The sequence below is a fragment of the Cydia pomonella genome, chromosome 27 (assembly GCF_033807575.1).
Source record: "Cydia pomonella isolate Wapato2018A chromosome 27, ilCydPomo1, whole genome shotgun sequence".
Classification (NCBI taxonomy): Eukaryota; Metazoa; Arthropoda; class Insecta; order Lepidoptera; family Tortricidae; genus Cydia; species Cydia pomonella.
Genome location: NC_084729.1, coordinates 1,147,627 through 1,282,491, shown reverse-complemented (window position 1 = coordinate 1,282,491; position 134,865 = coordinate 1,147,627). Strand labels below are relative to the sequence as shown.

Below are 134,865 nucleotides of genomic sequence, written 5' to 3'. Positions count from 1 at the left end.
ACAAATATCTGAACACGCCTTTATTGTCAATGCGTTAGAGTGCGTGTTGAGATATTTTTGATCATCTTGCCGCTTCGATATTTCTGATGGTGTCTGTACCTTGTATAGTAAGTTTCGATAATTTTTTTTTGTTTGAGAAAGTAATGAAACAAAAGAAATGCTACATTGTTTGGTTTATGAAAGGTTTTAATTGATTGAAACGGAGTGTACATAATAATGCACATTGGACCTTACGAGTATAAATACAAATAGTCAAATTGCTGATAAAATGTTGTTTGCAGGCAACGCAACGATAGTAGAAGACTTGGAGACCCTCTGCCCGTGTCCCGAGAAGTTCTCCCTCGCCGCCCGGCCGACGCTCACCTCGCACGTGACGCTTCAGGTGAAGCAGGAAGCGTTCTCTGACGCCGCCACCGCCTACTTGGACAAGCTGAAGGACGATGCCACGGAGTTGACATTGGTGAGTGTTGTACAGTAGGGCACTGTATGTCATATGTCACGCGTGACGCTTGACGCTGAAGGAAGCGTTCTCTGACGCCGCCACCGCCTACTTGGACAAACTGAAGGACGATGCCACCGAGTTGACAGTGGCGAGTGTTGTACAGTAGGGCACTGTATATCGTATGTCACGCGTGACGCTTGACGCTGAAGAAAGCGTTCTATGACGCCGCTACCGCCTACTTGGACAAGCTGAAGGACGATGCCACAGAATTGACATTGGTGAGTGTTGTATAGTAGGGCACTGTATGTCGTATGTCACGCGTGACGCTTGACGCTGAAGAAAGCGTTCCCTGACGCCGCTACCGCCTACTTGGACAAGCTGCCACTGAGTTGACTTTGGTGAGTTCTGTATAGTAGGGCATTGTATGACTATGACGCACGTCACACTTGACGCTTCAGAAGCGTTGTCTGACGCCGTTACCTCGTTACCTACTCATTTAAGTCCTGTTTTTGTACTATGAACTTTTCTTTAGTAGTGTACAATAAAGAATTTTGTTATTATTACTAACCCCTCTGGTTTTGCAGGGGTCCATGGGCGATGGCAATCGCTTACAATCAGGCGATTCGTATGCTCGTTTGCCTCCTATATAATAAAAAGAACAATACATATAAGTACTATACTTAGTAGTATACTTAATAGATTTAAAACACTATCTATGCAGTGTAATAATTAATAACCCAAATGTTTAGATTGGCGCTATAAAGAAATAATCTCAGAATTAGATGTTACTGCTTTTTATAATTTCTTTATTAATAGATAATAAATCATGAGAATTCAGTTTGTAAACAATACCATAAGGTTGTTATAATGCTCTTATGTTTTTATTCTCATAATTTAAGGAAACTGTAAGACTATTACCTGTAGGTCTATAAGACTATTACCCTATATTGTAACAATTTATCAATATAAGAGACTGTTTGTTTCTAAATAAAGAAAATAAAAAATAAAAATAATTTTTCTTTTCTTTTTTTTATGCGTTTTGTTTTTGCGCGCACAAATAGCTCTGTTTTACTATGTAGAAACTACTTAATAAGCATGATGTTAAAATATTTTCATTAAGGAAACTGTAAGTCTAGTTTTAAGAAAAGTTCCTGTGTTATATATAACTATAAAAGACTGTTTGTTTCTTAAATAAATAAATAAGTATATCCTTTCACAGAGCATTCCATCGGGCGAGAAGACCGGGCCCAGTAAGACCCCGGTGCGCCTGACCGTGTCGCAGTCCAACGAGGACGTCAACCGCACCGTGGACGCGCTGTCCACGCCGGAGTGGCAGAAGATCCTGGAACGAGGCGGGGATGTGCTAGGTAAATATGGAATTATCATATGTATTAGCTTTTTGCATTCGTGCAACTTTCAAACAGAATACCCTGCACTACATTTCCATTTTACATAGATATATATTTCTGCAGTTCGCGTTAAAAAGTATTTTTTACAGTCTACTAATTGTTCTACATCTAAATATACTCCTTTTTGTTAAGTTATTAGAGAATACTCTGAGTACTTTAGTATTAGAGATAAGTCAGTAGATACTTTATTAAACAAACGAAATTCATCTCAACTATACGACAAGGTACAAATTAATAATAAAATGATTATCTATTTTTTTCTAGAAACGGAAACGTTTCACTTCCATCAAATCACATACGTGGACCCCCCCGCGTCAGGCGGTGAGATGGTGATCCTGGACTGCAGCCTGCTGGAGCACGCCATGCTGTCGGGGCACGCCAAGAACGCCGAGCACGCGCGCAAGGCTGCAGCTCTCACTCCCCGGGTAGGTCCCTCTCCGTCGCACTCGTGGCGAGGTGCTACAGCACGCCATGCTGTCGGGGCACGCCAAGAACGCCGAGCACGCGCGCAAGGCTGCAGCTCTCACTCCCCGGGTAGGTCCCTCTCTGTCGCACTCGTGGCGAGGTGCTACAGCACGCCATGCTGTCGGGGCACGCCAAGAACGCCGAGCACGCGCGCAAGGCTGCAGCTCTCACTCCCCGGGTAGGTCCCTCTCTGTCGCACTCGTGGCGAGGTGCTACAGCACGCCATGCTGTCGGGGCACGCCAAGAACGCCGAGCACGCGCGCAAGGCTGCAGCTCTCACTCCCCGGGTAGGTCCCTCTCTGTCGCACTCGTGGCGGGGTGCTACAGCACGCCATGCTGTCGGGGCACGCCAAGAACGCCGAGCACGCGCGCAAGGCTGCAGCTCTCACTCCCCGGGTAGGTCCCTCTCTGTCGCACTCGTGGCGAGGTGCTACAGCACGCCATGCTGTCGGGGCACGCCAAGAACTCCGAGCACGCGCGCAAGGCTGCAGCTCTCACTCCCCGGGTAGGTCCCTCTCTGTCGCACTCGTGGCGGGGTGCTACAGCACGCCATGCTGTCGGGGCACGCCAAGAACGCCGAGCACGCGCGCAAGGCTGCAGCTCTCACTCCCCGGGTAGGTCCCTCTCTGTCGCACTCGTGGCGAGGTGCTACAGCACGCCATGCTGTCGGGGCACGCCAAGAACGCCGAGCACGCGCGCAAGGCTGCAGCTCTCACTCCCCGGGTAGGTCCCTCTCTGTCGCACTCGTGGCGGGGTGCTACAGCACGCCATGCTGTCGGGGCACGCCAAGAACGCCGAGCACGCGCGCAAGGCTGCAGCTCTCACTCCCCGGGTAGGTCCCTCTCTGTCGCACTCGTGGCGGGGTGCTACAGTACGCCATGCTGTCGAGGCACGCCAAGAACGCCGAGCACGCGCGCAAGGCTGCAGCTCTCACTCCCCGGGTAGGTCCCTCTCTGTCGCACTCGTGGCGGGGTGCTACAGCACGCCATGCTGTCGGGGCACGCCAAGAACGCCGAGCACGCGCGCAAGGCTGCAGCTCTCACTCCCCGGGTAGGTCCCTCTCTGTCGCACTCGTGGCGGGGTGCTACAGCACGCCATGCTGTCGAGGCACGCCAAGAACGCCGAGCACGCGCGCAAGGCTGCAGCTCTCACTCCCCGGGTAGGTCCCTCTCTGTCGCACTCGTGGCGAGGTGCTACAGCACGCCATGCTGTCGGGGCACGCCAAGAACGCCGAGCACGCGCGCAAGGCTGCAGCTCTCACTCCCCGGGTAGGTCCCTCTCTGTCGCACTCGTGGCGAGGTGCTACAGCACGCCATGCTGTCGGGGCATGCCAAGAACGCCGAGCACGCGCGCAAGGCTGCAGCTCTCACTCCCCGGGTAGGTCCCTCTCTGTCGCACTCGTGGCGAGGTGCTACAGCACGCCATGCTGTCGGGGCATGCCAAGAACGCCGAGCACGCGCGCAAGGCTGCAGCTCTCACTCCCCGGGTAGGTCCCTCTCTGTCGCACTCGTGGCGAGGTGCTACAGCACGCCATGCTGTCGGGGCATGCCAAGAACGCCGAGCACGCGCGCAAGGCTGCAGCTCTCACTCCCCGGGTAGGTCCCTCTCTGTCGCACTCGTGGCGAGGTGCTACAGCACGCCATGCTGTCGGGGCATGCCAAGAACGCCGAGCACGCGCGCAAGGCTGCAGCTCTCACTCCCCGGGTAGGTCCCTCTCTGTCGCACTCGTGGCGGGGTGCTGCAGCACGCCATGCTGTCGGGGCACCTGATGAACGCCCTTATGTATACGGAAGTTTGGACTCGTAAGTTGGCGATAAGAGCGTGCATCCAATTATCGTTCTACAGGCCAATTCGATTACTAAATAACAAATCAAATATAATTCTGATGTCAGTGTACGTTCGAATCTAAACTTGTGTTTGTTTCAGTTGGAAGAGTACTGCAACAGCGCCCTCGCCAAGGACCCTTACTTGCCCAAACCTGAGGAGCTGTGCATTGCGATGTGCCCTATCAGTAAGTCACGTGGTTTTCATAGATGGATTAGATGGTAGGACCGTATGTGTGCTGTACGCGTACGCCCCTGAGGGTCATCATACGCTATGCGACAAAATTAAAAACACGTTTTAACATCACAAATTTAAGATGGGGAATTAAAAAAAGTGAGACTGCAAGGACAAATAATAATAGCGGTTTCGTGCTACTCCTAATGCAAGTTTCATAAATGCATTTCGTTCGGTCATATGGCCTCTCCCAATCTTGATCGTAGGGATGTGCAAGTCGGCCGTTGGCACTTTGTAACCAGTAATCACGTATTACAGAGAAGCAGTGGCTCCGCGCCGTGATGCTGCAGCAAGAAGGCGGGCCGGGCGGCGCGGCGGCGCAGATCCTGTTCTACGACCACGGCCACATGGCCACCCTGCCCGTCGCCGCGCTGCGCAAGATGATGCCCGAGTTCGCGCGCGATATCCCCGCCGCCGTCTGCACGCTCGTCATCAAAGGTTAATGCGCCAATTGTTCGTTAGATGGCGCTGTAGCGACCGGTGGAAATTCTACATCGCGCTGTTAAAAAAATTCCTAGAATAATTAGGTTGGGTGATGGATTTTGTTTATTGTCCTTGTGGATCGCTCGGACTTACTGAATAACTTTAGTAGGCAACTGGTTTCGTAAGTGGTTTGTTTGTAATATTTTCAACATGAAAATATGGCAATTTCGGAAACTTTCTAACGAGACGTCGGTATCTTTAGAGTGGTATTCCAACTGTCCAATCACTAACAACGTGCATTGCGTCTCACTCTCTCATTAAGCAAATTGTGAGACTCAAACCAACCATGATATTGGACAGATGGAATACCAACCTTAAACATCTCGGCTATGTAGGTACGAACATGAATTGAACAGCCTTCTTATCTAGATTATTTTCTCTACAGACTTTCCGGAGGCCCCAACACCGGAGCAGCTCTCGCGCGCCAAGCAGCACCTGCAGCTGGACGAGCACGGCGCCGGCGCCCTGCGCGTGGCGCGCGTCGCGCGGCAGGACGTCGGCGAGTACCTCGTCACCGCGCCCGACCTCCTCCGGGCCATACAGTAACATGCACACCTGCTTTCTTGGGTACAGTGTCAGCTGTCATCTCTACACACGGTGGCCAAAATATATATGCATTCCCGTTGCCAGGGGGAGGTTTTGGGCTTATACTGAGCAAGTTTTAGTATGGGACCAATTCCGAAATCGCGAAAAAAAATTCTGGCTGTTTCATACATTTCAGCTGGTCCATTTTCTACCCTTTTTCGGGGTTGGTCCTATGGTAAAAGTTGCTCAGTATAATCCCAAAACACCTCCCAGGCGGCGGGAATGCACGTATTTTTTGGCCACCTTGTATATAATATAGCGTTTTAAGGTTATAAATTGTATGTTAACAGCTGTCATCGTATCTAAACTATGAAAAAAATATAGAGTCATTCGATATCCGATCGGACAGTGATCTTTTGATCATTGGCAGGCAATCTTATGCATTGTAGATCTGTAGGCAGAGATTGGACATTGTAATCAATAGGGTTCAGTGACATAATAAGTAGGGTTCCTTAACCAGCGGCTGTAGCACACTCGCATTTTTATCACTTGTCAATATGCCTGTCACGTTCTAACAGGTATGTAAGTGCGAAAGTGACAGGCATTCTGAGGTTTTTAATAGATTCACCGTTGTGTTTCAGTATTGTAATTTGTCAAATCAACTTTTCAATATTTCTGACAATACCAGTGAACGTACGCAAGCATAGGCATATTAACATGGACGAATAAATCAAGAAGACTGACAACGTCTAAACAAAATCGCATTTCAATATTCAACTTATTACAGCGAATTTGTGGAATGAACTGTCGACTGCGGCGTTTCTGAACAACCGGTTAAATTTCATGTACGTTTTAATTTCGCTTTTGTTCGTAAAACCGTTATTTTTTACCGGTTCTTAAAAGAACATTTCCAGAAAGTCTTTGTCAAATTAACCGGTTTCGAACAATAAAAACCGGTTTAAACTTCACGATTTTTACACATTATTAACTCAAAGAAAACGGGACTTAATGGTGTATTAAGTTTTAAATTTAGTTCCGTTTCTATGAGTTAATTAATAAAAACCGGTTTCTTCCTATGTCGGTTTCTTTGTTTACGCCGTCTCGTCGCTCGTCGAATAAACCGGTTAATTTAGGTTACAATAAAGTTCTTAACACGTTCGTGTTCTAATGAAAGTTTGGAGTAAAACTAAAATAAACCAGTATTTACCGCTATTTTGAAAACCGGTTCCCCGAGTCTTGCTTCCAATAACTGGTCACCTTATACTAAAAAAGATTGTTTAATATTCACATGATCCGAGTAAATTTTCAGAACTATGTAACGATTTTTGGTTTACTTGAATTGTGTAAATAAATTCAAGCATTTTATTTACAATAACAATATACATAATGGATATATACAGAGGATTACTACAACTAGATTAAATCTAGAATAGGCCCTTGAGGCATTGTACCAAGGATGCTGGCGGCATTTCCTCGTTGTATCGCAATGCTGATACGTTGTGCAAGGAATAAATAAATTGAATTCCTATTTTTTTAGCCATTTTAGTATAAGGTGTCCAGTTATTGGAAGGTAGCCAGTAATAGACGATTTAACTACCTTGAATTCTTTATCTGAAATTTCCATTTTTTCACTGGGTTGTTTTTTAAATACCGCTGGAGGGCAGCACTGTCCAACTTGCTTTATTCGATTATATGATCAGGAATCGTTATAGTGTTATTTGCTTAGATAATAAGTTGACGGTTTTTTTGATAATTGTGAATATAGCTCATTATTATATTACGTCACAGCAATAGGGGGTCATGCCAAATGTGACAGTATGTGTTAAAGAGGTAGGAAAAACGTGACAAGGAATGGGGGGGGGGGGGGTCCGAAAGTCGAAATTTTGTGATGTAATAAATGGATGACCCAATAGATCAAACAATCGTTGCGTGTACACTTAGAAACAAATGACAAGTGGAAAAACTCACTGTCTTGGGTGGGACTTGAACCCACGACCACCGGATCGCCAGTCAATTTCTCTGCCATCTGAGCTACCAAGACCTTACCCAATATAGCATGAAATGGAAGAGCACCGGGCTAGCGATCCGGTGGTCGTGGGTTCAAGTCCCAACCAAGACAGTGAGTTTTTCTACTTTTAATTTACTTTATAAGCTTAATAACATCGTTTGCAGACATTTCTGCTTGTATTTGTGACATTCCACATTAAAAGGGACCTTGTGGCGTCCCTTTTTATATGGACTGTCACATTTTTTTCAGTTCATTTAGTTAATGACTACTTTCAGTAATAAGTTTATAATATGTTAGTAACATATAGATTTAATTTATCTGATATTTTGACATTTGTATTAGTAAGTTGACATAAGCATGTTATTTGTTACAAGTTTCCTAATCATTTTTGCTCGCAATAAGCATAATAATGTGTAGATTTTAGTAAAATATTGTCATTCTCAAGCAAAAGGTACCACATTGTCGCTTGTATAAGGACGCTCTGACATGTTGAATATTATAAGCAAATTTTGTCCTAATGGTAAGCGACAATGTGGTAAGTTTTTCTTGAAAACGTCACATTTAATGGGCGAATCAATATTTTAGTGTCCCTCGTTGGCATGGTTACGGTCCCCCGGACAACTTTACCCTGATTTTGTGGTATTTATATTTACAAAACGTGCATTACTGTGGCCATTTCCATAATATGCCATCTAATCTGTATGAGAAGCGTCTGCTTTACCGGAGCGTAATGGAAATTTGAATTTTTTCGAGCGGCAATGTATGTAAGAGAGGTATGGGCATTGTGAATGTCATCTCGCCTTGTGTGGTAGGGCACAGCACAGCGGATATCATTCCAGATCTAGAGCAGAGCCCAACTGGGGAAGTACCTCCACCTTACAGAAAACCGCAGCCAAATAACACTACACCCTACTCATAGTGTTGTGTTCCTGCCTGTGAGTAAGGTTGCCAGAGCTCAACGAGGGGTGGGAGGGGGTTAGGGTCGGCAACGCGCATGTGACTCCTCTGGAGTTGCAGGCGTACATAGGCTACGGAGACTGCTTACCATCAGGCGGGCCGTATGCTTGTTTGCCACCGACGTAGTATAAAAAAAAATGTATCTTAAATGTGTATGTATGTAAACGCTTTATTGTACATAAGGGACAGACAAAGATACAATAGAATGCATTTCGCACATCGTGATTACTTGTGACAGTTGTGACGTCGCGACAGTAAATGCGACGTTTCGAGTTGAAACATAGTAGTGATACGTTGTTTGTTATATTATTTTATTAGGAAAAATAAAAGTTGTACATTTTTCACAAGACTTAAGGAAACCCTTTGATTATGCGGTCGTAACAAAAATATAGCCTACACATTAGCTTAAGTTTTTTGAAGAAAGTAAAAAGCAATTGTACTATATAGTGAAAAATGAAGTAGATCGCGTTAGGTTTGTGTATATGCTAACTATGTCCATTTGTATCGTTTCCAAGCAAAAAGTCCCACTTTATCGCTTGCCATAAGGACGTTTTGATAGTTTATTCGTATGAAGATACAAGTAAATCTCGTCCTAATGGCAAGCGACTAAGTGGGACTTTTGACTAGACTTCGACACATTTAATGTAACTTGTCAAAATGATAGTGCATCTTCTTGTATATTCTTTTGACGACCAGTTTGGCCTAGTGGGTAGTGACCCTGCCTACGAAGCTGATGGTCCCGGGTTCAAATCCTGGTAAGGGCATTTATTCGTGTGATGAGCATGGATATTTGTTCCTGAGTCATGGGTGTTTTCTATGTATTTAAGTATTTATAAATATTTATATATTATATATATCTTTGTCTAAGTACCCTAACACAAGCCTTATTGAGCTTACTGTGGGACTTAGTCAATTTGTGTAATAATGTCCTATAATATTTATTTATATTTATATTTATCTTGTATATTGTATCTTCGGTCCTACCTTCTCTCCATCAGATAACAGCACAACTGAAATATGAAATACTTTAAGCTTAGAACAAATTTAAAAGTGGGAAGATTACTGCCTTGGGTGAGAATTGAACTCAGTGACTCTGGATCGATACTCCAGCGCTCTGCCAACTGAGCCACCAAGACCTCATTCATAGCCAGCAAATCTTTGCACCATGTGGGTGAAGGGGCGCTAGCGATATCTACCGTATGAGCGTTACACTTCTCAAACGGCTACCGAATTTCCAAGTCATATTGGTAATTCACCAGTTACGATCTGCTACCCATAAAAAAAAAATCTTTTATTTCGTGTTACAAGAGACACATATCTTCTAAAACTAACTAAAAATCTAAATTTTAAAAATCTTAATTTATTAAACGGGCTTTACCATTCGACAGTACTAGTGGGAGAATGTAATATTCCACAGTGTGATAAATATACACAATCCACCCTCTCGGCTATCATCTTCAGAATGATATTGGGACTGCCCCGCACCCGACGCATCAGGGAAATACAAAATTAAATTACCCATACAAAATTAAATTAAATTTAGTATGGGTAGCACATCGTCACATATGGTGGAAAGATTCGCCGGCTATGAATGAGGTCTGGGTGGCTCAGATGGCAAAGCTCGATCCAGAGGCCGTGAGTTGAAGTCTCACGCAAGGCAGTAATTTTTCAACTTTTAAATTTAGCTTAGTAGCATCGTTCGCAGACGTTTTCTTCTTGTTAAAAATAAGAATATGATTACTTTGTCAATATTACCGCCTTCCTGTCTCAAATCAAGTAAAAAATAATATATTGTCAGGCAACAAAGGCCCTTACATGCTTACTGTGAAGGTTGGAAACCTTCACGACCGTATCTCTTTACAATACCATACAGACTAACATACATACAAGAAAAACTAACAATTATTTTGACGACACCTGGTGTAGATTCCCCCGGAACCACCGAAATATCACCTCCTTCGGCCAGAAGTCCGCGCTCGCGATGATTTTCCAGGTGAGAGTCAGAATGGCGGGTGTACCTAAATAAAATTAAATGAAAACCATACCATATTTTGGTACCTAATTTGTACTATTTAGTACCTCCTTTAAAAAAAATTGTACCTCACGGTACTTAAAGTTATCACCAAAAAACAGGTCACCCGCCATCCTGACAGTCAGAATGGCGGGTGTACTTTATTACGCTATGTTCCCGTGGTTATTGATAAATTCTATAAAAGCCAAATTTTTGTACCTTTTTTGTACCTTAATATTCAATTATAATACGAGTCATTTTATTTTTGGTTTCCAAGTTTTACTCATTTTATATTTTGCTTGCTATTACAATTTTGCAGGCGTTATAATTTTTCAAATTATCGATTTCATTTTTAAGAAAAAACGCTAAGGTACAATTATGTTTATTACGCCAGGATTTAGTATCTTTAATGTTTAATCTGTTAAGTTCAAATAACTCAGTAAATCATGTCTTAAAAAAGGCTAGGCGCCAATTTAAAGAAATCTTCCTAAGAAAAATCATTTTTAAGACATGATTTTCTGAATTATTTGAACTTAACAGATTAAACATTAAAGGTACTAAATCCTGGCGTAATAAAAATAATTGTACCTTAGCGTTTTTTCTTAAAAATTAAATCGACAACTTGAAAAATTATAACGCCTGCAAAATTGTAATAGCAAGCAAAATATAAAATGAGTAAAACTTGGAAAGCACAAATAAAATGGCTCATATTATAATTGAATATGAAGGTACAAAAATTTGGCTTTTATAGAATTTATCAATAACCACGGGAACATAGCGTAATAAAGTACACCCGCCATTCTGACTGTCAGGATGGCGGGTGACCTGTTTTTTGATGATAACTTTACGTACCGTGAGGTACAATTTTTTTTAAACGAGGTACTAAATAGTACAAATTAGGTACAAAAATATGGTATGCTTTTCATTTGATTTTATTTAGGTACACCCGCCATTCTGACTCTCACTTTTCCAGTAGCGGTCGCGGTAGAACGGAGTCTCGAAAGACGAATTTTATCGTCTGTTTTATTAAATTCCTTTTCTTAGGGCAGAAATGTTAGGCCTTTGGCTCTCTAGCTTCCTTTCCCTAGGCTATAAGTAAGGGCTCGCGGGCCCCTTGAAGCCCCTTTTGAAACCCCTGTACGAGGTCTGAATACTTGTACTTGGTCGCTGGCAAGACATCCCTTGCCAGCGTCAAATATTTTCCCTGGACATGCTTCAGTCATGTCCAATTTGGTGATGACATAGCTGGGTAAACATTTCCGGTTTACTGGCGAAGTCATGAGAAGAGTACTTTCTGGTATCGAGGTCGCTCCAATCTCTAAACATATTCGCCGCCAGCGACCCGCTAGGCGGGTTCTCGTAGGCGATCTTCGCTACATACGGGTTTTTTCGTGTTATCGGCTACGCGCGTAGCTCGCGCTGGCTATAAGCTCTACTTTTTGAGTATCTTCTTTTTAGTCATATACTCTCGTTTTAGAAAGCAGTCGATATCATTGTGGTCTTTGAACGGACTTTTTCTTGTTTTCCGCATTCCTTTTCTACTTAGTGCTTTTCGCACGCAGACTTGGAGTGAGCCGGTGAGAACCTTCACTTGGTCGGTCCATCGCATTTAGTTTGAATTCAAATAATTGATTTCAAAAAATAATTCAATATAAAATTAAGGGGAGCAGTCTGGTGTTGTACCATCCACTCTACTCTGAACTAGCTTCTCCATGGCGTCTTCGTTGCGCGCAACGTGTATTACGTTTATTATAAGTCTTGATTGTTAGGTATATTTTCTCCTGTCTGGACTTTCATCTGTCCAGGCAATAAGTCAGGCCAAAAATAATTATTTCCTCCTGACCTCATTGATACTTCAGAAGTGGGATTCTGATAGCCAAAAATCATGCGATTTTTTTGGGGAAGTCTTGAGAGAGATGTTTGGTTTATTGAACTATTATTTTGCGGGTTCTCCTGATACAGGTATATATTTACTTACAAGGACGACCCAAATCCAATTGCTTTTCCTTAACTTTTTCCTTTTTTTTTTCATTATTCCTTGTTCAGATTATATTTTCTGCTCCGGCTAGAGTGCGATGAAAATACGTCATGTATTTTCCAGGTTTTTCCTGGATTCCTGGATGTTCATTCATTCAACGTTCAGGTGACCTTCAATTGAACTCTTCTAACGGAAGACTTATTGGAAACTGCCTTCGGGTGCTATTTCCTATTCCGTATTTTATTACATTATTCATTCTATAATGCTGATGACAATAATAAATGATAATAAATCAATAATAATTAATGATGATGGTTCGTGCTGCCAAACCTTTTATACTCTTCCGAGACGTGGTGCGTGTACCGTCATCACATTCGTACCTTAGACAGGTTCCACCTCATATGCTTGCGTAAGATCATGAACATCAGATGGTCTGATCGAGTACGGAATACCGAAGTTCTGCGACGAGCCAAGGTCGGTGGAATAGAGGCTTACATAATGCGTCGACAGCTTCGGTGGTGCGGTCACGTATGGCGTATGCCGGAGGAGAGAGTGGCGAAGCGCATCTTTTATTCTGAACTAGAGGAGGGTAAGCGGAAAGTTGGCGGACAACTCCTCCGATACAAAGATGTTCAGAAAAGACACATGAAAAGATGCAACATTGACGCCTCTCGGTGGGAAGGTTTGGCAGCACATCGTCCTGAGTGGCGCAGGCTGGTGCAGGGCAATGTGCGCGATTTCGAGGAGCAACGTAAAGCTGACCTCGACGCTAAACGCGACGAGCTGAAAACGCGCCAGCCTGCGTCCATTACCTAGCTGGTGTCCTCACGTGCCCTCAATGTGCGCGGGGGTTCACCTCAAAGATCGGCTATGTCAGCCATCTTCGGGCGCATGAGCGCCGAGCTAACTAGGAGTCGAAGTGGTCGCCATGGTCGAAATCGGCCGGAAAGATCATCATCATCAATGCTGATGAAGCACTTGCAGTCTACAATAATCACATCCTTTCAATCGGGTCTCGTTATTCAGCGTATATTTTTGATGTGATCACATATTCTAAGGGCGATTAATAGAGGCCCAACTGAAATAAATTACGATTTGAAATTTTCCTGCATGTTTTGGTTTCTGATAAGGTTCATGGCGCTGATACGTACGCCTCGATTCAACTTCCGTTTATATTTAAAATGCACGCTGTAGATGCATCATGACATAAGATCACGTTGACTGTACATTTTTCCCTAAGAGTTTCGGGAAAATCTTCGTTGAGCAGATTAGTATTTTTGTCGAAGGTTCCCAATTAGTTGAAAGGGTCCTGAATTTTTCCATTGAACTGTCAACATCTCCGTTGAATTACTCTTGTCAGAGCAGTAGTGGTCACGTTGAACGACCAACGATTCTACGCCAGTTCTCCCTGGCCCATGTGTTAGTGTGGTGCTGGTAAGGTTATCTGATCCGTCCAACGCATCGGGGAACGTCCTCTTGACCTACAGCTATTGACCCGTCCCTGAGCAACAAGTCTTCATGGCCTGCTCTCCACGTCGCGTCACATGTCCGAAGTATCTGAGGATACTCGCTCTGACCATAACTGAGAGCGTCTCACCTTGAGTTGTTCAAGTATGAAGACGTTTGTTCTGTCGCCATAGTGAGTTAGTATTGTAACTGAATGTTGCAGGCGTCCACACCGGACAATGTCCGCTGTCCATTTTTCGAGCGTTCGCGGCTCTTTCGCTTATACCATCGTTGTGTTATATTATATATAAAATATCGGCATTCTGGCTTGAATATTTTTTATGATTCAGCACTATATTTAAATATGTTGTACGTTTCTATAATTGCTACGGCAAGAATTCCAATGAGAAGAGTTGTTACAGTGCAAATAGAACTGTGTATAATAAGTCTTTACGTTCTAGTTCCTGTTATCGATTTGAGTTTCACCGGGACGTTCAGGTCTTGGTGGGCAACATGGTGTTTCCAATGTTGTGATTGTTATTTCATTAACAATCGTTTTTAATCTGCCGAATGGCACTATTTCTGTTCCCAACATCCGTCTATGGATGTCCAGTTGTGGTACCATTTTAGTGTTTTTGTTTTTAAAATGTAAACTCTTCGTTCTAATTAATACTTGCAGCATTAATTTGATCTAAAGTTTTTTTCTTATTGCAACGGACGGAAGGTTGAGAATTTACTTTCATTACTTCCATCACATGAGATGGTTATTTATATGAGCTTTGTTATTTTTTAGCTCATTCCTCCAATGGTGATGGGGAAATCCTGGCGAGAAGAAAATATTGTTTTATTTCCCCATGATATTTATATTATATAGCTATCATGGATGGACTGGACATGGACTGGGTCGTAATCTGGTGTTTGAGCCATTTTTTTCGTTAGTTTTCGATAGAGTTTGCTGTATAGATTGCTAGATAGTTCCCTATTCTGTACACCATAAGAGCTATTTCGTATTTATTTCAGCCAGAATGAGGAGCTCCTCATCTTCACACCAGCCAAATTTTATCCAAATCTTAACGGGAAAAAATCGGCCCGTTAGAATTTTTCAAGCTACAAGTTAATTCCAAGCGGGAAGGCGTGAGTTCTAACCCCGCGATGAAAAAAGCTCAGGATTCTGAGTAAATATAACATAAAAAAGTTAAATAACAAATAAAAGTGTTGTTTACAATCTTAAATAAAATGGCCCCTGATGCTGCTGAGGCACAGCTACCAGTGGCGGCGCGTCTAATATATTCGTAGGGAAGCCGGAACTGATTTGGGGTTATTTTTCTTCACGAGCCTTAGTTAAAACGGTATTCTATCGATATTCTACAGGATGCATTTCGGGGAGTGTGCGATGGGATTACATAATCTTATCCCCCCATCTCCGTTCTGCCACCGTGGGACTAGACGCGGACTTGCGTTTCACCCTTACGTCGTTACTTTACCACTGATTCGCACTAAACGCTACGCATCCAGCTTTATCATGCGAACGGCTAAGGAGTGGAATTCACTTCCTGCAAATCTATTCCCAGTCCACTATAACTTGGATCTTTTTAAATCGAGAGTGAATAGACATCTTTTAGGTATTAAGCATGTTCCATTCTAGTCTGCATCGGCACTTTCCATTAGGTAACATTGTGGTCAAATGCTTACCTTTTCGTAATAAATAAAAAAAACAACTGGCTGTAAATTAGGTAAGCCGGTGGAAATGGGAGTTCTGTGGGCGCTCCGCCACTGAGAGCTCGAACTGTATGTGTAGTGGTTTCTTAAATATTGACTTTGATATGATCGTCGGCTGCCCAAGCGTACCTGATGGTTATGAAGATAGGTCTTAAGTTATAGATACAATTATTATCCAGAGATACACTATCACTTTTGTCGAAGGGTTGCAATCTAAAGCTAAAATTATATATTATTTCCTGAGAATATAGGATGTTTGTGTCGAATTCTAGTCCAAGGTACCAATTTGTCGCTTACTAGATTTGCTTGTATCTTTATACGAATACCCTGTCAAAGCGTCCTTATGGCAAGCGACAAAGTGGGACTTTTTGCTTGGAAACGATTTATCTTAAGAATAACTACACATTCAACAAAACAACAAAAAATATGTTTTGACGGTAATGAAAATGAAGAATTTCATTACCGTCAAAACATATTTTTTGTCATTATTTTTACTCTTAACACATTCACTGCCAGATAAAAAACGGCGCACTACCCTAGAAACCGGTGGTCTATAGCTGCGTACAAAACAACCCGCCCAGCGGGTTGTCCGGCATCTGAACAGAGTTCACGAGCGCCCACCAGGTGGGTTCCTGGCAGTGAATGTGTTAATCTTCATTTGTTAAAACCTTTAGTTAAAAAGGTAAGAAAACAGTAAAAAAAAAAGAAACTTTCACTTCTAACATGTGTTCTATATTCTATAGGCGAGACTTGGGAGACTTGATTCCCTAAATTATAAAATTAAAATATGAATTTAAAAATAGTAATTGTAACACAACGTTGTCAAAATCAGATGGCGATTATATTGTTATTTTTAATTTATTGGAAAGTAATTATGGTTTCGTAATCAACGTGACCAAGTCTGCCCTAGAATCAAGTCTCCCCGATCTTCCCCATTCTATGTAAGATTGACATTGTATTATAAGTTGAGAACCGCCAGCCCGTATAAGGGTTAAACGTGATTTGATGCTTGGTTTTGAGAAGATCTGTTGGATATGAAGATATGATGCACGATCAAATGTCAGTAACAACAGGTAAATAATGAGGTTTAACTTGAGTTGTGCCGATTTCGAGAACGTTCTCCGTCTGTATGGGAAATATTCTCGAGAAAATTCCCCATACAACACGGAGAACGTTCTCGAGAACGACAGAACTCTAGTTTAACTAGTGATGTGCCGTCGAAAAGTTTCCAAATTACGAAATTTTCATATTTTTGTATCTTAGGAATTTATTTCACTCCTGTGAAATTTCCAACATTTTGGAAACTGCGCGACTTGCCCAACGTAACTGTATAAAATCAACCTTCAAAACTGAAAAGTTGCGTGTCTCCAACGTCTTATTGTATACCTAAGAAGAGTATATTTTTTGTAAATTACATGTGACTGTTAATAAATAAAAAAACTAAATGATATAAACGTCTCTTATTTACACAACAGCACAATGACAGAACAAATCACTTTTCCTCGCGCCTCCTAACCCGTATCCTCCCCGCATACTCTTCCTCCGTAAACTTTTTATACATGAGCTCGGGCGATCTCTTCATTCCCAACTCTAACCTCCGGAGCACTTCGGACTTTTCAAGACTAGCTTCTTTTAATAACTTCGTGGAGGCCGTGGCGGTTTTACTCACCCAAGCGTCGTAATAAGGCTTCGTATGTTGGTCTACAGATTCCGGTACCCATTTCGCTATTTCCGTAGGCATGGAATCCGCGCTTTTGAAAGACGGTGAAGGCTGAGGCACTGTTCTTTTACGCAGCCGTTTTGTGCTCTGAGTCGTTTTACTTTTTACAATAGGTATCATTGTAGGTATTTTTGACTTTGGTTTAGATTTAATGTCCTTAGGTATTTTTATGTGAAGCGGTTTGCGAGCGGTCTGCTCGACGAAGGTAACCGCCTTGTACACGCGCGTGTCCATTTTCGACGTAATAGTTTTTATCACCGGCCTTTTGTCTTTTCTAGTGATATTTTTCTCTGTTTCTGGGGGCGATTTTTTGCGTTCCGCCAAATCGTCGGGTTTGGACGAGCGTTTGAATTTTATAGCGCTGACGGCTCTATGTATTGAAGCTTTATCTGACTTTTTTGCATCTCGAAAATCTTTTGTTTTTTTTTCGACATACTCCAAATGATGTTTCGGCGGATCTGTAAAAAAACAAATAAGAAGCGAGCTAATATAGAAATCTGACGGCTAAAGCCTCATTTGGACGGTCCCAGAACTTTGCTATCATTGCTAACTACCAGAGACGGCACTAGGAGTGAGCGAGGTGGGCAACCTCGCGCCTCAAATACGTATAACTCTGATGCAACGTAATAGTTATTTGTGTCCCAAGGTAGGAAAAGTAGGAAATTGCGTGCCGCGGTTAAAATTGTCGCCGAATAAGCCGAAGGCGAGGGTGGCAAACATGCGGGATGGAATATACTACGTTTCTTCCCGTGGTGCGCATACTATTTTTCTGCTCAACGGAGGCGGAAAGCGGCATCTTCGTTTAGCGCAGAGGAGCAAAGTTGACGCTTTGTGCCCGGAGGGCAGAAAATTTATTCGTTATTTCCTGAGCCACCAGAGAGCCTCGCTAAATGTTGGTCTAATATTTTGGGCTGCGTTGCGCTATAGGTACCCTGGGAAGCTTCTATCATTCTCAATTTTATTGTCACGAGTGCAATAGAATACTTATATAAAATAAGTTCGGCCTGGCCAGCCACATTAGGGCTCATGCTAGACAACATTCATAATGATTATTTAGGGTCGCCGTCATCGAAAACGATGAAGACTATATTATTATACAGTTGTGTGCAATATAATAGCAGTACATAAGAAAATGTAAATTAAGGGAAAACTATAAGTTTAGATCAATAATATTGTATCTTTTTATATAATTATTCTGCATTACTTGATATTGTTTCAAAATTAACTGTAACCTTTACTTAAATGATATTGGAAGTAAAAAAAAAAATCATGAAAATCGGCTGTTTTTACTAAGTTGCGGAAATTCCTATAAAAACGTAAAACCCTACGAAAAAAATACAATTGTGTACTATAATTGTAATTTAGAATCTTTCCTATTATTTCCAATCAAAGCTTTACATCTAAACCCAAGTCACATCCAGAAAAAAATAAACTTTTCTATAAGACGATCTTCGTCGCAGAGTGTACTGCTATTATATTTCACACAACTGTACATACTCTGGGAAGTAGGTAGATATCTAATTATCCTATACCAAGTAGCCTACATATAGACTTACCATTTCTGACATCACATTGCAAGGTACTATTGAATTGACTCATATCATCGTTCTTCAACACTTGATGCCGCTTAAACGTGTATCTGTCCTTAACTCTCTTTCGAAAATCCAAAGTATTTTCCACACTAACATCAGCGTTTATAGTTTGATTCTCTAAGCTAAAAGGCAGAGACTCGGCAAACGTATTCGTCGAACGAGACACGAGATCTGTTTTAACACTTTCTGCTTTCGTTGTATTAAATAATTCTTGTTTAGATACTTTCTTGGGACTTTTCTTGACGTCGCCTCTATCGCGAGGAACGGACGAGTGAAGCTCTTTCTTGTTTCTTCGCATGTCTCCTCGATCTTTGTATAGTTGGATTATTCTATGATTTTTTTGCGTATTCATAGTTTAGCAATTGTACACGGTAATTTTGATAAGTGCCAGGTTTTTCTTGCTTGAAAATTTCATTGTGTTTGACTGTCTTTTTGACTTTTTGATTTGACCCACCTAGATTATGGTATTATTTTGAAAAAAAAAACAGCAGAACTGATCGGTCAAAGAAGAGGGTCAAACTACTCGATATAATGTGATAGTATTATAGACCTAATATATCTACGTGTAGAAGACGTACCTATTTTCCTCATTAAAAAAACGCTAAGTTTAAAATTACGAACCTTTTTTCTAAAATCTAATATCTTTCTTTTTTGACACTAAACTGTCATTCATTGTCATTACCATTAATGACAAAAAAACCAAAATGCGAGTAAAAAAATAATTGAAAAATATATAATTTCGCCGTAATGATTCATCGAAACTATGGAAGTATTATTTGGAGGGGCGTTGTTGAGGTCTAAGTCTTCGAACAGAGCCATCCCGAGTACCACCAACAAAACTAGAAATTTGAGTACAGGCGACGTGGGGTACAAGATGGAAAATATGAAAAGGCGTGGAGTCTACGTTGAGAAGTGGGTGAACCCTAAATTGCCCGCTGAAGGTAAATATTTGTTCTGTTCCTTCTGACCGCCGATAGTGGTGGATTAAAATCCCGGTAAAGGCATTTATTTGTGTGATGAGCACGGATATTTGTTCCTGAGACTTGCGGTGTTTTATATGTATTTATCTGAGTACCCACAACACAGTAAGCCTTCTTGAGCTTACTGTGGGGCTTAGTCAATTTGTGTAATATGTCCTATAATATTTATTTATTTATATTATGAATCAAACGGAAAACTTGTACAATATCGGGCATTTCACAAAAATGTCAGGGACGTCACGTGTACGGCAGCTATCTTAAAAACCCATATAATCTTAATAAGAAATCTGAATATACCGTTGAATTAAAAGCTAAGTTATGACGTTATCATGCCAAATATCGACTTCTTAGCCTTATTCGTGTTAAAAAAAGTTGCGTCGAGTACCTACCCGACATTTATCTGGAATGCCAGAATGCGCCGAAAAGCTAGCACTACGGTGGAAATATACAGGCAAGCTTTGGTTGCTTGAATGGTTTTTAGAGAATAAGTTTTTATTATTGCCACATATTACAGGTTCACTATAAAACAAAATGCTAATTACATAATAAAGAAGAAAAAGAATTATAATAATTTAGGATAGAGGGCGAAGAGACAGGGTTTTCCAGCCGAAGTTTTGCAGGCTGATGTTAACGAAAATAAAATAAATTCTGTAAGTGTTAGGCAGGTACCTATTAGATACATAATAGGTGCCTCCCTACAAAATTCTAATTATTTTCAGATAACAAAAGACATAAATCGAAAGCACAGCCAATTCCTCGGCCACAAACATCCAAATTGCTAACATCTGCCCCGAAAGAGTCCAACATCTCAACATACACCCGCCTCCTGGGCACTACAGACCCCGCGGTAAGATTCATCAAACGTAAAAAGAGGACCCTTCCTGAAAAGCTTCCAAAACAGAGCTCCAAAACATCCAAACAGTCAAAACATGAAAATAAACCAAGGAATATTGTGGAAGACAATAAAAACATGAACAAGTTCAGACAGAATCACGCAAAAGATGCGGAAAATATCACATCACCCCGAAAGGTGCTACAAACCCCTTCTACGTCTTCTAAATTAACCAGAGACTTGTCTTCTGATACTAACTGGTCCACCATCTTCCCGAAAAGAGATAACACTAATTTATTACAACAGTATATCTGCAATTATGATGAAAGTAAACCAAAGGACAACGATGATAAATTAAAAAAAGCCGAGGGTAAGAAAGACGAACAGATTTATACCTTTTTCAAAGACCTCATCGAGTCTGTTTACGACGAAGAAGTAGCTACAAATCCTGATGTACAGAGTGGGAAATCTTCTGATATCAAATTTGAGATAGACGACCCCGTAGCGCAGAAACTTCAGGAATATAATTCCAAGCAATATACAATTGAAGATAAGGATTTCGCGTACGATCAAAGTCGTGAGCTGGCAGATTATTACAACAATAAGTCGCGGTTAACACCACAAAAAAGCATTAAGCGAAGAAAGAAAAACATAAGAAAGTATACGTTTACTGATAAGTCTGCATACTCAAAAGAAGAAAGCAGGCCTAAAAAGCCTAATCTTCTGAACCTTTTGAAACAACAATTGGCAATAGATTTAACCATGCAAGAAGAACCTGAAAGCATGTACGAAGCGCTCCTGAACATAGCGAAAAATAAACGCAAGCGTAAACAAATATATTTCGAGACGACGAAAGAACCTAGCGATATAGAAAGGGTTTGTAGATTTAAGCGTCGAAATGTTTTGTCACCGAGCCCAAGAATGCCGAAAAGGGTGAGACAGACGAGTAGGTATGATTCAAAAACTACGGCTGGAATAAAGCGATTTGAATCGGATACTTCGATAGAGTTTGAATCTAGCCATTCGTTGGAAGTGCTCGGTTTTGATTATGATGTTATAGAGCCGGAGACGGAACCCTCGGAAATCGAGACGGCGATTAGTAAAATCAAGTCCATCACGAACTTGAACGAAGGCATCACCACAGTCACGCACCATTGGATATCTTAAATCATTGTTCTTTAGATAAGATAGGCAGGAGGGTTTTACAACCGTTACCCATATGACGAAAGAATAGGCTGTCCCAAAGACATCGAATTCTGATCACCACGATGTATGAAACAGTATTTTCGTGATTTGCTGTTGTGGTCCCATAGTAACAGTTCTTCCAGTATGACGTATTTGTAAAGTGTGGCCAAAAGTTATAAACAAACCCTGTATCGCATTTCACAAAAATGGTATAAATAAAACACAGTGCAACTTTGTAACAGTTTATTTATAGTTCATGTGAAAATCTGCTTAACCTTTTGAACTATAAACACAAACATCACTCAAACGCTAAGATCCCGGGCGCAAGGGAGCTAATATAACCTTACTCGAGTGAAGGTAACTTTGACAGCGTCCGCCATGACACCAATAGTTGTCCTTGGCGCTGTGGGCACGACTAGAAACGACTTTAGGTGTTCTTGGCGTTCAAAAGGTTGACTTAATTACTATAACATTGATTCTAACACTCTTTCAAGCCAGGAATATACTCGGCGAAAAGCGACGTCGGGTGAAGTGGCGCAACTAAGTATGGAGTGTATAGGTAAGGAGAACACTCTCGTATGAGGAACAGTTGCAAAAGTTCCAAATCTCTCCAGAGTGACGCTACAATAGCAGCAGAGTATGAAATGAAAATTGTAGCCTTAGAAAACTGCAGTATACAAAGCCTCAACTGTTTGCGTAGTCCAAAACAATTTTGTGAGATAACGTGAAAGGTTATTTAATTGTCGTTATCTGTTACTACCTTTACCCGCCATAGGCGTTACGTTGCCGGTCTTCGCTCGACATATCTAGCAATAGCGCGCGACACGTGGGTGAATTGGCGCGACGTTGCCGGACTTCGCTCGATGTCCGGCAACAGCGCGCGACACATGTCATCAGTGTGTATAATCATAAGTCGTGCGATGTCGCCACCCAACGTAGCTAGCGATACATTATCATAATCATTTGTTGATAGTAAAAAAAAGTTACAATAAGTAGGTACTAAACAATACCATATTTAGTAGGTATGTAACTACAACATTATAAAGTTTTTAACTTTAATTATATTATTAGCGGGACTTTGGTTCCCTAGTGTAGTGTATCCCTGGCTTAATCAGCAAACATTACAACTTGGATCTGCAAATGGTTACTAATACTATTATTTATTAGAAATGTGTCATAAGAATTAATTTTTACACACATATAGTTTACTGAATTCATCACCCGTTGACGTAAAACGTATCTAGGTATATTTTATCAGTGTGTAGTCTGTGCTACGCCTTGCCCTCACACATGTATACCACTCTATTATATAATATGTTACTTATGTTACTTTAGACAATATAGATCTATATCTCCAAACAAGTAGTGTGATTCGACCTCCCACCTCATGCGATCCAGCCAGGGTCGCCATGTGAGGTGACGTAGAGACAAAGAAAGTTCCGAGTATAAACGTATAATGGCTTAAATAACACGTACATGCTCTTATATATGTTGAGGGTATGCGTGTGTGTGGGTGAGGTGTAGCACACACTACAAGTGAATATTACAATATTTTAGCGGTAACTACTGAGAAAAATAATTCCCAGTAGTGGAAGTAGACTAGTTGTTTTTTTTCCTCAGTTGCTCCCAGTGGTGAGGAAAAAATTATTAGGGTGGTGGTTCACACTGGTGATAGCTAGTAGGAATAATCCGAAATATACCGCCTGGCAGTTTTTACCTCCATTATAAAACATTTCTTACTTATATTATTACATCGATCGTTAGAAATAATCTACACTTAAATGCTAAATTATATCTGCACTTATTTTATATTTACAAACCAGATACGTGTGTCGCGAATCCACGCGATTCCTAATAAGCGTAAGTAACAAACAACCTTTATATGATTATTGTATGTTGGCAATCCTGGGTAGATAAAAATGGCGGGCGAGAACAAACTTGACATTCTAATTTACAGAGTTATGGAAGAACACATGATGAAGGATTTGAATAGAGATGTAGTAGAAGTTAATTAGTTTGAAGATTGTGTGAGTGCTGTAAGCCAGAGAGATAATGTGTTAAGCCAGAAGGATCCCCCTGGTGAGTGCTTATGATTATTATAATGAGCGAAATATGTTGTGAGGTTAAGTAAGAGTAAAATCATGGTGGCAAGGGAAGGTCTATTGGGGAAGGTGGTAGGACCTCCAGGGACCTGCGGGTCCCACATAAGACGATGAGAGTAGAGAAACCGTGATGGCAATGAGTCGGATCCATTAAGAGGGGATTCACCACTATGAGTGGCTCTCGATCTGACTCATGGTGCCATCTACGGCTCTCATCTATAGTACTTAGTAAGCTCATGAAAGCTATTAACCTCTCAGCGTAAGTCACTCAAGTTCTTGTCGCACATTTAGATATTAAGGTAAAATATAAACTATATCATATATACATCATATGACAATTTATTATCTAATTGAGTTTGATGTGGCGACAGAATTGGTGGAGATGGCTGAGATAATTTGTTTTCCCATAAATCAGTAAAGTATATGAAATCATATCTAAATTATTTATCTAAGAACTCAGTTTTCAGCGACATTCATGAGTCCTAGTATAGGATATGCTTAGTATTTGCAGTTAAGAGCTTTTAGTAAGCATAGTTGAAGCAGTAACAAACATGCATCAATAAAGAATGCATGCAAAGTATTTGTAGTTAATAAGAACCTTGTATTAGGTACCGCTGAAGTATTAGCATTGATGAGTTCTCATTCATTAGAGGACATAATATAGAGCAAGAACCTTGTATTAGGTACCGCTGAAGTAGTAGCATTTATGAGTCCTTAAGAGCAAAGGGCACAAATTAAGAGCCTTGTATTAGGCACTGCTAAAGTATCTGCATATATGAGTCCTTAAGAGCAAAGGGCACAATATTAAGAGCCTTGTATTAGGCACTGCTAAAGTATCTGCATATATGAGTCCTTAAGAGCAAAGGGCACAATATTAAGAGCCTTGTAGTAGGCACTGCTAAAGTATCAGCATTTATGAGTCCTTAAGAGCAAAGGGCACAATATTAAGAGCCTTGTATTAGGCACTGCTAATGTATCAGCATTTATGAGTCCTTAAGAGCAAAGGGCACAATATTAAGAGCCTTGTATTAGGCACTGCTAATGTATCAGCATTTATGAGTCCTTAAGAGCAAAGGGCACAATATTAAGAGCCTTGTATTAGGCACTGCTAAAGTATCAGCATTTATGAGTCCTTAAAGAGTAAAGGGCATAGTATTGACCAAGAACCTTGTAATAGGTACCGCTGAGGTAGTAGCATTAATGAGTCCCTGTATGGGACATAGCAAAGTAAGTGAACATGAACCTTGTATCAGGTAATACTGAAGTTAATATTAGCAAAATTGCGTCCATTGCAGTGGACAATAAGAATAAACAAGAAATTAAATTAAAATGTCAAGATCTCTTGGGTTGAAACTTTACCAACAATAAGAGTGTTTGATAGCATTTATCGGTCAAAATAAAGGTTTCATATGGAAGAAATGAATATTGTTTCTCTCTCTCTCTCTCTCTCTCCTTCTATAGCTCTCTCTTCGGAGATTGTATTTTGAATGTGTTATTATAAGATTTTTGAGCAAAGGTGTGTGTTATTAAGATGAGTTCAAGGTTCCTAGATATCAAATAAGAATAATAATACTAATAACCATAATATATTTGTTGTTGTACTTAGTTTAAGATTAATTCTAGTAAATTATCGATTATGCGATAGATAATCGATATGTGTTTTACTATAGTTAATATAACGCTAATCGACGATTCGTTCATGAGCAATCGATTTGGTAATCGATATGAAATCTTGCACTGGTAACACTGGAGATTTTGTTTTCATTGTGCAAACCGTAACTTTGTTAAACTAATTCCTGTTCCTCATTGGCTAAACCGAAAGCTGAATTTTCTTATTGGTTGATGGTGGGAGCTGCGTGTCATTGTAATGAGATATCATTTTAAGTATTTGAAAACCTACTTATTAAACTAAATTGTTTATTTTTGTTGGACTAGGAAAATAAAGTTTTTACCGCCATGCCGGCAGCGTTCCCAGTATCCCAGTAAGATTCGAACAAGTTTGCGTGTAAAGTGTATAAGATTCCAGGAAAGTAAGCTACGCATAGTGAAATACAGCGATATACTTAAGATAGCAGCCGGTATTTTGGTTATATTGATGATATCAATACTTTTATATAAAAGAAGCCTCGAGGTAAGCAACAATAAATGAATTGTATTGTAAACTCATTGGCTAGAGCTGTAATGTAAATATGGAAAGGCCAATTACAAATTGATAGCTTTAGATAATTTCCATCATCGTTTGAGGAAACTTTATTTAATAATCTGTACAAACAAGTCACTTTCGGCCATTAGTGTAAAGTTATGAGTATTACGAGTTAATATCGCCATTTTGTTTTGGGTTATTTGCAGGGAGCAAGTTTATGAATACTTGCTCATTGTAATTTCACAAAATGGAAAATTTCTTGCGAGATCGATTGGAACTAAGAATAAAAAGACTTGATGAAAACTTAGAGAGCGCAGAGGCGCTAATATTAAAGTGTAATTCCGGAACGGACGTCATGGTACAAGAAGTAATGAAATTACAATTAAGTATGAAACAATCTCTGAATAGTATCCAGTTGGACATTGACAAATATATTGTAACAAATAATGAAAATACAGATATTTTACGCTCTGCACTCGAGAAGCAGATGAAAGCAGAGGAGCTTCTTATAGAATTGGAATTAATTCTCAATATTCATTCTAATTCTCATAATAAAATCTCAACAAAAACTGTGAAACTTCCTAGAATTGAGCTGCTCAAATTTGATGGAGATATTCTGAAATGGACGGAGTTCTGGGACCGGTTCACGGCCAATGTACACTCCCAAAACTTAGACGATGTCGAAAAGTTGGCTTATCTGATAAGTTTACTGGAAAAGGAGGCCAAGGAGGCAGTCCAAGGCCTAACAATGACAAATGCTAACTACCAAGTAGCAATAGACACACTTAAGACCAGATATGGGAGTACTCAACAAGTAATTGATTCGCATTATGAAGCCCTAAATAGAACTAGTCGCTGCGAATATACAGCTGAAGACTGTAGGAAGACATTAAATAAAATCGAGAACCATTTAAGAGTACTTTCATCACTAGGGGAGAATATAGAGAGCAATTCATTTAGGAGCATTATATTAGACAAATTTCCAGAGAAGGTAATCTACGAACTTAACCTATTATTAGTGGATGACCAAACAATAGCGGGGATCAGAAATACATTAAACAAAATTGTGGTGGCATTGGAGAAGTCTAAGACTAATCCACCGCTACAAAAGGACCATACTGCCACCACAGATGCCTTCATTTCAATAGAAAACAGACCTCGATACCACAGAGGGAAAAGGATACACACACAGACAACATCCCTTCACAAAATGGATAACACACCCAGGAACAACAATAGGAAAAGACCAGCTAAGTCTAATACTGACAGAGAAATGAAGAAACCCAAGTTGAGTTGCATATTTTGCTTGGGACCGCACTTTAATGATACATGCCCATCTTATAAGACACCTGATGACAGAAAGAAGAAACTATCAAACCGATGTTTTATGTGCTTAAAGTTAGGGCATCGTGCACATGAATGCAGGAGACATAAGAAATGCTATCACTGCAAGGGCAACCACAACCGAGCCCTATGCCCAAAGAGAGAACCAGGTAAGAGTGAACCACACCATGCTGTTACGCTGAACTCAACTGGCCAATGTTTTAAGCGGAAATCTTTTTTACAGACTGCAACAGCGCAGGTGGTTCACAAAACCAAGACCCTAAATTGTAGACTCCTTCTTGACTCCGGTAGTTCAAGAAGCTATATTACCACGGACTTGGCAAAACACCTGGATTTGACATCAGCAAATGTAGACTATTTACTAATATTTATTTTTGGAACCGACAAGCCTAATGAGACTTTGAGTCCTTGCACAGATATTACTATCAAGACAAAAAGAGGAGTAGAAAAAAGTATCCATGTGAATGTTGTTCCTCGCATTACTGATAGGATACCAATTCAAGAGATTCCTAAAATAGATATTGTGGATATACCAGCAGATAGTTACTCAAAGAATCAATCAGTAAACATGCTCATTGGTAACGATTACTACTTCTCCTTTATCAGGAATAACAAGATACAGATTGACACCGATCTTTACCTAATAGATACAGATTTCGGATGGATCATGTCTGGACACCATGATAAGGACAATCAAGAGAATGATAACATCTTAGCAGTTGTTACCTACTACCAAAACAATGTAGGATGTAAGTGTTACACAGAACCTGACCTCCCTTTAAGACATTCGGATTTAAAGTTCCTTTGGAGTTTAGAGAACATAGGAATAACTGACTCAGTAAAGGGTACTAGAGAGGAAGAGGCAGTTAGAAACTTTAATGACACTGTCAAGTATCAAGAAGGTCGTTACTATGTAAAATGGCCATGGACAACATACCCACCACATGTACCTACTAACTACGGGTTAGCATACGGAAGACTCAAGGGATTAGTACAGCGATTGGATAAGCCCACACTGCAAGAATATAATGAAATATTGATGGAACAACTTAAGGCCGAGATAATAGAAGTTGTCCAAGTGGATTCAGATGTTCGAAACCAGTCTGTGCCTCCAATTAACTACCTGCCACATCATATAGTAAAACAGAGTACCAAGCGCGGTCGTATAGTATATGACGGTTCAGCAAGGTTAAAGGATCAGCAAAGCCTTAACGAGTGCTTGTATAAAGGACCTTGTATGCTTCAAGACCTGACGTCTCTGCTCCTGAATTTTAGAATACATAAAATAGGTATAATTGCAGATGTTGAAAAGGCCTTTTTGCAAATTGGTCTACAGGAAGAAGACAGGGAAGTGACAAGATTCTTATGGCTAAAGGACATCAACAAACCACTATCCGATGAAAACATACTACACCTAAGATTTTGCAGAGTGCCTTTCGGAATTATTTCCAGCCCTTTCTTACTGACGGCAACTATACGTTACCACATTTCTCAAAAGGATAGCATGCTACTCAAGAAGGTAGCAAATAAGTGTTATGTTGATAATTTGGTGACTGGCACAGACACTTTAGAAGAAGCTGTCCAACTATATGATGAATCCAAGAAGGCATTCGAAGAGCTCTCTATGAACCTAAGAGATTGGACATCAAATGATAAAGCTTTCAGTCGAAAAGTACCACAAAAATATAGAGCTAAAGAGTCAGACAAAATCAAAGTCTTAGGGTTGCTGTGGAATAAAGAGCAAGATGTACTTACTTTGAACATAAATAAAGAAGTGTTTACTGATAGATCAACAGACAAAGTTACAAAAAGAGAAGTTTTAAGTATATTAGCATCATTATATGATCCTTGCGGTATAGTCTCTCCACTACTTATGCCAATAAAACTGTTTCTTCAGGAATTATGGAGAAAAGACTATAAATGGGATTCACCAGTATCGCAGGAGCTGTTACTAAAGTGGAAGAAAATTGAGAAGAACCTAAGTGATATAAAAGAAGTTGAAGTACCACGATATGTTGAGGCAAATGTCAATAAAGGATCTGAAAATGAGTTACATTGCTTTGCAGATGCAGCTAAAGACTCATACGCAGCTGTTGTATACTTACGGTCAAGTGACGGCTCCAACATTAAGACATCATTTTTATTGTCAAAAAATAGAGTTGCTCCATTGGATAAGAAAATGAAAGATGGTAAGAAAACTGAAAGAAAAATGACTATTCCACAATTAGAACTACTCGGCTGTGTTATTGGAAACCGCTTACTGACATACATAAAAGAGACTATAGAACTCCCCATTACTAGACAATACCTGTGGACAGACAGTTTAGTGGTTCTCAACTGGATTCACTCGAATAAGCTTTTACCACCATTCATAGCCAACAGAACAGAAGAAATAAAGCGAAATGTTGGCTTAGAAACATACTATGTAAATACTAAAGAGAATCCAGCTGATATTGCAACGCGACCTGAACTTTGGATTCAAAAGAAGAGTGTATGGCTAGAAGGACCAGCCTTCTTGTCCAAAGAAAAGAGTAAATGGCCAAAAGATATTCATCTTAAAGGCCATCAAGAAGTAGCATCTTTTCCTGCAGTATTAGAGGGTCCAAAGGATCAGTCTTCAGATATTGACATACCTTTGGAATCGGTTAATGATAATGAACAAAGGTCTGACCACAATGAAGTAACATCTCAGGTTAAAGAAATAAAAAACCTGCAACAAAGATTCTTTCCAGATGAAATAAAAGGCAAACGGACAGACCTCAGTAGAAATCTTGGGCTATTTACAGATGTTGACGGATTGTTGAGATGCAAAGGACGAATGATGCATGCTAATTGGTCGTATGACATGAGGTATCCAGTTCTTTTGCCTAGGGACTGCGAATTCACAAGGAAAGTAGTAAAAGAAATACATGAGAAGAATTACCATGTAGGAGCATCTCATACTCTCGACTTAGTTCGCCAGCAATACTGGATTCCAAAAGGAAGACCGGTTGTGGAGAGAATACTAAGAAAATGTACTCGATGTGTAAAGCACGGTGGAGGCCCGTACCCACTACCTCCAACACCGGCTTTACCAGCAGAACGTGCGAATTATAGCACACCATTCACTTATACCGGACTTGATTATTTTGGACCTGTCTATGTGGCAACTGAAAATGGACAGCAAAAGAGATGGATTTGTCTTATGACTTGTTTAGCTGTAAGAGCAATACATTTGGAAGTTGTTAAGAATTTGACTGCAGATGAGTGTATTATGGCACTGAGAAGATTTATGTCAACAAGAGGAGTACCAGTAGCCATAGTCTCGGACAATGCACTATACTTCAAATTGAGCTCTGAAATCCTGAAGAGTGACTACTGCATCAAGAATAACATCAAATGGAAATTTATTCCCCAATTAGCGCCATGGCATGGTGCATTTTATGAAAGATTAGTGGGGTTAGTGAAGCATTGTATGAAGAGAACTTTGGAGAAACTGCTACTGAATGACACACAACTTCTTACTGTCATTAAGGAGATTGAGGCTGTTGTTAACAGTCGGCCTTTGACACGAGTAGGTCCTGACATGGATATAGTTCTGAGACCATGTGACTTTCTATCTCTAGGACGTTGTCTAAACTTGGAGATATCAGAGAGTTATAGACCTGACCAAGATGACACTCGGGCGAAACAGAACTTGTTAGACAGTTGGAAAAGAGGTCAGAACATGTTGAAGCACTTCAAAAACATGTTTATAAATCAATACTTGACAAGCCTAAGAGAAAGGTACCAACATAGTCATAAACAACCAAGGGTGAAATCACACAAGGAACCGAGTGTTGGAGATCTAGTTCAGATAAAGGGCGAATCTAAAAATAGAAACACCTGGAGGGTTGGCAAAATCGTCCAACTAATAAGAGGTTCCGATGGATACTGTAGAGTGGCTCAAGTTCAAGTAGGAGGAAGTATTTTCACAAGGTCTATCGGGCACCTGTATCCCTTAGAATTGGAAGAGCCACCTTCGGCACCAGTAGAGACGATTGAGACGGTAGAGCCTCAGCCAAGCGTTATAGACACTATACAAAACGAACTTGGTACTACTGATATAGATGAGATGCTAGAAGAGACTGAGCAAAGAGAAATCTCGACAGAAAGTCAAGGAAGTGCAGATATAGTTTCTAATCATGACACAGAAGAGAGAGAGAGTAACACAGAAAATTCTGAGGAGAGGATGTCAACTACATCACAACAACCAGAAGAGGATAGTTTAAAGACTTCTCATCCAACCGATATCATTAGTGATGTACCCGATATAGAGACGCAAGAAGAGAGTCAACCACAAGAGGTGACGAGGCGAGCTGCGGCTATTCGAGCACGAGAAAAGATCGCACAATGGACTCGTCAGCTTTTCGCCTTTTTGTAAATCAGCCTCGTAGCTGGGAGTGTCGCGAATCCACGCGATTCCTAATAAGCGTAAGTAACAAACAACCTTTATATGATTATTGTATGTTGGCAATCCTGGGTAGATAAAAATGGCGGGCGAGAACAAACTTGACATTCTAATTTACAGAGTTATGGAAGAACACATGATGAAGGATTTGAATAGAGATGTAGTAGAAGTTAATTAGTTTGAAGATTGTGTGAGTGCTGTAAGCCAGAGAGATAATGTGTTAAGCCAGAAGGATCCCCCTGGTGAGTGCTTATGATTATTATAATGAGCGAAATATGTTGTGAGGTTAAGTAAGAGTAAAATCATGGTGGCAAGGGAAGGTCTATTGGGGAAGGTGGTAGGACCTCCAGGGACCTGCGGGTCCCACATAAGACGATGAGAGTAGAGAAACCGTGATGGCAATGAGTCGGATCCATTAAGAGGGGATTCACCACTATGAGTGGCTCTCGATCTGACTCATGGTGCCATCTACGGCTCTCATCTATAGTACTTAGTAAGCTCATGAAAGCTATTAACCTCTCAGCGTAAGTCACTCAAGTTCTTGTCGCACATTTAGATATTAAGGTAAAATATAAACTATATCATATATACATCATATGACAATTTATTATCTAATTGAGTTTGATGTGGCGACAACGTGAAGATACTTATGAAGTAAATGAACAATACGAAACCGAAGGAATTTAGCTGCATATTTTTCGTAGCAAATTAAATGCGAAAATATCTATATTTTTATCAATTAGAAAATAATTAAAGTGTCATCAAAATGACACTTTTTGGTACATGGAGATTCCATTCCTTACCTCCACCTTCCATACAAATATCCTTATATTGATAGACGTCAAAAAGTGAAAAAGTTCAAATTCTTACAGTTTTACAAATAGCGTTTACATTTTATGTGCAAACACATACAAGACATCGAAAAAGAAATAATATAAAATTATGAAATTGACCTAAAGTCATATAAATAACATTTTGCCCTTCTTTTGGCCTCAGAAATGCGTGGTTAAAATTGCACAGCTATAAGAGTGTATTTTTGCGTGCATCGTTATGGAAGATATTTTGACATGACAACTGTCAAATACAAGTTTTAATTTATCACTATGGAGTGTGGAATTAAGAGGAGTGATATCGCTTATGGTAGAACTGTTGCAAAAGTGTCCAGCTGTCAGCTATACATAATAGTTCCAAATCTCTCCAGAGTAGCGCTAGAGTAGCTAAGAACCTAGGCGCTATTGACGGAGTGAAGTGCGCTGTCTATGATTTGATTTTTTTGTTCAAGTATTCTAGGTATTGTAGCGCCACCTATTTAAGGTTTTTTGATGACACTTTTTGGTACATGGAGATTTATTTCCTTACCTCCACCTTCTGTATTTATCACTTTACCATATCACTAATAGAAAATAAATATAAACATTTTTATACGAAAACACAAACGAAAAAAAATACATGTAAGAAAAGACCTAATATTCCGATGAGACCATTCCTGGACATATTTTATTTTATTTTTATTATTGTCGATTTTATTTTTTTGTCAGATTTTGATAAAAAAAACTTTGAAAAGCTCTTATTCTGGTCGGAATAAAACACGAAATCCAAATTTGGGACAAACAAAAATTATGGAGATTCCCACTGAGTATTGGAAAATTCGATACGTTTCCCTTTCCGTAATTCAGTGGAAGATTCTGTAGGACATATTGTACTCATGTTGTAGTGGGGTCCCATCCACCAAATTTTATTAAAATCTAAGAAAAAAATTAAACAACGACAATACTCGCAATAGTTATTTGTGCAACTAGAGCGGAAAGTTGGTTTTTCTTGCGATGGACTCAAAAACACGAGATGTAAAATTTTGACGACCGGGTTTGGCCTAGTGGGTAGTGACCTTGCCTACGAAGCTGATGGTCCCGGGTTCAAATCCTGGTAAGGGCATTTATTCGTGTGATGAGCATGGATATTTGTTCCTGAGTCATGGGTGTTTTCTATGTATTTAAGTATTTTATACATATTTATATATTATATATATATCGTTGTCGAAGTACCCTCAATACAAGCCTTATTGAGCTTACTGTGGGACTTAGTCAATTTGTGTAATAATGTCCTAAAAAATATATATATATATATATAACTTAGCTCTCGTGTGACACATACAACTTTTCACCTCAGTAGTGAGAACATATGATAGGTTAAAAAAATTCAACATCAAGTAAAGTTAACCACATTTATTTACATTCATGAATGAAAGGCATCATCATAATGACGATAGCTTCTAGAAATATTCCTGTATTCATGGACATCACTAAATTAAAAAGCTACTTTGTCTCACTTCCTGGTGTGGCGAAAGTCGCACTTTCCTTACTCCCTGGAGTGACGAAAGTAGGCTCGTTCGTGCTGCTGAGGTGAACAATAATAAATGACAATACGCTACTCTAACTAAATCGGACTAGAACATCCGAGGACAATTCAGGAACTCGACTGCAACTCTATCCCAATGGAATATTATTAAATTTCGAACTGAATAAGTACTATAGTTGAGACTGAGAGCCGTGAACCGTGGGAGGGTCAATGAGAGCCCTACTTATCCCCCCGCCGGCTTCGAACAAAGTAAATCTATCAAGATAATAATTCACTACTCTCTCGTTTTCTACTTGCGTACGTTCTTTACTCAGGTGCATCTTGCGTAGTTCACCTACAGTTTGCGTTCGCTTGCGTGTCTCTTGCGTTTGTGTATGTTGCACGCCGTTTGTGTGCGTGTCTGTGTTGCGTGCTAGTTGCGTGCGCGATTGTGTATCTTGCGTATACCTTCGTATCCGTTGCACATTCCTGTGCGTATCCGAGTTGAGTGCAAGTTGCTTGCGTGATTGTGTCCTTTGCGTTTGTTTGGGTGTTTCTTGTCCGTTCGTGTGTGTGTCCGAGTTGGTTGCGAGTTGCTTGCGCGATTGCGTCCCTTGCGTTCGCTTTCGTGTGCACTGCACGCTCTGTGTGTCCGAGTTGCGTGCAAGTTGCTTGCGTCGTCGTGTCCAACGCGTTCGCTTTCGTTTCCTTTTCACGCGCCCATTGTTGAGCGCGTCTGTGGCTGTGTTCTCTGTATCTTTTATTGTTTCTGTGGACAACACAATGGTTAATCCCAAAAGTGTACAACGTATCTTTTCATATCGTAGTTATTCTTAAAACTCCTAAAATTGCCTCCTTATTTGTAAAAAACAGTAAATTGTATGTCTTTCTAACAAACAGAAATGTCAAAATAATGGATAGAGATAATAATTTGTCTTTTCATGTCATTCATGTGTCTGTATGTCAGAACATACCGTCAATTATAACATTTTTTTGTATCAAATCAATAAACTATGGTGGGATGCTTATTATGAATAACGCTATTAGGATTTCAATTCTATTTATTGTACTATGTCCATACTCCACAGGCAAGATGCATATCAAAGTATTTGACTTACCTGTATCCGTTCGCTTGCGTGTGCGTGGCTTGCGTGTCCCGTGCGCTTGCGTGCGTGCGTGCGTGTGCGCGTGACTGTTTGCGTGCGCGTGTTCGTGCGCGGCGGCGTGCGTGCGCAGCGCGCGCTCGCTGCGGAAGGTGGCCGCGCATATTGGACACTTGTTCGCTTCCTGGAAATAAAACAAACCTGTGAAATAATATAATTCCAGAAAACCTAATACGCACGCAATGCGTTCCACTAGCAGTTTTTGAAAAATCGTAGCGATTTTTTAGATCATAATAAGGTTATCAAATAACAAATAGCAATTTCGAGGCCTTTTTCCAGTTACTTCATCGATTGCAAACTTGCTTTTACCAATAAAGATCTGTAATCTGTAAACGCTATCAACATGAAAAATCAGATTTTTTTAAGTAAAGTAAAAGTAAAGTAAAAGGTAAAGTAGTAAGTAAAGTATATATATATTTTTATTATTATTGAAACCAACTTTCAGTTGTGTTTTAGTTTATCCCCGCTCGTTGCGAATTTCCTATTTTTCGCTCTTGTATCGTAATGTACTAATTATTACGACGAGAGATTATTAAAAGTACCTTCGCCAAATGTTCTCTCTCGATGTGCTCGGCTATTCCCTTTTTGTCTTCGAATTTTCTCTTGCAAATGTCACATTGGTACCTGAAAAATAATTGCTGAGTTAAGATAAGTTTTGTTCTAAAATTATATATAGTCCCCCTCATCGTTTTCGATGACGGCGACCCCAAATAAACACATTATGGACGTTGTCTAGCAAGAGCCGTAATGTGGCTGGCCAGGCCGAACTTGCTCTTAAATACTCTATTGCACGCGTGACAATAAAGTTGGCCAGCTGCATTGAACGTGTACACGTAGGAGGGCTTGAGTCTCTCTTTGCGTAACTGGTCTAAAATTAATATACGGTTTAAGACATTTATTTCTCAAACAGAATACATTCACTTGATATAAGAAGTATATGTCGGAAGCTAAATTAGACATTGCGCCGGGTACGTGTCGTCTCGGGGTTTAACGGGGAGGCATAGGTAGTTTTAGGTTTTTGGACAAAGCTTGTTGCGGATTTTATGTTGTACCTGCATTTATGACGAAACCTGTGGCGGATTTTCACTTATGTAAATTGGACGAAGTTTGTTGCGGATTACAAAAATAAACTTAAAAAAAAATTAGACATACTTCCTGACATTTCCCACTAACGATTATACTCGGATTTGGCGTACAGGCCGGTGAAAAGTGCAAAATTAATCGTCAAAGAGTTCTATATTTAACCCTTTTAACGCGGCACGTCATGAACTTAGGCAGTAGCGCGCGTTGACTTCGTCTTTTTTAGGGTTCCGTAGCCAAATGGCAAAAACAGAACCCTTATAGATTCGTCATGTCCGTCTGTCTGTCCGATTATGTCACAGCCACTTTTTTCCGAAACTATAAGAGCTATACTGTTCAAACTTGGTAAGTAGATGTATTCTATGAACCGCATTAAGATTTTTACACAAAAATAGAAAAAAAAAGAATAAATTTTGGGGGTTCCCCATACTTAGAACTGAAACTCAAAAAATCTTTTTTCATCAAACCCATACGTGTGGATAGGTCTTCTATGGATAGAGGTCTTCAAAAATGATATTGAGGTTTCTAATATCATTTTTTTCTAAACTGAATAGTTTGCGCGAGAGACACTTCCAAAGTGAAAAAATGTGTCCTCCCCCCCTGTAACTTCTAAAATAACAGAATGAAAAATCTAAAAAAAATATATATATACATTACCATGCAAACATCCACCGAAAATTGCTTTGAACGAGATCTAGTAAGTAGTTTTTTATAATACGTCATAAATGGTACGGAACCCTTCATGGGCGAGTCCGACTCGCACTTGGCCGCTTTTTAACATTAGAAAGAAGGTAAGCGAATTTGACGTGTCTATAGAAAAAACTTTTGAAAAATTAAATTCACGGCAAATATCTAAGAGCATTTAATTAACCGGAGTCGCCGTTAACCTTTTGACCGCCACCGTCGGCTATGGCCGACATCTGAAATACTTGCCAAGGACGCCAACGACGGCTACAGCCGACAGTTTCGCCAATGCAGCCGTGCCCTTCACTCGGCTCCATAAAATTAAAAAATCATTCATGGGTAATTGTGTGAGATTTTATAATAAACTTCCAAACCATATTACTGAGTTACCAATTAATAAATTTAAGAATCATGTAAAGCGTAAACTTATTTCTAAAGCTTATTATACCACACAAGACTACATGAATGATAAAACAACGTGGGATTAATTGTGTTTCGAAATGATTAATTATTTATTATATTTGAATAATGATGATGAAATGGATATTCCAATGCATGTATTTCCTTTGTTGTTTTTATTATATTTGTTTGACATTTAGAATTTATTCTAGAAACAATCTAGACTAGTATTTTTTATAATTTTTTTTTGTATGACTGTATTTTGTGAAAGTTTTAGTATTAAAGTTGATCTATGAATTATATTCATTAGTATTATATATGGAATAATATTTACAACATCAATAAATTGCTCTGATAATTAGATTAAGATAATTATATGTAATACTGTCTTACTATTCATAAGTGCTTGTTGCTAGGCCTACATGAATAAAGTATATTTGAATTGAATTGAATTGCAATAGGGACTAACGCGGCGACTCCGTAAAGTTCAATTTCGTTTAAATAATCGTGATCGCCTGCGTCCGGGGCACGGCAAGTTCCTTCGCTGTCTGGCGTTCAAGAGGTTAAGAGCTTACCCCTCTGTCGAAAACCTCGGCCATTGGTCATTGTATGGACTGAAGTTAACTGACATGGCTATTTGTACGTGCCCCTCTCCCGCAAAAATCGGCAGACTATTTTGTGCAGAAAATTACAGACTAGAAATGTCACGAATGTTAGCATTCTTCACATTTGCGAATGCGAATCTGAATGTACGAATGCGAATCTGAATGTACGAATGCGAATCTGAATGTCCGAGATGTGAATGCGAATCGGAATGTCCAGGATGTGAATGCGAATCGGAATGTCCAGGATGCGAATGTCCGAATGCGAATTACCATACGTAGTACGTAGTTGTTATTATCTTTCCTAATTAGGAAAAAACTGTTAGTACATAAAACATAGTTACCCTAGAACGGGATGTTATAGTGTTGAAAAATGCTGCCTGGTGGTAAAAATATTTTACTTGTTTGTGCGCGAGTCGACGAGACAGGACACGACCTGCGCACATTCGCACAACATTCACTTCATTTGATGCGAAAGTCGAGGCGAATGTTCAAAATGATGCGAACATTCGTATATACGAATGCGAATATTCGTGCCAAGACAAGGCGTCTTCAGTTCTAAATCTAAATGCTCTAAGTGGATAATATGAAAATATTAATACGAAAAACGCGCCAAAAATATGTATACACGATTTTATTGCCCATATATTAAGTATACACTACATACATATTTTTGCAACATTTTTGATATATATAAGCCCCAAGGGCTGATACGGAGGGTTCTAGGAGGCGTAAATTCGGAGACGGTGCGTAAGTACATAGGTTTATTACCGGACTAAGAAACGGTTACAAAAATGCCGGCGCCAGAGGGCGCGCGGGTAGACTTAACCCTACCCACCACCAATATACATAACATAACAATTTTTTGTACCCATATTTTCAGACGTGACTGTACCTCCAGAGGCTCCTCAGCTTGTGCCTGAGCGTGGCGAGGTGCAGCTTCATCTGCGTGTTGCTGCGGCTCGCCGCGCCGCGCCCCGCGCACTCCGGCGGCCGCGGGGCCTGCACAGTGCACACACGGACGTACAGGGTATCCCTAGCCATTGGACGAAGCCGAAATGTACATATGCATTAGGGTACTTAGAACCAGTGTACAAAGTATCATAACAGCCGGTGTAGCGGTTTCGAAGAAATTAACAAATTACCAATTTTTACTTTGGAGCAGCCTGTATGTGTTAGTAGCTCCTAAGGTAATATCCTCAAAGAATAGTATGGAACCTTCTTCGACCTTTTTGATTATCTTTTTTATTTATGACACTAATAAGCTTCTGACTTTTGAAAAATGTCATCATTATCAAATATTTCGAACTAATTGTCATACGATTTTTTCTGTCGAACGAAAGTGGCTTAATCAGGTCTCGAATCGATGATGATTGAGGTTAAATAAGTAAGTAAGTAAATATTCTTTACAGTACATTTTTTTTTATACCACGACGGTGGCAAGCAAGCATACGGCCCGCCTGATGGTAAGCAGTCACCGTAGCCTATGGACGCCTGCAACTCCAGAGGTGTTACATGCGCGTTGCCGACCCTTTAAAAATCTGTACACTCCTTTTTTGAAGAACCTCATACTGTAGACCCTCGGGAAAACCTCGGCAGGTAGCTCATTCCACAACCGGAGCGTGCGCGGGACATATGGTGCTACTTTACCGCACTAGTGTGAAAATTAGCATATTACGCTGTGTCGAACATTTAAAGGGCCATATGTACTGTAAAACGTTGTACGATACATGTGCGAATAGGTAATTCGCAACTCGTGTCGATTTAAAACACTCCCTTCGGTCGTGTTTTATTAATGTACTATTATTGCACCAACAATTATACATTTTATATACATGTAAAAGTACAAATAAATTACTATTAAGGTACTACTTAGACAAAATCCTCAATACTGCAAAAAAAATATTTGAAAAGCGATACGAATTTCCAAAAACCGACTGCACTCGAATCCAGAAATGTGCGAGGATTTTTTAATAAATAACACATCTCTAGTAGGAACTCAGCCTTTCATAGGGTCTGCAAAATGTAAAGTACTGAACGAAAGCGGCCTTCCAATATGTAAGTTTTTACCTTCAATAGTCGGTTGGTGTTGCCATTTTTCAGCGCCGTCCCGTTACAGCATGTCTTGCGGCAGATATCCACGTGCTCTCTGAAATATACCATATTAAATATACCTGTCTGGCCTAGTGGGTAGTGAGCCTGCCTATTAAGCTGATGGTCCCGGGTTCAAATCCTGGTAAGGGCATTTATTTGTGTGATGAGCACGGATATTTGTTCCCGAGTCTTGGGTGTTTTCTATGTATATAAGTATATCTTAGTTATTTTGATGTTGACATTGACATATTAAATACATAGTAGTTATGTATTCTGTAGAACTAGTTTTAAGATTCTTAGCTTAACAGTCTCTTGACGTGAAATATGTATTTCATACAATTTTTTATTTTTTTAATTCTTTGACATTTGGAGAACCTTTACACCTCCAAATCTTATTATTGTGTATTATTAATAGAATCAGGCGTTACTTTGCGGAAATCCATGCTAATTAAAACAAGAAATATTACTTTGCTAATCCGCGAGAAAATAACGTGTTAGTCAATCAGTGCTAACCCGTTATACTTACCTGCGTATTTTTACGTGCAATTAATGTTCCCACCCTCCCACCGCAAAAATAAATATAACAACCCACCACCAAAAGTACAAAACTCGACACGTGTTTCGCCTCTCTACGAGGCATCCTCAGGAGATGCTGGAGATGTTGACGGTCTGACACCCGACAGACCGTCAACATTATTATTATTTTTCTCAGACCGTGGGGACCTTATACATCTCCAAACTTAATGTATTAACCGTGGAGACTATACGTCTCTGTCATATTGTATAATATACTTGACTTGGTACATACTAGTTATGTACAGAATGTAGCATTAGTTTATGAGACTGCTAGTTTAACAGTCCAGACGCGGTTTATTTATTTAGTATAAATTTTATTTTGACACTTGGAGAGACTTTACACCTCCAAATTTTATTAGTATTAGTCATTGGGGACCTTTTACATCTCCAGGTTTGTGTTTGTGTGTAATGTGTTTTTAACCATAGAGACTATACATCTCTATTGTATTGTATTAATTATTTATTTTAAGATTATTATAATGTAATGTTTACCCAGGTATTGGTTGTTGTATTTATAAATGTTGTTATGTATTTTTCATGTCACTATATGATGTTACTATAAATGTTGTATTGACTTGTAAAAGAGCCCTTGAGGCCTACTTGCAGAATACATTTTTGAATTTTGAATTTTTTGAATTTTGAATGTATTTATACATATACGTATGTATATCGTTGCCTAGTACCTAATACCCATAGTACAAGCTTTGCTTAGTTTGGGGCTAGGTTGATTTGTGTAAGATTGTCTCACATATTTTTTTGTGTGGCAATAATCGTTGTCAACGGGTAAATCTCTGTAGCTCAGTTGTTAGAGCGGCGGGCTGGTATTCTGGGGTCGCGATATAAATTACTTATATACATCGGACACATCCATAACTTAGTAACAAATATCCGTTTTTTTTTAATACTACGTCAGTGTCAAACAGGCATACGGCCCGTCTGATGGTAAGCAGTCACCGTAGCCTATGGACGCCCGCAATACCAGAGATATTACATACGCGTTGCTGAGCCTTTCAAAACTTGTACACTTTTTTGAAGAACCCCATACAGTAGCCGCTCGGGAAAACCTCGGCAGGGATCTTATTCCACAGGCGGAGCGTCCGCGGGAGGAAATTCCTCTTAAACCGCACAGTGCGCGACCATTTAGGTTCTAGGGTGTGAGGATGAACACCCTGCCGACGGCGAGCGGTGCGGTGATAGAAAGTAGCCGTGGGCATCATGTCAAACAATTCTTCAGAACACAGCCCATTGTTCAAGCGGTAGAACACACACACAAGGAGGCAAAGTCTCTCCATAGACTTAAAGGTTCAATACCGCTTATGAGTTTGGGATCGTCGATCGATGTACAAATGGACAAATAAATTCCCCCACCAAGATTTGATCCCGGAACCTCCTGCTTCATAAGCAGGTACACTACCGACTAGGTTAAAATACCGTCAAAAATGGGTGGAATGAAAATATGGCCGAAATTTGTCAATTTACCTTTCATAATGTTGCCATAGACGGTAGAGCGAAGCGAACGTCTTCTCGCACAGTTTGCACTCTATGCGGCGCCGCCGGCCGGTCGGCTCCACGTTGGACCTTTGATACAACAATAAAGATAGATAGATAGAGCATATCTAGATGTTTTATTTTTATTTAAAATTATTAAAAATCACATAGATTCTAACCTTTTATTAGATAGCGTTTCCTTCAAAATTTCTCGTTTCCACTCACGTTCTAAACCCACATTTTCTATTTCCTCCTGTGGCACACAGTATGCTAAAACCTCTTTCTTTAGGCTCACTTGTTATTTGTATAATGAATCTCTTAACGATATAGATATTTTTGTTCATAGTTTGTCCGTGTTCAAGAACAAAGTTCGGCAAATTTTGTTTTCTAGAAATTGATCAATTTGGTTCCAGTCATATTTTTCATACTTTTGTATGTTTTCTTAACTTACTTGCATGTAGTACACAACTAAACCGGTAATTTATAATTGCGTAATTTACATTTCTATGTAATAGTTTTCTTAGTAATGTAGGAAACTTTAGGCCTATTTTTAGTTCATTTACTTTAGACATATTTGTAAAAGGCTGTTTGTTTTCTAAATAAATTAAATAAATAAAAAAAGTTTTCACCACCAGCTGGTAAAGGATACCTAGATTGTACAATAACTGATGAGAAAGTTGCATTTTATCCACATGCTCCACATCTATTCATCAAAACACACGTTTGCGACACGTTGTGGACGACGTGAGCAAATTGAATACTAAAGAAACATATACATTAAATTTATATAAATATATACACCGTGTTTTTATTGAATTACGTTAACTCCGGGGTTTCGGTAAGTACGTTTAAGGAAACTAAATGGCATAGTTAAATAAAAAATAAAATATTTTTTTTTAGTTTTTTTTTTACTATTTTTATTTTAATAAAAAGTAACTAAATGTTGCATATAGCGTTGTTGTAACACGGGCATTACATTTAACTCAACCAAACAATTGAAAACTGTGACATATCAATTTCATTTCTAACATCGATCGTCCGAGATAGTACTTACGTTTAGTAGCAAATGTATGAACTCGCACTAAACACTAATCAATAAGTAAACAGGCCCTAAGGCAAGTGTATACGCTCGTAAGGGCCTTATAATATAAAAAAATATGATTGGTTATCTCCGAAATGGAGTTAGTTAGAATATCGGTATCTTTGAGAAAGTTACTTAATTTACGAGTAAGCTCAGGAATGCACCCTCGAAATTAACGCAAATCAAAAAAAAACACGGTGTATACATTTATTTATACATAACTGTTGTATATGTAATATATGTATACATGTAGCTATAGCGGGTTCGGTGCCTCGACCCCTACTTAAGGTAACACTTCGCATGAATATAACCAGTGTGATTTTTTTTTATACTACGACGGTGGCAAGCAGGCATACGGCCCGCCTGATGGTAAGCAGTCACCGTAGCCTATGGACGCCTGCAACTCCAGAGGTGTTACATGTGCGTTGCCGACCCTTTAAAAATCTGTACACTCCTTTTTTGAAGAACCTCATACTGTAGACCCTCGGGAAAACCTCGGCAGGTAGCTCATTCCACAACCGGAGCGTGCGCGGGAGGAAGTTCCTCTTAAACCGCCGTTAGTTTCACTTGTCCCCTGTCACATACGGAACACGGAAATAGTGGGTAACTAAACTACAAATTTTACTCCGATAGAAATAGACAGTGCATTGACAGCCTCTCAACACATTCACTGCCAAGAACACGTACGTGTGTTCATTTTTTGTTGTCCATTTATGACACCAACCTGGTGTCCTCGTCCGTAGTCACTGCTATCGTTGTGTTGTGTGTGTCCGTAACAGCGGTCTACTGTGCACGGCCACTCGCTCGGCGGGTTCAAACCTGTACAAAATGGATCCATTTATGACACTAACCTGGTGTCTTCATCTGCAATCACGTCAGAGTCGCTGCTATCGGTGTGTTGTGTGTGTCCGTAACAGCGGTCCACCATGCACAGAAACTCGCTCGGCGGGTTCAAACCTGTACAAAATGGATCCATTTATGACACTAACCTGGTGTCTTCATCTGCAATCACGTCAGAGTCGCTGCTATCGGTGTGTTGTGTGTGTCCGTAACAGCGGTCCACCATGCACAGAAACTCGCTCGGCGGGTTCAAACCTGTACAAAATGGATCCATTTATGACACTAACCTGGTGTCTTCATCTGCAATCACGTCAGAGTCGCTGCTATCGGTGTGTTGTGTGTGTCCGTAACAGCGGTCCACCATGCACAGAAACTCGCTCGGCGGGTTCAAACCTGTACAAAATGGATCCATTTATGACACTAACCTGGTGTCTTCATCTGCAATCACGTCAGAGTCGCTGCTATCGGTGTGTTGTGTGTGTCCGTAACAGCGGTCCACCATGCACAGAAACTCGCTGGCGGGTTCAAACCTGTACAAAATGGATCCATTTATGACACTAACCTGGTGTCTTCATCTGCAATCACGTCAGAGTCGCTGCTATCGGTGTGTTGTGTGTGTCCGTAACAGCGGTCCACCATGCACAGAAACTCGCTCGGCGGGTTCAAACCTGTACAAAATGGATCCATTTATGACACTAACCTGGTGTCTTCATCTGCAATCACGTCAGAGTCGCTGCTATCGGTGTGTTGTGTGTGTCCGTAACAGCGGTCCACCATGCACAGAAACTCGCTGGCGGGTTCAAACCTGTACAAAATGGATCCATTTATGACACTAACCTGGTGTCTTCATCTGCAATCACGTCAGAGTCGCTGCTATCGGTGTGTTGTGTGTGTCCGTAACAGCGGTCCACCATGCACAGAAACTCGCTCGGCGGGTTCAAACCTGTACAAAATGGATCCATTTATGACACTAACCTGGTGTCTTCATCTGCAATCACGTCAGAGTCGCTGCTATCGGTGTGTTGTGTGTGTCCGTAACAGCGGTCCACCATGCACAGAAACTCGCTCGGCGGGTTCAAACCTGTACAAAATGGATCCATTTATGACACTAACCTGGTGTCTTCATCTGCAATCACGTCAGAGTCGCTGCTATCGGTGTGTTGTGTGTGTCCGTAACAGCGGTCCACCATGCACAGAAACTCGCTGGCGGGTTCAAACCTGTACAAAATGGATCCATTTATGACACTAACCTGGTGTCTTCATCTGCAATCACGTCAGAGTCGCTGCTATCGGTGTGTTGTGTGTGTCCGTAACAGCGGTCCACCATGCACAGAAACTCGCTCGGCGGGTTCAAACCTGTACAAAATGGATCCATTTATGACACTAACCTGGTGTCTTCATCTGCAATCACGTCAGAGTCGCTGCTATCGGTGTGTTGTGTGTGTCCGTAACAGCGGTCCACTGTGCACGGCCACTCGCTCGGCGGGTCCAGAACCTGAACATAATTGATCAATACTACAACTATGGTGCATAGGTTCCGCACCCAAAGGGTAAAACGGGACCCTATTACTAAGACTCCGCTGTCCGTCAGTCTGTCACTAGGCTGTATCTCATGAACCGTGATAGCTAGACAGTTGAAATTTTCGCAGATGATGTATTTCTGTTGCCGCTATAACAACAAATTTTAAAAAGTACGGAACCCTCGGTGGGCGAGTCCGACTCGAACTTGTCCGGTTTTTTTTTTGTTTTTGGTTATATTTGGTCAATAGTTGGGAGCGGTTTTACGGAACCCATTTTAACGTCCAGCCGCCCATAATTGTAAGGTCTTCCTTTCCATTTTTTTTTCGTTTAAGTGGGAGACGTTTTACATCTCTAAATTTAATGTATTAATTACCATAGAGAATACAATACGAGTAAAATGACAATGTATACTTTATATTGACTGGTGAATCTTAGAATAAGCAATTTTAACATGCAGGTACAGTCACGTCTGAAAAATATCGATATGGACAAAGTGCCAAAATATGTATACAGAACCTTAATACATGGACAATAAGGTCGTGTACACATATTATTGACACTTTGTCTGTATCGATATTTTCAAACGTGACTGTACTTTAGAGTATATTTTATAACTGTATTACATGCAATTAATACGCAAAAGCAAATAGAGTCAAAACTAAGATATGTTGGCAGCGATTTTAAAAGCCCAGATGATGCAAGTGTCAAGTAAACGTCATAACTTCATAGATATTTGACATTTAAAACAACCCTTGCACCGTCTGTGCTATCAAAATCGCTGCCAACTTATCTATGGAGAACTTATCTTATGGAGAAGTACCTCCACCTTACAGAAAACAGCAGCCAAATAACACTAGTCCCTACTCATAGTGTTGTGTTCCTGCCGGTGAGTAAGGTTGCCAGCGCTCAATGAAGGGTGGGGGGGGGGGGGGGTTTAGGGTCGGCAACGCGCATGTAACTCCTCTGGAGTTGCAGGCGTACATAGGCTACGGAGGCTGCTTACCATCAGGCGGGCCGTATGCTTGTTTGTCACCGACGTAGTAAAAAAAATCTTGGTTTGATTCTAAATGATCTGATTCTGACAACTGACAGAAAATTTTACCATCATTTTTTAATCTAAATTTTACCATCAAATGAAATCGCAGTTAATAGGAAAAATAGTAGTAGTAAAACTCTTTATTGTACAAAAATGAAAACAAAACAGGAAATAAAACACTCATCATTAGTACAAAGGCGAACTTATACCTTTAAGGGATCTCTTCCAGTTAACCTTTGAGCAATTGAGGGAAAATTGGAGACGGTAGACATCCATACTGTGCAAAGTAACTTAACACTAGCTGGAAAAGTTCAATTGTAAATTACTTACGAGGTGCGCTGTTTTCTGTATATCCTCCGACACCTCTCCCTCCGTAACCCCACTGAACGCCTTGGCAAGCATGATGTTGGGGTAGTTCTCCGCGTCCTCGTAATCGGACTCGCAGCTGAGCGTCAACTCCGAGTTGGGAGACGACTCTAAGTCGTGATGTGACGACTTCGAGTCGTGATTTGACGACTTCGACTCTTGATGTGACGACTTCGAGCCGAGACGTGGCGAGTTTAAGTCGTGATGTGACGAATTCGTTTCGTGATGGGGCGAGTTTAAGTCGTAATGTGACAACTTCAAGTCGTGATGTGACGACTTCGACTTGTAATGTGGCGAGTTTAAGTCGTGATTTGACGACTTTCTTCTTGTGAGGTGCAATTTTTTCTGTATATCCTCCGACACCTCTCTCTTCGTAACCCCACTGAACACCTTTGCAAGCATGATGTTGGGGTAATGCTCCGCGTCCTCGTAATCGGACTCGCAGCTGAGCGTCAACTTCGAGTCGTGATGTGTCGACTTCGAGTGGTCAGGTGGCGAGTTTAAGACGTGATGTGACGAGTTCGTTTCGTAATGTGACGTGTTTGAGTCGTGATGCGATGACTTTGAGGCGTGATGTGACGAGTTTAAGTCGTTATGTGACGAGTTTAAGTCGTTATGTGACGACTTCGAGATGTAATGTGACTGCTTCGATTCGTGATGTGGCGAGTTTATGTCGTGATGTGGCGACTTCGATTCGTGATGTGACGTGTTAAAGTCGTGATATGACGACTTCGAATTATGATGTGGCGAGTTTAAGTCGTGATGTGACGACTTCGAGTCGTGATGTGGCGACTTTAGGTCGTGATGTGACTCGGGTCCGGACTCGAATGCGTGGTCAAGGTCAGACTCGGGCTCGTATTGGTCGATGTCGAAGTCTGACATGGAGCGCGACTAAAATAAGAAATATAATTAATGCGTCGAAATATTAATATTAGTGGGTAGTAACCTAGTATGAAGCAGATGGTCCCGGGTTCGAATCCCGGTAAGGGCATTTATTTGTATGATGATCACAGATATTTGTTCCTGAGTCACGGATGTTTTCTATGTATACAAGGTGGCCAAAAAATATGTGCATTCCCGTTGCCAGGGATGTTTTGGGCTAATAAATCGCGAAAAAAAATTATGACTGTTTTATACGTTTTGGCGACCGGTTTGGTCTAGTGGGTAGTGACCCTGCCTACGAAGCTGATGGTCCCGGGTTCAAATCCTGGTAAGGGCATTTATTCGTGTGATGAGCATGGATATTTGTTCCCGAGTCATGGGTGTTTTCTATGTATTTAAGTATTTATAAATATTTATACATTATATATATCGTTGTCTAAGTACCCTCAACACAAGCCTTATTGAGCTTACTGTGGGACTTAGTCAATTTGTGTAATAATGTCCTATAATATTTATTTATTTATTTATTATTTTAGCTGGTCCATTTTCTATGGGATGCGATTTCGGGGTTGGTCCCATAGTAAAAGTTGCTCAGTATAATCCCAAAACCAACATGAATGCACATATTTTTTGCCACCTTGTATAAGTATGTATTATCTATATACGTATGTACGTCGTCGCCTAGCTTCATAATTTATTTTTAAATCGTTTTCTGTATCATTTTTAATTGTTATTTATAGATTAATAATAATAATAATTTATAATAATTTAGCCTATATACGTCCCACTGCTGGGCACAGGCCTCCTCTCATGCGCGAGAGGGCTCGGGCTATAGTCCCCACGCTAGCCCAATGCGGATTGGGGACTTCACATACACCTTTGAATTTCTTCGCAGATGCATGCAGGTTTCCTCACGATGTTTTCCTTCACCGAAAAGCAAGTGGTAAATATCAAATGATATTTCGTACATAAGTTCCGAAAAACTCATTGGTACGAGCCAGATTGGTGGTGGTATTTATAGATTAAAGACTTTATTTTATTTAGACAAGATAGAAATTTAAATGTTTAAATACTATCTGTCAATCATCAAATCTTACCTCCACAGCAAGTTGTACCGCTTGATATAAGTCTCGATTAAGTTTCTTCTTCACTTCGCTTGACGTATTCGTGTTTGTTGATTCTCTTTCGTCTCTTGTATCTTGAATAGGGACTAGAACAGCCATATCATTCTGAAAAGAAAGGTACATCATATTATTCAAAAGTGAATGTGAGGTCCCCAATCCGCATTGGGCTAGCGTGGGACTAACTCGATTGCTGTGAAGGATCTCACATATACAAAACTACATATTTGGGTTCGTCTTTGACGTCTCTAAAAACAGCTCAGAGATTTTAATTTTAAACTAATTAACACAAAAAGTCATGGCCAGAAGAGTTTTTTTGCTTTAAGTTTATTCAAATTTGATGTCAAATATCTCGAAGACAATGAACTTTGAAGTAAATATGAGATACTATATTGCTTCAAGCCGTTGCTGTTAATATGATAAGCTGTAAAAACTATCAAAAAAAACCGGGCAAGTGCGAGTCGGACTCGCGCACGAAGGGTTCCGTACCATTATTTATAAAAACGGCAAAAAAAATATGTTTCTTGTATATTCTGTTTTTAGTATTTGTTGTTATAGCGGCAACAGAAATACATCATCTGTGAATTTCAACTGTCTAGCTATCACGGTTCATGAGATTTTTTTTTTTTGTATGACTATATTTTGTGAAAGTTTTAGTATTAAATTTGATCTATGAATTATATTCATTAGTATTATATATGGAATAATATTTACAACATCAATAAATTGCTCTGATAATTAGATTAAGATAATTATATGTAATACTGTCTTACTATTCATAAGTGCTTGTTGCTAGGCCTACATGAATAAAGTATATTTGAATTGAATTGAATTGAGATACAGTCTGGTGACAGACGGACGGACGGACAGCGAAGTCTCAGTAATAGGGTCCCGTTTGTCCCGTTGGGTACGGAACCCTAAAAAACTAAGGGAATTAGATCAAAGGTCATTGGCGCCAGGGAGCCCCTTAACACTATGAAACTTACCGTATTAGTATTAATGTATTCATGGTCCATCTGCTCCGTAGCCACCAGCCGCACATACCCCGGATCGCCCGAGAAACAGCAATCCGAGTCAAAAGACAACGTCGAATCCAAATCTTGTTCCTTACGCTCGGCAGTCTTATTTTGTCTTTTTCTTTTTCTGGGCGGGGTTTTATTGGTCTCTAGCAAACGCTTTCTGAGTATCAGAACTGGAGGTGTTCGTTTAATCGTTTTTGGAATGGGCATCTGGAAATAGTATGCGGACTTAGCGGAATCTGCATGAAAAAGAGCTTTATATCGATGCAATAAGAGCGAAAAAGATGTCGACGCATTGCGAGCCGATCCGATGCGAACGTTTCTTTTTTTTAGCTCTTTTTTCTATCGGCTTTAGCCTTTCCACGTCGATATGTGTGGAAAGACCATTAGAGTCCGTCTAAGCTAACTTTTCACGGACTTGAGCAGAACAAAGTGGGGTAATGTCATATTTTCGTAGAAACTCGACATAAATCATGACATTGTCACATTTTGCCATATATTTGTACCTGAGTCATGTATATATATATACTCGATCACCGGGGTCATTGGTCTCTATGGGTGTACCACAGGGGTCAATATTGGGACCTTTCCTGTTCCTTATCTACATAAATGACTTGCCATTCCTTGTAAAGACCCACCATGATATAGTATTGTTTGCAGACGACACTTCACTTATTTTCAAAGTCAAACGACAGCAACAAGCTTACAATGATGTAAACGATGCTATTTCAAAAGTAGTAAATTGGTTCAATGTTAATAATTTATTGTTAAATGAGAATAAGACTAAATGTATTAAGTTTGTCACTAGTAATGTAAGGCATGTAAAAACAAGTGTCATTGTGAAGGATGAGGAATTGGAATTAGTTGATAGTACAGTTTTTCTTGGTATAACTTTAGATTCTAAACTCCAGTGGGGTCCCCATATTGCTACTCTTTCGAATAGACTGAGTTCTGCAGCTTTTGCAGTACGCAAAATCCGTCAGTTAACTGATGTAAAAACAGCTCGATTAGTATATTTTAGTTACTTCCATAGCATTATGTCATATGGTATTTTACTGTGGGGTGGTGCTTCAGATATAAATACCATTTTTGTTCTGCAGAAGAGGGCTATTCGAGCAATATATAAAATGAACCATAGAGACTCACTGAGAGATAAATTTAAGGAAATTGACATCATGACAGTGCACTGTCAATACATTTATGAGAATATTCTGTATGTGCATAAAAATATTGCCGATTTTAAGAAAAATTGTGACATTCATAATATTAATACTAGAAATAAACATAAGTTCGCCGTGCCCTTCACTCGGCTCCATAAAATTAAAAAATCATTCATGGGTAATTGTGTGAGATTTTATAATAAACTTCCAAACCATATTACTGAGTTACCAATTAATAAATTTAAGAATCATGTAAAGCGTAAACTTATTTCTAAAGCTTATTATACCACACAAGACTACATGAATGATAAAACAACGTGGGATTAATTGTGATTCGAAATGATTTATGGGACATGCGCTCGCATCAACGGCCGGACGCAACTGAGGCGCGCGCAGGCGGCGCGCACGTATTTATGCAGCGGTTGGAGCGAGATGGAAGACAGGGCGTGCTACTCTCGCAAGCGACATTCTCTGCGGTAGTCCTAAATTGCTGTATTTTCTACTACCCACTTCATGCAACCGGCGATTGTGAGCGGGATAGAAGATATGCCATCGCACTCTAGAGAGGTGCGATTTACGTAAAAGGGTAGATTAGATTCTGTAGTTCTAAGATACCTATCTTTCTATTTTTTCGTAGGTTTAGGAATAGTATATAAGACGACGATACATTTCAATAAAAGTTCATTATTTAACTGACTATACCGCTGTTTACACTTGACTCCTCCAGCATGGACCCCCATATTGGTGACCCCGACGTGATGTACAAGTACGCACAGTTCTTTCTGTCAACAACGAGTCATCGCTAGATATTCTCGCCGCCATGGCCGACAAGATGTTAGAGCACGCCGAGCCAGTCACCGTTGCTGCAGTCACACGAGCCACTGATTTTCAAGCCCCGCAAAGCAGCGAAAACACATTTTTTGAGAAGTTATCCCAGAAGCTCGACAATTTAACACTCGCAATTGCAGCCCTTTGGTCCGGCGGCCGGCAACGCTATCGCCGTCCCTTTCGCTCTCGCAGCCGTTCCCGTTCGAGATCTATGTCGGCGCATGGAACTTCACGCAAGCCCGGTGATCCTGGATGGCTGTGCAGATATCACTTCAGATTCGGAGACAAAGCACGAAGATGTGAATCGCCGTGTAGCAAGAAGACTAGCTCATCGGAAAACTAATGCCTACACCGACTCTGGCGGGCCTCGGTGTACCTCCAGTCAGCAACCGCCTTTGTGTCATCGATCGCAACTCTCGAGAACGTTACCTCGTCGACACTGGCGCCGAAATATCAGTACTATCGTCGCATCACAAGAAGAACCAGTTATCAAGCACCTACAAGCTTTACGCCGCAAACGACACGCCGATTAAGACCTATGGAGAGAAAACAATCACTCTTAACTTGGGGCTACGGCGCGACTACCGTTGGACGTTTATCGTGGCTGCCATCAAGACCTCAATCCTCGGAGCTGATTTCCTTCGGCACTACAAGCTGCTACCTGACCTAGATCAAAAGAAGCTCATCGACAAAACCACTAAACTCCAAGTCAACGCATTAACAGTTCGAAGTACTCAAGAAACCGTCTATTTGATCAGCAGCAATCAAGCCTACTACGAGATTCTCAAACAGTATCCTAATGTACTACGACCAATGTCTTTGAAAACGCCGGCCAAGCATAACGTGCAGCATTTCATCGAGACTACGGGCCCCCCACTCTTCGCCAGGCCACGCCCACTGCCGCCCGACAAATATGCAGCGGCGAAGGCCGAATTCGAACGCTTGATGGAAATGGGCATCTGTCAACCCTCAAACAGCCCCTGGGCAAGTCCGCTGCACGTTGTCAAGCAAAAAGATGGTTCTCTACGTGTCTGCGGCGATTATAGACGTCTGAACGCCGTAACACAACCCGATCGCTATCCTTTACCTCGAATTCAAGATTTTACGTACCAGTTGCACAACAAGAAGATTTTTTCAAAATTAGACCTGAAGATGGCGTATTTTTGGATCCCCATGAACAAAGAAGACGCGCAGAAAACTTCAATAACCACACCGTTCGGGCTGTTCCAGTTTAACTCAATGACGTTCGGGCTCCGCAACTCAAGCCAAACATTCCAACGATTCATGCACGACGTTCTACGAGGCATAGATGGCTGTTTCTGTTACGTCGATGATCTTCTCCTGTCCTCTGAAAATGAAGAAGAACACAAAACACTGCTTCGACAAGTCCTGGAACGCCTAGATAAATACGGCGTAACTCTCAATGTCGATAAATGCGAGTTCGGACGAAGAAAAATCAACTTCCTTGGCTATGAAGTATCACCCGACGGCATCAGTCCCACTCAAGAGCGGATCGAAGCAATATCGAATTACCCAAAGCCGAAGACAGTCTGTGAGCTGAGAAGATTTCTAGGCATGTTAAATTTTTACCGTGACTGCCTACCACATCAAGCGGAACTTCAGTCTCAACTCAACAAGTATCTGCACAACTCCAAGAAAAATGACAAGACTCCTATCGAATGGAACACCGAGTCAGATGAAGCTTTCAAGAAATGCCGCCAAAGCATATTGGAAGCAACTACGCTATCGTATCCAGTTCACGGCGCTCCTCTATGTATCATGAGTGATACATCAGACCACAGCGTAGGAGGATTGGTCCAACAGAAAGTTGATAATGTTTGGAAACCGCTGGCATTTTTCTCGAAGGCACTGAGTCCGACGCAACGCCGCTACAGTGTGTATGATCGCGAACTCCTAGCGATTTACATGGCTGTAAAGCACTTCAGACGACTTATAGAAGGCAATGACGTCATCGTCTACACGGACCACAGACCACTTACGCACGCACTTACGCGAGCACCGAGCAGCAGCGACACTCCGAGACGCGAGCGCCAACTGCACTTTATTAGCCAATTTTGTTCGAGCATCCAGTATATCCCAGGCGACAAAAACAACATCGCTGACGCCTTATCAAGAATCGAAGAAATACAATGTCCGTCCGCAATAGATTTCGACAAATTAGCCACCGACCAGCGCACCGATGAAGAACTAACAAAATTGAAAACTCAAGAAAATCTGAAGTTCACTGAAGTCACACTACCAGCCATCAATCGACCAATCACGTGTGAGCTCTCAACTGGCACACCGCGACCGTACCTACCTATCGCTTATCGTTATGCGGCCTACAAAGCGCAACACGATATAAGCCACTCAGGTGTACGCGCAACGAGGAGACTTATGGCATCTAAGTTCTTTTGGCCAGCAATGAACAGAGACGTCGCACTTTGGACTCGAGCATGCATTGGATGTCAACGAGCTAAAATACATCGTCACGTGATTCCCCCTATGGGAGAGTTCCCGCCATCTCAGCGTTTCGAGCATCTGCATATCGATATCGTGGGACCCCTAAGAATATCAAATGATTATCGATATTGCGTCACAATGATCGACCGCTGCACGAAGTGGCCCGAGGCAATACCAGTACGCGACATAACAGCTGAAGTTGTCGCTAAAGTCCTGTATGAGCACTGGATTACGAGATTTGGATGCCCGCTACGCATCACGTCAGATCAAGGTCGTACCTTCGAGTCAAACCTTTTCAACGCTCTCCTGAAGAAGCTTGGGACCACAAGAATACGTACCACTGCCTACCACCCTCAGGCGAATTCTCAAGTGGAGAGGCTACACCGCACTTTGAAAGCCGCTCTTATGGCAAGGGGCGAAAGTTCAAGATGGTCCGAAGAGCTGCCTACAGTTTTATTTGGATTACGAGCCGCATTACGCAGCGATAACAACCTAAGTCCTGCATTTATGACGTATGGATCCCCACTACGCATGCCAGCTGATTTCTTCGTACCTACAAAGTCGACGATTGAAGATGCAGAGTTTGTACGACGTTTGTCAGAGATAATGTCATCACTTGTTCCTGTAACCCGGACGCACGCCACGCAATGGAGACCTTTCGTGCATAAGGACCTTGCGTCGTGTACTCACGTATTCGTGCGTAATGACACCGTGCGACCCCCGCTCACACCACCATATGATGGCCCGTTCGAAGTCCTCAAACGCTACGACAAGTATTTCAAGATACAAATGCCACAACGAACTACTGTCGTCACTATAGAGCGTCTGAAGCCAGCCTACATCTACAATGAAGACGTCACAAGCGACAGCCAGACTCCTGCATCTAGCCCAAACACTCAGACGTATGTGACGAGATCGGGCAGAGTCACGAAACGTATTCGCTTCGCTTGAGAGGGAGTGCTATGGGACATGCGCTCGCATCAACGGCCGGACGCAACTGAGGCGCGCGCAGGCGGCGCGCACGTATTTATGCAGCGGTTGGAGCGAGATGGAAGACAGGGCGTGCTACTCTCGCAAGCGACATTCTCTGCGGTAGTCCTAAATTGCTGTATTTTCTACTACCCACTTCATGCAACCGGCGATTGTGAGCGGGATAGAAGATATGCCATCGCACTCTAGAGAGGTGCGATTTACGTAAAAGGGTAGATTAGATTCTGTAGTTCTAAGATACCTATCTTTCTATTTTTTCGTAGGTTTAGGAATAGTATATAAGACGACGATACATTTCAATAAATGTTCATTATTTAACTGACTATACCGCTGTTTAAATACACTTGACTCCTCCTGCATGGACCCCCATAGATTAATTATTTATTATATTTGAATAATGATGATGAAATGGATATTCCAATGCATGTATTTCCTTTGTTGTTTTTATTATATTTGTTTGACATTTAGAATTTATTCTAGAAACAATCTAGACTAGTATTTTTTATACATTTTTTTTTGTATGACTATATTTTGTGAAAGTTTTAGTATTAAATTTGATCTATGAATTATATTCATTAGTATTATCTAAGGAATAATATTTACAACATCAATAAATTGCTCTGATGATTAGATTAAGATAATTATATGTAATACTGTCTTACTATTCATAAGTGCTTGTTGCTAGGCCTACATGAATAAAGTATATTTTGAATTGAATTGAATTGAATTTTGAATTGAATTGAATCGTAAAGGCCTGTGATATACTCGGGAGCGCGTATTTATCTATATACGTATGAATATCGTCACCTAGTACCCATAGTACCAGCTTTGCTGTTTGGGGCTAGGTATTAAGTTTATGTAAGATTGTATTGAAATCAAAAACAAAAATTATATATTCACGACACGATTTCGCCATTTTGAAATTCAACCGGAAATCCGACAAATATACTCACATTACTACGTATTGAAGGTTTTGAAAAGTCATACATATGAGCTGTCCGTCTCGGTGCGCCTTTGGCTGGCTGTTTGGTCTGAAAGTGTAGAGAAACATAAACATCACAAGAACACAGTTACGATCGAAATAAATATCATATATATGTATATATATTAAGCATTAAGGCATGTTGTGTTTACCTATAATTGGATAGACACTTACTCATGTATTTTTGGGTGTTTATCTGTATTATCTGTTGGTAAACCTTAAATAAGTAAAATAAAATAAATATGATTTACGATTTAATACTTCGGACGATTTTATACAGCCTATATGCAGATAGAATATGTGTCAAATGTTATCAACGTTGACATGTCATCGTTGATGCATTATAAATAGGTTTATAAGAAAAGGTTACACACCTACATACTAACTTATCTACACCCTGCACTAGTACTTTGGTTACATATGCTCCTAACTACTTATTCGATTTTTTTTTGACATGACGCACGAAGATTTACGCAAATATTTTTATATGGGTATGTAGCGGGTACTAGTGGCTATCCATGCATATTTTTTCTGGAGGTGTACCTCCGCGAAAAGTAAAAAAATAAATCTGAAGAAAAATAAAATGTTTTTATACACAATGAAGTATAAGTACATGACGTGGGTTAAAAATGTGTATTTTGTAGCCTATTTTATTATTGTCAAATATAATTTTGGTTCGTTAATCTAACTTGAACAGTTTACAAAATATGCCACTTTCAATGATACGCTGATTATTTTACATTATCCTGAATAACTCGAAAACAAAAGAAGATCGAGGACTGATATTAAGCATAGAGTGTTCTTAGGACTTGCCAGTACACCACCTGAAAGAATGACCAAATCCGTCGTTGGGGGCACCTCTAGTTCGCTTAACCTGCTAGACCCTTTCACGATATGCCTGATCTTACGATCAGCCGTCAACATCTTACGAAGTCGCGATCCTCTATTAGTCAGCGCCATCTATTGGACGGGAGTTGAGTTATTTTGACAAGAGGTCTAAGCGTCGGAAATGGACACCTACTTCAAAATAATTCAACATTAATAATAATTTTTTATTGGCTCAATAGAAACGGTCAAAAAGTTGGTTCATGTCTTATTTTTTTACGATTAGAATTTTTATTATATTGATTTAAACCAACACGGTTTTCGTTCATAGTTTTAAAACGAATACGGGACTTAATCGCGTAAACTTACGTTCATTATATGGCCTGACGTTTCGAACGTGACGTTACGCTCGTGGTCAGAGGCAGACTGGCGAGGAATTGTATCAACATCTTGTTGCGCGGGTTTTGCGAACTACCCGCGATTGATCTTGATACAATTCCAGCAAATATAATATATAGCAATTGCAAAATTGTGTGTGTTCGTGTGCAAAATTGCGTCAATTTTGCGTCATCCGCATGATGTGTTCGAGCCCTGGATATGTCTATGGTATATAATGTTGCGATACAAGAACATGTAAACGACACCATAGTCTGTCAAGCAAAGTATGCCAGTAGTAATGTACAGCAAAGTGAAGTAGGGCAACACTCAAAGAGCAGTATTGCGTTGGTATTGCACTAAGAAAAGCAGCAATGTACATCGAACCAAAACATGTAATTTTCATAACTTCAAATTTTACAAATATTTACGATCAACGAGCGTGATTGTATATTATAGGCACCTTGACTTTGCTTAAGTTCATGCACAAACTTATTTAATATATTGGTATTTAATGGTGACAGCAGAAATTTCTCTTGAAATAGCAACGATTCAGAATGTAAACAAACATGATGGCTGTCATTCAATATCCAATCCACATTCCACAGATAAAACACAGATGACACGCGATTTTGGAATTATTCGAAAACTGTGTTGCTAACTCGCGATTTTTAAAATTTGCCGCCTTTTGCTACCGACAAGATTTGCTTGACCAAGTATAGTCACTCATAGTTACTCAGATTTAATTTTGAAGGAAAAATTTACCAATACTTTTGAGGTTATATTTCTAATCTGAAAAAAGCCGGACTATATCGTGACACGTCGGCGAAATTAAATGACAGGGAGGGAGTGAAAGGGGGGAATGTAACTATAGATGCTGTTCTCATATTCTCGTGATCGCTACCTACTTTGTTTGTAAGTATTGTATGGACTGTAGATATTGTGAGCCCCGGGGAAGGACATAGGATAAGGAATCGCTTTGGTCGCATAACAACTTTTGTCATATTTTTAACTGTCACAACACTTTATGCATAAAATTGTAAGTCATAAAATTCCTTAGAATTATTCCTGAGCATAACTGAATTTTTGTCATAAATGAGTTATGTCATACTTTTTATAGTCATCAATTTAATTCGCATAAAATTTTAGGTTAGGTTCGTTAGGTATGCACAAAAAATATATGACAACTATCAAATATTATGGCTAAAAATGTGTGACACAATATAATATGAATTTTCATTTGTATGCGCAATGATGATTATGACATTTATGACACAAGTTCTTATGTGTATCAAAGATATGACTTAAACTTGTATACAACCCAATATGGACCCCATAGGATATTTTATATCATGAAAATCATCAGTATACTACAATAGGTATTTTCAATTTTGTATCAAAGCAAAATCAAGTCAATCTAGTAACGCAAATATTCGCCTTTGGGGTATTTTTGTTTTGAATTTAGAGCGCTCACTCAAATATCACCATAAATCTTTAAAGAAACTAGTACTTACAAAAATACTATTTGTAGTGCAGACGACCTCCTCGTTGACCACTGGCAACATGACGTCTGTGTTAGCGTTGATGACATCCGGCAGATTGTGGTATATCTGCGACAATAGATAAAGTAAGTAAGTTTTCTTTCAAGCGGATGTTACGTAAGCATTTGTTAAAACAAGAGTTCGAATAATATTCATCAATATTATATTTATAGTGTGTATGTAATATTTATACATATACATATGTAATATTTGTGTAATGTATGTAATGTTTATAAGTATATTAGTTTGCTTTTCTTGTTAATTCATGGATTTTGTTTTGTCTCTCTGCACCAATTGTGTCTCTGTTTGGCCTTATGGTTGACTGGTAGAGAATGCCATTTGGCATTAAGTCTGCCATTTGTATATTGTTGTATATATTTTGTGCAATAAAGTTTAAATAAAGGAATAAATAGATAAATGTTACCGAGCCGAGCTATGGTGATGGAATAATGTAAAAAAATAATACAAAATTTAAAAAGCATGTTTTAAATTATATATTTTGATATATGTAAGTAATTTAAAAGAAACCCTACTACACACGGTTTTTTTAAAGTCCTTTATTTTCAAGGATGCATTACTGAGCTTAAATTAAGTAACTTTCTTAAAGAAACCGGTATTCTAATTAACTTTGTTTTGGAGATACTTAATGTTTTATTTTTTTATAATTAGGCCCCTACGAGCGTGTACACTTACATATTGATTAATGTTTAGTATGAGTTTATACATTTGCTACTAAACGCAAGTACTATCTCGGACGATCGATGTTCGAAATGTCATTGTATGTCATCGTTTTCAATTGTTTGGTAGATTTAAATTTTTATGAAAAATACAAAAACATATATTAACTATGCCATTTAGTTTCCATAAATGTACTTAGCCGTACCCTGTAAATAAAAGAATTTCAATAAACTACATGTATAAATTATAAACTAATTTTTTTTCTATTTTTAATTTATTGGCGAAATTGGCCATAACAAAGAACATTTTTTGCTACTGATGGTGATGCTGATGACCTAAGGAATGCGTGGTTAAAATCTGTCGGGTTTAATTGACCCCCGGTGTATATTGTTTGAAAGAAAAAGTGACTCACGGCTAAAGCCAGCCATGATTATCAATTTATCACATTAAAAAAAGAATTGTACCAATATCCAGAATTAGGAAGAATAAAATGGCAGCAGCTTGAATAAAGTGTTATTTCAATTCAGATATATTTGTAAAAATATAATTTAAAAAGAATTAATTTGAATTTTTCTTTTTAATATTATTGTCTATATGTGACGTTATTTATGAAAAGGGAACTTATTGTCGATGGCGCTTCCGCCGTAATAAACGATGCTCCGATACAAATACAACGCTGCGCGGCGCAGTGCGGCGTAAGCGCCATCGACAATAAGGTCCCTTTTCCTAGATAATGCCACATATATGTTAGTCTATAAAGAATTTGTAATTTGGACCTTGTCAGATTCAAATTTTAAATGAAAAAATATAAAAAACTTACAAAAGCGAAAGGCCGCAGGGCCCCCTACCAACTAGATGGTCCGACCAAGTTAAGAAGGCCACCTCAGGCAAACTCCATCAAGCGGTGAGGGATACAGGACCGATGGAGACAAACCACAGGAGCTGCAAAACCAATTGGTCCCGATCCTGAGTAATGAGGGACTGACAAAGAAAAACTTACCATGTTGGAACGTTTGTAGAGAGCAATCAGGTTCGTCACTCCTTTGACCACGGTCTGCTGAAACATCAGCATGCTGCAGAGCAGCCGGTTGCAGTCCCGGCATAGCAGGATACGGCAGTACTTTAAACACTCCGTCTGCACACAGGAAGTTATAGCAACATAAGATAAATAAATATTATACACAAATTGACTATGCCCTATAGTAAGATAAAGAAGAAAAAAGAAAGTAAGATTATAATAACTAAACTTCCGGCAGACATAGATATATTTATTTTATTTGTCAAATAAGTATGCTGTGTGCATTACAGGAAAACCTAGGCACTGTGAAACTACAAAATAAAATACAATACAAATAAACCTATTCACAATATCTATACATGAAAACGAGAGACAAGTTAAACATAGGATTTGGAGGATATATTGGTGATTGACCAGTTTTAATATATTTGATATCAACAGAACATTCTTAATATTTTTACAGGAAGAGATCCCTCTTAGGGATAAGTTCGCCTTTATACTACACATTTACATTAAATCTGATGTAATCAATATTTCTTTATTCTCGTACAATAAAGTGTTTACTTACTTAGAATTTTATACAACTTTTATTTAGGTAAGTACTTAAAAATATAAGCTAGTTATAGTAATCATCTGTATATATCCATTATGTATATTGTTACATACATACATACATACATATAATCACGCCTATTTCCCGAAGGGGTAGGCAGAGACCACGGATTTCCACTTGCTACGATCCTGACATACCTATATTTTTGTATATTGTCATTGTAAACAAATATGTTTTTGCTTTAATAAATGATAATACTATTCACAACATCCTTGACCTATGACTTATTTAGAAACTAATATTTACATAAATTAATGCTTTCAATAAGATTATATTGCTGTGCCCTAAAAGGTGCTCACATATATACCTAAGTATATGTCCCATTCCATCCACACTTGTAATGTGATATGCAATAAATGATACTAGTCTATTCTATTCAAATTTATATTTTAAGTATTTTTTATGTTACTGTCTACTATTATCATTATCAACAATGCTAAAAGTAATCAATTAACAGTATTGTTTTCTTATACTTTATTTTCCGTCCTAGAATTAAATTAGGAGGCCAATTATTGCCCTAACTTGTCAGTCAAATCTAACATTTTAGTAAAGTCAAGGTATTAAATATTGATACGGACAAAGTGACAAAAATATGAAAACACTACTTTAATATATAGGCAATAAGGTCGTGTATATACATTTTTGACACTTATATATTTATTTAATCGAACTGTAATTGTAGTATCGAAGACTCTGTCTATATTTGACCTCAAAATGTTTATAAGTATAGCTAATAGTAATAATGTTGCAATAATAGATTTGTCAAGTTTTGTTAAGCTTATGAATCTTGTACATTAACCTTAAATTTATATTAGTCATGTTGTGTATTTATATTTTTCATGTAAGCCTAATCTGTTATTTACATTATCAATAAACTATGAGTTTAACTAAGTTTCCGAATATAAAAAACAGGTATTACCAAAAAGTATTCTTAACTTATATTTTGCACAATAAAGCAGTCGAAGAAGGATGTTCCTGTTTTTATGTTTTCTTTTAATTAGATATGTAGTTTTCCTATTCCCATAGAAACGTCACCCTTCAACATTTATTCAGCAAATAGGCCACAAGGGCACTTTTACATAAAACATGGTATTTACATACAATACAAGCAATAAAAATACACTTCAACAAATTATAAAATACAACTGCAAATATATCCTAATAAACTAAAAGAGTCTCCAAGAGTCAAGATCCTGTATAATAAAAACAATTATAAAGAGAAAAGAAACATATAAGAACCGAATGAGGTGTCTCACTGTAATTATACTCAAAAATAACATTATACACATTGTCCGAATCCACCTCAGAATGCCAAACACATTGATTTAGATCCTATTAATTGGATTAATTCACTAGAATCACAAGAATATGAATAAAAATCTTCTTACATATAACTATCTAATGGTTCACTAATGTGTTGCAGAAAGTTTTTTGACATATTTTTTCATTCTATAATGTTATTTGGCAGAAATGTTGTCTAGTAGGATTACCATTTGCATAGTATCATTTAGCATACAATTACTTTGCAGTTTATAATCCAGAAACATATTCTGTTGATGACCATAATAGCCTTTTAAACAAATATTGTTTGATTTCTCAGATAAATGTACTGCATAATATTTAGGTGGCATAAAGTTATCAAGTTGAATTAAAATTGAGCAGATGAAATTAAGTGTTTTTATATATTTATATTACCTTGTGGGTTATTTTAATGTTATGCTCTAACCTAAATCTATTTTTCTAGCAGTTGTTCGTTTTTGTAGGTCAGTTTTAACCTAACCTAACATACTTTTCTGGTAGGCGTTCATTTTTATGAGGTTGCAGTTCTAACCTAATCTAACCTACTTTTCTGGCAGCTGTTCGTATTTTTAGGGGGTTGGAATTCTAACCTAACTTACTTTTCTGGCAGATATTCGTTTTTGTAGGAGGTTGCAGTTCTAACCTAACCTAACCTTCTTTTCTAGCATATAAGAGTATGATGATTATGGTACATAAAATTATGCTTAACGAAAGTGGGAAAAGTAATCTTCTGCTAAATAATATGGTGCAAAATGTATTGTATGCATAGTAATAGTAATGCCAAGTAATAGTTTTGCAAAATTATCATTTGACTAAAAGTGTTTCTGCAATACAAGTTATATGAAGTGTATTTCGAAACAAAATGATGACAGACAAGGGTAACCTCTATCTTTTACAAACATACTACTGATGAAGCGATAAGAGCAGACATGTGTCCTACACTCTGCTGGATTTCAACCATTGGTATTGGTTGATTCCCACACATCTCGCATCTCTGCATGTTTCCTCTCATCTCCGCTCATCTGTGCCTCAGTGGAAGGCAACCTAAGCATCTTAATGTAATTGTAACAATAGTGTATGTAGCCCAACTGATGCGAGTACTCGTCTGAAGAATGCTGACCATTTATTAGTGCTCTCTATCACAATTATACAGTTGAGCGACAAAGATACACATGAAATGATGAGCATAGTCTCTCTTTGCCTGCGGTTCATTTCACTTTCAAGATTCGTACGCTAAATATAGCAAGCGGTGTAACCAATGTCAGAACATGCCTTAAAATGACAAGGTAGTGTGCATGTTCAGATATTTTTGAACACCAAGTAAGATGTGCCACTGAACTAGGTATATAAACAATAGGTGAAATTTATGATATGAAGACGTATCTTATGACATAAAGTATCATCTATTTACGATAGTTCGCATTGTATCAAAATACCATATATGATACAACATAAATAATAATAATAATAAGTGTATAAATGCAAAAATATACTTACAACTTCTATATATGGAGATACCATCCCTTCAAAAAGACGACGGCATTTGGGGTTTAAATCTAATAGGGTTTCGGTATTGATCATACATATTGCGCAAAAGTAATACATCTTGAAAAACTTATTAAAGCATTGCAATATTTTGTTTAACGACAAACATCACAAACAGCTTTTCCAAAAGTGACATTAGGGACGGTGTTACCACAGAATAAATAATAGTACCCCGAGTTTCAGGCATAGACCATAGAGGTGTGCATAGAGGTAGCCACCAGATGACCGCACGAGATGCTCTTATGGAACTTTCAGTAGGAGTAGCAGAGAAAGTGCTATGATTGTTTGTCCTTGTCACAGTTTCATTTTTTTAAATTTCCTACTGTAAATTTTAGTATGACTTATGGTGGGCAACAAATAACCCGACCAAATTACGTAGGTTGATTTTCGCAAGTTGTCAGGAATATTAAAACGTGTTTTTAATTTGGCATTGCTTCAAATAAGGTGTTCTGAAACAAAACATGTGATCTTATCACGTATCTATCAAGTACAAAATTTAACTATATAAACAAATCTGAAACTTATTCAAACATCATACTTTTAAATGATTAACACATTGCTTACAAGTTTTTAATATAAGTATATCTGACTAATATCTCGTACTAAGGTGTAAAAATTTGTAGCATATATTTTGATTTCTGAACCACATACTTTCGAATTGTCAAACTACAATTTTTCATCAAATCAATGTTGTAGCCAATTCTTGTTTATATATAAATACGCGAATTTGGTTGTAGTTTTAATGATTTGAAATATGAACATCAAATTAATTATTTGCCACGCATGTCTGAGCACAGAGCGTACACTGTTCCCCGTTAAAAAATTACAAGATTTACTAATAAATGTGGACTTGTTTGACTTGAATGTTTGTATACAAACTAATATAGTTTAGAGTTTTATTCCTAACTATGTTAAACTTATCATTTTTAAATGATTTCAGCTGAGTAATGATGGGGGCGTATGCTGGGAATGTAAAAGAATTTTCTTAAAGTTTTCACGGTTCAAAAAACAAATTGAATTAGCTCAAGAATCTTTACAGCAAATGGATAGGGTTTGTCATAATCATAACATACTTTACGACATTTCTTGAAGTAATACACTAAACACTGCTATGTATTATGTATGTATGTATCTGATATATATTTAACTATTTAGTTGTACCTAATAGCCGGGTCCACACAGCAAGCATACGCGCGAGGCAATTTTCTCGCGCACGAAACGGCCAGTGTAGACGTGCCTCGGTCGAAGCGGACCCGGCTATTGGTACGTATTTATTTAACCGTATATGTAATCTTAATTCCTTAATTTATTTGTGCACTACCTGTTTCTAAAGTTTTCTGTTCTCTTTATCCTGCTACCCTAAGGTTGTCTGGAAGAGGTCACTTACAGCAATAAGAATGCCTGTTGCTACCTTTACCTAGATTGCAAATATGTTATTTAACTTTTCTTTTGTGGTGCAATAATAGAACATTACGATACAAGTGCGAAAAATAGGAAATTCGAAACGAGTGTCAATAAATTAAAACACGACCGAAGGGAGTGTTTTAAATCGACACGAGTTGCGAATTACCTATTCGCACATGTATCGTACAATGTTTTACAGTACATGTGGCCCTTTAAATGTTCGACACAGTAACGTAATATCCTAATTTTCGCACTAGTGCGGTAAAGGAGCACCATATGTACTGTAAAGTATATTTACTTACTATCTTGTGAAATACGATTTTATTAAGAAACTTACTTAACCTTTTCAACGCCAAAGACCACTAAAACGGTCATCGTCTGTCGTGCCCGCGACGCCAATGACCATTAAAAAGGCTATGGCGGATGTTGTCAAAGCGACTTTCCTACTGTCAGTTAAGCTTCATATACGCTCTTCACCAGTTAACTTTTTGGTGTCCATGGCATTTCTTAACACATGTGGAAAAGCGTTAAAAAGGTTAAACACTTGAAATTAAATACAAAGTGGTAAGTATTGTGTTTTACTTTCAACATTTTATTTTACCATGTTAATTAGGGAGTGCACCTTTTATACAAAAGCACTACAAGAACCGGGGATTCCAGGTTCTAACCAAAACAAACTAAGTACCATCAGAAAGTACTAATTACAATACAATACAAATCCTCTTTATTGCACAACCTCTGAAAATAATGTACATGGAAACACATAAAAAACATGAAGATAGAGGTAAACAACAGGCGGCCTTATCGCTACAGAGCGATCTCTTCCAGACAACCTTTAGGTAGTGGAGAACTGAAACTTAAATTAACTAATTAGGAGGTGCAAAAAAACTAAATAGCAAACTAAAATACCCTTAAAATTTAAGTCTACAACAGTAAGACAATACATATACATATACACACTACTTACATAATTATATACCTACATATATACAATACTATATAATTAGTACTTTGTTTCACAGTATAAATCTAGATGGAGAATAAGACTTTAGTATAACCTGGCTAGAGTTAGACCAAGCTAAGTTGGCAGTGATTTTGATAGCCCAAACTGTGCAAGTGTTATTTAAACACATCATTTTATAGAAGTTTCACATTTAAAATAACACTTGCACAGTCTGGGCTATCAAAGCACTGCCAACTTAGCTTGGTGTAACTCTATTTAATTTTTTGAATCCCATCTATCAAACCCAAGAATGTCATGCACATCCTAATATCTCTGGCATATGCTTGCAAATATAAACTGTACTATTTACGTTACCTTTCACAACATGGACACAACTTCTTACAATGCCTTAACGGGTTCTTGGCATTCAAAGGGTTAACCTTTCGTTTGCGCCTGTCAAAAATTTGCCAATTTATTTAGCAACCATGACATCTTCATGTTTAAGTTGAATTTGGTTGAATATATTGGTTGTATATGGAGTGGATCTGCTCCTAAGCAAACCAAAGGTTAAGCAAGTGATCTAAATAAAACTCACTCTTATAAAATTTTCAGCTCCAAGGCCTGCAATGCCTGAGTACGTTAACATGCACGGTTTCTACTACACCTAGTTATTCTATCTCATATGCTGAACCAGCCAACTGTGATACCATAGACAACCAACCGAAAGAAATAAAACAAGAAGCTGGTGATGCAAATGACATTTCTGATCACAATGATGATGAGAAACATTCAATTGAATCTGATGTTGAAACAGAAATTAAAAAAGAAGTTAACTCAAATCAACACACACAAGAGAAAGAAACAAGAAAAGGAAGGAAAAGAATTAGTAAGAAAGTTAAAAACCTAGCAAGTAATAAAAAGAAAGTTAAAAAACTACTGATTGTAAAGAAGAAAAAGAAAATGAAAGCAGTAGATGACAAAGTAGATTTTGATGACATTAAAGATAAGTTCATAGAAGTAGAGTTCACAGAAGAGGAGATGGTAAAAAGTAGAGAAGAGAAGAGAAGTCACCCAAACTTTAAGAAATTACCATACAACTGTGACACCTGCGTGCTAGGGTTTACAAGAAAAGAAAATCATGAAATGCATATGGAAAAGAAGCACAATGCGGTAAGGGCTTATATTCTAAAAACAGGATAGAAACCAGTTTTAATGAGTCATTTTAGGATAAGCTCTGTTACACCCACAATGTCTAAAAAATAAACACATTTTGAAGAGTTGTACTTTTTGACTTTTTTAAGCAAGGTGAATGAACTTTTTGACCAATAGTTTTGAGTGTCTCTTGCATTACTTAAAATGTCTCTGAAGTTACCAAGAAATAGGGCGTCCAGACCTCCTCCTCCATAATATTATCATAATTCAGTTAATTATTATAAGATTAGGATAATTACTAAAAAAGTAAATCTGCAATTAAAGCATTTACTTTTTTCATACAGAGTATCGGTCGTCACATCTGCCCAGTGTGCCAAGTTCGCTTTGCCAGCAGTGCAACTTTAACCAAACATGTTCGGAAGCACTACCACTGCTACCGGTGTAAACTATGCTCATATGAGACCTCGGAGCTCTGGTCAGCGCTCAGCCACAGTCAGGGCAAGCACAGCGGGGACGAGGAGGGCAGTATACATTGCAAGAAATGTAGCTATGTTGCAAAGTAAGTGAACTTTTAAATAATAGTACAGGTGTCTAAATGTGAAGGCCGAAGGCTGAGCTTCGTGCAAGGCCGAATGTCCGAAGCGTCCAGGAGAGTCGTGCCGACACGCGAGGTCGAAGGACGAGCTGCGGGAGGTTAATGCTTAAACATAGAACAATAGTACAAAAAGTCTAAATGCGAAGGTGCATGCAGGTGCATGCTTCCTGCAACTTCCAGAAGTATCTTAATTGCGAACGAAAGGCCGAAGGCTGAGCATCTGGAAGAGGCGCACCTGCGTGCGAGGCCGAAGCCCGAGTTGCGGGAGGTTAGTGCTTAAACATATAACAATAGAACAAGTGTCTAAGTGCGAAGGCAGAGCTCCGCGTAAGGGTCGAAGACTTGAAGCTCCGGGAGAGGAGCGCCTACACGCGAGGCCGAAAGCCAGGTGGAGGCCTTCGCATGGCAACCCTAAATGCGTTTGTCGATGATTTCCATGACATATTTACTGGTTGTATCCAAAAACCTTTAAACAGTATGTTCTTTCTAAAATCAGTCACAAAACTCTTAAGAAAAATAATCCGCCATCTTTTAAATATATATTTTTTAAACAGGTGTCGCGAGGAGCTGGAGCAGCACACGAAGTCCCAACATTATCTAATTTGCAAAGAGTGCGGCGAGAAGTTCAAAGGGTCCCACACGCTTAAAACACATAAACGGTAAATATTGCCTTTTCTCTAACGCTTTATTAGCCATTATTTAACTAAATGTATAAAAGTTTGGTGTAGCAGCCCGTTAGCCGGTACACTAGGAGTTTCAGGTGATCTGGTGGTGAGCAGCACGATAAACAGTAGTTGCAGTTAAGGTATAAGTATATTGCGAGTAAAGTAAAGTACAGTTAATAAGTTGACCCTCTTCCTCAAGAATCTAAGATGCGTCTTCACCATGCCTTGCCTGTATGGTGGTTTTATATGAATGTATTGCTGATTCTTCTGCTTCCGCTGTCACATTTGTTGCCCGACAAGACGTGTCGAACGTGCGACTCCAATGCGGAATAATGATTATAAAATCACGTCTGACATGTACGTGCAACCAGCGATTGATCGTGCAACTAATTAAAGTCCAAAAGACATGTACAGTGATAAGACTGTACATTTGGATAGATAGATAGATAGATAAATCATTTATTTGGCAGCTGCAAAAACACACAATATAAAGTTTAAATCATCATAAAGAACACAAATTATTACAGGAACAAAATAAAAATAGCACAAAAGAAAATTGAGACAACAAAATAGGCATAATTAATAAACAATAAAATAAAATAAAAGTACCTACCTACATACTGTGTGCATTGCAGCAGGACAAAAGGGTCACGGCTCAGTGATACTCTTCACTCTTTCGAGTAAAGCACTGGTCAGTGCCGGATTAACCATTAAGCAAAATAAGCACTTGCTTAGGGCACCACGTCTAGGGGGGCACCAAAATCGTAGGAAAAAAACGCGCAGGCTTTTTGTCGACTTTGACGTGTGCAAGTACCCATCTAATAACGAAGGGTCGTAAATGAGTGAGGACACGTAAGCACATCTCCAACCCTTCGCGGAGGCCCTCAAAGCTCATAGCCAAAATATTTTACCGTCGGGCTTGTGGCCAACCGATTTTGTCGACGTAGATTACCGATTTGGTAGCGAATTTTGCTCTCTTGCACGCCAGATGTGTCGGCCTGGTCGAGTTGCTGCAGAACCATGATCCTGCGACCTAATTGTCAAACTTATATGGGGCCCCGCAAAGGCACAAAACCAAAAGCAACTTATTAAGTTTCGGTTTCCACTTAAGCCAAAGGCCGAGCAGTAGGAGAACCGTGATTACAGGTTCGATTTCAAGCCACTCTTTTGCAGTTCGGCGTTAAGTCTTATACGACGCTAGGCCTTCTACTTTGTGCAAACTGCCTTACTTTCACTTAACATGGATCCAAATCTAGGCTGTCCTCTCTCGAAGCTGGGCCTTCTGCCTTGCTCACACCTCGCCATCAGTTGTATTGTATGATAACCCACCGCGATCGGACGCTCCGGACGTTCAGCCATTCATACCTCGCCAGTGGTCAAATTCAAATGCTTTCTTCCAGCTCGACCTTTGGCCTCATCCATGCCTCATCCGTAAGCGCCGATCGAACGCTCCACGCGTTCAGCCTTATTATGAAAAGCTCAGCCTTAGACTTTGCCTTTAAAAACATTGATTTAAACTTTCACGATTTAGGCCAATCAAATTAGATCCAAAAATAGCGTTTTGAGGAATTAATTCCCAGCAAGCTGGAAAATGTTTTAATACTTTCATTTCATTCTAAATGCGTGTAATCCAAGTTTGCTCCATCTCAGGGGGTATGCATACATTTTGGGATCCTTAGGAGATATTTTTTCTTTTCGAAACCACTTGATTTTGAAGGACATAGGACAGTTCGTGGATTAGACACTAGTAAGAAGGCGTTTTTGGATTTTTAACATGATTTTACCAAAAATAAAAAATGTCGACCCTTTTATACAATTTAGACTAGGAATACATATTAGGGTACCTTCAATAAATCAATATGTTTTATTGCAAGAACATAATTAAATTACATTTCGGATCCTCAGATATCATAATTTTAATCATAATTAGAACAAATTTTCCGCCGGACGTACCGTTTTCGATTTTCAAGCAAAAAAAAACTGAAAATGAGGAAACATTTATGCACACCTCCTGGAATGGAGCAAACTGGGATTACACGCATTTTTAGGACCAAATTCGAAAAAATCTAATTTTATTGGCCTAATTGTCACACATTATTATTTAAGAAAACGGGACTTAATCGCGTTTGATTAAGTTCTAAATTACTTCCAACGTCAAAATAATGATGTCGACTTTACCCAGTCATCTCCGAGACCATGGGGACAACGCCGTTTTTGAAACGTCGGGTCAGAGGTAATTTTAAAACTTACCCTATTAAGTCCCGTTTTCGTAAACAATAATTTGCTATTTAAGACACTTGCGGCCAATGGATAAGCTCCTACTGAAGCTCTGCCTTTGCTCTCACATGAATGAGCTTCGCAGGAAAGCTCTAGAGGTTGCAAAACCCTGTGCGGAGTACGGCTTATGTCTTCTCACACTTGGACATTGGTTGACTCGCTTCCGGCCTTATGCGAAGCACGATCTTCAATTTGCCTTACATACTGTTGGAACATTACTGCTGCAGTACTGTCAATTTCAGTGATAAAATGATGTGACGGATTGAAAATTCTATTCTCAGCAGTAATGCGGCAATAAACGTCACTCAATTTACCAAGAAAATTCAATGTAATCTTGATGAGGGGGCACCATGGTGTAGAAATGCTTAGGGCATCAAAATGTCTTAATCCGGCACTGGCACTGGTTTTCTGCCGGAATAGGCATTTGGGGTAGGCATCACAATTTCGAACCACCCACCACTCATGTATCAATTATTGTCAATAGCCCCCGACACGCAACACTCACTATATCTGCACACACACATCCTAAGATAGATAGATGTGTGTGTATGTTGCGTACTTTAACTTTTTCATAGACTTCGTTGGGCAGTTATAGAAATCTCTGTTTTGACTTTTTGCTGGGACATCAGTCATCCACGACCACGGCCAGTGGAACCTGCGTTGAAACGTCGGAAATAACAAAATAAATTGGCGATATACCCGGTTTTATAATGTGTTCAAAACGCGAAAGTTTGAAATTAATGTATAAAAATAAAACGGCGGTTAAATACTATACCAGAATTAAAACAAAACATTAATTAACTAAGTTTATTAATTTGTGTGTTCATCGCTAATGTTTGTTCATGAGTTATGGATGTTATCTATTGATTAAAGTATATATGCAGTAATATATACTTTGATAAATAGATACCACAATGCGACACATGCCTGCGCGCGTTCCGCTCCCGCGATCGCCTGGACATATGGCCACACACTGTATCGTGGGCATTACAGCTACATACATTACAAACTTTTACAGCCGCATCCACGCCTCCGTCCGCGAGCATAAATGCGACACGTGCCCGCGCGCGTTCCGCTCCCGCGGCCGCATAGACACATGGCCACACACTGTATCATGGGTAGTACAGCTACATACATTACAAACTTTTACAGCCGCATCCACGCCTCCGTCCGCGAGCATAAATGCGACACGTGCCCGCGCGCGTTCCGCTCCCGCGGCCGCCTAGACACATGGCCACACACTGTATCATGGGTAGTACAGCTACATACATTACAAACTTTTACAGCCGCATCCACGCCTCCGTCCGCGAGCATAAATGCGACACGTGCCCGCGCGCGTTCCGCTCCCGCGGCCGCCTGGAGGCGCACATGGCCGCGCACGGGCCCGCCGCCGCCGCGCGCCTGGCCTACTGCGCGGTGTGTCGCGTCCAGTACAAGAACGTGTACGTGTACAGGAACCATCTGGTGAACAGCGCGAATCATAGCGAGAAGAGGTCAGTGTATTTTTTTATTATACTTAGGACTTGCCAATGACAGTGTGCCAATATACGTTAACAGGGTGATTTTGTCGTCTGACCACGCTCTAGAGGGATGAATATGTAATACCTAGGTTATACCAAAGAGAATTTGAAATAGAGGTGCAATAATATTGTTTAAAGTGTAACATCGATAGATTATACAGTAAACTAATGTGGTAGTGTGCAGTGAATGGAGAATTAATCTTGAAACGCGTTTAATCACCATTTTGGTGTCAACGGCCGGTAGTCCACGTCCTATTTGTAAATCTATCGCTTTGCGAGAGATGTGCTAAAAGTTGTTCATTCACTATGACCTACATATTGACCCCTCAGAGAATGGTCATACATAAAAAAACACAATATTTTATAGGATTTTGACCATTATTGTGGCACTGCCACACCCTGTCGCTTTCCAAGTCTGTGCAGAGGTCACTTAGGAGGACTTAAAGTACAGTCGCCATCTTCTGATTTGAAATAAATCGTCTTATATACCTATTTATGAATTTAGTACAATGGCCATCAGATATATCGGAGCGGCTGTCGCGCCCAAAAATATCTGAACATGCACTCTAACATCTTGACGATAGAGGCGTGTTCAGATATTTGTGAGCGCCTTGGCCGCTCCGATATATCTGATGGCGATTGTACTAAATTCATAAATAGGTATATAAGACAATTTATTGCAAATAAGAAGAATAAGCTTTTGGCAAAAATTTCATTTTTGGTGCATTTTGATTTTATTGCTGACTGTACTTTTCTTTCCACGGGCAAGTAATACTTATAGAGACACTTCTAAATAGCCCAAACACAACTAGGTTGCGTTGTTTTATCACAGAGTTCCTATGGCTACCTCCTGTCTCCATCATCAGATCAGCTCTATGGTACCATAATATTGCATTGTCACCCGACTTACATATGTATGCAAATATTCATCTTTATCGGTAACCAGGAAGTGGGTCAAACTAGACTTGCATGATTTGACCCGTACATACATAGGTACATTGCAAGTAAATAAAAAGCTTGTAAAGGGGCCATTCCATCTGATTTCGACAAATTTGAAATAAAAAGTGCGCCGCATGAATTTTGATTTGATTGAAAAAAATTGAGGATAACCATTGTGATACCAGAGGAATTAGACAACCACCATTTTTTTTTATCTTTTAATTTCAGAGCAGTGTCCGTTCGAAGGAAAAAAATCTGATAAAATTCCTACTTGTACATAATGTGGTCTAACTCTAAGAGAGGTATGGGCATTGTGAATGTCATCTGGCTTTGTGTGGTAGGGCACAGCCAGTGGATGTCATTCCAGATCTAGAGCAGAGCCCAACTGGGGAAGTACCTCCACCTTACAGAAAACAGCAGCCAAATTACTCATAGTGTTGTGTTCCTGCCGGTGAGTAAGGTTGCCAGAGCTCAATGAGGGGGGCGGGTTTAGGGTCGGCAACGCGCATGTAACTCCTCTGTAGTTGCAGGCGTACATAGGCTACGGAGACTGCTTACCATCAGGCGGGCCGTATGCTTGCTTGCCACCGACGTAGTATAAAAAAAAAACTTTTGATTTAGAATAGGTAACCAAATAAATCTTTCTTTATTTCATTAGGTGTGAAATGAGTATATAGGAACAGTTAGCTACGTCAGCTCATATTCAAGTGCGCGTGCACCGTGATATGAGCTGACTAGCCAAAAGCTTAGATATAGCTTTAAAGAACTACGGGACGCCAGTCCCGCCTGAACCTTTGTACGGTAAACTCGTTTATTTCTTATACGGAGTTAATATAAAGAAGTGATTATTATTCCATCCCAATAGGTCACCCAGACGCTATATAATAGAAGGACCGACATACTTCTAAAAGTATTTTATATTGTATGACAAAAGTTAGCTAAACCAACTACAAACAAAATGGTGGCCATCTAAAATGTCCACGCTTTCGGTCCATTTTTACGATTTTTTTTTCTAATTAAAAATCACACGGCGCACCTCATTTGTCGAATTCAAATGGAATGGCCCAAAAAGGGAAGAATCTCTACAAATTGAAATATTCTGTGCACAATGGAAAAGTGTTTTTACAAAAAAGCTGAATGATTCAGGTATCACTGCGAAGAGTGTGGTAAGAACTTCGCCTCAAAAGTGTACTACAAGAGACACTACACGTTTTACCATCAGAAAGAGTCCAACCACAAATGCGAGCTTTGCGACCGGGTGAGTTCTTGTTTGTCTTAATTATTCATTGACAACATTTTATTTTTCTAAAGTGATTTCAAATGTGAGAATGTATACTGAAAACCGTAAATAAATGTCAACTGTCACTTGAGTATACACAGATACACATATACACCGTGTTTTTTTGATTTCCGTTAATTTCAAGGGTGTACAATGTACTATGGATGGAAGGGTCTTCAGCCAGAAACTGACCCACAGGCCAAACGTGTAAAAACTTTGACAGTAAGCTTTGAAGAAAGTCAGCTTCACTTGGGGCCTACAGCGTGCGAATTGGTGCGCCAGCATCCCGGCTCGGACCGACAACGCCCTGCGCTCCCGCTCGATCTCTAGATCTTTCAGGTCCTCGGTCACAATATGTCCTAGGTATTTGAAATGTGTGACACGATTCAAAGGAAATCCGTTCAACATTGTTGTGAACGTCTGCACAGAATTTGCATTGTCATTTTTTGGATTAAAAAAAGTTGAAATTGCGTTGTTTCAGTTGTTTATATCCGACTTTCGGTTGCGACACCACCGTCAGATGCGGCACGGCGCGGAGCGCCTTCGGAACCATGCGTGCGATCAATGCGGAAAAAAATTCTACGTAAGTATGATTTAATATATGTAATTTATTTAATTATAACAACTATATATAAATAAGCGCTTCTTGCTGGTGGCCTAGCGGTGAGAGCGTGCTACTTGCAATTCGGAGGTCGCCGGTTCAAACCCCGGCTCGTACCAATGAGTTTTTCGGAACTTATGTACGAAATGTCATTTGATATTTACCAGTCGCTTTTTGGTGAAGGAAAACTTCGTAAGGCCTAGACCCTCTGGGTTGAAAGGTCAGATGGCAGTCGCTTTCCTAAAAACTAGTGCTTAAAAATATTACTTTGCTAATCCGCGAAAAAAATAACACGTTAATCAGTGCTAACCCGTTATATTTGCGAATTTTCACATGCCAATAATGTTAACACCCTCCCAACGCGAATATAAAAATAACAAACCAACGAAAGTACAAAGCTCGATACGTGGCCTCTACGAGGCATCATCAGGTTATGCTGGAGATGTTGACGATCTGACGTACAGTCAAGTGTAAAAATATGTGTCCACGCAACTTACTCAAAATTATGTCCCATAGCTCTTAATTCGCCGACACAAGAGCTATGGGACATATTTATAAGCAACTTGTGTGCAACCATATTTTTACACTTGACTGTACTGCGCTAAAAAAACGAGATAATTTCAGAAGTTTGACATTTTAAATAACACGTGGTATGGGCTATCGAAATCGCTTACCAACTTAGTATGATTCTACCTATGTACAAAAAGAATTTGGGACAGAGGTGGATTGTTGAAGAAAATTTTGTAGCCACAGTAAATTTACTGCCAATCTTTAGACACGTGATTAAGACTTTCAGAACATCATTTGAGTTTGATCTTTATTCTTTCACTGATGTGTGAAATTTGTTAAATATCAAAAAGTAGCGCCATCTTACCGGGCAACCCAAAAGTTGTGGCGCCATCGCTCGAAACGATGCCGTCATACTTTTGGTCGTTGACTTATTAGATGGCGCCACTTTTTGATATTTAACAAATGAAGCACATCTCAGTGAAAGAATAAGGATCAAAGTCAAATGGCGTTCTAAAAGTTTTAATCATGTGTCTAAAGATAGCAGTAAATTTACTGGAGCTACAATATTTTCTTTGACAATATACCTCTATTTCTTTTAACGCCACTGTCCGGAAATGTGGCAATAGATGGTCTAAAACCAAGCTGAAAAGTGGGCAATAGCTGTAGCACCTAACCACTACTACTACAATGTTTCATTGTTATCATCATCTGTCATTGGTGATCATTGTTATCGTTATCTGTCATTGGTGCGAGTAAAAGGCCTTTTTTGGGGCCACTTTTTTCTTCAAAAATAAAATTAGGTTATTTATAGGACCAATTACTTGTTTAAAAAAAAGAAACGTCAAAACCATTCAGTTCACGCTTAAGGCGTTTTTACTTTTGTAGCTGTTTGTGTTTTTTTTTAGCAAAAACGCTTCTAAGCTTAGAGTCGGTTTGAAGCAAACAACAGAATAACGCCTCTTAAAAGTGATAAAAAGGTAAAAAAGGCGGGATTGGAAAACACTGTTATAGTGTGTTATACAAATATTGGAAAGTACAAAATACAATTAGATAGTGTAACTTTTATTTGACTAAAAAATATAAGAAACTCGTATCTACGCTATAAAAATGAGTTCTTCTAGTGAAGAAGATATAAATATTCCTGGCAAATATACACCGTTTTCTTTCAACAATTGTCCTCACGCCAATATAAATATTAATTTATATAAAAGTAATTATAGTTATGCAAATGTTTTCTAATTTCCTCGCAGTAGTCGTGAAAAGCACTATGTAATACCTCGGCCGGAAACGCTAAAGATAGACTCGTATTATTCAAGGGCCTCCACTAACTTGTCGGCCCTCAAACTCACTCGTCCTTCTGTGAGCGGTTTTCCGGCCTCTCCTACAATGTACTATAATGATGAATGCAGACGGCGACGACGCTGCGCGCGCACCAGCTGACGCACTCGGCGGCGCGCACGTTCATGTGCGCGCGCTGCGGCGACACGTTCCGGCAGCGCCCCGCGCTCTACACGCACACGCGGCTCGTGCACCTGGGGCTCACGAAGCGCGCTACTTAAACACTCTACTTATGGGCCCCACTAGGTGCTTCCTTATTTTACGATTTTCAGAGATTAATAAAGCACACACCCTTAATCAGCTTATTTTATCCCTAAACATTACGCTGTTCGTGTAATACAGTCTGATGGGGTCACGTTCGCCGGGACGGGCGTGGCTTCATACAACACCCTTGTTCCAGACAGGAGCAAGGGTTTCCTAGTTAGCTCAGAGGAGAGAGAGGGTGAGATAAAGAAACACAGGTTAATGCTGTAACATAAATCGGCGGGCTTTTACGCGTCTTCAAACACGCCGGCACAACCGGGATACGGAATCGGGAAGGGGTACGTACTCCAGGTGCCTTCATGCATCTCAAACGCGCCGGCTCGACTGGGCTACGGAATCAGAAAGGGTACGTACTCCAGGGGCCATCACGCGTCTTCAAACGCGCCGGCTCGACTGGCCTACGGGAATCAGGAAGGGCAGGGTGGCTAGGAAGAGGCCTTAACGCGTCTTCAAACACCTCGTACCGTACCGGGAGAGCAGCAGTCCTCACAGCGGAAGGCTGTGAGAGCGACTGCCGACGATAACTGGACTGGACGTAGGAGGGTATGAGGGGCCGCTTCCGCCTTTCGGCTGCGGCGGCTGTCGCGGGTCGCTCCCCATCGACCGGTGGGGCGGTCAATTGGCCGTCATTTGGGGGACGGTGTGTGTGGCTGGTGTGTGGGCCAGCTCTTCGCTACCGATCGTTATCCAACCCCACGACCCCTAGCCTGGTGATACCGTTTGAGCGGGGCCAAGTTTCGGGGTCGCGACCGGTAGCATAGCTGGGAGATTGCCTACTATATGTCCTTTCTTTTTTCATATCTCCCTTCTGGGGATATGAGAATGCCTTTCCAACCTTCTGGTTTTTAGGCGGTGGCAAATCGCCGCCCGTGACTACGGGCGGGTCTTTTCATTGCCCCTTCTGCGGGATGCGGCTTCGAAGTCCATGGCCGGCTGGCCACTTGTGCTGGCCTGTCATGGCATTGTGGTGACTTTTCTGCGGCCTATCTGCGGCTTGCGGTGCCTTCAAGTGCTGTTAGGTGATGGTTCTCGCGCCAGTTCCTTGGGGAGTTGGCGCGAGCGGCGATTGTCCGGCGGGCGGGTGTGCAGCGGCGCGATGCCCTGTAGATGTTGGTGGCGTGAGTTGTCGGCGCGCTCAAACATTCTGGTGGTCAGGCTCACGAAGGCGTCCAGGCTCCGCCATTTCAGTCCTCTGTGTATGTGCGCGTTGCGCATGTAGCGGGGGGCTTTCAATATGGTGCGCAGGGCCGCATTCTCCTGCGCACGCAGTTTTTTCTTGTTGGTTTCGAGGGCGTACCACGCGGGAGCTGCGTACGTCAGGCGGGACCGTATATAGGTTGTGTATACCCCCAGCTTCGTGCGCTGAGGAAAACTGCTGCAGAGCACTGGACGGAGCAGTGTGCGGGCCGTTTTGGCGCGCCGGACCACCTCATCCACTTGTGGCTTCATAGTTAGCCGCCGATCAAGTGTGACTCCCAGGTACTTGATCTGCGGCATCCATGTGATCGCCTCTCCGTGTAGGCGAAGTGGCGCAGGGGGCTTGTTCGTGAATCCAGTGAGCAATACCTGCGTCTTGCCCACATTTACCACAGCCTCCACCTGGAGAACCAATCGGGGAGGACGTCGAGGGACCTCTGGAGTTTTTTGGCGGCGTGCGTGGGGTTCATGAACGCGGTGAAGAGCGCCGCGTCGTCCGCGTAGAGGCCCAGCTTGACGTCCCCAACGACTGGGAGGTCGTCGGTGTAGAGGGCGTTTGCTACGCCTACTATATGGGCGAGCGCGCTGGCTTTTACAGTGCGCGGCTCGCGGGGCGCGGGCGGGGGCGGCGACTCTCGGTCGCGGGGCGCGGGCGGGGGCGGCGACTCTCGGTCGCGGGGCGCGAGCGGGGGCGGCGACTCTCGGTCGCGGGGCGCGGGCGGGGGCGGCGACTCTCGGTCGCGGGGCGCGAGCGGGGGCGGCGACTCTCGGTCGCGGGGCGCGGGCGGGGGCGGCGACTCTCGGTCGCGGGGCGCGGGCGGGGGCGGGGACTCTCGGTCGCGGGGCGCGGGCGGGGGCGGGGACTCTCGGTCGCGGGGCGCGGGCGGGGGCGGCGACTCTCGGTCGCGGGGCGCGGGCGGGGGCGGCGACTCTCGGTCGCGGGGCGCGGGCGGGGGCGGCGACTCTCGGTCGCGGGGCGCGGGCGGGGGCGGCGACTCTCGGTCGCGGGGCGCGGGCGGGGGCGGCGACTCTCGGTCGCGGGGCGCGGGCGGGGGCGGCGACTCTCGGTCGCGGGGCGCGGGCGGGGGCGGCGACTCTCGGTCGCGGGGCGCGGGCGGGGGCGGCGACTCTCGGTCGCGGGGCGCGGGCGGGGGCGGCGACTCTCGGTCGCGGGGCGCGGGCGGGGGCGGCGACTCTCGGTCGCGGGGCGCGGGCGGGGGCGGCGACTCTCGGTCGCGGGGCGCGGGCGGGGGGCGGCGACTCTCGGTCGCGGGGCGCGGGCGGGGGCGGCGACTCTCGGTCGCGGGGCGCGGGCGGGGGCGGCGACTCTCGGTCGCGGGGCGCGGGCGGGGGCGGCGACTCTCGGTCGCGGGGCGCGGGCGGGGGCGGCGACTCTCGGTCGCTCGGCGGCCGGCGCGCGGCGCGGTGGGGAGCTCCGCCGTCTGCCACGCGGCGGCGGCGTGGTATTGTGATGCGCGCCATCACAACACCTTCCTGTTGTAAATCTATTTTCCTATCCTAGTCACAAAATACTACTGTATGTACGACCACTAGCGCCATCTGTGTACCATGTGTGATAACATTTTTTGTTAAATAAAACGTCAGTTGATTTGCAACCCAACTTGAAGTTTCATTACTTCCTTTATTCAGAATCCCAAATGACACTTAAATCGACTCCCCTATTGTTTTCGAGCTCCCGATATTTGGACGCAGTTACATGCATCTTGTTCACGGGTAGCTGGAGATAGCGAGTGGGTGTCAAAGTTGTGTAGACCGCGCTCGGTCTTATCATTCGTGCGCGTCGGCTGAGACTGCGACGACATATCGGGAGCTCAAAAACAATATAAAAGGTGATCACAATCCATATCCCGGTCGATTTAAGTCTAGTGAAACTATCCGTGATTCATTCAAAACTGTTATCCCAAATATCTGTTGTTTTAGGGCATTATTCGTTAAACTGACGCTGAAAATTGCCACAGGCGATATGCGAGGTTTGGTTTTGATTTCTGGACACGTTTTGGAGTATTATGGGTTATAAAACAAACCAACATGCAAACAAAATAGTATTTTACAAAAACCGACTTTTTTTTGTATACACTCTACTACATAATATGCTGAGATGAGGCCATTTCGTGACACTTTACTCTCACTATGTTCTCTTTTATGTATGTCTATTACTGTTTGTGTGTTTATGAATAAAACAAATTCTATTCTATTTCCTTTCCCGCTGTTCCACTGCTTGTACGACAATAGTGGGGCATAGCTTTCCGGCCCTGGTGTGTTAATAACTGCTATTCTTGTGTCTTTCTTGCTTTTGCATATATCGCACTAGTATGGTTTCTCTCCCACAATATAGTGTCTATAGGTTTCTAATTTCCTCTTTTCATTAAACTGTTACTGAAATTTGTCATGAAAGGCGTGGTTTTAATATCCCAGGACACGTTTTGGTAGCATTTTTAATGTCTAGAAAATTATACATTTAAATTATAAAACAAAATAAATGGCATGTACGAAGAAAGTGACCAAGGTCCAAAATCACCTGAGTAATGTCGGTTAGGAGGTCGATCCATATTGTTCTCTTTACCTTAGAAATAGCCAGGGGGCGCCACAAGCCCCCAGGAATTGGATATACTTGGAAAAATTCGACCCATTCCGACGTGACCCGGGTGGCCGAGGGGCTTAGGCACTGCTGCGATAGCAGAGGATGCCGATTCAATTCTTCGTATGAGCTATTTATTTTGATTTATAATTTATATAGTAGTATGTGTACTTCAAATAACACAAATGAAAATATTTTCTAAAAAATTATTTAATTTGTCCTAATAGTATACAATTAAAATTTGTATTTGAATCTTCTTGTACAGTGTCAGTTTCTTTTTCCCCTGTTGTTGTGGTTGTAGAGTGCAGCGCTGTACAGTCAAGTGTAAAAATATGGGTGTACACATCTTACTCAAAAATATGTCCCATAGCATCTTATTCCAGTTTAATAAGAGCGTAGTACCATATTTATGAGACGATTCTCTCGATACATATTTTTGCAGCTGACTGTACGTGAATTGCTAATACGATCCAACGCCCTCGTAGCAATTGCATATATCGCACTAGTATGGTTTCTGTCTCATGTTACAGCATCTAAAGATTTTTTTTATATTACTTTTGCTCGAAATTGTCACAAGTGACGCATGGCAAAGTTATAATTCATTATGGGTACCTTTTAGAAACTTTTTAATCATTGATTAAAAATGTAACTAGAAACTTTTTTTGCGCCATTTTGTACAATACGGATGCCTATTGTAAAATATATACGGTCTATCTGAGGTGGGGAATGTAAACACTCGAGGTAGATTTCTGATAATATTTAATGATCTTTTTTTTCTCTCAAATTCATCCTCAATTGCTTAAAGGGATACGTTTCGCCTTTGTATAATAAATTGTTTTATTACTACTAATATATATATTCCTGTTCATCAAGAAAATAAATATACAATGAAAATATATACAAGGTGCCCGTGAGCATTGCGAAAGATTTTAACGGTGCATTCCTGATGGCAACAGAAGCAAAAAATGTTATATGACTTTTTGTGAAATTCGACAAAAAAATTTTTTTTTTCTTTCCCCTTTTTTTGAACACTCCTGTACATAAAACGTAATTTTTATTGATAAACACATAACCTAAAATTAACTTAAAAGTTTTTTTTTTATTTGGGGGTAGCCTCTCGAATACATTTTTTTAATTTTTCGATGTCAATCAATAGGTATGTCCAGACTAGACCTCAAAGTGGCAATACCGCAGTCAAAAATGTGTTTTGTACCGACTTATGGCGAAAGAATGATTTCGAAAAACAATTTAAACTAGTCCTAATCCTGAAAATTTTATATGACATTTTATTTTATTTTTATATACTACGTCGGTGGCAAACAAGCATACGGCCTGCCTGATGGTAAGCAGTCTCCGTAGCCTATGTACACCGTCAACTCCAGAGAAGTTTCTAAATATTACCAGGAATGCTTAGTTAAAATGTCTCGCAATGCTCACGGGCACCTTGTATTTAACAACAACTGATTTATAAATAAATAAATAATAATAAATAAATATTATAGGACATTATTACACAAATTGACTAAGTCCCACAGTAAGCTCAATAAGGCTTGTATTGAGGGTACTTAGACAACGATATATATAATATATAAATATTAATAAATACTTAAATACATAGAAAACACCCATGACTCAGGAACAAATATCCATGCTCATCACACGAATAAATGCCCTTACCAGGATTTGAACCCGGGACCATCAGCTTCGTAGGCAGGATCACTACCCACTAGGCCAAACCGGTCGTCAATGCTCAGCCACAGCAGATTTGTTCACCTGTCGAATTTTGACAGCTGTCATATGTTTTATTAATCTTCTTTCTCTGTTTCTCCCGTTTCTTGTCTGCCCTGTTTCCTCCTCTTCTTGTTGAGGTGTTTGGCGTTGGTGTGGTTGTAGAGGGCGGCGTTGTAGGAGAAGGTAGCGGGGCAGTGTGTGCACTGGTACGGTCGCAGGCCCTGGTGCGTCAGCAAGTGCTCTGTCAGACTTCTTTTGACCTGTCGACAAACATTAGTATTAAACGATATACATATACTGTGTAGTATTTTTTGTTTAAGTTACTAACTGTACAAGTCACGAAGTCGCGTACACTTCGGTACCGGTTAGGCGGTAATAGTATAATTGGGGACCAATAGTGTAAGACGGGTAACCAGTAGTATACACCGTGTTTTTATTGAATTCCGTTAACTTCGGGGTATTGGTAAGTACGTTTAAGGAAACTACATGACATAGTTCATTTTCCAAAAAAAAAAAAAAAATTTTTTTTACATTTTTTTTGTTATAAAAAGTAATTAAATGTTGCATATAGCGTTGTTGTTGCACGGGCATTACATTTATCTCAATCAAACAATTGAAAACTGTGACATGTCAATGTCATTTCGAACATCGATCGTCCGAGATAGTTCTTACGTTTAGTAGCAAATGTATTAACCCGTACTAAACACTAATCAATATGTGAACGAGCCCTAAGGTAAGTGTACACACTCGTAAAGGCTTTATAAGATAAAAATAAAATATGGATTATCTCCGAAATGGAGTTAATTAGAATACCGGTGTCTTTGAGAAAGTTACTTAATTTAAGCTCAGGAATGCACCCTTGAAATTAACGCAAATAAAAAAAAAACACGGTGTATATGGGATAACCAACAGTATAAGTCTAGTAATTAACAGTTTATGCCGGGTAATTTATAATTCATAATAATTTCCAATACAATTTCAAAGTCCATCCTCTTAGCCGTCCATACAGAGCATGCAAATCTTACTAACTAACCTAAATATAAAATATTTTATAAAATAACATTTTTATTTACAATCATACCTAAAGGAACAACATAATTTAATAAATAATTTACAACGCCTTCAGATCAGAATCAAAAATAAAATAAAGAAGAGGGTGCATAACCATATAAAATTTAATTGAAATATAATGTCAAATATAAATAATAAAATAATTAATTAATGACCAGAAATAATAATTTGATGTAATTTTTTTATTAGATTTACTTTAATTTATGTTGTCTAAAAGAAACCCACAGTGTTAGTCTTATAACAGTACACTTCCGTGCAAGGTCTTCATGTGCTGTTACAGGCTCGAACCGTGCGTGTATACTTTGGTATAAGTTGAGTAACCAACAGTGTAAGTGACGTAACCATCAGTATAAAGCAGGTAACCCACAGTGTAAGTCCGGTAACCGACAGTATAAGTAAGGTCAGGTTACCTTGAACGCCTTCCCGCACAGGTCACACACGTGAGTGACCCGCGTGGCACGCTTCTCGTGCGCCGTTCTCATGTGCTGTCCCAGGGTAGCCCCGCGTGCGTACACTTTGCCGCAAACATTACACTTGTGTTTTCTCTGTAACAGGAATGAGTACATTACGATACAAGTGCGAAAAGCAGACTTTCAACGAGAACGATAAATTAATAAATTGACACAAGACGCGAATCGTCCTACACAGACAAAGCCTAGTATGAAAATAGAATACAGTGGATTTCTGATATAAAGACGTTGAAGGGACCACTGTACCAAAGAGAATTGGAAATAGAGGTGTATTGTCAAAGAAAACTTTGTAGTCACGTATATTTACTGCCATCTTTCGGCACATGATTAAAACTTTTAGAACGCCATTTGACTTTGATCCTTTGAATTTTATCATGTGTAACGATGGCAGTAAGTTTACTGTGGGTGTGGCTACAAAATTTTATTTGAGAATCCACCTCTATTTCAAATTTTCTTTGCTACAACAGAGGTCGTAATAAATGAAATCCACAGTAGATGCTTTATATTTACCAGGCCGAGATGCTGGACGTCTATATGTTGCCGCAGCGTCCTGTCTTTCGGGAACTTCTTCTGGCACACTTGACATTCGAAGCTGAAACAGAATTGTTACATTGACAAAGTAGAGAGGTGGTTATAGTACATTGTGCAAGGAGGGGGGTATGTGAAATCTTGGATACGAGGGTGTTAAGGTATGCAATATTCTTACCCCCGGACTTACACACAATGTTTTTCATCACACTTGCGAAGAAAAAACTAAATTTTAAGCAGAACAATTCTTAATTCTTTATTCGTCCGCCATTTTGTAATTTCCTGACAGGTTAGTCATCGAAGGAGCAGACCTATTCGGCATTCAGTCACGATTGAAAATTATTTAATAGTATTTAATACAACCGTTATATAATAGAGAGCTTTTCAGTCAAGTACAGTGTTTGGGCAACGAAGCTGCTGAGTTGCCTAAGTAACTTACGAGTTTGAAAAGCTTCATTATATCACTATTGTATACAATACTTTTTCCACAAGGGATAAAAAAAAAAAAAAAAAAAACCATTTATTTCAGACCTTGGTCCATACAGTGTTAGTACGACTTACTCTAAAAATTATATTAAATTATTACTGAAATAAATTAATAAAATAATACTTTTTTTTACTATAAAACCCAAACAATTAATGAAAATTGGGAAGTATCGCGGTAGACCCCGCGCCTCGCGCCCGTTTAGTCTTTTTTATGAAGCGCGGCGGCACGTGATTGGTCAATTTTTTTACAGTTGAGCACAGCGTATCGAAACGAATATTATAGTTGGGTTGGAGCACATACATGAAAAGTACGCAATTATAACAGTTTTGAATGATTCACGGTTAGTTTCACTAGACTTAAATCGACCGGGATATAAACTGTGATTACCTTTTATATTGTTTTCAAGCTCCCGATATTCCGACACAGTTACATGCATCTTGTTCACGGGTAGCTGGAGATAGCGGGTGGGTATCAAAGTTGTGTAGACCGCGACCCTCATTCAAGCATACATCATGCATTACAAGATTTTTTTTTTTTTTTTTTTTTTTTCCACACATACAATTATCATTACAGGCTGAACCCAATGCGATAATGTAGCAACAAATTAAATATACAAACAAACAAAAAACAAGTACCTATATCTAACAACTAAATTTTTAACCTACATACTACCTATTCAATATAACAAAGAGTTAATACAGCTACTTTTGTGAATTCACTCATCGTACATGAAAATAGGTCTATATGATGAAAATAGGTCAAGATGCATGTAACTGCGTCGAAATATCGGGAGCTCAATAAAAACAATATAAAAGGTAATCACGGTTTATACCCCGGTCGATTTAAGTCTACGTTATTATAGTCTGGTATACGACATCTTAATTCAACCATTACAGTCTACGAGTAGAACAAATAGATAAACGATCTTACGAGTATTGTTCCCTGGGCGTGTGTTTGAGCGCAAGTCGATGCGTGTCGTAGGCGCTGCGGCTCGGGAAGTGCATGGCGCATTCAGCGCAGAACAGCTCCAGATTCAAGGTGTCTATGTCCTGCTCCTGCCAACAAAGTATAGGGATCGTGCATGAACTGTAGGAGGCAGCACAGGAGCCGTCAGATTTTTGGCGCGAGGCGTAAATGTGATGCTTTTTGTTCCGATGTAGCCCACAAGATGGCAGAACCTACTATGCACAAGCAAACACGTGACGTGTACATGTGCATGTTTATAGTTCCGATTCAGGCCACAAGATGGCAGACCCTCCAACGCGCACGGTCCCTATATCTTAAGAAAGAGTTGAGGAACATATGACAGCTGTCAAAATTCGTCAGGTGAACAAGTCTGCTGTGGCTGAGCATTTCCTGGACTCAGGACCAAACCACTCGATCGAGCTGCATAACCCTAAAATCCTTTCCACGGATCGCTATTTCTACAGTAGAAAAGTGTGGGAAGCCATTGAAATAAAAAAAACAGCGGGTTGCACTCCGGGAGTGCCGGCAGAAGTGAAAACTGGAATATTAACGTTGTGCATTTTTGATATTTTGGAATGGTCAGGGAATAATTCACTTCAGAACTATTACAATTATTTAACATTAAAAAGTTTATCTCTCAGAAAAATCAACTTCCATCCATAATTTCACCATCATCATTACTAGAACCATCATGGAGTTTTTCGATCAGATCACGTATCCGTCTTACTAATTTTCAATCTGACGAATCTGTCGGTCACGTGACCTGTTGCGAGTTTAATATTTTTCCCCATCACAAAAAGTGCACAGCGCCGCTAAAGAAGTTTTCACTTCAAAAAAACAAAACAAAACGCAAAAAAAAAACAAAAACAAAAAAAAAGCAAAAGGACTAAGGAGGCGGGGGGGGGGGGGGGGGGGGGGGGGGGGTGAATAGAATCAGGCGCAAAGTAACGCCTGATTCTATTAATAATTTAAATTTAAAACTGAATACGCGATAAGGCCCGTTTATATTAGTTAATAAAGTATATGTTGTCTTTATCTTGTATTATATTATAAGCTTCGTTTTAGAATATATTTTGTTTAGTTTTAAATATATTTTTATAGTGTATAATAGTTTTAAATTCATCTATGGGCCACTTAGTTGCTTGAAATAAATATTTTCATTTCTATCGCTGACTGTACTTTTCTTTTCACAGGAAACTAATATTCATCGATACAATTCTAACAACCCCAAACACAATTAGATTGCGTTGTTTTATCACAGAGTTTCCTATGGATGCCTCCTGTCTCCATCGTCAGATCAGCTCGATAGTACCATAATATTGCATTGTCACCCAACTTACATATAAATAAATAAATAAAATAAATAAATATTATGGGACATTATTACACAAATTGACTAAGTCCCACAGTAAGCTCAATAAGGCTTGTGTTGAGGGTACTTAGACAACGATATATATAATGTATAAATACTTAAATACATAGAAAACACCCATGACTCAGGAACAAATATATATGAAAATATGTATGAAAATTTTCAGCTTCATTAGAAGTCGGGAAGTGGGTCAAATTTAACTTTCAAGATTTGACCCGTACATACATAGGTACATTGCAAGTTAATATAAACCTTTAAAAAAATGTATGTAGTAAGGTAAAAGTACTAGTGCTCGACGCTGCACTAGTTACCGACATGGGCACTTTATGTCATAGAAATATAGGTTAAATTTGAACAACGAAGATTTTTCTGTATTCAAACTTAATCCTTGTCACTTTGACATAAAGTGCCCATGTCGAATACTAGTGCAGCGTCGAGCACTAGTACTTTTACCTTATTCGAGTTTTTTGTTTTTATAATTAATTATTTACGAACCTTTTTATGAGTATCCTTGTGGTGGCGAAGAGCTTCGGCGTTGCGACACGTCGCACCACACTCGTCGCACTTCGAGGGCTCCGCCTTGTGCTTCCTGGAATGTTTCATTTTATGATCGAAGGAGGCAATAGTACATTACGATACAAGTGCGAAAAATAGGAAATTCGAAACGAGTGGCGATAAATTAAAACACGACCGAAGGGAGTGTTTTAAATCGACACGAGTTGCGAATTACCTATTCGCACATGTATCGTACAACGTTTTACAGTACATATGGCCCTTTAAATGTTCGACACAGTAACGTAATATGCTACTTCTCGCACTAGTGCTATAAAGTAGCCCCATATGTACTGTAAAGGTCTATATTGATCGAGCTGTTATATATGTCTGCGGCGGATCGTAAAATCAGGCAGATCGTAAAGGTGGAAACATTGTTATGGCAGGTGTCCGGACGTCTTTGCAATAACCCAGTCTCATTGTCCTCCCAAACTTCAATCCATAGACCATTATACTGTTCATTTTTACTACAATAGTCCCAATGCCTGCTGCGACCGGTTCATGGGTGTCTATTGTTGCGCCCGTGAACGGGTTCCAGCAGGCGTTCTACATGACATTAAAGCTCTCCAAGGGGCCTCTACGTGTTGGATCTATATCCCCACGCAAGCCTATCAAAAGACCGGGGTTTATAGGCCCGTGAAATCCAAGGAGATACAATAAATAATAATTCAGCCTATATACGTCCCACTGCTGGGCATAGGCCTCCTCTCATGTGCGAGAGGGCTCGGGCTATAGTCCCCACGCTAGCCCAATGCGGATTGGGGACTTCACATACACCTTTGAATTTCTTCGCAGATGTATGCAGGTTTCCTCACGATGTTTTCCTTCACCGAAAAGCTAGTGGTAAATATCAAATGACATTTCGTACATAAGTTCCGAAAAACTCATTGGTACGAGCCAGGATTTGAACCCGCGACCTCCGGATTGAAATTCGGACGCCATATCCACTCGGCCACCACCGCCAGTCAACACGTCACATTATATCACACCACATATGTGTTGCCCACCATGGAGTACCCTAAATACAAGCTTTTAATGAATTCTTGTATTTTGTTCACGAGAATCGGTGGAGAAATGCGACCTGTAGAGAATAGCCGGAGACGGAAGCATTTTTGCTCAAACAGAAACAGAGCCCTTCTGTTTCGCTCGGTAAAAAAATAGGACACGTTATTAGGCCGGTCCACATAGAGCGAGCACACGCGCGAGGCTTCCTCACGCACAAACCGGCCAGTGTAGCCGTGCCTCGTGTATGCTCGCTCTGTGTGGACCCAACTATTGATCATAAAATGTTTCAATTTCGATTATTAGAAGAGAACTTACCTATTAATATGCGCTCGCAAGCTGCAGGCGTGACTTAACTTTTGGTCGCAGTGCGGACACGGCAGCGGTGTGGGTTTCGTACGGAGCTTAATTTTATAACGTTTTCTGAAACATAAATATTATTTACTCGTATTTAACATGAATGGGACTGGGCCGGTCACGTCTACCGCATGCACCCAGAGAGGTGGGCCAGCATAGCCACCAAGTGGATGCCGGTAGAGGGACGTGGCCGGGGCAGGCCCAGGCGGAGATGGCGGGACCTGGACAGCTTCCTGAACAACTGGCCGGAGGAAACACCAAATCGGGACTGTTTATTAACACATTGTAGATATATAAGGTTAGGTTAGGGTTAAGATTAGCCTGGCGAGGTTGCGGATGAGTACTTCGGCGTTCCTGGGACCTCGCCCTATAGCACGGAGGCGGCAACAGAGGGGTTTTAGTGGGTAAACCATGGGTCTCATCAGTCTACATGGGAGTCCCACATCCATCCCAGGCCCGTCCCCGCGCCTGGGTGGCGCCATTTTCAAAAATCTGCTGAAACTACTTTCTATCCCTGCCTTAAGTTGCCATTTTATATTTTTGGACCGTAGTTTAAGGACGTACCCGGGTCCCACAATACTTATTATATTCTAATCTATTCTTGCTTACCGCGCGCTGCCCCTCAAAATCCTGGTGCCGGTATTTCCCCGTGTTCCCTGTTTTAGCTGTGTTTGCGGGATTCCTTGATATTCTTCTCTTCTTCACAGTTTGAATTGCTTTAGTATTCTGAAAAACAATGTTTTTAGAACAACCTGTATACTCTGGAAAAATTTGCTGCCTAGGGATGAGGTCTTGGTGGCTCAGATGGCATAGCGCTGGAGTATCGATCCAGAGGCCGTGAGTTCAAGTCTCACCCAAGACAGTAATTTTTCCAATTTTAAATTTATTCTAAGCTTAATAGCATCGTTCGCAGACGTCTATGCTTGTTAAATACTGATATTTCTAAAATTTGATGATTTAAAAGTGCTTTTTGCTAGGCCCATTTATGAATAAAGAATATATTGACTTTGACTTAGGCAGAATTGTTGCAAAAGTGTCCAGCTGTCAGCTATAAATAATAGTTCCAAAACTCAGAGTAGCGCTAGAGTAGCTATGAACCTAGGCGTTATTGACGGAGTGAAGTGCGCTGTCTATGATTTGATTTTTTTCTCAAGTATTCTAGGTATTGTAGCGCCACCTATTAATGGTTTTTTGTCGGACACTTTTTGTTACATGGAGATTTTGTTCCTTGCCTTCCTTACCTTCCATAATTAACACTATTGAAATTATTTTGACAGAATTTGTTGTATATCAACCACGGCTATACCCATACGTTGAATTCTTTTAAAGTTTATAATTATATTCATAGTTCAGAGCATTTTAAAAATATATTAAATCGGCTTTTCGCTTCATTTTTACAATAATCAAAAAATCTAAAAAAGTCAATCATAGCTAAGGTTAATATACGTACATACATACATACATACATACATATAATCACGCCTATTTCCTGGAGGGGTAGGCAGAGACCACGGATTTCCACTTGCTACGATCCTGACATACCTCTTTCGATTCCTTTACTTTCATGACATTCCTCATACACGCTCGTCGGTTTAGGGTGCTCTTGACCTGGCCTTTCTTCAGGATTTCTCCGATTTGATCAGAAAAAGTCCGCCGAGATCTACCCCTTCCAGCTCCCTCTTCTACTTCTTCCTTATACACTCTCTTTGTTAACCTTTCACTCATTCTTTCCACGTGTCCAAACCATCTCAACATACCTTTCTCAATTTTTGTCACTACATCTTCGTTCAGTCCACACTTTTCCCTTATCACACTGTTCCTAATTCTATCTTCTAATTTTACACCACACACACTTCTCAACGCTCTCATTTCCGCTGCATTCACTTGACTCTGATGTTTCTTCTGCCATACCCAACTTTCGCTACCATACATAAGTGTAGGCACCAATACCCCTCTATGCACAGCGAACCATGCATTATGCAAAATTAATTTCCATATGTCAATATCTTGAGAGAAAAATGGGGTCTACGTTTGAAAGCCTTTCATCATCATCATATCAGCCTTTAATCGCCCACTGCTGAGCATAGGCCTCTCTTCTAGTACGCCACTTATCCCGGTCCCGAGCCAATCTCATTCAGAAGTACCCGCAGTCTTCCGAATGTCGTCCACCCAACGAGCCAACGGACGCCAGGCACTCCTTTCGTCTGAAGGCGGCCACCACTCCGTTAGCACTCTGGCCCCCCTGCCATCACTCTGCCTGGCAACATGTCCCGCCCAGCTCCATTTTAATTTGGTAATGACGTGTCCGACGTCTTGCACCTTGGTGCGACGTCGGATCTCGACATTCCTCCCTCGGTCTTGAAGTTCGATGCCGAGCATGGCGCGCTCCATGGCTCTCTGTGCCACTCGAATTTTATGCACAGTCTCCTTGAAAGCCTTTGCTACAAAGTAACTGACTTACCGAGGTGGTTGTGGTTGGTTCAGTGCCTGGTTCACGACGGGCAGACTCACAACTGACTGCCGATCCTGAACCGCCCGCAGTTTGAGCCAAAGGCACTGTTTCAGGTGGATGCTGCGGCTCAATTTTGACATTCTTCTCATCCAGTAGATTTAACTGGAATTATACGTAAAGTAAAATGGGTAATGAAATGCAAAAGTATGCCAATGAAAAACAAATATGAGTACGATACAAGTGCGAAAACGTGTATTATCGTACAACGTTTTACAGTTCATATGGCTCTTTCAATTTTCGATATAGGCACGTAAAGTGCTTATTGCCGCCCTAGTGCGGTAAAGTAGCACCATATGTACTGTACAACTTACTCTCACAATACCTATTTACAAATATATAAAGGTATGCGTCTGTTGCCCAATAGTCAAAATACTGTTTTTTTTCCTTAAATTCTAGCGAGTTAGCGACCCATAGATGAAAACCCGGCCAAGTGCAAGTCGAACTCGCACAGAAAGGGTTCCGTACCATTAATCTATAAAAAAGGTCACCCATCCAAATACTGACCCCGCCCGACGTTGCTTAACTTCGGTGATTGGATGAGAACCTCGAGATTGGAAAGAAATATTTATTTTATTCTGTTTTTAGTATTTGTTGTTATAGCGGCAACAGAAATACATAATCTGTAGATTTCAACTGGCTAACTATCACGGTTCATGAGATACAGCCTGGTGACAGACGGACGGACGGACAGCGGAGTAGTAATAGGGTCCTGTTTGACCCTTTGGGTACGGAACCCTAAAAATTGACAACTTACATCTTGCGGTGTCGGAACGCTGGTGGCCTCGTTGCCTGCGTTTGTTCCTGGTTCTATTTTAATAGTTATCATATCAGGTTTGACATCTTCATCCTCTATCTGAAACAAGTTTTTTTTAAGTGGTCTTTTGTTTTGGATTGCATCAAGTGAATGAATATTAAAAACTATCATGTCATGGTATGTGGTACATATTTTAGGTAAAAGAAATGGAAGCACAGAGAGAATGGGAAGAAGAGACTAGCTGCAGCCAGTCTAAGATGATGGCCAAGGGCATTGATCACAAAAGAACCAGGTATCTTCTGAAACTAGGTAAGAGCAATCTGAGAATATTGACAGGTATCATTACTGGTCACAACACTCTCAACAGACATCTCAAGGTAATGAAAATAAATAGAGACGCCTCCTGTCCACACTGTAGCAGAATGTATCATGTACGCGGCACTGCGATATAATACATTCGGTAGACTCACTAATAGAAAACGAACTAAAGGACGTCGAACTTAAAGATGTCCTTCTGTTCTGCAGGAAAACAAGATTTGAGGAGATTGGTATGGGAATGCCGCCGGGACTACTATCCCGCAGACCTGCAGCTCCAACTTCAGGGAATTGGGCTGAATGAACGCGACACGCGATCGACAGCCCGCCTGCTTTTCGGCCGGGCGTCCCTACACTACATCTACATCTATGTGGTACATATTTGGTTTTAGTTTTTCTTTATAAAATAATAATTATACATATATAACTATTCCTGTATACACCAGGTAGGCCTTGTAACATGAGCAAATAATTCAAACATATGTTTAACAACTTTTAAAAAGTCTTTAGATTTTCTTTCAGTTGATATGGCTGTGGCTGTGCATAGAGGGGCCGTGGTCTCTGCCTACCCCTCCAGGAAATAGGCGTGATTATATGTATGTATGTATGATATGGACGATAGCTAAGGGAAGGGGGGAGGAGCATACATTTACTTACAAAATTTATCTCCAGGGGGGCAGCTGCCCCCGTTGGCGACGATCTTGGTCAGTTTGAGGAGTACAGTCAACAATTCATTTTATTGCTCCTGTTATAGCGCTACATGTATGTCCTTCGACAGGTCTCAAAGACAGGCAGTTACTTTTTTAGGGTTCCGTAGCCAAATGGCATAAAACGGAACCCTTATAGTTTCGCCATGTCCGTCTGTCTGTCTGTCTGTCTGTCTGTCTGTCTGTCTGTCTGTCTGTCTGTCCGAGGCTTTGCTCCGTGGTCGTTAGTGCTAGAAAGCTGAAATTTGGCATGGATATATAAATCAATAAAGCCGACAAAGTCGTACAATAAAATCTAAAAATTTTATTTTTTTTAGGGTACCTCCCCTACACGTAAAGTGGGGGTGAAATTTTTTTTTTCGCTTCAACCCTAGAGTGTGGGGTATCGTTGGAAAGGTCTTTCAAAACTAATAGGGGTTTTCAAGAAACATTTTTTGATAAAGTGAATATATTCGGAGATAATCGCTCCGAAAGAAAAAAAAATTGTGTCCCCCCCCCCTCTAACTTTTGAACCATAGGTCCAAAAAATATGAAAAAAATCGTGGAAGTAGAGCTTAAGAAACACATTAAATGAAAACTATAGCGGACATGATCAGTTTAGCTGTTTTTGAGTTATCGCAAAAAGTTTTCCTTTCATAGTAAAAAGACTTACTTTAATTAGGTACTAATTATGCAAATTTGCCTATTTGTTTAACTCGGGTGAAAGGTACCGTTTCATCCCTTGGTTAACAATTTACTATACTTTAAGCTCCAGTTTAGCTTATTGTGACGTAAGAGTAACTACGGAACCCTACACTGAGCGTGGCCCGACATGCTCTTGGCCGGTTTTTAATAATATGATTTTTATTGAGGCTTTGGACATTCTAGGTGAACAACTGAAAATGTCAGCCTCATGGTTGCTTTCATAGTTCCTCATGCAAGGGAGAGATCAATAAAGTGGTATACACTGATTGCTATGGCTGATAAAGACTTTGCCGACCAATAATTGATCTGTCCATTGTGCATGGAACCCAAACTACCAAAAATTATTTTTCTCAAGTCCGAATTCCGGACGAAGTCCAACAACATGTGAGACCAGTCATCTGGCTTCTGACAGTCTCTTTTGCATTTGAAATAGGGATATCATTGGTTGAATAACCTACTCACATGTTTTTTATCAATTCTTTTAAAATACAAATTAAATAACTTACTACAATTGGTTCAAAAGATGGTGCAATATTGACTTTACTGAGCAGATATTTGAGGTTCCTGATGCCCTGGATTGCCGTCTTCTGGAACTGGTGTATGGACAGCATCTTCACTTGGCAATCCATGCACAGCAGTAGGTGGCAGGCTTTGAGGTCAGCCTGAAATGAAATACGTATTTAAAGACTTTTTTTTAGTTAATAGGGTCCACACAGAGCGAGCATACGCCGGCGCGTTCGGGCGGAAAACGCGTGCGCCGCCTCGGCCGAGGGACGTCTACACTGGCCGTTTTGTGTGCCTCGCACGTACGTGCTCGCTCCCTCGCTCTGTGTGGAACTGCCTTATAGGTACACAGTTTAGTTAATAGGGAGATAATCATATCCCGGTTTTTGGGTGCCGGAATGTTTTACAATAGCCATAACTATTAAATAAAAAATTTAAAAACCCCCTATGCTATATGCCAAAACAATACATTCTATGCCAAAAATGCCTTATTTCAGTAGGTGCCTATTTTGGAAAAGAACTGATACTCTTCAACATATTGGATCGATTTTTTTATCAAACATTGCTAAGAACCATAATGATGAAACTTGCTTTCACAATCAAAATTGGTTCAACTACGATGCCACTGACAGACAAGACAGACATTGACATATATTTTGTGTTGGGGGTTAAAATAGGCGAAAACAGAAACTATTTTAACATTTCGAAGCATGTTTGAAGCTTACTAAAATAAAAAAGCCTTTTCTTTCTGGGTGAAAATATTACAAAATACTTAACCTAGATCTTAAACCTAATATTAATTTCTGTGAGGTAGCACACCAGAACCCTTAGGAGGCAAAGGCCTCTTCCAGAATCCTCCACTTCTTTCTGTCTTGGGCCTCCCACATCCGGCTGTTCCCTGCCTTGGAGCTTACTACCCGTTTTAAATTCACTGTCTAGTAACTTCACCACTGGGGCGACACTGCTCATTTTGGCTTTTCTTGGCTTCATTCGGCTCAGCATTGCTCAAAGCAATTATTAGTATCAGCACAACTCCCTCTACATACAGGACCACAGATAAGATAGTGACTTGAATTATGACTACCCTAAATGGCAGATAGGGATAGTGCCACATTAGAAAGGGACAGCATTATTTGTCCCTTAATCGCTGTCAAATTTCGGTTTTGTACAGTGTTATTTCTGTACGGTAGTCATATGGTAGTACTATTATTTATTTGTTGACTTTACTGGTGATTGTATAATAAACAAAGTTATAAATACACAAAATCATTCCGCACTCAAAATTCCTGGCTTATGGTGATAAGTGACTGCTTAGAGACATTTAAAAAGTTTTAACATATCACTATGTTACAGATGGAGGAAACTTGAACACTGTTCTAGTTAAGAAAAATACAACATAAATAGCTCTCTTATTTTTGTTTACAGTATTCTGGCTAGTATTTTAAAGTGTGCTGATATGTGAGATGTGTTGAACTTCTTGAAGGATGCCAAAAGTAAGCTATTCATAAGAATACGATCACAACAATACAAAGTCAACAACAAAATAATTATAAACAACAATTACAAAATATACAGAATAACTATGAACTGTAGAAGTATACATGCCATGTCGATCGCTGGAAATACAAGAGCATCAAGTAATCTTCTGTGCTCGATCGCCAGAGGCAACAGCGGCGGACGGTTGAGAGTGCAGATTACGCAAATGTAGGACATTTTAGTTATTGCGTACGGTGTTCTAGATAAAATTTTAAAGTAATTGCTTCTCGGAGAGAGATTATTGGAATAAAATAATAGTCACAATCAAATCACAGCAGGTGACTGGGTGACAATAAGAGCCAGTGTTGCCAGGTGAGCGGAAGAGAATTATCATATTTGGGTTTCAAAATTATCGTACTGGTACCAAAAATGCACTACCCTTAACATTTCCTGCAAAATAAGCTTATATGTCCAATGTAATAAATAAATAATCAAAGAAAAGCAATTTTCGTATAAATTGTGCAAAAACCCAGTTTTATATTTGTGTATTTTTGTGATAAATCCAAACGGCTTACAGAAAATTTCTACATTTTTGACTTGAAGCAAGGAGCTGAACACCCAAAAGGTGTAAATTGTAGCTTATTTCTGAGGGAAGGTGTCATATTTTGCTTCAAATACTAGACATTTTGGGTGGCATCATCAAAGGGCTGAAAAGACTTTTGCTTACGATAATGCTCTTTGGTACGTACGTCGTACGGGAGCCCAAATTATTGTACATTTACGATAATTATCGTACGCCTGGCGACACTGATAAAAGCCTTACAGCCTGACACTGACATATGGCGTCATATACTTGACTAAAAGTGCATTCCGATATTAGCCTATAAAGTAAATCTTTTAAATGTCAAAAAAAATAAGATACTGTTAAAACCTAAAGAAAAGTTGGAGATAAATAGGGTTTGGATTTATTTAACCTTTTACTTACTATTCATGCAAGAGAGCAAAACTTGCAACAAAATACGTCAAAGTTCCATTGGCATCTTATTGAGTTTAACTGTCAACATCTCCTAAGTATCATACAAGTATCCGAACGTCCATCGATCCATTATTCTTGTTTATTATTTAGCGGATACATATTCATTTAATTTGTCGTATTTGTAGACCTAACAAAATGCACGATGGTGTTCATCTGCGTGATTTGTATGATCAAACAACCGCCTTTGATACCTCTGAGCGCCGAACACAGGCAGTTACTCGAAGTGATTGTATCTCCAGTAATAAACACAGTAATATCAAAGAGAATATATTTGGCAAAGCCATAATGGATGGCGTACTTCGTAAATAAGCTATCTTTTGACTATCTTGGTAGAAACGTCACGACATCATTACAAATTGAAAATAAATGGTTTTAAATTAAATAAGCGGGATCAATGTAGCGGGAGTGCATGCGGGGAGAGAAGGGAAACCAGATGCGTCGTAATGAATAGACTTATATTCAGCGTAGTACAACGATGACGAACACGACGCGTTCTCCAACCGGCAAGGTAGACCAGCGGTTGAACAAAAATGGGTTTCGATAATATTAAGGTGGTTCGACTAGGTTACCCAAAGCTTAAACCTCACTAGATGGCGCCACAATTGCAAATTTTGAGTTTTAATTTTTTTGTGGAGTAGTCTTGGTATTTCTATACTGTAAATTATGTTTAGCGCACTCTTTAAATAAATATTGAATTATTAAAACAAACATTGAACACTTCATTGTACAAAAACTACCCCTTAATGTCGACAGAATGTTTCTTGACTCTATTTCTAAGTATCACTCACACATTCAAACAGTCGTACTGGAATCCTTGTAGTAGACAATTTGGCACAGCGTGAGTAGGCTTCAATAGCGTTGCGGTATGTACATGGAAATACATGCAAGAGGATGTGGGTTCGAGACTCATTTTTTTTTTTTTATTATCAGTATTATCAAGTACCTATTATTAATAAATTATTTTATGAGAAATATGAGCGTTATTCCATAAAAATATTAAAAATCTGATTCTCACACATCATGATATTTTTGGGTTCTTCCAACTCAGAATCACTAGCATAATCAATCCTCGTGCTATAAAAACCCGAAAATTTGTATTGAAATTTTAGTTTTACACTGAAATTTCTTTCATACTAAAATGTGACGTAATGGATATTTTAGGATATCTTTTTTTAATGCTAGGGTGGAGAAGATTCTAAGTAGAATGAACCTAAGAAAGTCCAAATTTGTAAGTCAGATTTTCCGGTATATTTTTCAAAAAAAAAAACGCTGTTTTGTTCTAAAATTAAAGCAATCCCTTACTGCCCAGCCTTTAAAAAAGTAGGTACTATTTTACAGTAGAATTGAAACATTTTTTTACGATACATTTAATTAAATTACAGTGAGTTACAAAATTGCATGGCCTTCTATTTATAACCATTATAAAAAGAAATGAGATATTTACCATGTTTGTTTATATTATTGATTTCCCGATATTTTGACACAACTAGAAGTTTCACACAATGCCTAGAGATAGAAAATTATTTATTTATTTTATTTATTGTCAATTTCATTCAACGGATCACATCATATCCAATTTATGTGTTTATGTATTGCATTGTTTTCTACCTAGTTGGTTATTAAATTCTGTTACTGCAATAATCTTTATCTTCATAAAATATACCAACGAAAGTTTAATAAAGTATATATTAAAATGAAGAACACAAAATCAGGAATTACATATGACAATATAATTCAAAATCGCCTCCTCTGGCTTTGACACAGACCCTCAAACGACGAGGCCAGTCATCAATAGCGGCACGCACGATTGTCATGTCTAATTCCGTCACAGTCTTAACTATGGCCCGCTTGAGGGAGTTAAGATTTGTGTGGGGTTTAGCACAGGCTTTCTCCTCAATAACCTGCTATATGGCATAATCCAGGGGGTTACGGTCCGGGCTGGAGGACGGCCAGTCTTCGTGGGCAATAAAGTCAATTTTGTTCCTTCGAAACCAGGCTTGAGTTGTTTTTGCCTTATGTGCAGGAGCTGAGGGTGTGGCTTAAGGGCTTCACTATTGGTTCGAGAACGGTTTTCAGTTTCCGGTTTTCACACCTTTTTCACAGAAATGATGATGATGATGATGATGTTAGCCCTGAGTATGACACACCCAAAATCATGTTTGGCGGGTGCCCAAATTTGTGCAACGCAATAGGGTTGTTTCCATCTACAAATCTTAGGCATAATTGTATCCCAATAAATTCTTTTGGATTATAAGAACATGTTAAACTACTTTTAGGGGACCTGTAATAACCATATTTTTGTAAATATTGAATTTAAAATATCTTTTGGCACACGTCACGTGACCAAACTCGAAACGTCATTGAAGATTCTGATGACGTCACAACTCTCGGATTGACACTGTTGACAGTTAGGTGATTAACAACAAATGACAAATATCAGTTGACAGTTCGTATCTTCTACGTGTGTATGTAGTTATGTGTCAAACCATAAACTGTGACGTCACACAATTTTCAAAGAGCGTTTTGGGCGCGAAAGCATCTGTCAAAATATATTTTGTTAATTTAACATATTTAAAGCCGTTTTTAGTATAAAAGCTGAATTTTAAGGCAACTTTTAGTTAATATAGAAAGTAATACAAGCGTTTCAAAAAATTGGAATACGATTATATTTTAGGCCCCAATTCATTATAGATACGACGAGATAAGCGTTATGTGTGGTATATAATTATAGCTCACAAATCCACTACAATATGTCATTTTTTATTTTTTCGGTAGCATTTGTTTTAACGGAAATAAAGAGGTTACAAATCGAGTAACAGAACTTCAGAACAGATATCATTTGATATTTACCAGTCGCTTTTCGGTGAAGGAAAACATCGTGAGGAAACTGGACTAATCCCAACAAGGCTTAGTTTTACCCTCTGGGTTGGAAGGTCAGATGGCAGTGGCTTTCGTAAAAACTAGTGCCTACGCCAAATCTTGGGATTAGTTGTCAAAGCGGACCCCAGGCTCCATTGAGCCGTGGCAATATTCTGGGACAACGCTAGGAAGAAAGAAAGAAATCGAGTAACAGAACTTAGTAACCAACTAGGTATAATAGTTATGATGTAAATGTCCATATCATGTTGGAGTCATATATTAGCCAACTAATTATTCAAGATCAATACACTTAGCTCCCTTAGGTTCGCCTAAGTACAATCTCGGGCAAAATTGAGTTTTATAAAAGTGAACTAGTTTCTAGGTCATATTTTCTATGAATTGGTCATTTTTGTAGACCCCAATTACAGTTACACTTTTCCTGGTTTTTCGCGGACCAGAATATCGATGATTTTTGTAACTTGATTTAGACGTTGCTATCATTTTCAATCCAAAAACACATAAAATCACAATTCAGAACATGCGGCAGTGTTGTTTTCTATCAAGTACCTCAAGCACCAGGGCGGCTACCGGGAAAATCGAAATTCGTCAATTTCGGGCATTTTTCTCTGTCACTCTAATTACGTCTTAGTGAGAGTAAAAGAGAAAGATCCCCGCAATTTGCGAATTTAGGTTTTCGCGGTAGGCCCCCAAGTCCTGTCAAGTTTCAGCAGTGTTACCAGGTGAGCGGAAGAGAATTATCGTACTTGAGTGTCAATATTATTGTACCGTTGAAAAAAATATCGTACGCCAATCAAAAAGGCAGCCCCTAAAAATGTCTAGCAAAATAAGCTTAAATTTCCAATTAATAATTAAAAAAAGACAATTTTCGTCTAAATTGCGCAAAAAATCTGTTTATGTTTGTGTATTTTTGGGATAGACTCAAACGGTATACAGGCAATTGAGACATTTTAAACTTTAAACTTACACCAAGGAGCCGAACACCCAAAAGATACTAATTTTATCCTATTTCTGAGAGAAAGTGTCATATTTTGCTTCAAATTACTAGAGTTTTAAGGTGGCATCATACAAGGGCTGAAATTATAGTACTTTAGTGTACGATAATGCTCTTTGGAAGATTACGTCATACCGGGGCCCAAATTATCGTACATGTACGACAATTGTCGTACGCCTGGTCACACTGAGTGTCAGTGTCGACAGAGTCAGCTAAAAACGCGTCAAACATCGCAACGTCGCGCCGATGGCCGTCCGAGGCATAGAGTGGCAACGCCGCAATGTATTTGTACACGACATTTGTCACACACACATGAGTAAAATTTATAAAAATATAACGTTGATTATTGCATGATTTCTGTATGAAACAAAGTTTTTCTATTAATTTAGCGCAAATGAATATTCGAAAGTAGATAGATGCGCAACTATTTATGTAATAATATTGTGTAATTAATTAATAAATAGCGATTGTTTTTTGTATGAAAATCGAACCACCTTAAAGTTTTTTCTTTTTTGATATGTCATTGGGAGTATGTTAGATAATACTTTGGTAAAAAGTTAGAAATTTTAAGGTTGATGAGCTTTCGGTTATATTTAAATATTTTAATTTTTGCTAATAACTAAGTAAATATAGAATTAAAGTTACAGAAAACTTTATCATATCGAATAACACTTCAATTTATGTACAATCTTCAGTTTTTAGAAATCTGGAACAGCTGCTTTCTGGTAAACGTAAAAACACGAGTTATTTTGTAAATATAGAATTAGAGTAGCTGATATTGCAAAATTACGATATTATCGATCAACTTAGTATTCTAGTAAAAAGTTAGACATGTAGACAATGTGCTTGTCTAGATATTGATTTCAGGTTAAGCAGTATAGCTAATATTGAATTAAAGTTTGTAGAGTTAATAATAATCGATCATCAACAATGATCTCAGTTACTAAACAAAAATTTAGAAATATAAAATCACGGCGACACTCATTACTGATATGTATGCATTCCTTGCTTATATAAATACGTTACGTTTCAAACGCGCGGCAAGTTTGCGCGCGCCGCGCGCTGTGGCAAGATGCAGCGAACAACGGTAGTGGGGAGCGGGGTGCCCTTGACTGCGTCTACGGTCCATCAAAAAAATTCCTAAAGCGTGTTTTAAATTAATAGCAATAGAAAATTGTTATTTTGTTGTTAGTATACTAATGGAAACTTACCTACCCGTATTTATTACTATACTAGGGATTGCCCGCGGCTTCGTTCACGTAGAATTCGTTATCGCGTTATATGAATATGATTTATTTATTTAAACTTTATTGCACAAACAAAAAAAAACACAAATGGCGGACTTAATGCCAAAAGGCATTCTCTACCAGTCAACCATTGGGTCAAATAGAGACATAAAAACAAAACACATTCTCATACAGATGACCACCCTTCCTTGTACCATTTTAAAAGCCAGTTGCAGCTTTTCTTTCCCGATTTTTTTCAGATATTTGGACTTGGTATTTTCCTCGCGATAGTTATTTGTTTTAAGGGGAATGTTGTTGTTAACCGCTAATGCTAATATTGATAACCGATAGTTATATAGAGATACGTTATAAGGTATATGCACCCTCATGTTATTTATTTCTGATAAGAAATAAATGTAAGACAAAATTCACAGTGATACATTTCAAGTAGGTTGCCTTGTAAGATTGCGTACGGATAGTTTTTTGTTTGTTATTTCATCGTATGATATATCAAATGAAAGCTTATTTGAAAGTTGCCGTATTAAAAAAGTTGGTCCAGTTAATGGTCGCCTAGATTAACCGATTTCTATATAAAATGTAGGCAACCATGGACTGGACCAACTTTTTAAAAAGGCAACCTAGTACAGTTAGTAATATAGTACCTGGGCGACCGAGCTTTGCTCGGTTATAACTATTTATTGTAATATGGTGGTGATAATCTACATAAACTTAAAAAGTAAAATGTGAACTGACAATTATTATTATTTACAATCGATTTTAACCTTACAGCACTTGTCACAGAGTAACGCCATCTATTGTCGATTTCTCTTATTACATAGGTCATTTTTTTTACTAAATGAAACTTGAGTAAAACAATAAAAATTAAAAAATTATATATAAACTTGAACATATAAGAAAAAAAAACAAAAGTTAGTCACCGGGCGAGATTCGAACCCGTAACACTCGTTTAGCAGTCCGCGTCTTAACCCGCTGGACCAGACGGATAGTGGCCGGCAACACGAAATTAGCGACCATATTCTGCGTCGCAAGAAAAACGCATGAAAACTCGAAAACACGCGTTTTCCCAAACATAAGACTAATCTAGATAGATTGTATTCCCCCAAAAACCCCCATATACCAAATTTCAGCGAAATCGTTAGAGCCGTTTCCGAGATCATAGAAATATATATATATAATATATATATATATATACAAGAATTGTTCTTTTAAAGGTATAAGATAAAATAACTTTTCTTTTGATATATCATGTGACGTTTTCGTTTACACACTAAAAGCACAGTGTAAAAAGTAACAGTGGGCCGACGCCTTTGATGTTTGCGTAAATGCCGACACCGCTCAAGGTCTCCGTAGCTACCTAGGGTTATCACAGGCTTACACAACTGCCCAATAGAGGATGTAAATGTTTTTAGTTTTCATGTTGTATGATGTATGTGTACTAATTTTACAAATGACGTCCATTTTGGAAATAAAAATGGCGGACGCTACTTTTTGAAATGGGTGTCGATGTGTGTAGCAGTGATATCAACCACCTTTAATTCTAAAATGGTCTCTATTTTTGAAATCTGCACCACCAAGAACCGCTAAAATTGACGTCATTTTTGTAATTGGAACCCCGAGGAACCTTGGAGATGACACCCATATCGATTTTTAAGAAAAATTAATGTCCGCCATCTTGGATTTCAAAATAGACGTCATTTTCGTAATCGGAATCCCGAGGAACCTCGGATATGACACCCATATCGACTTTTAAGAAAAAATAATTTCCGCCATCTTGGATTTAAAAATGAACGTCATTTTCGTAATCGAATCCCCGAGGAACCTCGGAGATGACACCCATATCGATTTTTAAGAAAAATTAATGTCTGCCATCTTGGATTTCAAAATGAACGTCATTTTCCTAATCGGAACCCCGAGGAACCTCGGAGATGACACCCATATCGATTTTTAAGAAAAATTAATGTTCGCCATCTTGGATTTCAAAATGGATGTCATTTTCGTCATCGGAACCCCGAGGAACCTTGGAGATGACACCCATATCGATTTTTAAGAAAAAATAATGTCCGCCATCTTGAGCGAAAGGTTGCATTACAGTCCTAGGTGTGTAAGGCAGTATGAAATTCCTTTACATATCATCTTCACTCATCGCACCTGATATGTAGTATTTCCGGACCTAATTTGACGTAAGTCATGTCATCATTTCATAGTAAGTTTGAGAAAAAGTTCCTTACATCATTTAGATTGCCTCTGTATTAATCAGGGCAGGCAAATAGTGTAGTGTAGTAGTAAGTACCCCTTGTGAAATGAAAGAGATGGGCTCTGTCTTTATCATGCTGTCGCTAAGACAAATACAACCATCGTATCCGTAAATTAGATAGAAGAGCTATCTAATTTATCTTAATATTAATTTATTTGTATTTAATTCGAAATGTGAATAATTTAATAAATTACAGCAAAGCCTAAAGGAAAAGGAAAAACATTTGAATTGTAGATTACAATACAAGTGTGAACAATAGGAAATTCGCAACGGGTGTCGATAAATTTAAGACACGACCAAAGGGAGTGTTTTAAATGGACACAAATTGCGAATTACCTATTTGTTACTTTTTTTTTATTTTTATTAAAAAACTGATCGGCGATTGGCTCTAGTCACACCTGATGGAAAGTGAAGACAGGGCCTAAGATGGAGCTCGCCAGTTCAGTAGTAGCATATTCACTCTTGCTTTAAAGAGACCGAGGTCATATTTATCAGGGAATACAGATGGCGGGAGCGCATTCCATTCTTTAGCCGTCCGTAACAAAAAAGAGGAGGCAAACCGTTTAGTTAGTTTTATTTATCATTTACATATTGTGTGATGGAACAAAAACCTAGAGGAAGACTCGCATTCAACATTTATTTTATACTCTGTATCTTTAGGTATTTAAATAAAAGTAAACATTCAATTTGTACATTTTCGGGTAGTTATAATATTTATTGGTTATCCAAAATACAAAACCGCCTGGATCTGTCACTGAACGACCTGACTTTAAACCTACATTATTTGATCATGTAATGTTTTCATCTACCCTCAGCTGGCTTAAGGAGCCATATGAGGGTAGATTTTGTTTACTTTTTTTTAAATACCTAAAGATACAGAGTATAGGTTAGGAACTTACTAGAAATGAAAGAAATAATGATGATACAAAAATAATTTATTTCCAAAACGCATTTCATTACAAAAATATTTTTAATTCCGAAAAGCTCAGGAATAAAAGAATAAATAAGAATTTAACGTACAGTTAGCCAACAAGTACATATTAGGGGTCATCTATTATTTTTTTAGGTTTTTTGACCCCTCCCCTTTCTCGTTGTCACACTTGTCCGACGTCATACTCGAATTAGGTAGGTAATCTTAAGATTTTATCAAAATATCAATAGAAATATTAGTAATTTTACTACTCAAAACCGACTAGGAACGAAAGTTAAACGAATATAAACGATTATCGTTCTAAAAACTCGTTATTTAACTTAACTGATGAATTTAAAGTGACGTCACAAAGTTTGTGATTCCCCCTCCCTCTTCTCACATATTCTTGACCCCCTCTTACCACTCAACGTGTGATGTAATTAATTAATCCGCAGGGCAGGTTATTTTTGTATTTTTTTAATAGTTAAATTCTTATTTATTGTCTGTAAATTTAATTTTTTTCTTTGATTTTTTTATATTTTCTTTTCTTATTAATAAAAATCGGGAACCGTAATAAAAATAAAGCAACATCGAACATCGCAACGCCTCCCTCTCCTCGCCTTAAGGAAGCATCTAGTCGCATTTTTCAACCGGAACTAGAAACAAAAAAAATATATTGAGAATGATAGCGGACAAACCAGAGCGCCTACCGCAAATCACGTTCGACGTGTTGCCTCCCTGTCACACTAACGTACGAATCTATAAGTGCAACAGAGAGGCAACACGTTTGAACGTGATTCGCGGTAGGCCGTCGGACTGTCCAATGCTCCACTGTGTGGGACTACATTCCCCTACGAGTGTGATAATATAGTGGAAGCTAGCATAGAACAGTTTGGCTACTACTTAACTATTTGTCTACTTTTAATGTGTTTATGTGTTATATGTTTAATGTTTACATTCATATGTGTTATTGACGGTTTTGCCTAGTGGGTAGTGGCCCTGCCTATGAAGCTGATGGTCCCGGGTTCAAATCCTGGTAAGGGCATTTATTTGTGTGATGAGCATGAATATCTGTTCCTGAGTCATGGGTGTTTTCTATGTATAAGTATTTATATATTATATATATCGTTGTCTAAGTACCCACAACACAAGCCTTATTGAGCTTACTGTGGGACTTAGTCAATTTGTGTAATAATGTCCTATAATATTTATTTATTTATTTTATGTGTGTTAATCACATGAAATAAATAATTTTGAATTTAGATTTTTTAATTTTAATTAACTATAAAGCTATATAAAACTTTAAAATCTTGCGTTTTGTACATATATTTAATGTCATTAAATTTCATTTTTGTACCTTTTTTTTTACAACGAAATGCAAATGGGTAAAAACATAATAAAATTACTTATAAATAAATAAACCCAAGTCGAGATCGCTTAGGGTGCCCAGAAGACTGGCTGCATTGCCCCTCTCTGGATAGCAGCTTATCCGCTGAGCGAAATACAGGCCGGTTTTTTTTAGGTCGGCGAAAAGGTAAAATAATGAAATTTAATCGCGTTAGACCTAATAAATGACATTAAATAACTAAAAAGCTTTATAGCATAGTATTGATACGCTCCCGAGATTTTCTGTGACTTTTAAGGCAACTTTTAGACATAACGAAAGTGTATACGAATTTTCTTTGTTTATTTTTAGGATTTAGATGCATGTTTAACACTTTTCATTAATTCTTTTTTTCAAGTTTTTTTAACTTTTTACTTATACTTTGGCACACCCAGTTTGTCAGTAGAAAAAAGCGGCTAATTTAAAAAATATAGGCGCGAACGGATGACTTACTATAGAGAATTTGAATTTCGCTTGTTTTTCTACTGATAAAGTGGATATGTTTGAATATTATATTATTAAAAGCTGTATAATGAATGCTCACTTACCAGTTCTTACTTCCCTGTAGCGTCCAGAGTCTAGAACAATAAAAAACGTACAAATAAGAAATTAATTATAACTAGAACGTATCAGTTATGTAAAGTTACTCTTTGCTGTATTTAGAAATTAATCAATAACGCGCTATTTCCATATAGCTTCAACTTAAAATCAACCTTATCGACAACCATCACAATTAGTTTAAGTACAATTGCTTTTTGAAAGGAAGGACCTACATATGATGCCTGTCATTTTTTTTCCATGCCAGTTAATTTTTATATAGAGTACCTATAATCTTAGCCTACTTAAACCATAGAAAAGCAATATTATCAAGTTTAAAGTATGGTGTTTTGATATATCGAAAAATTCTTATACGTGGATTCAAAATAATAGATAAGTGAGGTACGAGATTGAAAAGCTTGATTATATCACTGTTGTATACAATACTTTTTCTACGAGTCATCCAAAATAATATATTTTTTTATTATGAAACCTAAATAAGTAATGAAAATTGGTAAGTATCTAAGTAGACATAAATGCGCGAGTCCGCGCCCGCCCGTCCCCCGTTCTATGGGAGCGCGGCGGCACGTTATTAGTCAAATTTTTATTTTTTTATTTTTTTTATTTAAAATATGTTTACACGACATTACAGAAATCTAATGCGTCATGCAACCAAGATCAAACATACTAACAACAGTAAATAATAAAAAGAAGATACAATAACATTGTACACAAAATAAAACAATATTTATTACATTACACTCGAAGGCCTGGCATCCATCACCTCACAGAACCTCAAGCATTCATTTCTCACACTCGCCCACCGTTTATAGTTGACTACAGCGTATCGAAAGAAATTTTATAGTTGAGTTGGGAGCCCATACAGGAAAAGTACGCAATTACAGTTTGGTATACGAAATTTTGATTCAACCATTACAGTCGTTGAGTAGAAAAAATATTATTTTAGTTGAAGAAATAAGTGTGAAAACGTCATGACTTACCAGTTTGTACATTCTCGTGGCTTCCAGAATCTATAATAATACATCAAATCAGTTTTGTAACGTTATTTAGGTAAGAGCACAGGGTGATATAGGTGATATGCTAGTTTAACAGTCCAGACGCGGTTTTATTTATTTAGTATAAATTTTATTTTGACACTTGGAGAGACTTTACACCTCCAAATTTTATTAGTATTAGTACTCTGACATTGGGGACCTTTTACATCTCCAGATTTAATGTGTTTTTAACCATAGAGACTATACATCTCTATTGTATTGTATTAATTATTTATTTTAAGATTATTATAATGTAATGTTTACCCAGGTATTGGCTGTTGTATTTATAAATGTTGTTATGTATTTTTCATGTCACTATATGATGTTACTATAAATGTTGTATTGACTTGTAAAAGAGCCCTTGAGGCCTTGCAGAATAAATTTTTGAATTTTTAAATTTTATAGTAAGATAATGAGTTTTCCACTACACCAGCTTAACTCTCTTTTTAATTCAAAAACTGATAATCGAAAGTTGGATTTTATCCTCTAGAGTGGAAAAGTAATTTCATACATATTTTGAGTTGTTTCCTCACGTTGGCTGGTTCGAATGGTGAATATTAGTCAGTCATTTGGACTCGATTTGTATTGTTACAAATAACAAGAAAACTATTTGTAATACCGTAAAACCACCCAACTATAGTCCAATACTGCAACTATGGTCCACAAGTTCGAAAGGAAATTAAGTATCTATACCAATGTTCCTTGTGGTTTACTCCTAGTTTTACCTTCCATTTATAAACATACTTTGCCTTAGAACTACAAAAATATAAGAATAAGAATAAGAATAAGAAACCATTTATTGCCACACAAAATACAATGTTTCACTTAAAAATAATAATAATAGGCATGCGCGGCAAAAGGAACGGACTCAGCGTACGCTGCGTCAGCCATTTTATTACAAATTGATTGCGCAGCGCTGATTTTCAGTCCGTCCCCTTCACTGAACCACATTGATATGACATGCGGGTTAATGGATTTTTTTGTTTTATTACCAGAGATAGCTAGTGTATACAATTATAGTACGAAAAAATAAAGAAATTTTTATTACAAGTGAAAATTTAATATTTTAATTTGGTATTTACTTGATATTAACAACTGGTTACATTTATAACTCAAGTATTTTACTGAATAGGTACAAACAATGCCATAGTCATAAGTTTCGTTCATTGAAACGTACAGCGATAAGTAATAGTACTTTTTGTATGAGAGAATACTTATAAATAAAAAAAAAAAATACAAACTTATAAACAACAGGAATAGTAAGTGTCCAAAATATAGCACAACACCATTTTAAATAATTATATCCTCTGAGGAAATTTGGTAATTTAATAAAAGTAGGCTCAATTTGCCTTTAAAGGTTGGAAGGGACATTTTAGCTCGCAATGGCGGTGGTAGGTCGTTCCAGATCTTAGATGCAGAGTATTTGAAGCTACCACGATAACCTGCTGTTTTATGTTTCGGGGCACTCATTTTATTTAGAAACTTACTGCGAGTATTCCGACCGTGAACGTCTTTCATCCATCGAAACTTATTATAAAGATATTCTGGTTTATGACTAGAGACTATATTTTTAACCATACTGGCCATATGCAAGGTTCTACGTGCTGCCATCTTCAGAATTTTTCTCTCGTTTAGAAACGGTGTGATATGGGCTCGCTTTGGCACCGAGAAACAAAACCTAGTACAAGCATTTTGAACTCTTTGAATTGCCTGTGCGGTTTTAGCCAGCAGGCGTGGTCCATATACGATATCGCAATAATTAAACTGTGATAACACTAGCGACTCAACCAAAACCAGCCTCACCTCTTCTGTTAGGTAATTTCGGATACCATACAAAATTTTTAGCCTATAAAATGCGTTTCTTATTTTTGTATTAATATGATCAATGTAGCGTATATCACTATCTATAATCAATCCCAAATTTTTGGCTGCATCCACTCTCTCAATCCTTTTACCATTAATCACCAATCGAATTTAGGTTAGCTTGGTCTGACTTTAGGTTATATTTGACTTTTACATGATGCGGCAAACCGACCATTTCATAAAATTCTAAGATTTCTAAGAGCTGGCCACGACTTTAGACAACCCGTGCTCAAGCTTACATGCTCCATCTTGATCTGCGAGAAAAATTATCTACTTACCAGTGCGTACATTCTCCGAGCGTCCAGAATCTATAACAATAGTATACTTGTGTCAAAACAGTTTTATAAAGTCATTTTTAGGGTTCCGTAGCCAAATGGCAAAAAACGGAACCCTTATAGATTCGTCATGTCCGTCTGTCTGTCCGATTCTGTCACAGCCACTTTTTTCCGAAACTATAAGAGCTGTACTGTTCAAACTTAGTAAGTGGATGTATTCTATGAACCGCATTAAGATGTTCACACAAAAATAGAAAAAAAAACAATAAATTTTGGGGGTTCCCCATACTTAGAACTGAAACTCAAAAAATCTTTTTTCATCAAACCCATACGTGTGGGGTATCTATGGATAGGTCTTCAAAAATGATATTGAGGTTTCTAATATCATTTTTTTCTAAACTGAATAGTTTGCGCGAGAGACACTTCCAAAGTGGTAAAAAGTGTCCCCCCCCCCCGTAACTTCTAAAATAACAGAATGAAAAATCTGTAATCTGTATGTAAACTTCCACCGAAAATTGGTTTGAACGAGATCTAGTAAGTAGTTTTTAGGGTTCCGTAGCCAAATGGCAAAAAACGGAACCCTTATAGATTCGTCATGTCCGTCTGTCTGTCCGATTCTGTCACAGCCACTTTTTTCCGAAACTATAAGAACTATACTGTTCAAACTTGGTAAGTAGATGTATTCTATGAACCGCATTATGATGTTTACACAAAAATAGAAAAAAAAAAACAATAAATTTTGGGGGTTCCCCATACTTAGAACTGAAACTCAAAAAATATTTTTTCATCAAACCCATACGTGTGGGGTATCTATGGATAGGTCTTTAAAAATGATATTGAGGTTTCTAATATCATTTTTTTCTAAACTGAATAGTTTGCGCGAGAGACACTTCCAAAGTGGTAAAAAGTGTCCCCCCCCCCCCCCCCCCGTAACTTCTAAAATAACAGAATGAAAAATCTAAAAAAAATATATGATATACATTGCCATGTAAACTTCCACCGAAAATTGGTTCGAACGAGATCTAGTAAGTAGTTTTTATTTAATACGTCATAAAAAATTAAAAAAAAAATTTTTTCATCAAACCCATACGTGTGGGGTATCTAAGGATAGGTCTTCAAAAATGATATTTAGGTTTCTAATATAATTTTTTTCTAAACTGAATAGTTTGCGCGAGAGACACTTCCAAAGTGAAAAAAAGTGTGTCCCCCCCCCCCTGTAACTTCTAAAAGAACGGAATGAAAAATCTAAAAAAAATATATGATATACATTACCATGCAAACTTCCAACGAAAATTAGTTTGAACCAGATCTAGTAAGTAGTTTTTTTAATACGTCATAAATGGTACGGAACCCTTCATGGGCGAGTCCGACTCGCACTTGGCCGCTTTTTTTTTAAAACGTCATGAAATTTAAAAAAAAAATTTTTTTCATCATACCCATACGTGTGGGGTATCTATGGATAGGTCTTCAAAAATGATATTAAGGTTTCTAATATCATTTTTTTCTAAACTGAATAGTTTGCGCGAGAGAACCTTCCAAAGTGAAAAAAAGTGTGTCCCCCCCCCTGTAACTTCTAAAATAACAGAATGAAAAATCTAAAAAAAATATATGATATACATTACCATGCAAACTTCCACCAAAAATTGGTTTGAACGAGATCTAGTGAGTAGTTTTTTTTTAATACGTCATAAAATTAAAAAAAAAAAAATTTCATCAAACATATACGTGTGGGGTATCTATGGATAGGTCTTCAAAAATGATATTTAGGTTCCTAATATCATTTTTTTTTAAACTGAATAGTTTGCGCGAGAGACACTTCCAAAGTGGTAAAATGTGTGTCCAAAGTGGTAACATGTTGAACAAGATCTAATAAGAAGATTTTTTTTAATACGTCTTAAATTGTACGGAACCCTTCATGCGCGAGTCCGACTCGCACTTGGCCGCTTTTCAGTGTTGTTTTTAAAACAATGAGCTTTTCTTTATACCATTTTGGACAGACTCTTTATAGTACATCTGGGTGCGTAGACAAGATGCCAATCGTTAACGCTCCGTAGCGAACGAAACGCAACTGTCTCTGCCACACTAATATGGAAGATGGATAGAGAGAGATAACTACGCTACGCTACAGAGCGTGAACTATTGGGATCTTGTCTACGCACCATGGAGCTAACTTTCCCGCATTAGTGTGCACTTTACGTGTCTATGTCCAAAATTTAAAGGGTACTGCAAAACTGTTTACGATACTTGTGCGAATAGGTAATTTGCAACTCATGTCGATTGATCGCCACTCATTGGGAATTTCCTATTGTTCGCACTAGTATTGTAATGTACAAAATAAGATAAGAAAGTGTGGTGTGACGTCACTTACCAGTGCGTACATTCTCGTAGCGGCCATCAACAACTGTAACAATTAATATCAGTTAATATATCGAGATTTTAAAATAAGATTTCTTTTCAGACATATTCTTGTGGAAATTAATATAATATGTATATATTTAGACAGGCAGAAATAATATCTAGTAAAGCCTGTAAATGTACTCGTATTATTAAGGTCTTGACGTGTTCTCATTGTTTGCTAAATTTATTTAACCTTTATTGCACAAAATATATACAACAATGCACAAATGGCGGCCTAAATGCCAAATCATTTAAATAAATAAATAAATATTATAGGACATTATTACACAAATTGACTAAGTCCCACAGTAAGCTCAATAAGGCTTGTGTTGAGGGTACTTAGACAACGATATATATAATATATAAATATTTATAAATACTTAGGTAAATACATAGAAAACACCCATGACTAAGGAACAAATATCTCATCACACGAATAAATGCCCTTACCAGGATTTGAACATCATTTGTGTTACAACGATATATATAATATATAAATATTTATGAATACTTAGGTAAATACATAGAAAACACCCATGACTAAGGAACAAATATCTCATCACACGAATAAATGCCCTTACCAGGATTTGAACATCATTTGTGTTAGATTATCTCGATATATACATTTTATTAATATTGAAAACATAACTTACTTTCTCTTTGGCCCCCTCTTCCTCCTCTGTCACTTCCTCTATCACCTATAACAAAATATCATTCAGCTTTTAATACATATATGTATATTATTATTATTATTTTTTAATCTGTTTATTTCATATCAAAAAACATGCATGTTTCTAACTTAACTACTAATCTTAAATTAAAAAGATTTTTTGAGTTAAGGAGTCTAGGCGTGTAGAATTAATTATACAGTACACTTCATCTTTGTATAAATTTTCATTATTTTCGCATTTTAAGCATGTGTTTCTTTATCATAGATCTAACTTGCCCACATGTTCGACCTTCTATTGAGCTTACTAATTCATATGGAAATCTATTCAATATACGCGGTACAATGCATTTCCATACTCTTCGACCATATTCATTGTTTGTTTTTCGGACCTCAAATTATTATTATTATGCCGTGGCCAGATCTTAAAACGGATCATTTCATGAAATTATCGGTTGGCTACATCATGAAAAAGTCAAACGTAACCTAACCATATCATGAAGTGATCAATTCTAATATTCCATTTCGTGAAATGATCAAAACCTATGATCTGGCCACGATATACAAATACTAGCCACCTGCCCAGCTTCGCACGGGTTAACAAATTATACAGAACATGAAAATCCGTTGAGTAGTTTGTAAGTTTATCGCCAACATACAGTCACACAGACAGACAGACGCGACAGAGGACTTTGTTTTATAAGGTGTAGTGATACGTACACTAGTTTCTTCCCGCGATTTCGTCTCCGAAGAATGATTATGATGACAAGTTAGTGTTAGATAAGACTCGAGTCCCTCGAGACTCGACTGTATTTTTAAGACTCATATACCGAATTAAATCGATACTCGAGTTCGTTTCAACTTGTTGGAGACCTTATAGAAAAATGAGAATAGAATTGAAAACATATTTTACTGTCTCTTTGGATCACCCTGGTTCCTCTGTCACTTCCTACTTCCTACATCACCTATTAGTAAAATGTCATTCAGTTTTTGATACATATACGTATATACGTATATGTATGTCATAGCCAGATCATAGAATAGATCATTCCATGATATGGTAATTATCATGTCATGAAGTGATCAATATTTAATTAGGATTTCGTTAAATGATCAAAATATATTATCTGGCCACTTCATATACAAATATAGGTACACTAGCTTTTGCCTGAAACCTCGTCTACGTTGAATGATGTTGATGAATATCGTTGCATAGTATCTGTAGTAGAATAAGACTAAGCTAAGTTAGAAAAAATAACTTACTGTCTTTTACGATCACCCTGCTTCCTCTGTCATTTCCTGCATCACCTGTAACAAAATGTCATTCAGTTTTTAATACATATATGTATATGTCATGGGCAGACCTTAAAATTGATCATTTCATGATGTGGCAATCATTTCATGAAATTATAGGTTGGCCGCATCATGAAAAAGTCATAACTAACCTAACCATGTCATTTCTAAAATAAAATTTCGTGAAATGATCAAAATCTATCCCCTAACACCCATAGTACATGCTTCGCTTAGTTTAGGGCTAAGCTGATCTGTGTAAGATTATCCCCAATTAATATATTTTTATATATTTATATAAAAAATATAACTTACTGTTCCTTTCGACCACCCTGGTTCCTCTATCGGTTCCAACATCACCTGGAAAAGCAGGCCATTTAGTTTTTAATGCATATACATGTATATGCCGTAGCCAGATCATTTCATAAAATTATCGGTTGGCCGCATCATGAAAAAGTGAAAACTAAACTAACAATATCATGAAGTGATCATTTCTAAAGTAACATTTCGTGAAATTATCAAAATCCATGATCACGCCACGGTATATATAAATATAAGTATAGGCTAGCTTCTGGTAATGATGATGGTTGTTATCGTCGCCTAATACCCATCGCATAGTTTGGGGCTAAGCCGATTTGCGTAAGATTATCCCCAATTAATATTTGATTTTATTTATATTAAAATCATAACTTACGGTCTCTTTCGACCACCGTGGTTCCTCTGTCAGTTCCTACGTCACCTGTAAAAGCAGGTCATTCAGTTTTTAATACATATAGGTATATGTATATGCCGTAGCCAGATCATTTCATAAAATTATCGATTGGCCGCATCATGAAAAAAGTCAAAACTCAACTAATAATATAATTAAGTGATCATTTCTTAAGTAACATTTCGTGAAATTATCAAAATCTATGACCTTGCCACGACATATAAGTACACTAGATTCTGTCGTCACCTAATACCAATAATACAAGCTTTGCTTAGCTTGGGGCTAAGCTGATCCGTGTAAGATTATCCCCAATGAATATTTTCATTTTATTTATATTAAAATCATAACTTACGGTCTCTTTCGACCACCTTGGTTCCTCTGTCAGTTCCCACATCACCTATAACAAAATGTCATTCAGTTTTAATACATATATGTCATGGCCAGATCTGAAAATTGATCATTTCACGATGTGGCAATCATTTCATGAAATTCACGGTTGGCCGCATCATGAAATAGTCAAAACTAAACTAACAATATCATGAAGTGATCATTTCTAAAATAACATTTCAAAAACGAAAAATATTTAAATCATAACTTACGGTCTTTTTCGACCACCGTGGTTCCTCTGTCAGTTCCTACATCACCTGAAAAAGCAGGTCATTCAGTTTTTAATACATATATATGTATATGCCGTAGCTAGACCATTGAATTGATTATTTCATGATATAGCAACCATTTCATGAAATTATTGGTAAGCGTCATCATGAAAGTCAAAACTAAACTAACCATATCATGAAGTGATCTTTTCTAAAATGGCATTTCGTGAAATAATCAAAATCTCTGATCTGGCCACGGCATATACAAATATAGGTACACTATAGCTACTGACGGAAGCTTTATCTGCATCCAATGATGATCCTGACTGATATCGTAACCTAATAGTATCTGTAGTCGTTTTGCTAAGTTTGTGGCTAGGTCGATTTGTTAGAGATTATCTCCATAAGCGATTCATTTTACATAATTTATTTTAACTTTATTGCACGATATAAAATTGTACAAACGTCGAATAGTATATTTTTGAATTTTGAATTTTCCATATATATATATTTAATTTTTTTGTTTATATTGAAAACATAACTTACTGTCTTTTACGATCACCCTGCTTCCTCTGTCATGTCCTGCATCACCTGTAACAAAATGTCATTCAGTTTTTAATACATTTATGTATATGTCATGGACAGATCTTAAAATTGATCATTTCACGATGTGGCAATCGTTTCACGAAATTATAGGTTGGCCGCATCATGAAAAAGTCAAAATCAAACCAACGATATCACGAAGTGATCATTTTTAAAATAACATTTCGTGATGTGATCAAAATCTATGATCTTGCCACGACATACAGGGCGTCCCAAGACTATGGGGCATCAAGGGAAAGTACCTTAAATATCGTAGATAGGATATTTTGCTGAAAGAAGACTTAACGTTACTATTAAAAGTCAGTAATTCTGCATTTAAAGATTTTCTAAGAATTACTTGCTTCGTCTAGGAATCGAACCTCTAGACCATCATTTGACGAGAAAGGTATATGTCATGTCAAACCATTAAATTTCTGTCAGTAGAAAAAAGGGCAAATTTAAAAAATGTAGGCGCGAAGAGTAATCGCCCCATAGAAAATTTGAAATTTGCGCCCATTTCTACTGACAAACTTGTTTGACCGTCTATAGTTTCACGTACCATCGGAGCAGTCATCGCCGCCGCCGCCTCCGGTGCCTCCGGTGCCTCCTTGTTTCACTACGCTCTTTTGGCCATCGCCAACCGCTGATAACATGATAAACAAATAAATAAGTTTTTTGGCCAAAATATCATTTTTGGTACAAGCTTTTATCGCTGACTGTACTTTTCTCCACAGGCAACTAATACTCATCGAGACAATTCTAAAAACTCGAAACACAATTAGGTTGCGTTGTTTTATCATATAATTCCTTTGGCCCCCTCCTGTCTCCATCATTAGATCAGCTCGATGGTACCATAATATTGCATTGTCACCTGACTTAGATATGTAGGCAAGTTTTCAGCTTCATTGGAAGTCGGGAAGTGGGTCAAATTCAACTTGCAAGATTTGAACCGTACATACATAGGTACATTGCAAGTTAATACGAGTATAAAGCTTGTAAACAGTCTGCCAAGCCAATGGTGTTGGCAACTATCAATAGATAATCCTAGCGCAAAAATAATCAAATTTTCGTTCCTCTCCCGGTAACCGCAAAATAATGATAAAGAACACAAAAAAGGAAAAAAAAAAAGAAAATAGAAAAAAAAAAAGCGTAATGGCGTGCGTCATAGCGCCAAAATAATCACATTTTTGTTCCCCTTCAATACCCGACGCACTGAATAACCTATGACATAAGGACATGAAACAATCATCATCATCATCATCCTATTTTATTATTATTATTTTATTGCAAGTTTGAGAAAAGCACTATACAAATCTCGGTGAAAAACGGGGTTGCCGGCCGCGTATCCCTTATCCGACCGCGCTACGCTCGGCCATCTATATATACTTGGCCTGCAACCCTTCGTTTCCCGTCCTCTATATACTTGGCGCAAAACTAAGTGGCGAGTCAGGTCATAATGCCATCTGTTTCACTCTTGGTTGGTCTTAACAAGGGCAAAGGAGATAGCATTATGATCTCAGTGGCCAGTTAGTTTTGCGGCAAGTATAGTAATGTATACAGCAGCAACGTTTACTTACATCCAGCAGCTTTTTGAGCTCCAAGGACTGTAAAAATAGAAAAAAAAATGTCAAAACTCAAAGAAATTAAATTTAAAATATATTTATTTATTAGAAGCAGTACAGTCATTGTAAGTCATTTATGTATTCTGTAGCATTAGTTTATGAGACTGCTAGCTTAACAGTCCAGACGCGATTTATTTATTCAGTATAAATTTTATTTTGACACTTGGAGAGACTTTACACATCCAAATCTTATTAGTATTCGTACTCTGACATTGGGGACCTTTTACATCTCCAGATTTAATGTATTTTTAACCATAGAGACTATAACATCTCTATTGTATTGTAGTAATTATTTATTTTAAGATTATTATAATGTAATGTTTACCCAGGTATTGGCTGTTGTATCTATACATATAATAAAGCTGAAGGGGGTCGAAAGTCTGTACACGGAAGATATTCGAAAAAAAATAGGCAGGGGATACTAAGAATCGTTAACAGAACACGTTCCAACAGTTTTTAGAATTTTTGTCTGTTTGTCTGTTTCTCTGTTTGTCTGTTTATTTGACCTCGCATCACGTGAAAACGGCTGAACGGATTTTGATGCAAACTTTACTAATCTGTCGAGAAAATGCCCGACCAAGTTATAGGCTATAAAAATTCAACCCCTAGAAGGGGGGGTAGCCACTACACTCGATTGAGTTAAGTTTGCACCTGAATCTTATGGCGCTACTTAGGAAGGAGGTGCAAACTTTTACAACAAATATGTGCTACGAGTATCGATAGTACCCTGCTAAACTAACAGATATGGTGCTGAAATTAAGCCACCGAGGAAGGATTTTGCCAAATTAACTCTAAAGTTAGAAGAGGGGGGTACGGATATCAATTCAATTTCAATTGTGTTGATGTAATAATACAACGAAATTAAACGACAGTAAATTGATTGCCATACATTGCACAGTGCCATCTTTTGGGAAACTGAGTAAAAATTTTGTAATCAAGTAAACTAATAATTTTTAAGAAAAAAAAACCGACTTCATTGAGGTAGACCGGTGAAAGAACGATTATTGTTGATTTTTGATTTCATACAATTAAATTAAAAAGACAGCGTCCTACGCCTAATTATGTATAAAAGGAGGTAACATGTTTTTTTTTTGTCACTGCACCCACCTTGACACATTTCAGATTTGCCCTATGGTTGACTGGTAAGATACCCGCAATAGGGTATTCGACTGTATTTAAGATAAATTATTTCACACCATGCATGAAATAAAGCACCAGATAATTATTAAAAAAACTAAATAGGATAGAAATATAAAAATGTGTCTTGAAAACCTAACTACTTGACAAACATGCACAGAGAACAAATTGCCAAACGTGAACTATGCATCGTTGAAGAGTTCCATTCTGTTCATCATGAACAGCTCCACTTCATCAAATGTCACTTCTACAAATGTAAATACTTGATTTGTTGATGAAAATACAAAAATCACTATATGTATGCCTTTCACATTTGAAGAGTTCCCTCGAATTCCTCATGAACCCCATCGTCAGAACTCGAACTTGACAAAAATTTGTCTTGAAAATCTAATTTACTTAACAAACACAGCGAAGAGGACAAATCGCCAAACGTGTACTGTGTATTGTTGAAGAGTTCCATTCTGATCATCATCAGCAGTTCCACTTCATCAAATGTCACTTTTTTAAATGTAAATGCTAGATTTGTTAAAGAAAATACAAAAATCAGTATATGTATGACTTTCATATATGAAGAGTTCCCTCGATTCTCCTCCTTTTGAAATCTTGAAGTCGGTTAATAATGAGTTTACTTGCATAGTTAAGTAGTGGCAAAATCAACACACATATCAACACGCGTATAACTGCATAATTATCTAAAAAAATATTTTCTCCGTCATGAATTATACCTACTTAATCGTAATTTTATCGTATCCATATTCATACGTATCGCCTCTTTTAAGCACTTAATAATGGCTACGAAGGTGGGTACTATGAAAAAAAAATTCTCTGATGTTTGCGGTGTAAATGTCAAACGATTTGGGACTCGCATTTTATACGCGTTAAAATGCCATAAGAACTGAAAACTGAAAATGCCTTATGAAAAATGCCGAGTGTAGTTTTATTAAGTGGTACCTAAATGTAAAATATTTTATCTAGACTACAGTCCTCTAGCGTATCCATCTGTCAACTTTACTTCAAGTTCCACCTCCAGGGGAGAGGCAGAGAAATTAGCGGTGAATGAGCCGGTTACTGACACAGACCGAATACCACGCGAGCGGAGCCGCGGGCACAGCTAGTTTATAAATGTATTTTTCATGTCACTATATGATGTTACTATAAATATTTTATTGACTTGTAAGAGAGCCCTTGAGGCCTACTTGCAGAATAAATTTTAGAATTTTGAATTGTGAATTTTTGTCAAGTCTGAAAATATCGATACGGACAAAGTGCCAATAATATGTATACACGACCTTATTGCTCATATACTTAAGGTAGTGTGTACATATTTTTAGGTACTGTACAGTGATCCCCACACTAGGCTCAGCCTGGCCTGGAATCTCAGAGAAGTATCGTAATGGTGTGGTTGTTATTCTAACAGAATATATTTAACAGAATATATTATGCAATATTTCCCTACTACTTAGTAAAAAGACTGTAAGTTATGGAGGAGCGGGGCATCCTGATACAGGTTCATTCACCTAAAAGGAAGCTCCAACCACTTATGCCAAATTGTAAACCTTTACTTCATAAGGAAATAAATATTTTTCATTATTTTTTTCATTTTTTCATATTATTGTTAAGAGGAAAGAAGAGCGTTTTGAATCAAACGAAGTAACGGTAATTTTTCTATGTAATATCATTTCGGGAGAAAACGTTTTCACTAACTAAATCTTAACAAATCACTTTGATTTTGATGTCGATCGCTTCAGCATAATATATTCTAGGTTTATAAGTTTCGCTATAAAAAATGAGCACTAGTGCGAAAATGAGCATATTACGTTACTATGTCGAACATTTAAAGGGTCATATGTACTGTAAAACATTGTACGATACATGTGCGAATAGGTGATTCGCGACTCGTGTCGATTTCAAACACTCCCTTCGGTCGTGTTTTAATTTATCGCCACTCGTTTCGAATTTCCTATTTTTCACACTTGTATCGTAATGTACTATTTTAATACAGTTGCTCAAAAAGTGCTACTTTCCGTAGCTGTTTAGCGTGCAGAAAGTTGGATTTCGCGAAGTAGTGCTTTTTACTTTTCCACTTGTTCCAATTCATGACTACTTATTGATGAGTGTTAATGTTAGTTTCCTTTAAAAGTCGTAATCAACATAAAAACCTACTGTTAATGTAAAAATAATAAATATAAGCATATCTCATATTTTATTCCTTACCTCTTACCTCTGCGCGTGAGCGTTTGCGCGTGAGCGTTTGTGCGTGAGCGCGTGTGAGTGTGTGTTTGTGTGAAAATACTGTAACACGCTCGCTGCGAGTGTGTGTGTTTGTGTGTTGTCAACTTGTCACTTACCGTTTATTGGAGCGGCAACGCCTATATTAGGCTTATTTAGAACTCCAATTACTGCAAAAAAATCCGTTTTTTAATAGCATTCTATTCATTGACTAGTACAAATAGGCAAGAAACTTAGCTAAAAATCCTTGGATATGTGTGTATATCGTTTCCAAAAACACGTTAAATAATACTTAACCTACCTAAGGGTCACTAGATAAGTTTTGAAATAGACCAATATGAAACAATGAGGTGGCATTATATCACATATATTTTTTAAACTATATTTCCATAGACAATGTTTGGGCGGAAACCATTTACTTTATTTTTAAATTTACTTATTATAAAATAGATTCAAAATTTGAATACGTGGGGGTGGGCTAAGGGTGATTTACGTATATTTTATACAACATTATCATTTCATACAAATTTAAGATTTTTTTATAAGTAAATTTAAAAAAAGTAATTGTTTTCCAGCCAATCATTGTCTATGGAAATATAGTTTTAAAAAGTATATGTGATAGGCCACCTGTTTGTTTCATATTTGTCTATGGTAAAACTTATCTAGTGACCAATGTATTATTGGTTACCGTAAAACCACCCAACTATAGTCCAAAGCTCCCAACTATGGTCCACAAATAAACTAAATTTTTCTCGTTCAGGTGTGTATTTTACTATATTTTTGCAGTTCTAAGGCAAAGTATGTTTATAAATGGAAGGTAAAACTAGGAGTAAACCACAAGGAACATTGGTATAGATATTTAATTTCCTTTTGAACTTGTCGACCATAGTTGCAGTATTGGACTATAGTTGGGTGGTTTTACGGTTCGTCATACGTTAAAAATATTGACTATTTTTGGAAAGAACATTTCACTATCTACCACTGCTTTAGCTTAGTTTTTGACAAAAAAAAATAGATGCTGTTGACGAAACAAGAAGTGACCAAGACCTGCAATGCCTAGGGATCGAACTAGCGTCTTCTGAGTTCGCGGCAGGGCGGCTACCGGGAAAATCGTAATTCGTCAATTGCGGGCATTTTTCTCTGTCACTCTAATTACGTCTTAGTGGGAGTAAAAGAGAAAGATCCCCGCAATTTGCGAATTTCGGTTTTCGCGGTAGGCCCCCAGATACCATAGCTACTAGGCCACCCAGGCCGCGTAGCCAACGTTATATTCGTTAACGCTCCGTAGCGTAACGTAGTCATCTCTCTCTATCACTCTTCCGTATTAGTGCGACTGTGACAGTTGCGTTTCGTTCGCCACGGAGCGTGAACGATATGCACGTTGGCTACGCGGGCAGGTCACGGCGGTATCGCTCTAAATTTCTTGAGTATATATATATTTTTTCACTACACCAACTGGTAAAGGACCTATACCAGCCAGGGCCTGCTGTCAAAAAAATGAGAATGAAACATGAGAATGTTGCATTTTATCCACATGTGGGGCAAAGGTCTCAGATGGAAATTTTTAGTTGTTTCGATGTTAGCTCGTAGGATTGACTTTCAAGTGATAATTTTGAATGATACTTTTTTTATTACGTTCATTCGGATTTGTTTTTTTTTGTAATTTCATTGTTAGTATTTTCCTCGCGTTGGTGTGGTGAACAATTTTATGTTTCACCCGGAGGCAAAGTTTGTTTAACCCTCGTGGCTTGAAAACATTGCAACGTTCAAGATTCTACTTCTCGAAGCACTCGATCTCGTGGTTCAATTTCGGAATCTTTCGCTTGCTCGAGTATCAATATTAGCACGAGCGGTTAAACAACAACTTTGCCTCCTTGCAAAACAAATACCGTAAAACCACCCAACTATAGTCCAATACTGCAACTATGGTCCACAAGTTCAATTAAATATCTATACCAATGTTCCTTGTGGTTTACTCCTAGTTTTACCTTCCATTTATAAACATACTTTGCCTTAGAACTACTAAAATATAGTAAAATACACACCTGAACGAGAAAAATTTTGTTTATTTGTGGACCATAGTTGGGAGCTTTGGACTATAGTTGGATGGTTTTACGGTAGCTATAATTATATTACACAATCTACTTTTATTAATCTCATGCGCAGGTTGTCAGGCGGCCCCGGCGCGCTCCTGAATGCATTATCATCCAAATTTCATTGTCCTTATGTGCAGAAATGGAATGACATTCATATGGGTTTATGACATGCTGCTGCTGACATTTTATTTTTATACTCTATTTAATCTGATTTTAATTTTCATTTGAACTTGATTTTAATTGTGATATTAATTTAATTTATATATTATACTAGTTCATTATTTAATAACTATTTTAATTTATTAATTTATTTGTGACTGTGATTATTTATTTAAAATTAATGTAATAATTATACTGTGGATACTAAGTTACTAACATAGTCTTAAAGAAAATTTGTAACTAATCTTACATATATGGGTATAATACCTGAAATAAAAAGTTCAATTTAAATTTCAATTAATATACTTACGTCCGCCGCCGCCGCCGCCGCCCCCGCCGTCGCAGCCTGATCCGTCGCACGGCGCGCCCGCCGCGCAGGACGCCTGGAAACATTTATTTTCAGTTAAACAGAGTTATGCTGTTATTTGATATAAAATACGTAAAGGGTCCATCTTATTACAGCAATTGGTTTAGAATCCGTTTAAACTAGCAATGTGCAAAAGAAAATTTTCAATTAATTGACACATGTTGAATAGGTATCATAACAAAATTTAGATAAATGGATAGAAAATGAGCCATCTATTATAAAAAAGTAGAATTTAAAAAGACATATTGAGATTATAAAAAATACAAGGCTCCAAAGTCTGAATTTTTTTTTTAACTCAAAAAGTAAAAATAAAACGGTACCATTCGATTCCTTGCATTTTATTGAAAAATAAATTTTATGCCAATTATATACATAAACGCAATATTTCAGGGTCAAAATAGCAATTCTCTTGATCTTCCATACATTTAGGATAGACTCATTAGACTAGACATTAGAGGCGTTTCAATCGACGAGTCTGTGCGACTTTAACTCTCATTTCTGACCTTTGTGTTGCTTAAACGCTATGAGTCCTATATAGACATCTGATCCCCAGGAAAATCAAGATCGATTGACATTATTTACAAAGAAATATCAAGTAGCCAATTGCAAAGTTCCCATGAAAATTTGTCGGTATTTAATTCTTTTTTTTTATACTACGTCGGTGGCAAACAAGCTTACGGCCCGCCTGATGGTAAGCAGTCTCCGTACGCCTGCAAATTCAGAGGAGTTACATGCGCGTTGCCGACCCTACCCCTCCCCCCCTCATTAAGACTTAACTTACTAAGATTTCCCCTACTCATTTAAATGGAAACTTGCATGAGAATTTTCTTACGAAAGTTTCCAGAAATTTTGAGAATGTTTGGCAACTTGCACAATAAACTTTGCATCGATTCGACCAGAACAAAGTGTTACAGTGTCATTATAAACGTTTGTCATTGGAAATGCCGTGCAGAGTTAACTTGGTCTGACTCTAGCAGTTTCCAGTTAAAACATAATAGTACGTTACGATACAAGTGCGAAAAATAGGAAATTTATACATAGTTACATAAAGTGCTAATTATCGCACTAGTGGGGTAAAATAGCACCATATGTAATATATAATTTATTGTTCAAAATTAAAAAGAAAAAACATAATTGCTCTCTTAAAAATTATTCAAGTGACCAAAATATGAAGAAAAAAAAAGTAATTTTTTTTTTCACTTACCAAGACGAAGAGAAAGAAGCAAGAAAGTTGCATGATGTCTAAATATTGCTGACTAGTTGACTATTGTCAAGTGATCCTGAGAGTATGATGGCCACACTACGGGCCAGTCCCCTTATATACCCCCCTACTGTAAATAATGCACCGCATGCATCTGAGCAAACAATTCTAATCAACAATTATTTATAGCAAACATACCTATAAATAGTGAATGTCACCCAATAAATGTATGCAAAGCAAATACTAGAGCAAAAACATAAAATACTGTGGAACCTCGATAACATGAAAGTGCTCGGTGTTTACATTTAACTTTTATTTAAATTCAATATCTTTAGTTTTTGCCAAACCGCGAGTTCTCAGTTACTAGTTTATTTTTCATGTAAATGCTAAAATAATACATTTAACGTGTGTTTATCATACAGGTCTCCCGAGCTGTGCAGCACGGGTCTGGCCTTAAAGCATAGAACAGCAGGAGTAGCCTTATGGCTGCTCTACTCGATGGCCAGCGAGATGGCCATGCGATGGTTGAGAGCATGCACTATGGAATGGGCCACGTGTAGATGCGTGCGCACCATCGCTGACGTACCTTTGATGTGTACGAAAAATCGATACCGTGGATATACACATATCCAAGGGGTTTTAGCTAAGTTTCTTTGGATCGCTGAGCCAAAGCAGTTAGTTGGTTAGTTAGTGTTGCTTAAACGCCATGAGTCCTATATATACATCTGATCCCCAGGAAAATCAAGATCGATTGACATTATTTACAAAGAAATATCAAGTAGCCAATTGCAAAGTTCCCATGAAAATTTGTCGGTATTTAATTCTGCACGTTTATAGCTAAATTTTCTTACAGTTAGTTTCGATTTTTATGACACTTGGAGTTGACGCCAATAAATGATGTAAATGTTAAATGAAACAGTTGTCAACAGTTAAGAACATTGAGCAATAATCTCTGATCTGAACGGGAACTTTTTAAATGGAAACTTGCATGAGAATTTTCTTACGAAAGTTTCCAGAAATTTTGAGAATGTTCTGCAACTTGCACATAAACTTTGCATCGATTCGACCAGAACAAAGTGTTACAGTGTCATTATAAACGTTTGTCATTGGAAATTCTTTGCAGAGTTCACTTGGTCTGACTCTAGCAGTTTCCAGTTAAAACATAATAGTACGTTACGATACAAGTGCGAAAAATAGGAAATTTATACATAGTTACATAAAGTGCTAATTATCGCACTAGTGGGGTAAAATAGCACCATATGTAATACATAATTTATTGTTCAAAATTCAAAAGAAAAAAACATAATTGCTCCCTTAAAAATTATACAAGTGACCAAAAATATGAAGAAAAAAAAAGTAATTTTTTTTTACTTACCAAGACGAAGAGAAAGAAGCAAGAAAGTTGCATGATGTCGAAATATTGCTGACTAGTTGATTACTGTCAAGTGATCCTGAGAGTATGATGGCCACACTACGGGCCAGTCCCCTTATATACCCCCCTACTGTAAATAATGAACCGCATGCATCTGAGCAAACAATTCTAATCAACAATTATTTATAGCAAACATACCCATAAATAGTGAATGTCAGCCAATAAATGTATGCAAAGCAAATACTAGAGCAAAAACATAAAATACTGTGGAACCTCGATAACATGAAAGTGCTCGGTTTACACATTTACTTATAATATTGTTTTTACATTTCACTTTTATTTCAATTCAATATCTTTAGTTTTTGCCAAACCGCGAGTTCTCAGTTACTAGTTTATTTTTCATGTAAATGCTAAAATAATACATTTAACGTGTGTTTATCATACAGGTCTCCCGAGCTGTGCAGCACGGGTCTGGCCTTAAAGCATAGAACAGCAGGCGTAGCCTTATGGCTCCTCTACTCGATGGCCCTGCGCTGGACCAGCGAGATGGCCATGCGATGGTTTAAGAGCACGCACTATGGAATGGGCCACGTGTAGATGCGTACGCACCATCGCTGACGTACCGTAGCTATCCCTCCGCACCTTAAGCCATCCGACACTTCCCTCTACACGCTGGCCCATTTTTGTTGGCCAGTATGATGGTCCACCGTGTAGTGGAGCCATTATAGCAGCAACAGGTAGTAGGCGCGAATAGATGACGTTTTTGCCGTTAGGCGGAAAAGAATCGCCTCCGTGCTGAGACGGGTGCGCGGCATCAGCAACAGGGTGTTGGCCGAGCGCCTCACAAAGAGTTTTGGGTGGCGGTGGCAATCGGGAGACTTAATTAGAGCATGGCAAACTGCGCCCCTCGTCTCATAATGGCCACACATCTCCCAATTACCTAGTTATGTGGTCATAAAGAACTTTAATATTTATTTACAATAACAATATACATAATGGATATATACAGATGATTACTAGAACTAGGTTATATCTAAAATAGGCCCTTGAGGCATTGTACCAAGGATGCTGGCGGCATTTCCTCGTTATATCGCAATACTGATACGTTGTGCGAGGAAGCCGCCAGCTCTTCGGTCACCAGTTACATCAACGAGACGTTTCGCGATTTCTCCAAAAAACTTGTGCGCGCTGGGACCCCATGGACCTAGAGTTTCAACATCAAATGGTACAAAATGGTACTCTCTAGCGAGGCTCTTTTTATTTATTACGTTTCAAAATTTCGGCGCTTTCCGCCGCTGCGCCCGCTTTTACATTAGTCCGTTGGAGGTGGGACGCTGCCAGTGTGTCTACGCAGGTAGCATCCCACAATAACATCCGTCCCAAGCTCCAAGGAACCAAGGACACCCCATCAGGCCTCTTGCCATTATCCCTGATAATGCCAGTCGGCTCAAGAAGAGCAGGCACATTGATGGTGGCAAGAGATCGACGGATTATGTCATGAAGCGACGCATGTCTTGAAAAACGACCTGCACTTTTTTGACAAGATAATCCATGGTGTCCCAGTCAGTCCACGTCCGTGACACAAAAGCATATACGTGGCGTACATACCGAAACCCCGAGTCGCAAACCAGTCGCCAGTCTTAGGGAGGTCGGATCCATTTCTCACAAACAATAAAGATTACGATTATGATTAAGAAATTACCAGTATTAGGTGAAGGATGGCGGAACCCTTCCTGTGCGAGTCCGACTCACACTTAGCCGGTTTTTAATAAAATTCAATTATGAGTAATGTAAGTACCCTTGTGAACGATGGTAGGTTAAGCCAATAAACTCGATTAATAATTGCATAGCTGCAAATATATCATCTGCACGGTTATATAGCTAACCAATTTTAAACCTTAGCACAATGTTATAAGCTATAAACTATAAACCAATTAATTGTTGCTTTTAGTGACTAATTTATTACCTACTTTATTTTATTTAAATATACTAATTATTTTATATAAATATAGCACCTGTATGGCTACCACCAGTTTGACACAGACATGTTTTTTTTTATATTATAGGACATTATTACACAAATTGACTAAGTCCCACAATAGAGCTCAATAAGGCTTGTGTTGAGGGTACTTAGACAACGATATATATAAATATATATATATATAATTATATAATAAATAAATATTATTATAAATATATAAATACATAGAAAACACCCATGACTCAGGAACAAATATCCATGCTCATCACACGAATAAATGCCCTTACCAGGATTTGAATCCGGGACCATCGGCGTCGTAGGCAGGGTCACTACCCACTGGGCCAAATCGGTCGTTATTATTATATTCGCTAGTGTAAGCGTAACTTACTTTCTATGCTTCTCTTATAGGCTACGGGGACTGCTTATCATCAGGCGGGCCGTATGCATGTTTGCCGCCGTCGTAGTATAAAAACATTATACTTTTTTATGTTTTTGTTGTATTATGTAATTTGTGTTGTTTGTGTTTACGAATAAAATAATACTGTGGCCCTAGTGAAAAAGGGTACAAGTCTCTGGCAGCGCAGGTGTAAAGGGGTGTAAGTTCCACGTAACACTTATGCCCTTATACACCTAAACTGCCAGAGACTTGTACCCTTTTTCACTAGGGCCACAGTATTATTTTATTCGTAAACACAAACAACACAAATTACATGATACAACAAAAACATAAAAAAGTATAATGTTTTTATACTTTTTATGTTTTAATTATTTATTTGTACGAAATATCATTTGATATTTACCACTAGCTTTTCGGTGAAGGAAAACCTCGTGAGGAAACCTGCATACATCTGCGATGAAATTTAAAGGTGTATGTCAAGTCCCCAATCCGCATTGGGCTAGCGTGGGGACTATAGCCCGAGCCCTCTCGCGCATGAGAGGAGGCCTGTGCCCAGCAGTGGGACGTATATAGGCTGAATTATTATTATTATTATTTAATTATTTATTTATTATATTCTATGCTATTCTAATATGTCAGTTTAACGCTGCTAAGATGGTTGTGGTAAGGCTACTGTTTTTATAAATGCACAAAACAATTGAACAAATGTTTGCATTCGAGTAACATATTTTTTTTTATTGCGAAAAGGTAAGCATTTGACCACAATCTCACCTGATGGTAAGTGCCGATGCAGTCTAGGATGGAACATGCTGAGCTAAAAGATGTCTATTCACTCTCGATTTAAAAAGATCCAAATTATAGTGGACTGGGAATAGATTTGCAGGAAGTGAATTCCACTCTTATCTTATACCTTTAAACGAGCAATTCTTGTATATATATATAAATATCTTTCTGTGATCTCGAAAACGGCTCTAACGATTTCGCTGAAATTTGGTATATGGGGGTTTTTTGTATACAATCGATCTAGATTAGTCTTATGTTTGGGAAAACGCGTGTTTTCGAGTTTTCATGCGTTTTTCTTTCGACGCAGAATATGGTCGCTAATTTCGTGTTTCCGGCCACTGTCCGTCTGGCCCAGCGGGTTAAGACTCTTAACCCGCTGGGCCAGACGGACAGTCGCGACTAGCAGTCCGCGTCTTAACTTAAGACGCGGACTGCTAGAAACGAGTGTTACGGGTTCGAATCTCGCCCGGTGACTAACTTTTGTTTTTTTTTATATATGTTCAAGTTTATATATTTTTAATTTTTATTGTTTTCGACAAGTTTAATTTAGTAAAAAAATGTAGTTAAGATTATCACCATATTACAATAAATAGTTATAACCGCACTGCATGATTATTTTGTAACCTTACCCCTGATAGGTCGGGTGCGAATATGTTTGTGCCATACGCCACGTACATTAATGTTAATTTCTGAGCAACATAATTGTTATTATTCATTAGTGGAAACTGTTTGGCTTATGAATGTGTAATCTGATTAACTATATGTGTTGTTTTTGCCTGTTTGTTTCCCAAAGGTTTAAATAAATAAATAAATACATTGGTTTGCAGGAGAGTCAAATGAAGCTAAACATAAACCATCTTCGAAAAGTTTTATGTTTGGGAGATGGATTCCAGCGCGCACAAGTTTTTTTCAGAAATGGCGAAGCATCTGGTTGACGTAACTGGTGACCGAAGAGTTGGCGGGCTGGCGGCTTCCTCGCACGACGTATCAGTACCCCTAGTGTAAATTTATTCGATAGCGAAACGTGGCGTACGCGTTAGCGTTAAGTCTCATTTTGCATGTGATTTTGAGTTTCCAAAACGTCCGACTTGGCGCGCTGTTTCTAAATCCCATACAAAATGAGACCTAACGAACCCCTAGTGTAAATTTATTAGATAGGGTGACGCGACGTATACGCTTGCGTTAAGTCTCATTTTGTATGGGATTTTGAGTTTCCAAAACGTCCCGCTTGTCGCGCTGTTTCTAAATCCCATACAAAATGAGACCTAACGAACCCCTCGTGTAAATTTATTCGATAGGGTGACGTGACGTATGCGTTTGCGTTAAGTCTCATTTTGTATTGGATTTTGAGTTTCCAAAACGTCCCACTTGGCACGCTATTTCTAAATCCCATACAAAATGAGACTTAACGAACCCCTAGTCTAAATTTATTCGATAGGGTGACGTGACATATGCGTTTGCGTTAAGTCTCATTTTGTATGGGATTTTGAGTTTCCAAAACGTCCCACTTGGCACGCTGTTTCTAAATCCCATACAAAATGAGACTTTTTATTTTTCTTTCGGAGCGATTATTTCCAAAGATTAAAAAATAGTTATTTGTTTTATAAGGGGGCAAAGTTGTTGTTTAACTGCTCGTGCTAATATTGATACCCGAGCAAGCGAAAGATTCCAAAATACGCTACGCTACGTTCGTGGTTCGAGAAGTCAAATTTTGAGCGTTGCGAGGGTTTCAAGGCACGATGGTTAAACAAACTTTGCCTCCGAGTGAAACACAAAATTTTTCACCACACCAACGCGAGGAAAATACTAACTATGAAATACCAAAAAAATCAAATCTAATCAAATCCAACTGAACGTAATAAAAAATGTATAATTCAAAATCATCATTTAAAAGTCAATTCTACCAGCTACCATAAGGGAACAACTCAAAATTTGCATCTGATTACTTTACCCCACATGTGGATAAAATGCAACTTTCTCATTAGTTTATGAACAATCAAGAGGGCCTTTACCAGTTGGTGTGGTGAAAAACCAATTTTATTTATTAGAAAAAAACCTATCCTAATTGTATGGGAGGTATCGGTATCCTAAGAAAAAAAAACTACTTTTTATTTTATCCCTGCCAAATTGCAGCTTTCTAGCACTAACGATCACGGAGCAAAGCCGCGGACGGACAGACGATAGACGGACATGGCGAAACTATAAGGGTTTCTAGGTAGGTGACTACGAAACAATAAAAATTCAATTCAATTCAATTTCTTTTTTTAAACAGACAACAATGGTCCATAATGGTTAGCAACATTTAAAACTAAGTGTTAGTAGAACAAATACAAAAAGCAAACGGTACAGCAAAAAAAAAAACAATCACCTGGTAGCGGTGATGATACACTCAAAATGTCGCACAACAGGTGAGTCGTATCAGCCCGCTACAGTATCCAGGATGGGGTTGGATGGAGCTGGCCCTCACTCTGCAGAGCAACGAGGCAATCCTCTTTCGTATAATGGCATACCTAGAAGACATCTGTGCGAGCTTGTGCAAACATATCTGATGCGCTGCAGAAACGGGGCAGCCCCATCATCCTGAAACCATTATTATATTGGACGCGCAGGGAACTGATGGTCTTAGTGCCCTGCGCTCCCGTTCTATATCTAATTGGTCTTTAAAGTTTAAAAACCGGGCAAGTGCTAGTCGGACTCGCGCACGAAGGGTTTCGTACCATTATTTATAAAAATGGCAAAAAAAACATGTTTGTTGTATGGGAGCCCCCCTTAAATATTTATTTTATTCTGTTTTTAGTATTTGTTGTTATAGCGGCAACAGAAATACATAATTTGTGAAAATTTCAACTGTCTAGCTATCACGGTTCATGAGATACAGCCTGGTGACAGACGGACGGAGGACGGACGGACAGCGAAGTCTCAGTAATAGGGTCCCGTTTGACCCTTTGGGTACGGAACCCTAAAAATTAACTATCATAGGGGTGTTCATTCACCACGTCGACCTAGACAAGGTGCATCTTTATCACTCTTCCATATTAGTGCGACAGTGATAGATGCGTTTTGTTCGCTACGGAACATAAACGATTGGCATGTTGGCTACGCACCCAGGTTCTCCGTTGACCTAAGCCCAATGTGAATATGCTCCGTTGACCTAAGCCCAGTGTGAATGTGCGCCGTTGACCTTATATACTATACTCCTTCCTTGCCGTATCCGGCAATGGCGACTCCATCAACAATTCTTGTCCGGATTATGAAATGCCCTTATGTGGCTCGCAAAACCAAACTTTGTTTTGAAGATGCGGTTACACGATGCGCAATGGAGTTGTCCAGTCGAGTTGCGGGTGTATGTGTAGGAGGGCTTAGGTCGCGTCTTGCGGATATGACGCTTAGCATCTAGGTCTTCCAGACGCTGCTGCTCAAATTGAGCTACTTTCTTTTGAACACTAGAACGCCATTCCGATCTTTGCAATGCAATGCCCTCCCAGCAGTCAGTCAGTATCCCGCAAGCGACGAGGTGGCGTTTGAGAACGTCTTTATGTCGCAGGTATTGGCCCCCCTGCTTCCGTTTTCCACAAGAGAGCTCCGAGTAGAAAATTGCTTTGGGCAGTCTCTCATTCTCCATACGCACGACATGGCCACACCACCT

At 39.0% G+C, this 134,865-nt stretch overlaps 8 protein-coding genes across 13 annotated transcripts; 3 read left to right on the top strand and 5 right to left on the bottom strand.

Moving 5' to 3' along the window:
• Nucleotides 1–16,858: 16,858 nt before the first annotated feature.
• Nucleotides 16,859–19,265, bottom strand: LOC133532383 (uncharacterized). Its single transcript, XM_061870992.1, has 2 exons — nt 18,778–19,265; nt 16,859–17,679 (listed from the first exon to the last, which is right to left on the bottom strand). Exons 1-2 carry the CDS (start codon nt 19,163–19,165, stop codon nt 16,994–16,996), a joined length of 1,074 nt encoding a protein of 357 aa, XP_061726976.1. The 5' UTR covers nt 19,166–19,265; the 3' UTR covers nt 16,859–16,993.
• A 220-nt stretch (nt 19,266–19,485) lies between these two features.
• Nucleotides 19,486–22,049, top strand: LOC133532382 (uncharacterized). The gene is made up of 2 exons (XM_061870991.1): nt 19,486–19,754; nt 20,513–22,049. Exons 1-2 carry the CDS (start codon nt 19,577–19,579, stop codon nt 21,790–21,792), a joined length of 1,458 nt encoding a protein of 485 aa, XP_061726975.1. The 5' UTR covers nt 19,486–19,576; the 3' UTR covers nt 21,793–22,049.
• A 3,358-nt stretch (nt 22,050–25,407) lies between these two features.
• Nucleotides 25,408–32,457, top strand: LOC133532385 (uncharacterized). 2 transcript variants are annotated; one of them, XM_061870995.1, is made up of 4 exons: nt 25,408–26,043; nt 26,262–27,548; nt 27,623–31,851; nt 31,949–32,457. In XM_061870995.1, the coding sequence occupies exons 2-3, from the start codon at nt 27,471–27,473 to the stop codon at nt 31,799–31,801; spliced, it is 4,257 nt and encodes a 1,418-aa protein (XP_061726979.1). In that variant the 5' UTR covers nt 25,408–26,043; nt 26,262–27,470; the 3' UTR covers nt 31,802–31,851; nt 31,949–32,457. The 2 variants fall into 2 exon arrangements, with proteins under 2 accessions (XP_061726979.1, XP_061726978.1); XM_061870994.1 differs by having other exon boundaries at nt 25,408–27,548.
• Nucleotides 32,458–34,035: 1,578 nt separating this feature from the next.
• On the bottom strand, nt 34,036–44,658 carry LOC133532384 (RE1-silencing transcription factor-like). The gene is made up of 7 exons (XM_061870993.1): nt 44,181–44,658; nt 42,240–42,338; nt 40,161–40,239; nt 38,986–39,092; nt 35,868–35,949; nt 35,281–35,449; nt 34,036–34,931 (listed from the first exon to the last, which is right to left on the bottom strand). The coding sequence occupies exons 1-7, from the start codon at nt 44,303–44,305 to the stop codon at nt 34,354–34,356; spliced, it is 1,239 nt and encodes a 412-aa protein (XP_061726977.1). The 5' UTR covers nt 44,306–44,658; the 3' UTR covers nt 34,036–34,353.
• A 721-nt stretch (nt 44,659–45,379) lies between these two features.
• On the bottom strand, nt 45,380–64,623 carry LOC133532658 (probable serine/threonine-protein kinase DDB_G0282963). Its single transcript, XM_061871416.1, has 8 exons — nt 64,384–64,623; nt 60,957–61,091; nt 59,252–59,347; nt 56,509–56,586; nt 50,082–50,324; nt 49,072–49,203; nt 47,057–47,983; nt 45,380–45,664 (listed from the first exon to the last, which is right to left on the bottom strand). The coding sequence occupies exons 1-8, from the start codon at nt 64,489–64,491 to the stop codon at nt 45,545–45,547; spliced, it is 1,839 nt and encodes a 612-aa protein (XP_061727400.1). The 5' UTR covers nt 64,492–64,623; the 3' UTR covers nt 45,380–45,544.
• A 26-nt stretch (nt 64,624–64,649) lies between these two features.
• On the top strand, nt 64,650–77,971 carry LOC133532659 (zinc finger protein 17-like). Of its 2 annotated transcripts, XM_061871417.1 has the most exons (9): nt 64,650–65,296; nt 65,372–65,482; nt 67,391–67,948; nt 68,275–68,489; nt 69,080–69,184; nt 72,754–72,960; nt 75,073–75,184; nt 75,687–75,788; nt 77,726–77,971. In XM_061871417.1, exons 1-9 carry the CDS (start codon nt 65,186–65,188, stop codon nt 77,873–77,875), a joined length of 1,671 nt encoding a protein of 556 aa, XP_061727401.1. In that variant the 5' UTR covers nt 64,650–65,185; the 3' UTR covers nt 77,876–77,971. The 2 variants fall into 2 exon arrangements, with proteins under 2 accessions (XP_061727401.1, XP_061727402.1); XM_061871418.1 differs by lacking the exon at nt 75,073–75,184 and having other exon boundaries at nt 77,726–77,904.
• A 3,935-nt stretch (nt 77,972–81,906) lies between these two features.
• On the bottom strand, nt 81,907–96,695 carry LOC133532817 (zinc finger protein 354A-like). Its single transcript, XM_061871668.1, has 11 exons — nt 96,546–96,695; nt 95,729–95,884; nt 93,517–93,615; nt 92,712–92,864; nt 90,831–90,976; nt 90,212–90,316; nt 88,835–88,928; nt 86,932–87,056; nt 85,497–85,578; nt 84,927–85,061; nt 81,907–83,705 (listed from the first exon to the last, which is right to left on the bottom strand). The coding sequence occupies exons 1-11, from the start codon at nt 96,693–96,695 to the stop codon at nt 83,520–83,522; spliced, it is 1,431 nt and encodes a 476-aa protein (XP_061727652.1). The 3' UTR covers nt 81,907–83,519.
• A 9,832-nt stretch (nt 96,696–106,527) lies between these two features.
• LOC133532660 (PE-PGRS family protein PE_PGRS30-like) lies at nt 106,528–128,194 on the bottom strand. Of its 4 annotated transcripts, none has more exons than XM_061871419.1 (16): nt 128,062–128,194; nt 125,429–125,501; nt 122,983–123,033; nt 119,453–119,479; nt 118,435–118,518; nt 117,297–117,341; nt 117,050–117,094; nt 116,683–116,727; nt 116,304–116,348; nt 115,962–116,006; nt 114,685–114,729; nt 114,003–114,035; nt 111,638–111,667; nt 109,443–109,472; nt 108,453–108,482; nt 106,528–107,176 (listed from the first exon to the last, which is right to left on the bottom strand). In XM_061871419.1, exons 1-16 carry the CDS (start codon nt 128,092–128,094, stop codon nt 107,154–107,156), a joined length of 684 nt encoding a protein of 227 aa, XP_061727403.1. In that variant the 5' UTR covers nt 128,095–128,194; the 3' UTR covers nt 106,528–107,153. The 4 variants fall into 4 exon arrangements, with proteins under 4 accessions (XP_061727403.1, XP_061727404.1, XP_061727405.1 ...); XM_061871420.1 differs by lacking the exon at nt 128,062–128,194 and adding an exon at nt 126,690–126,797; XM_061871421.1 differs by lacking the exons at nt 117,050–117,094; nt 128,062–128,194 and adding an exon at nt 126,690–126,797.
• Between the last annotated feature and the right edge of the window lie 6,671 nt (nt 128,195–134,865).

Coding starts and splice junctions, on each gene's coding strand:
- LOC133532382 (XM_061870991.1), top strand. CDS start 19,577: ATGGAAGTATTATTTGGAGGGGCGTTGTTGAGGTCTAAGTCTTCGAAC. Junction 19,755..20,512: donor CCCTAAATTGCCCGCTGAAG/GTAAATATTTGT, acceptor AATTATTTTCAG/ATAACAAAAGACATAAATCG.
- LOC133532817 (XM_061871668.1), bottom strand. CDS start 96,695: ATGAGCAGTGTCGCCCCAGTGGTGAAGTTACTAGACAGTGAATTTAAA. Junction 95,885..96,545: donor TTTGCCTCCTAAGGGTTCTG/GTGTGCTACCTC, acceptor ATTTCATTTCAG/GCTGACCTCAAAGCCTGCCA. Junction 90,977..92,711: donor AACCAACCACAACCACCTCG/GTAAGTCAGTTA, acceptor ATTGTTTTTCAG/AATACTAAAGCAATTCAAAC.
- LOC133532658 (XM_061871416.1), bottom strand. CDS start 64,491: ATGTATTACTTTTGCGCAATATGTATGATCAATACCGAAACCCTATTA. Junction 59,348..60,956: donor TCTACAAACGTTCCAACATG/GTAAGTTTTTCT, acceptor CTATTGTCGCAG/ATATACCACAATCTGCCGGA. Junction 50,325..56,508: donor AACCTTCAATACGTAGTAAT/GTGAGTATATTT, acceptor TACTATTTCCAG/ATGCCCATTCCAAAAACGAT.
- LOC133532659 (XM_061871417.1), top strand. CDS start 65,186: ATGAACATCAAATTAATTATTTGCCACGCATGTCTGAGCACAGAGCGT. Junction 75,185..75,686: donor AATGCGAGCTTTGCGACCGG/GTGAGTTCTTGT, acceptor GCGTTGTTTCAG/TTGTTTATATCCGACTTTCG. Junction 75,789..77,725: donor AATGCGGAAAAAAATTCTAC/GTAAGTATGATT, acceptor TGATGAATGCAG/ACGGCGACGACGCTGCGCGC.
- LOC133532660 (XM_061871419.1), bottom strand. CDS start 128,094: ATGCAACTTTCTTGCTTCTTTCTCTTCGTCTTG. Junction 114,036..114,684: donor AAGAGGGGGCCAAAGAGAAA/GTAAGTTATGTT, acceptor TAATTGTTACAG/TTGTTGATGGCCGCTACGAG. Junction 108,483..109,442: donor CCACGAGAATGTACAAACTG/GTAAGTCATGAC, acceptor TTATTGTTCTAG/ACTCTGGACGCTACAGGGAA.
- LOC133532385 (XM_061870995.1), top strand. CDS start 27,471: ATGAATGCAGGAGACATAAGAAATGCTATCACTGCAAGGGCAACCACA. Junction 27,549..27,622: donor ATGCCCAAAGAGAGAACCAG/GTAAGAGTGAAC, acceptor TCTTTTTTACAG/ACTGCAACAGCGCAGGTGGT.
- LOC133532383 (XM_061870992.1), bottom strand. CDS start 19,165: ATGAATACGCAAAAAAATCATAGAATAATCCAACTATACAAAGATCGA. Junction 17,680..18,777: donor GCAATGTGATGTCAGAAATG/GTAAGTCTATAT, acceptor GTTTTTTTACAG/ATCCGCCGAAACATCATTTG.
- LOC133532384 (XM_061870993.1), bottom strand. CDS start 44,305: ATGGATCCATTTTGTACAGGTTTGAACCCGCCGAGCGAGTTTCTGTGC. Junction 40,240..42,239: donor CTATGGCAACATTATGAAAG/GTAAATTGACAA, acceptor GGTATATTTCAG/AGAGCACGTGGATATCTGCC. Junction 35,950..38,985: donor AAGCTGAGGAGCCTCTGGAG/GTACAGTCACGT, acceptor ATTATTTTTCAG/GTACCAATGTGACATTTGCA.